Source organism: Pelophylax lessonae (assembly GCF_965119305.1).
Source record: "Pelophylax lessonae genome assembly, chromosome: 11".
In the NCBI taxonomy this organism is placed as follows: domain Eukaryota; kingdom Metazoa; phylum Chordata; class Amphibia; order Anura; family Ranidae; genus Pelophylax; species Pelophylax lessonae.
The window spans coordinates 100996787-101111786 of record NC_138778.1 but is presented as its reverse complement, the minus strand read 5'-3'; the positions used below and the strand labels follow the sequence as shown (position 1 = coordinate 101111786).

The 115000-nt window shown below is 44.3% G+C and overlaps 1 protein-coding gene across 1 annotated transcript; it reads right to left on the bottom strand.

Annotated features, from left to right (window-relative positions):
- Positions 1–39730: 39730 nt before the first annotated feature.
- Positions 39731–98727, bottom strand: LOC309567399 (uncharacterized protein; the record flags this gene model as incomplete). The annotated part of the gene is made up of 3 exons (XM_082272801.1): positions 39731–40583; positions 94743–95022; positions 98586–98727. The coding sequence occupies 3 exons, from the start codon at positions 98725–98727 to the stop codon at positions 39731–39733; spliced, it is 1275 nt and encodes a 424-aa protein (XP_082128927.1).
- Positions 98728–115000: the final 16273 nt, after the last annotated feature.

The window sequence follows — 115000 nt, the reverse complement described above, 5'->3', positions numbered from 1 at the left end:
CGAAGCCAGGATCAGGAACCAGCAGGGTAGTCAGACGAAGCCAGGATCAGGAACCAGCAGGGTAGTCAGACGAAGCCAGGATCAGGGACCAGAAGCAGCAGCAGTCTTAGAAGCATGTGAACACAGGAGGACCAAGCAAGGAACTGAAGCCACAGACCTCCTATATATATGAGCTAGGCATCCAGCTCCTCACAGTGGGAAGGAGGAGCCGCAGGGTGGGAGGCTACAAGAAATCCAGAAACCAAGATGGCCGCCAGCACATGTCAAACGAAGGAGAACAGCAAGAAGGTAAGACCATGACAAAAGGACAGTGGTCTGTATGTCTCTTTGGTCAGCAACAATACTCAGGTAGGCCGTGGTGTTTAAATGATGCTCAGTTGGTACTAAGGGTCCCAAAGTGTGCCAAGAAAATATCCCCCACACCATCATCACCAGCCTGAACTGTTGATACAAGGCAGGATGGATCAATGCTTTCATGTTGTTTATGAAAAATTCTGACCTTACCATCTAAATGTCACAGCTGAAATTGAGACTCATCAGACCAGACAACGTTTTTCCAATCTTCTGTTGTCCAATTTTGTAGCCTCAAGGCCCGTACACACGTACCGATCGTCGGCATACAAACGTCGGTGGACGAAGGATCTGCCGATTGTACGCGTGTTAGTATGGTGCCTCCGACAGATGTCTGCGCACAATCCGCGGACAAAAGTCTTTCGTGCAAACATGAAAATATTTGTATGCCGACACCAGAACGGACGATTGTTCGCCTGTCAGTACACAATTCGGCCGACAGACCGCAGATTTGCAAGACTGGGCATGCTCAGAAAATAGAAAACACAGGGAAAGTTAACCATTACATGACATCACTTCTGCAGTCGGCGGACAAAATTCTTGTGCTGTCCTTGTGCTGTCTTTGCACTTTTCAGCAGACACCGACATCCCGGGGAGAAAAGAGGAACATTTGTAAGCCGACCATCGGTACGTGTGTACGGGGCTTCAGTTTCAAATTCTTAGCTGACAGGAGTAGCCCCCGGTGTGATCTTCTGCTGCCGTAGACCATCTGCTTCAAGGTTTGATGTGTTGTCAGATATGGTATTCTGCATACCTTGGTTGTAACGAGTGATTATTTGAGTTGCTGTTGCCTTTCTATCATCTCAAACCTGTCTGCCCATTCTCCTCTGACATCTGACATTAACAAGGCATTGTAGTTCACACAACTGCCACTCAGTGGATATTTTCTCTTTTTCTGCCGCTCATTGGATATTTTCTCTTTTTATGCCGCTCACTGGATATTTTCTCTTTTTCTGCCGCTCACTGGATATTTTCTCTTTTTAGAACCATTCTCCGTAAACCCTAGAGATGGTTGTGTGCACCAAAATCCCAGTAGATCAGCAGTTTTTGAAATACTCAGACCAGCCTGTTGGGCACCAACAACCATGACACATTCAAAGTCACTTAAATCCCCTTTCTTTCCCATTCTGATGCTTGGTTTGAACTTCAGCAAGTCATCTTTACCACGTCTAGCTGCCTAAATGCATTGAGTTGCTGCCATTTGATTGGCTGATTAGCAATTTGCGTTACCAAGCAATTGAACAGGTGTACCTCATAAAGTGAGTGTATATAATTTAAGTGCACACAAGAAGACATATTTAAATGGTTAGTTTTCCTTTACCAAAAAACTGCCTGTGTGTGTAAGGGGTGTCTGTAGATAAAAAAAAAAAAACGTGCAGCTTTGACAAAAGGTAAATAATGCCCTTGCTATAGGTGTTGGCCATTTACAATATTCAACTTTACTCCAAGTGGCACAGATTTTTATCTACTAACATCCCTTATCTTCACAGTAGTTTTCTGTGACATGTTAAAGAGGCCAGCTCAAAAAGACCCTGTCCTTTTTTCCCCTGGCCACAATAAAGTTGTTTAACTTGCCTAGTTTACTGCTTTAGTTGATTTGTTTGTTTTATTTGATTTTGGTTGTTTTAGCCCCAGAAACCTGTTCATTGATGTGCCCTTAATCAACCTTTGATTGCTGCTGAGCACCACCAACTTTTTGTTTGTAACATCCACTGTCTGCAAATTAGTCTACTTAGGAATATTTTTGAGTGCATTTACCATTCTGACATTTCACTTAGCTCTCAGGTGAATATCCTCTCTTGGGGGTTCCCCATTTTTGCAGTGAGCTGCTGAATACAGGCTAATTGGGCTCAAATAATGGCGTTTACTTTTTGAGAACCTGTAAAAAACAGCATCCAGTGTCCCTCTACTACAGGAGTGGGGAACCTATGGCCCGGGAGCCGTATGCGGCCCTCAAAGTCATTTGGTCCGACCCCCCGTGCAGCCGAGTCTGTGTCTCTCAGCTGAGCTGTCAGAACAGAGCCGATGCTTCCTGTATAGTTCCGGCTCTGTTCTTACAGTCTGAGTCACAGGCAGAGTGATATCAAATGCACTCCACTCCGCCTGAGACCAATACAGGAAACATCGCCTCTTCCTCCCACCGCTGCTAACCAGCATTTCATGCCAGGAGCACACACAGCAGTACCAGCTAGAACCAGCAGTACCAACCAGAGCCAGCAGTACCAGCCAGCAGTACCCACAGCACAGTACCAGCCAAAGCCAGCAGTACCAGCCAGAACCAGCAGTACCAGCCAGAACCAGCAGTACCAGCCAGCAGTACCCACAGCACAGTACCAGCCTGAGCCAGCAGTACCCACAGCAGTACCAGCCAGCAGTACCTACAGCACAGTACCAGCCTGAGTCAGCAGTACCCACAGCAGTACCAACCTGAGCCAGCAGTACCCACAGCAGTACCAACCTGATCCAGCAGTACCTACATCACAGTACCAGCCTGAGTCAGCAGTACCAGCCTGAGCCAGCAGTACCCACAGCAGTACCAGCCAGCAGTACCCACAGCACAGTACAAGCCAGCAGTAGCAGCCTGAGCCAGAAGTACCCACAGCAGTACCAGCCAGCAGTTCCCACAGCACAGTACAAGCCAGCAGTACCAGCCTGAGCCAGCTGTACCCACCAGCAGTACCAGCCAGCTATACCCACCAGCAGTACCCGCCAGCAGTTCTTTTCAAAACTTACCATCACAAAGAGTTGACTGTGCTCCAGACTGACCGACGCAAACCTGGAAAAAACAGTTGCGAGTAGCAACATCACCAATACCAGCTAACATCACACACCTCACCAAAGAGAAGCAGTTGCAGCCATCACATTAGGGGTGAGTTAATTAAATGTTTAAATCAAATATAACAGGCTAATTTTTAAGTTGATAATTTTGTACGGCCCCCAAATGATTTTATAAATACCCAAATGGCCCTCGGCATTAAAAAGGTTCCCCACCCCTGCTCTACTACTATCTTTTGCACCATTTTATTTGTGACATCTGTGGTGCCCAAAAGACATTGTAAATTCAGTGCCCTCAAAGTGCTTCACGATCCAGTGCATGTGCAGTAAACAGCAAGTCTGCAGAACACAGCTAGTGTCCATTGTCCTGGAAATGTAAAACATGATAAACAAATGGGTCCAAGGATTTCATCCCAATAACTAATTGCAGTCAGGGTGCCATTGTCTAGCCTGTAGAGGTCTATGCGTCCCTCCATGGATATGCCTCCCCAGACAATCACTGACCCACCACCAAACTGGTCATGCTGAAAGATGTTACAGGCAGCATAAAGTTCCCCGCAGCTTCTCCAGACCTTTTCCCATCTGTCACATGTGCTCAGGATGAACCTGCCTTCATCTGTGTAAAGAACAGGACACCAATGACGGACCTGTCGATTCTGGTGTTCAATGGCAAATGCTCCATGGCCTGGGGCAGTGAGTACAGGGCCCACTAGAGGACGTCGGGCCTTCAGGCCACCCTCTTGAAGTCTTTTTCTGATTGTTTGGTTAGAGACATTCACACCAATGGCCTGCTGGAGGTCAATTTGTAGGGTTCTGGTAGTGCTCATTCTGTTCCTCCCTGCACAAAGGAGCAGATACCAGTCCTGCTGATGGGTTAAGGACCTTCTATGGCCCTGTCCAGCTATCCTAGAGTAACTGCCTGTCTCCTGGAATCACCTCCATGCTCTTAAGACTGTGCTGGGAGACACAGAAAACCTTCTGGCAATGACACATATTAATGTGCCATCCTGGAGGAGTTGGACTGCCTCTGCAACCTCTATATGGTACAGGTATCACCTCATGCTATCAGTACTGACACTGACCCTAGCCCAATGCAAAACTAGTAAAATACATTCAGAGAAGATGAGTAGAGAAAAAAAAAAATTCAGTGGCGGCCTCCACCTGTAAAACCACTCCTGTTTTGGAGGTTATCTCATTTTTGCCCACCTAGTGCACCTGTTGTTAATTTAATTAACACCAAAGCAGCTGAAACTGATTAACAACACCCTCTGCTTAAATGACCAGATCAATATCCCAGGAGTTTATTTGACTTAATGCTATATTCCGATAAAAAGTGTTCCTTTATTTTTTTGAACAGTGTATTTTATGCACTGTATTGCAAAGCTCTGCAGTGATATGCAGTGATGTGAGTCACGTAGCAGCAGCTCTTGTCAGCATCCTGCATCCTGCTCTGTATAGCAACCTGTGAGGCAGGCGTCACCTACCGAGTGGGCAGAGAATTTGTAAACAAGCAGTGCAGCACTGTAAAGAATATGACAGCAGGGACCTGTCAATCCATGGTTCAGTTGGGGGGAAAAGCAGAGAGCGGCAGCACACAAAAAGAAATTCTAGAAATACACAATACCCCTAGATGTCAAAACTTCATCTGCACTAAACCCATCCACTACTCTCTTTTCTCCTATCGCACCTCAGATACCCTCTATCACCACTTACAGCAACAGTGAAGGAACACTTGTGGCAACAAGGCCCAGGAGAGCAGATACATCAGACGTAGACTTGTAGGGACCCTATTACCAATGGCCTCAAGAATTTCAATTAATGGCCAGAGAACTACCAGAGCTAAAGTTGCACATTCAAGTCACTAGTTCAGGACCTCAGTATCCCACCTATGCAACAGCTTGGTCTACTAATCAGATGATTAGGACCAGAGTTACATAGTTAGGTTAAAAAAAAAAGGCACACTTACATCTAGTTCAATCAACAGAAAAAATTAATAAATAGAAGACCTCCATATACGGACTCCACTCCACGGCATTCACACTGAAGCGGCAGGACTCCTGCACGACTTCAGGGGCGACCTGTGAAGTCCCGTGCACAGCGACTTCGGCGCGACTTGCACGGACTTCATATAATGAATGTCTATGCAAGTCGCTCCGAGGTCGCCCCGAAGTAGTACAGGACCCTTTTTCTAAGTCGGAGCGACTTGTGTCGCTCCTATTAGAACGGGTCCTGTAGCAGTCAATGGACCGCGGCGGACCGTAGCTCAAGTGAGGAAAAAATCTCAACATTTTCCAGGGTCTAGGGTTCTCTCATAATATATAGTCCCATCTTTTTATACTAATTAATCTACTGCTTTAGGGCTAGTGTACACAGACTTTCAAGTTGTGTTTAGTATGCATTTGTCATGTACAGTAAGTATTTACTATGTGTTTACATTCATTTGGAATACAGTACAATCACATTTACTTGCATTCGAGGATAGCACAAACTGACCTTAACCACTTCAGCTCTTGCATCTAGATACAGTGTATGGACCAAGCAATTTTTACATTTTAATTACTGGTCTGTTTTGTTCTTTTGGACAGACACGACTTGATGACATTGTCTTGAAAAAATGTATTTTATTTTGTATGCAATATATAGTCAAACAATTAGGAATCTTAGTGTGGATATTTGGTTTCACGGGTGCATTAAAATGCAGAGGGAGAGAACCAGCGCTATGGATAATTTCCCAGAGACTTTTATTACATAGGTTGCAGCCACCAACCAACCCCCTAAAAATAGGGGTCACGTATCATATAGAGGGGGGAGGTAGTTGGAAACGGCGCTACCTTTTACATATATAGTAAAAACAACCAGTAATCCAGACCGTATGGTTAAAAAATGTGCAAATTAAAGTGCCAGTGCAAAGGTTGTTGTGCATACGAGAAAATCGTGCAGATAAAAATTGTAAGGTATATGACTGGATAATTAAAAAATCACAAAGTGCTGGTGAATATATTTAATTGATGTGACAAGATATGGTAATATGTGTGTATACAATAAATACTATTAAAATGTTAGTGAAAGAAGTGTCCTCGAATGTGCTTTTCAGCACATATTATCAAAAAATAGGACGTGAAAATAAAAGGTGGTGATGGTGAGCTTCAGTTGCTTATGTCCCAACTATGTCCGCGACCTCTAGTGGAAGTTGGGACATAAGCAACTGAAGCTCACCATCACCACCTTTTATTTTCACGGGTGCATTAACCTTGTTAAAATGAGTCTTTTCCCCAAAATCTTTGATATTATTTGTCACTCTCCAATCTATTAAAAAAACCTGAAGGTTAAGGGGATTAAGAGAGGCGCATGGAAACCAGCCAGCCCCAAGTCTTATGTACTCACCCACCAGTCTGCCAACCAACCAAGTAGGCCTGTGTCACGATATAGGTAAAAAACAGGGGTTTAGTTGACACGCATTTGCAAACGCATGTGTAAGCTGCAAGGCCCCTCCACGGCACCCTGTGTTACTTGCAGTCCTAACCACAATGGAAGCACATGGTTGCTAATGGATGGATGGGAGACAGGTGGGACTGGAGGTGGCCCAATCCTCCCCCAACCTGCTCCCATCAATGACTGGTCTTAATATATCATAGCTCTAATTAGCTGTGTTGTAGCAGTGGTACAAACTGAAATGGATTTGCTGAGAAGCATACACCTCCATCCCTTTGGTAAATGCAGTGTAAACACAGATGGGACTTTACATGAGGCAAGAGCCTGTAAAGCACAGTCCCTCCATCCCTGATTTCATAAACTATTTAGGACTTTAAATGGGACACACGCAGGTCATACTTTTGGTCTCCATCCTTGTATATGAAAAAACTGAAGATAAAATAAACTGCATTTACCAAAAATGCACAAAAATCGCACGGTGGGACTTTAAATGAGGCACCAGCCTGTAAAGCACAGCGCCTCCATCCCTAATTACATGAACAATATAGGCTGTTTAGGACTTTAGATGAGACACAAGCAGGTAATGGTTAGCGTCTCCATCCCTGTATCAGAAAAACTGAAGGTTAAGGGGATTAAGAGAGTTGCATGGAAACCAGCCAGCCCCCAGTTTGATGTACTCACCCACCAGTCTGCCAACCAACCAAGTAGGCCTGTCTCACAATATAGGTAAAAACCAGGGGTTTAGTTGACAAACATTTGCAAACGCATGTGTAAGCTGCAAGGCCCCTCCACGGCACCCTGTGTTACTTGCAGTCCTAACACTAACAATTTGGAGTGTCTGCACAATGGAAGACAATCTATTTGCCCTTGAAATATTTTAGTCCTAGATTCCCTATTTAACTCTTTTATTGGGGCTCCAAACTGAACGTTTGCTAAGGATTTGGGAAGCCTGGCACTTCCAAACTTCCATTTCCATCCCAGTTTATGCACCTTATGACCCCTGACAGAAGAACTCCTCACTAGGCTCTCTTTCTATTAATAATTGCAGGTCTAAAGGTTACACAGGCCTATAGTCCTCCAACCTGATGTTGACTCAGTGTCTCAAGCTATAGAACATAATTGTGTCCAAACTGGGTATTCCAGGGGTTATTAGTCAGGCTCCACTTTGGCAGAATCACTTTATCCCACAGGCATTGTATCACGTTTTCAGCTGATCTTAAAGCCTAAGTTTACTTAACATAAAAAATCAGTACAAGGGGCTTTACTTATATTCAGTGTGATGTGTCTTTTATGCTGCTGTGTCCTGGTTTAGTAGAAATCTTCCTCCTCCGATGCTGTAATCTTTCAATGCAGCAGAGGTTATTAGATCAAACAAATCTGTGACTCATCAAGAGTGCCCTACTATGCCCCCCCCCCCCTCCATTCATAGAAGCTGTACTGCCTCCATGAATGAAACATGACTTATTAATGGAAGACAGGTGGATGATTATGAGGCCTGCTGACTCCATTCATAGATCATGTTTCATTAATAGAAGCTGTAGTATGTCTTTAATGAATGGAGTAGCTGGATTGACGTGACACCTTTGATAACACCTTTATTCTTCATAAAAAAGAAACAAGATGATTACAAAATAACAATACTGTTACACTATACTTCGAAATCAGTTTTCTTAACACTGTTTACAAGCACTGTTCACAAGCTCCAAATTTCTCAGCAGCACTGCTGTATTATTCAGCAAGTCCTGGCTGTCAGTTTGACATCTGTTAACAGCCACTGTGAGCTGTGGGGGGAGCAGGAACAGCCTTTATCGGGGGTTACAAACTCTAAGTGTGCTTAAATATACTTAGTTAAGCAGATACCACATAAGACTGTGATTTACTGCTTGGAAAGTTTCAGGAGGGCTGATTATGCTAGTGTTAGTGCAGGCGCAGCACCCTCTAGTGTGCTAGAATAGGTAGTGTTAGGCTTTTTTGTCAGTGTAGGTAAAACGTTTTGGCTTGGCTGCCAGCCAAGCCTGTTTTTTAATCTGGGTTTAGGTGAGTGATCCAGGGACGGCTGGTATGACTCATCAGGCAGCATCTCTGGTACTTCCCCCTACTTCTGGAATTAGCTGGAAACTTCCAGAAAAATGGAAGGGAGGTTAGGAGGGATATCTCAATGAGGAATCCTGTTCAGTGGCACAGGAGCAGGTGTGAGGACAGCAGGAGCCAGAGAGCACATCTAGGAGATCTTCAGGCTGAAGACAGTCAGGTGGGCTGCTGAGTGGTACAGACAAGGAGGACTGAGAGACAGCCTGAGAGGACTGGGTAAGAGCAGACTGAGATGGATAGGAGGACTGTGAAAGCTTGGCTATGAGGGCTAGAAAAAGGGACAGCTGCAGCCATGGGGGCTGGCAGTGCCTGAAGAGGTGGTGCTGGGATCAGTAGCCACAGAAGGACAGCTGGGCACTAGGACTTTGCTACACAACCTAGGGGCCCGCGGTCCCTGCCTGTAAAGGGCATTTGCGGAAACCTGACTGAGCCCTATTGTCAGATCACCTAACAGTGTGCCAGCTGGTCCTGGGAGTTGTAGTGTTTCAAGCAAGTGTTGTGCTGGAGGGAAGCTGAGGAGGGTGTGAAAAGATTGTACAGAAGAAGTTGTCACTGGAAAAGTTCTGCTAAAGTCAAGTGGATATCCCAAAACACCCTTAACTCTATCAAGGTTCAATACCCCTAATAAAACAAACAAAAAAAACAAAGTTGCAAAGACTGTTTTTTTGACAGAGTGCTGTAGAAAATTCTTTGTGCCTGGTTGTGCAGGGTGGGGAATCCTTATTCACCAGTGGCTCCTGCGGGGGTAGGTTCTATACAGGTAAGGTATGGTAAGGTCATACCTGCTTCTTAAAAGAACTTCTGTCTTTTAACCTTATCATCTAATTTTGATGTAGATTTAGCTGGGAAAGTGTTGTTGGCACCCCTTGTATTCTTCTGATTTTACACTGTGAGGATTGCACTTGATAACACACTAAGGCTGGCCATACACTATACAATTTTCTTATTCAATTTCCTTTAGATTTACCTTAAACTATGTAGTGCAAGGGCCTGCCTGACTGCATACAAATTGAAAGTGTTTAGGTTTGACCCTATATTACATGGTTTTGGTAAATCTAAAGGAAAGTTGAACAAGAAAATTGTATAGTGTATGGCCAGCCTTACTCTAGTTTTTGCTGCAGTGAAAGTGAGTCACAATATATTTTGTTAGTACACATCTTGATGTATTATTGCTGATAGTGTTTTTATAATATCTGTGACTTATATATACCGGTACTTATATTTTTATACTTATATTTCAGATTTTACCATCAATGTCATGTCCCCTTGATGAAGATTTCTATTTAAGAATCAAATCGAATTGGAGCTTATTTGCAATACTGAGGCATCTGTAATTGCCCTTATGTAATTGTTCATGGTGGTTCGGCTATGCTCACACATCCTCATCTTGCTAAGTGTTTTTAAACCGATGTATACTGTCTTTATAAGCATGATTTCATAAACATTGTTGGGTTTTATATAATGCAATTGTAATTTTCAATGCATTAAAAATCCCGACCAGAGACTTAATATTCTGTCTTTTAACCAGTTCAGGGCCAGGCCCTACACTCCATTTTTTTTGCATTGGGGTCCCACTTAAAATCTATTCCTGATTTGAAATATCTGGTATGGAATTTTAGGGGACCAAGGATAAGGTTATGTATTTTTAGGAGGAACCCTGTGCCATTTATATTTTTTGCATAGGGTTTCCCATTTACACCTATACTAGACCCTCATCTAGGAAAAGGATCTGGTATAGATGAAGGGAATTCCCACTGTTTGTTTACAAACATAAATAATCGCCTGGGAATGTCATTTACCATCACTTTATCCAGTTCTGGACTGGAAGGACTTGCCTCCTAATGACCAGGCCATTTTTTGCGATTCGGCACTGCGTTACTTTAATGGAAAATTGCGTGGTCATGCTACACTGTACCAAAATACAATTGATTTCCTTTTTTTTCCATAAATAGAGCTTTCTTTTGGTGTTATTTGCTCACCTGCGCGTTTTTTGTTTTTTTTGCGCTATAAACCAAAAGAGCTACATTTCTAAAAAAAAAATCAATATTTTTCACATTATGCTGTATAACATTCCCAAAAAAAAAATAAATAAAAAATCAAAATTTTTCATCCTTTTAGGCCAATTTGTATTCTGCTACATGTTTTTGGTTAAAAAAAAAAAATTGCAAAGAGCGTTTGCACAAAAGGTATCGCGTCTACAAACTAGGGGAAAGATTTATGCCATTTTTATTTATTTTTTTACTAGTAATGGCAGCGATCTGCAATTTTTAGCGGGACTGCGACATTGTGGCGGACAGATCGGACCCCTAACTGACATTTTTGACACTTTTGGGGGGACTAGTGACATTACTACAGTAATCAGTGCTAAAAATATGCACTGTTACTGTAATAATGACACTGGCAGGGAAGGGGTTAACACAGGGGTTATCAATGGGTTAAGTGTGAGACTAGGGAGTGTTTACTACATGTACCTGGCCGTTTCTATCTTATATCCAAAATCTATCACTTATTTCATTTCGCCTTATTCACTCATATGATACTTTTGTCAGCTACCACTTCGACTATACGTACCGTCTACTCCCCCCCTTTTCCAAATTTTTCCTCCTTTATTCCTTTCTATGCTCGGTCACTCACAGGCAGATTCTTCTTTGGGATTAATTTCTTGGACCCTGTATACAATTTATTAATAATAGAATTCTGTGAGATTATATCTTTTCCTAGTTGATTCATGTCAGATACTTATCCCAATTTTATATATATATTTTCAGACTGCCTCTGGTTCTAATGATCTGTGACCCATACTTTTGGATTAATCTCCTAAGAGCCTCTCTTATTGGTTCGTTTATCAATACAACTCCTACTTGGGTCCTCCCTTTCCCGTTGCCCCCATGTGTGCGGGGTGCAATCCATGCTTCAGCCCCGGGCCAGGGGTTCCCCTGGAGCGGCCCCTGTCCGCCTGCACCGGACTGGATTGCTTATGGATCGATGACACTAGTCAAAGGTAGTGTCTATCCCCTCACATTCTCTATCCCATATCCTACATCTATACCAAAACCTAACCCATATTCTCATTTTCAGAAATAAATTCTCTTATGCTCCTGATGAGTGGATGGAGGTCCACGAAACGCGTCGAGCCGACAAATTACTCACATAATCCCATTTACACCTGGTATAACTTACAATCACTCAGGTTACTTCATGAAAATTTTTGTCTAACTCCAAGAGTATGTTTTCCAAGAGATTTACATTCTTATATCAAGCTGTTTTTTATCTTTAATATGAATATGTATGGTTTTATTGCCAATCTATATACATTCATGTATGTCTTTCCATGTATATGATCTGTATGTATATTCTGTATTATTATCTTAATATATCGTGCCAGATTAGAATAGTCAAATGTTTGATTGTGTGCTAACCCTTTAGGGGTCCCCATGGTTTGGGTCATATAAAGTTTTATATTTTAAAGTTGTGTACCTGTAAAGAGAGGAAAAAAAAGAATATTTCCACAATAAATATGTTTTATTATGATGATTTTGGACATGATATATTTTCTTTGTATTTAACACAATTTGCACTATTATGACTTAATTAGATTATTTACGATTTATAGATTTATATATGCCACATTATTCCAACTCATGCATTGTCAGTCCTTCACGGGTCCCTATTCTGGGAGCCGCACTAGGACATGCTTATTACACCATTTATTAGAAACATATGTCTAGCTATACTCAATCAATGTCCCATATTCCTCCTTTTCCTTTAACCACATGTTACTAGGGATGGAGTTAGCTAGACAATTATACGTCTGTGGCAGATCGCTCTCCCTTGTTTGCCTTTGTTTACTAACTGCAGGGGAGGACTGGGCAGGGGGGGCAATTGCCCCCTGGGCCGCTCTGATGCCCTGTTTAAAGGCTGCACTGCTTCTGCTGAAGACATGCCTAAAGAATTCCTGGTGAAGAGAAGTAAAAAGTCCCTGCCGCTGCCGGGTTGAAGACAAGGACAGAGCGCAGGCCTCCCCCCTTCCCCTCAGCATGGAATGGTGTAAACTGTGTCTGAGCAGAGGCCAGTTTAATGCCCCAATGGAGACTCTCCTCCCCTGGCCAGCCCCAACCAAGCTGTCCCAGCTCCCCCCAACTGCCCTCTGCTGACCAGGTCATGAACCAGGATTCAGCCGGTGAGTAGAGAGTACTGGGAGCGGAGCTTCAGGCTGGAATGGGGTTCAGGAGGAGGACAGGAAGAGGGAGAGTGAGAGCGGGGCTGAGTCACTGCACCATGGGTCTCTGGTTTGTACTTGCCCCCTGTGCTGAAAGTTGCCAGTCTGCCCCTGACTAACTGTATGGGGGATGGGCTTGTGAAATGATCATAGAGACCTGTGATCCTATATAGAAGGATCACAGGCGCTCTGAGATCATTTCACAGCACTACACGCGCGACCAACTTAGGGCTACATCGGTTCTTGCAGGAGAGACTGCCTGCAGCAGTAAATCTGCGGTGGGCGGTCTTAATGTGGTTAAACAGCATTTTTTTCTTTGCAAATGTCAGTTTGCTGTAGACACAGCACATCACAGATCAGAACATGGCCGCTGTGACTGTCCCTCCTGATTACATTATGGCTGTATCCAATCACAGCCATCACACAATGTAAACCGAGACATGTGTCTCTGTAGTGGCTCTCCTCGCTGAGCTTAGTAGGAGCTCAGTGCAGTGGAGGGGGGGGGGGGGATGCTGCAGTCTATTAGATCTGTGTGTAGCTGATGATTTTATTTTTTCAACTGTGCACAGATCACAGTTAGTGCAGCCATCCCACACATACTGTAGTTACATAGGTAGTCCATCTAGTTCAACCAATAAAAAATAAAAAAAACACACAATAACAACCATACAATCTCATATACGAAATCCTATGTCCACAGTTGATCCAAAGGAGGACGAAAAACCCCAGCAAAGCATGATCTAATTTGTAGACATGTGTAATTTTTTTTCGGTCTGAATGTAAATTCTGATGAATTTTTGGATTTTTGGAGATTCGAATGTATCCGAATCTCCAAATGAAATCGTAACAAATATTCGGATGTATCCGAATCTCTGAATAAAATAGTAAAGAATAGTAACAAATTTAGTTGAAATCCATTAAAATTTGTTTCGTTTATACATTTTCTTACGAATTCCAACTTTTCAGAAAGATTAGAATTCGGATCGGTCGAAAAACGATCGACCGATTTGAATTCTATGTGAAGAATTAGCTGGTAGTTAAGCAGCAGGCCAGGAAGCTGCCCGCCAATGTCCTTAACAACCGTGAGTTATCATCTGTCAGCTGGCTTCCCCACCGACAGGTGAATGTAAAGAAAAGAATGCTGGCAATTGCCCGGAAATACAAAAATGTTTAAAAAATAAATGGTGTGGGGTCCCCCACAAAATCCATACCAGACCCTTATCCGAGCATGCAGCCTGGCAGGTTAGGAAAAGGGGGGGGGCAGCGAGCCACACCAGGCCACCTGCCCTCAATATGGGGGGAGTGCTTTGGGGCAGAGGGGACTCTGTGCCCCCCACCTCGAAGCACCATGTTGATTGGGACAAAGGCCTCTTCCCAACAATCCTGGGCTGTGGTTGCCAGGGTCTGCCGTTTTTGACAAGATACTAATAAATAATAATAAATAATAATGTCCCTGGATGTAAATCTATCCCATGACATGACATCATGTGACGTTAGAAGGGGGTGGTGCCACCAGGTGACATAGCCGGGTTGTCCTGCCCCTTGCCTATAAAAGAACTGTCAAAGCGGAGAGGAGGCAGACGACGGGAGACCTTCCAAGAGGCGGGAGCATTTTTTATTTTTTCTATTTTTCGGGTCTGGCGGGCGTCGTGATTGAAAATGGATTCACATCGAGGGACACTGTTTTTTGATTTTTGATTTTGTAATAAAGGACTTGTCAAAAACTTCATCCTGTGGTTCTAAATTTTTGACATTTTTTTGGTGAATGGGTAGGGATATGATGTACCCGATACCCATTCACATGGGGAGGTGGGCTTCTAGATTCCGATAAGCCCCCTGCCCGCAGACCCTTTACAACCATAGTCCAAAAAACGATAGGTGCTGTACAGCACCCCACTCCTGCGCTCAGAACCTGGTCCTCAGGCTGCCACAATCCCGGAACTCGTGCTAGTACTTGGCATCCGTTATGGCTAGGCCTTGCTGCCCCTTACGACCAGGGCGGTCGACCAAACACTGTAGATACAAAACAAAGAAAGGGCGCACCAGCCTAGTGCATTATCCTCAGCGAGTTTATTAAATCAAAGTAATTAAAATCAGCTACTCACAAACATTCGTGTAATTCAGGCACATCAATTCCATAAAACCGCCTCATAGCAGAGGTCCGATATCTCTTTGGAAGCAGAGGGCTGACGCGTTTCGAGGCTATGCCTCTTCCTCAAAGCCTGGAGACCATGGTCAAATACATTGCTTTGTTTGTTGGGGTGCTGTACATTGCTATAGTAGTGAAATTCACTGATAACCTCCCCAGTGTAGCATAGTGTTGCTATACACTGTATTGCTCTGTTATGAGTTTGGCAGTGTCGAGTAGGTCTTTCAAATCCTCTACTTGACTATTTGAAATACCAGTCCTAGCACTGTAGACAAACAGGGGCACAATAAAATCAGCAGAACGGTCTTCTCTCTCAGCATTCAGCAGCTTTTCTAAAGAGGCATCAAACCCATTATCCTGCCATGTAACTTCAGTATCAAGTGGTAAAAAGTTTCAGTCCATGGTTAAATCAGATGGTAACCCACTGCACTATGGTCCGGTGCTTATCTGAAGGCATACCTGACTGAATTTCACTACTATAGCAAGGTACAGCACCCCAACAAACAAAGCAATGTATTTGACCATGGTCTCCAGGCTTTGAGGAAGAGGCATAGCCTCGAAACGCGTCAGCCCTCTGCTTCCAAAGAGATATCGGACCTCTGCTATGAGGCGGTTTTATGGAATTGATGTGCCTGAATTACACGAATGTTTGTGAGTAGCTGATTTTAATTACTTTGATTTAATAAACTCGCTGAGGATAATGCGCTAGGCTGGTGCGCCCTTTCTTTGTTTTATATCTACAGCCTTTACAACCATAGCCCAGGGATGTTGGGAAGAGGCCCTTGTCCCCATCAACATGAGGACAAGGTGCTTCGGGGTGGGGGGGAGCAGAGCCCCCTGCCCGCAAGCACACCCCCCCATGTTGAGGGCTTGCTCACCCCCCCCTTTTCTTGACTTGCCAGGCTGCATGCTTGGATAAGGGTCTGGTATGAATTTTGGGGGAGGACCCCACGCCAATTTTTAAATTTTGGCCTGGGGTTACCCTTAAAATCCATTCCAGACCCAAAGGGACTATGGGGGACCCTATGCCGCTTTTTAAACATTTTTCTATTGACAGGCAAATACTGGAATTCTTTTATTTACATTCATCTGTCAGTGGGGAAGCCCGCTGACAGATGATGACTCATGGTTGTTAAGGATGTAACAACCACCTATTTCTTCACATAGAATTCAAATTGGTTGACTGTTTTTCGACCGATCCAAATTCTAATCATTCCGAAACTAAACAAAAAAAAAGTTCCATAACTAAATGAAATTAGTAAGAAAACTAATCTATCCGAAACAAAACACATTTTTCTGTTCTGCACATGTCCACCAATTTGCTCCAGAAGGGGAAAAAATTCCTTCCTGATCACCCTAGAGCCAATCGGATATTCCCTGGATCAATTTTACCTATAAGCATTAGTACCTAGTTATATTATGTTTATTTAGGAAAGAATCCAGGCCTTTTTTAAAGCAATCTACTGAGCTGGCCAGAACCACCTCTGGAGGGAGTCTATTCCACATTTTCACTGCTCTTACTGTGAAGAAACCTCTCAGTATTTAGAGATGAATTATCTATTCCTCTAGATGTAAAGAGTGCCCCTTCTCCTCTGTGTTGACCATAAAGTGAATAACTCAACACCAAGTTCACTATATGGACCCCTTATGAGTTTGTACATGTTGATCATATCCTCCCTTAATCTCCTTTTCTCAAGAGAGAATACATTCAGTTCCTCTAATATTTCCTCATATCTGAGCTCCTGTATACCTCTTATCAGTTTGGTTACCCTTCTCTGCACTTTCTCCAGTTCCTTTTCGAAAAATGGAGCCCAAAACTGAACTGCATTTTCCAGATGAGGTCTAACTAATGATTTGTACAGGGGAAAAATGATATCACTCTCTGGAGTCCATGCCTCTGTTAATACAAGAAAGGACTTTGCTTGCTTTGAAAACTGCAGCCTGGCATTGCATGCAATTATTAAGCTTAGGATCTAACAAAACCCCCAGACTCTTCTCCACCATTGATTCCCCCAGTTGTACTCCCCCTAGTATGTATGATGCATGCATATTCTTAGCCTCCACACAGTACACAGAGCACTTTCTGTCCCTGTCCAAGTGTCCCATCAGCATCTGTACCAGTGCACAAAACATCTGTCACAGTGTACTAGTGTCCCATCAACATCTCTCAGTGTACCAGTGTCACATCAATATCTGTCACAGTGTACCAGTGCACAAAACTTCCACAATAGTGTTCCATTGTAACATCAACATCTATCAATGTCCCTACAGGACCATCAACATCTGTCATTGTCCGCTGGTGGACGATCAACATCTGTCACATTGTACAAGTGCACAAAAACATCTGTCAAAAAATAAATAAATAAAAAAATGTAAATTGCCCCTATCCCACGTGCTTATGAGCAAAGGCAAACACGCGATTTGGTCCCTTATGCAAATGTAAACAGCGATCACACCACACATGTGAGGTATTGCATAAGAGCAAAAACAATAATTCTAGCACCACACCTCCTCTGTAACTCTAAACTTGTAACCTGTAAAGGCTTATAAAGCATCGCCTATTGAGATTTTGAAATCCCAAAGTTTGGCACCATTTCACAAGTGTGTGTCATTTTAAGTATCTATTTACTCGGCATAACGCCATATTTTATAAAAAAAAAAAATTGGGTATTATGTTGTGTTTGTGTGTTGACTTAAAGAAGTCCAGTCAAATACTAACTAGGCTTAAACCTACTCCCACCCACAAACTAAGCCCTATACCAGTGATGGCGAAACTTTTTGAGCCAGAGTGCCCAAACTGCAACAAGCGCAAGAGCAGCATGCCAAAGGCCATGTGACTGCATCCAGAGGAGGGGGGGGAGGACAGGTCTCCGCTTACTCCACCATATGTCTGATCCCTGGGAGGAGATCAAACATGGCTTGCTACAGTAATGGCCCCTCTAGGAGTCACCGCCATCCCTGGCAGGTGCAGCGCCCATTCTCACCTGTGCACTTTGCAATCCCCATCCTCCAGGGGCAGCAGTGACACCCATCACTGCTCAGACTGCTCTGGGGTTGTGAGAGAGAGGGGTGTAAGAGAGAGAGAGGAGGAACTGAGAGAGAGAGGGATGTAGGAAAGAGAGGGGGAACAGAGAGGTAGGCGTGTAATAGAGAAGGGGACTGAGAGATGGCGGGTTTAGAGAGAGAGAGAAGGGGGCTGAGAGAGATTGGGATGGGGTGCTGAGAGATACAGGAGGGTCTGAGAGAGAGAGGAGAGTGAGGAGGGAGATGAGAGAGAAAGACTCTTAGCTCTGTGCCTATTTGCAGTAGCTTCTCCGCCCCCCCCCCCCCCCAGTCTCTGCAGATAGGTCTGTGTATGATCGTGTCTAGTACCTTCCATGCCAGTCTCTGTGTGCTCTCTGCTCTGTTCCTTCTAGTGGCTCCCTTGTAGCCTGCGCCTCCTGCCTGTCCTTGTCTTCCAGGCCCCCAGTCAGCCTGTTCTCCTGGCCTCACTGTTGGTGTTTTAGCAGAAGGGAGGTTTGAGGAGTTCAGGCTCTTCGGGGGTCAAGGAGGTAGTGAAGCTTTTTTTCTCCCTTTCCGGCTCTCCGGCCTATCTCTTCACCTACCCCGTGGAAGCTGCGGGACTGCCCACTCACTCGCCTTGTGCAGATAGATTCCCACACCTCACCCTCGCCGCTGTTTGCTGCCGCGCTCCTGCCCCCCACAAACCTGGACTTTTCATGCATCTCCCTCTACCTGCGATCACCAGACTGCTTGTGTGCCCACAGAGAAGGCTCTGCGTGCCAGTTGTGGCAAGCGTGCCATAGGTTTGCAATCACTACCCTATACTAACTACCCAGTAAAGAAAAGATGTCTATACTTACCTATTCTCAGGGCACTCTGGCACGGTCACATGATCTCCCCAGCAGCCGGCTTCAGTGACAAAAGTGATGGCCCGCATAGCCTTACTATGGGACATCCATTGTTGGCTGTCCCTCCTCTACACTGAAGCTGACAGTGGGAGCCAATCATGTGACTGGACTGGAGCACCCTCAGCATAGGTAAGTATACACATCTTTCCTTTACTGGGTAGTTAGTATAGGGCATTTTTGTCTCATTTTTTGTCTCATTTAATTAAAAACCCAATTCCAAAAAAGTTGGGATACCGTACAAATTGTGAGTAAAAAAGGAATGGACTAATTTACAAATCTCATAAACTTATATTTTATTCACAATATAATATAGATTACATATCAAATGTTGAAAGTGAGACATTTTGAAATGTCATGCCAAATATTGGCTCATTTTGGATTTCATGAGAGCTACACATTCCAAAATAGTTGGGACAGGTAGCAATAGGAGGCCAGAAAAGTTAAATGTACATAAAAGGAACAGCTGGAGGACCAATTTGCAACTTATTAGGTCAATTGGCAACATGATTGGGTATAAAAAGAGCCTCTCAGAGTGTCAGTGTCTCTCAGAAGTCAAGTTGGGCAGAGGAACACCAATTCCCCCAATGCTGCGGCGAAAAATAGTGGAGCAATATCAAAAAGGAGTTTCTCAGTGCAAAATTGCAAAGAGTTTGAAGTTATCATCATCTACAGTGCATAAAATCATCCAAAGGTTCAGAGAATCTGGAACAATCTCTATGCGTAAGGGTCAAGGCCGGAAAACCATACTGGATGCCCGTGATCTTCAGGCCCTTAGACGGCACTGCATAACATACAGGAATGCTACTGTAATGGAAATCACAACATGGGCTTAGGAATACTTCCAGTAAACATTGTTGGTGAACACAATCCACCGTGCCATTCGCCGTTGCCGGTTAAAACTCTATTGGCCAAAAAAGAAGCCATATCTAAACATGATCCAGAAGCGCAGGCGTTTTCTCTGGGCCAAGGCTCATTTAAAATGGACTGTGGCAAAGTGGAAAACTGTTCTGTGGTCAGATGAATCAAAATTTGAAGTTCTTTTTGGAAAACTGGGACGCCCTGTCATTCGGACTAAAGAGGACAAGTACAACCCAAGTTGTTCTCAGCGCTCAGTTCAGCAGCCTGCATCTCTGATGGTATGGGGTTGCATGAGTGAATGTGGCATGGGCAGCTTACACATCTGGAAAGGCACTATCAATGCTGAAAGGTATATCCAAGTTCTAGAACAACATATGCTCCCATCCAGACATCGTCTCTTTCAGCGAAGACCTTGCATTTTCCAACATGACAATGCCAGACCACATACTGCATCAATTACAACATCATGGCCGCGTAGAAGGAGGATCTGGGTACTGAAATGTCCAGCCTGCAGTCCAGATCTTTCACCCATAGAAAACATTTGGTGGATCATAAAGAGGAAGATGCGACAAAGAAGACCTAAGACAGTTGAGCAACTAGAAGCCTGTATTAGACAAGAATGGGACAACATTCCTAATCCTAAACTTGAGCAACTTGTCTCCTCAGTCCACAGATGTTTGCAGACTGTTATAAAAAGAAGAGGGGATGCCACACAGTGGTAAACATGGCCTTGTCCCAACTTTTTTGAGATGTGTTGATGCCATGAAATTTAAAATCAACGTATTTTTCCCTTAAAATGAAACATTTTCTCAGTTTGAACATTTGATATGTCATCTATGATTTATTCTGAATAAAATATTGAAATTTCCACATCATTTCTTTCTGTTTTTATTCACAATTTGTACAGTGTCCCAACCTTTTTGGAATCGGGTTTGTATTTTATTGATTTATGCTTCACAATATTTATATATTATGTTTCGATGTTAGCGATACAATTGTATATTATTTTTGTGATTGATTTTTGTCTATAGATCAGTGTATTGCAGCTTCTTCTATATATATCACTTATTTATATATCATATCACTTATTATCAATTTAGTATTTTGAGCGCAGAAAATTTGGGGTTTTTTAGTATAGGGCTTAGCATGGGGGAAGGATTAGGTTTACGATTAGTTAGTAATTGACTGGACTTTAACCATGTATATATTTGAGGTGTTTTTTTTTTATTCCAATATTCGGCAAACATATATACTCAAAAAAAAAAAAAAGAAAAAGGTAAGACAAATAAAATGAACAATATAAATAAAGTAAACCTAAGCGAACACAAAATGAACACTAAATAAGTAAGGACTATTATAGAGAGAACCATGTGGCATTGTCTATGATTCTCTCTTCACCGCACATTGAGTGTGTATTTTGGTTATATTTTTTTTTTCTTGCTATTTCACCACTCTTATATACCATTCATCAGATATAATTATATAAAATAACAAAGACCCTTTTCAGATATTCTGCTGAAAGGTTGCTTTCATCTAGAGGTAATGTCAGGAGTCTGCCAGGGGATTCCTGGAAGCAATGTATGCTTATATTCAGCAGCGGAAAAGTCGATTTGTGTGGAAATGTTGGTTTTGTGAACTGCATGGCACGTATGTGAGCATGATTAAGCCAGGCAATTCACAATTCGTCAGCTCCGTAGCACTGTAATGTATTATTGTCCTTAGATTTCATAGCTGCTGTGTGTTCAGTTAATCTTTTGTGTTTAATGAGCGAGTAAGCACTGTGGCTTTGTAGAAAGGTTTCTATCACAACATCATGAAAGTATAGAGATTTACAATGTATTTACCTTTTTAGCCCACATATTGGTACCAGTTTATTTGATTTTTGCAATTCATAGACCGTAGTCTACAGGCAGATGTGGAGAGCAATATAGAGAATACATTATTATGTCTAAACTTTTTGATGATTCATATTTATTTTTGGATTTTTGAAGTTTATACAAAAACTATTATTCAGATTTGGATCAATAGAAACATATATAGTATACAGGGTTACACTGGAACACTGGGGCGCACCAGGGGGAAGAAGAGTGGAGGCAAAACCAATAGCAGGGCATGCAATTTGTAGTTGTGGATAACTGAGTGGGTGCTGTTTTTAGGGACAAAGTTTATCCCTTTCACTGCCAGGCCCTGTGCTCCACTTTTAAACTTACCTGGCCAGGCCATTTTTGCAATTTTTCTATTGCTTTTTTATTTTTCCTTACAGCTTTCAGAGTTTGTTAAAGACCTGTATTAAGTTAATAAACAACAAATAATTGTAAATTTTAAATGGCACCTTTTTGCGAAATGGTGGAAATTGAACATACACAAAACTATAAATAACCAAATTTCTCTCAAAATCTGGAGGTTTTCATTTTTTACTTTCAGCTTTCAGAGTTTTGTAAAAGACCCCCCAAACTATACATTTTCTGAAAGCAAAGGGCCAGTAGAATGAATGGAAGGTGCTACTGATTTTTAAGGTCCTGCGATATTTACGCAATGGTTTAACAAAACATTATTCTCGCTAGAAATGCACTAAAATCATTATTAGCAGATACAAACACAGCAAATTTTTCAAAATTCCTGTCATGTTCCTTCTTAATATAAAAAGCTAAACGTTTATTGAGTTAATAAAGAACAAATATTTGTAAATTTTAAATTGTGCCTTTTTGAGTAAGTGAAAATGGGACATACGCAAACATTTCTCTAAAAAAATGGGAGGTTTTCCTTTTTCACTTTCAGCCCCCAAACCATTTATTTTCTGAAAGCCCATGGCCAGTAGAATAAAAAGAAAGTACTACTGATTTTTAAGGCATCGGGATATTTGTGCAAAATTTTTATCAAACCAATATTTTTGCTAAAAATACACTAAAATCATTAATTGGATGGATTCATACATGGCAAAATGTACAAAATTCCAGCTAAATTTCTACTTAACCACTTGCCTACCGGGCACTTTCACCCCCTTCCTATCCAGGCCAATTTTCAGCTTTCAGTGCTCTCACGCTTTGAATGACAATTGCGCGGTCATGCTACACTGTACCCATATGAAATTTTTATCATTTTTTTCACACAAATAGAGCTTTCTTTTGGTGGTATTTAATCATCTCTGGGTTTTTTATTTCTTACAAAAAAAAAGAAGAAAAAAGACAGAAAATTTTGAAAAAAAAAGTTTTTCTTATTTTCTGCGAGTAAATTTTGAAAATAAATACATTTTTCTCCTTCACTGATGTTCGCTGATGAGGCGGCACTAATGGGCACTGATAGGCTGCACTGATGAGGTGGCACTTATGGGCACTGATGAGGTGGCACTGATGAGGAGGTACTAATATGCCGCACTGATGAGCACTGATAGGCAGCACTGATAGGCGGCACTGATGAGCACTGATAGGTGGTACTGCTGGGCACTGAGAGGTGGCACTGCTGGGCACTGAGAGGTGGCACTGCTGGGCACTGAGAGGTGGCACTGATGGACACTGATGGGTGGCACTGATGGACACTGACGGGTGGCACTGATGGGCGGCACTGATGAGCACTGATGGGCAGCACCATCAGTGCCCACACTCAGTGCCTATAGTGCTGCCAGTCAGTGCTCATCAGTGTCTAGATGAGCAGGCACTGATGGGCACTGACTGGCAGCACTATGGGCACTGCTTGTGGGCACTGATGGGGGCACTGATGGCGGGCACTGTGGGCACTTAGTGTATTTTATTTACCTTGTGTAATCAGGGCACTGGTGATCAGTGCCCTGATTACATTCCTCTGTGTTCCCGAACGGCTGATCGGCTCTGCTCCTTCCTCACATGCAGTCTCTGTGTGAGGAAGGAGAGCTGGCGATGAAAGATGATCTCATATGTTTACATATGAGATCATCTCTCATTGCATGGGCCGATCACGTGGTAAATGGCCGCTGTGATTGGCCATTCACCACGATCTGTGATTGGCTGTGTCCAAGGGACATGGCCGACACAGATTTTCCCCGATGCGCGCTCGCGGGGAGCCTGTCTCTGGGAGGACGTATAAAGACAGCCTCCCGGAAATTAGAGTCCGCGCTGTAGCCGTACTTCGGCTATTGCGCGGACCGGAAGAAGTTAATATAAAAGTTAGGCCTATATTGAGATAAAAAATATAAAATATTTGTACATTTTAAATTGCACCTTTTTTTGCAATGGTAAAAACTGAAGGTACGCAAAACTGTAAATAAAAACAATTTACTCCGGAGGTTACCATTTTTCCCTTACAGCTTTCAGAATTTGAAAAGACCCCTCAAATCATACATTTTCTGAAAGCACATGACCTGTAGAATTAAAAAAATGCTACTGATTTTTTGGGCCCCCCAATAATTGCGTAAATGTTCATCATATTACTATTTTCACTAAAAATACACTAACATCATTAATAGTGCACAAAAACACAACATAACTTACAAAATTCCTGCTAAATTACTACTAAACCATTGTTCACATGTGGCATACTAAATTGTAGGCCCAGGGAGGGCCATATTTACCCGGACAGCCATGTTTACCCACTGAGCAGGCGGATCTGCTTGACAAAGTCTGCTCCATGTTTTTTTTTTTTTTACTTTTTCAATTATTTTAAATTGAGATACATATATATATATATATATATATATATATATTTTTTTTTTTTTGGGGGGGGGGGGGTCATTGAGATATCAGAGGCCTAACCAGATCCCCATATCTCTTTTTTGAGACCTCTGCTTTAGCAGAGCGGATGCAGCACCTGAAGCCGGTGGGAGCGGCAAAGAAGGGATGCCGGCTTCTAAATGTAGCACAATTCCCAGCCGTTTTGCTGGATATGGGTCCCCCTGGGTCACTGGGTGCAACAAAAGTCCCTTAGCATGTTTCTCAAAGTGTGAGCCCTGAGACAATGACCAGTCCAGTATCTTTCGGCTTGTGTATTTATGTGGTAACTTGGATAGGAGAAGGGATGAGTGGGATACTCCTTGAACTAAACTAGGCTCATTAAGCGGGGACACTCAAACAATACTGTTAACGCTGACTTGATGCTGGTTAACGCTGGCCGGATGCCTGTTAACGCTAACTTGATGCTGGTTAACGCTGGCCGGATGCCTGTTAACGCTAACTTGATGCTGGTTAACGCTGGCCGAATGCCGGTTAACGCTGACTTGACTTGAGACTGCTTGCACACTAAAGAAGTCCTCTTTAAAGCTCCCCCTAAGCACTCCTGCTGAGGTAGCTATTTGAATACACTGCTGCACTGCTGAACACTTCAGGCGCCCTCTTTCTCTCACTAATCTTCAGGGTCTAGACACTGGCACCCCCTTTCTTAATCACAAGTACTGGTTTGCTGGCTCCTGAATCCCTTTGACCTTCTGGAGTGGCGCCCTCTCTCAGGCAGACCCCTGGGTAGTTTTTTTGAGTACTCACAACACTGTTTTTCCTGGAAACTTCTGCCCAGCAGCTCCACTCGGTCCACAGCACTCTGAATCCTTCCTGCAGCCCAGCTCAACCTCTGGTCCTCTAGGCCGACCGCCCAGGACACCCTCTCTTGCTCTGACAGGAGGAGAGACAGCCATCAGCCTCCTCCTGGGACTCTGCTTCCCGCCAAAGACACCCTGTCACATGCTCCCCTCAGACTTATAACTCATCCCAGGGTGCGATGCAGCAAACTCCGTCCACTGAGACAGCCATAAGCCCTGGTGTGCTATTGGCCAGGTTTCCTCCACTGTCCAATAAGAGTCCTTATTGGAAACAGGGGGGAGACTCCCCAGACTCAATAGATCACACCTGGAAACATGTGACATCCTAACTAAATGATCAGGCCCCCCTGATAAGCAGACAGGGCAGCAATTATGCTTTTTCCTAGCACCTACCTAGGAGGGTGCTACATCCACCCCCCACCAAAAATGAGCCATGTCCCCATTGGCTCTGAGGCAGCCGCCTCCTAAAAAAATCTGCCAAAAATCAGGAGTATCCCACAAACTTGGAAAAAGGGGAAAAGGGAAAGAAACCAATGTACAAATAAATAAAGTGCAAAAATATAATGACATCTCTGTATGATACACATATACACAATATATTAGGTGCATGAAAGGATGCACCCCCCACCAAACAAACTTCGTTTGGTAAGGATGGAACATATTTACACACCCTGACTACCTCTAATGTGAGCCCACCTGTAGAGAAAATATTGTTAAAGTTAGTCACATGTCACAGTATAATCATCACATGACTATCTACCTGAACAGTTGAGTAAGAAGACCCTCCCCGCAGGGGCGCCCTTCTCACTCCAGTCCCTGACTCCTTTGCTGCTCAGTGCTTGACACGCTGGTCCAATCTCCCCCTCCTCCTGGGAGAATCTGTGCCCTACCACTGACTACCTGTTTGCAGAGTCCTTTGGAAAAGACAACTACAGCATCTTCCTGATGTCACTCACTATCCTCTCTCCTTGGATGGAAACAGGGCAGACCACTGGAGCCTGAGTGTCCTGTAGTCCTGCTGAGTCAGGGAAATACATGGGGTCTTTTAAAAACACCCCCCACCAGACTTCCTGGATGCACCGCCCATCACTGCGACGGGCACCCATTTTTTTCATTTGCTCAAGAGTTCCTGGAGTTTTCCCAGACAAACATTTGTAATCCGAAAGATCCTGGCCCGGTGGCCCAAGGGGTCTGTATGGTTGGAGTCCCTCTTTGGGACCCTGGCCCGATGGCCCAAAGGGTCTGTATAATAACAAATTTTTTTAAATGAAGACAACTTGAACCGTAGTATAAACTTTTTAAACTTCAGCATTATAAGTTTTCATTTTTGATGGCTAGCCAGCCTTGCTTTCATAGTCTTACATGCAGAAATGGACTTTACATATAGTATCTGGTTGGGGGACCCTGACAAGGGCTCCCTGGCTGTCCCGCACTCAGATGGACTAAGCCTGGCCCGACCCGTCTGGACGACAAACTTCCACCTGGTCAATAAAGATAGATTGTCCATATAGCTGCTGTGTCTTTACTGCAATTTCGCCTTGAGATCAGTCCTGGGTGAGTCCCGAAAGGGCTTGGGGACAAAGAGAAAATCCCAAATGGCTTCATCACACCAGAAATCTCTCTTGGGTTCAATGTTCAACATGACCTCCCTGGGAGCTTATGGATAATCATAGCCATACTCCATAGCTACCTTGCGCTGCATCCATGAAAACCTGGGTTTTCCTGTTACCTCTCCCAGGTAGTGAAAAGGGGGGTCTCCTCTCTCCTGATCATGGAGCTATAGGCCTCATTCTGATCCCGAGCCCCGGCATAGTTCATGGGCGGGGTTAGATCTGGGACCCTTTTTGAGTAGGCCTCACAGAACCCCAAGTTTTGGGCCAGCTCCACTCTCTCAATTGACTCCTGAGTCTCTTTATCAGGCACAGCAATAGCATCAGGACCTGAACTGCTCCCTACTTCAGAACCACATTCCCACTCGGTCTCGTCCCCTGACCCCCAATCATCCATTCCCTCCTCAATGGATACATATTTGTATTGAAAGCTGGGAGACCCCACAATAATGACCCTGACCTCTTCCTCACTACTATGACTGGCTGGTGAGGCCTTGATGGCCACAGGTCATTTTTGCTGAGGGGTAGGAACAGGGGCAGACCTTGTCTCTGCTGCGGTGGATTTCGGTGCATCCTCTGGCCACCTCCTGGCCTGCTGAACTGGCATGCACCCTCTTCCCAGTGACGGAGTCCCCCGTATTGACAAAGCTGGACCACCGTCAGACCGCATGGACTCCAACTCCATCAGCACTCTGATCATGCCCTTCCAAGCACACACATCTGCCTGGGCCGGCCTTCCCTCCTCTCCGCCTGCAGCAGCAGATAGCCGCAATGCCTGCACTGACTCCAAGCTTGCACTTTTATTGTGATTCTCGCACACTGAGGACCGTGCCAAGATACTCCAGGCCTCCTCCCGTGCACAGCGCCATTCCTCCCTCGGGCACCATCCGCATGCCTGTATCCCATAGGAAGGTTTGGCTTGGCTTCCCGGTCTGCTCCTGGATCTGCCCAGCAGGTTCTCCGCCAGTGGGTGAAGCGATCATGGTTGCGCACTTCTGCTCTCCAAACAACACCATCTTCGCACGTGTCTCCCTCTCCGCCACACCCGAAGGGGGGGTATTATATGAACTCCCCTGGTCACTCCTGATTGGCCGGGCGCGACCGATGTCTCCACCCAGACTCCTTGTTTGGCGGTGGCTCCTCCTGCTGGGCAGTGCCTTCTGGATCGCTCTTTCCCGCGGGGTAAGTAACTCTTCCAATGCCATGCTCTCTCTCTATAGCCCGCAACAAAGTTGCTGCAAAGCGGGTCATGTTCCTCGCCAGACATGTATCCACTCTTCCTACTTGTAGCAGGGCCCCAGCTGCGCCTCCCTCTCCCGGAGTCAGCTGTCCCTCTTTGCCAGGCAAGAGAATTGTCCCGCTGTCACATGCATGGTCAACAGTCCTCTCCCCGACACATGTACAAGTAAGGCCCACCATACTGTCTCCGAAGATAGTCCCACTGCCCCTCCCAGCATGGCCGACTGCAATCTTCACAGTATCACTGCAATTGCTGCATAGAGCAAATGTCCCGCTGTTGTATGCACAGTCAACATCAGTCCATATAGCTTGCACATACACTTGGCCCCTGGCACCCTGCTCCATGTGCCCCTTGCAGCCATTTTGTTCGTCCACACCTGGACCTTTTTCTGTTAAGCAGCTGCAGCTTTTATTCACTAACATAGATCTCTTCCCTACTCTCCGATACTTGATAGCAGAGTACATCTCATAACTGAAATGGAAGGTTCCCGCCATTTTGCAGTAGTGACTGGAACATTTCCGTTGCCACGGGCAACCCTCCATGTGCACATCAATCTTTCTCCCATTCTCCCTGTGTCCTGTAGAGCTGATCTCACACTTGATTTGAGGTTTGGAGTAAAGTCCCGGACACAAAAATTTAGATTTTGAGCTTTTGTTGCGGCTGTTGCCGTTAGCAACTAACCTGGTAACCCAGGGTGAAATCCTGGACGAGTCCCCAAATGTAGCACAATTCCCAGCCGTTTTGCTGTATATGGGTCCCCCTGGGTCACCGGGTGCAACAAAAGTCCCATTGAGCATGTTTCTCCAAGTGTGAGCACTGAGACAATGACCAGTCCAGTATCTTTGGGTTTTTATATTTATTTGGTAACTTAAATAGGAGAAGTGATGAGTGGGATACTCCTTTAACTAAACTAGGCTCATAAAGCGGGGACACTTGAACAATAATGTTAACACTGACTTGACACTGGTTAACGCTGGCCGGATGCCTGTTAATGCTGACTTGACTTGAGACTGCTTTCACAATAAAGAAGTCCTCTTTAACCACTTTACCACTAGAGCATTTTGCTGTCTTACGTCTGGGCCACTTTTTGCGATTCGGCGCTGTACGACTTTAACTGACAATTGCACGGTCATGCGACGCCGTACCCAAACGAAATTTACGTCCATTTTTTTCCCACAAACAGAGCTTTCTTTTGGTGGTGTTTGATCACCTGTGCGATTTTTACTTTTTGCGCTATAAACAAAAAAATGCGTTTATTTTGAAAAAATAATATTTTTCACATTTTTTTATATGAAATTCCCCCCAAAAAAGATGTAAAAACCAATTTTTTTTTTTTAATTTTTGGCCAATTTGTTTTCTGCTACCCATGTTTGGTAAAAAAATCGCAATAAGCGTATTTTGATTGGTTTGCGCAAAAGTTATTGCGTTTACTATCTAAGGGAAAGATTTCTGTCATTTTTGGTGTTTTTTTTTTTAACGAGTAATGGCGGCGATCTGCGATTTTTTTTGCGGGACTGGGACATTGCGGCGGACAGATCGGACCCTTGACTGACATTTTTGACACTTTTGGGGGTACCAGTGACATTACTACAGTAATCAGTGCTATAAATATGCACTGTTACTGTAAAAATGACACTGGCAGGGAAGGGGTTAATTTTATTGGAGAGGGAGGGGTTAATGTATGCCTGGTGCTTACTAACGTGTGGGGGGGGGTGACTGTGTGAGACAGGGACAGATCGGATGTCCAGTTATGCTGAACACTCCGATCTGTCACTCCCTGTCACTTAGGAGATCCGCCCGCTCTGTTTACACAGGCGGGCGGATCTCCAAACTGGATTCCCCGATGATCGGTGCAGAGCAGCGGCGATCGCCGCCGCTCTTCCCCTGGCCCGACTCCCGCTGTGAATGAAAGCCGCCTACAGGGGAGGAGTCTAGCGATGTAGGTCTACATCGCTAGACGAGAACGAGCCACTGTGCCGCAGCAGCAGCACAGTGGCTAGTGTTAAAGTGGTTAAAGCTTCCTCTAAGCACTCCTGCTGAGGTAGCTATTTGAATACACTGCTGCACTGCTGAACACTTCAGGGCCCGCACAGGCGCTCCTCTTTCTCACTAATCTTTGGGGTCTAGACACTGGCACCCCCTTTCTTAATCACAACTACTGGTTTGCTGGCTCCTGGATCTCTTTGACCTTCTGGAGTGGCCCCCTCTCTCAGGCAGACCCCTGGGCAGTTTCGAGTACTCACAACACTGTTTTTCCTGGAAACTTCTGCCCAGCAGCTCCACTCAGGCCACAGCACTCTGGATCCTTCCTGCAGCCCAGCTAAACCTCCGGTCCTCCTTCCCCGCCAAAGATGCCCTGTCACATGCTCCCCTCAGACTTATAATTTATACCAGGGTGCATTGCAGCAAACTCCCCCACTGAGACAGCCATAAGCCCTGATGTGCTATTGGCCAGGTTTCCTCCATTGTCCAATAAGAGTCCTCATTGGAAACAGTGGGGAGACTCCCCAGACTCAATAGATTACACCTGGAAACATGTGACATCCTAACTAAATGATCAGGCCCCCCTGATAAGCAGACAGGGCCACAATTATGCTTTTCCCTAGCACCTACCTAGGAGGGTGCTACACCTGCTTTCCACCACATCCCCTTCCTGGGGATTTGAAGTTGTCTGTCATCTGCACTGGCTTCATTCAAAGGTACTGCCATTTTCCATCTGTGTTGACTCATATGGTGGCCAGCGTCCTCTATGACTCGGATTATTTTCTGTGAAGCACTTCTTACCAATAAACTAAGACTTTTGCACATAAATTTTGCAAGCAAGTTTTTAGCTTGGCTGGGGGTAGCACTTGTTCTTTGTTGTTCGTGTTATCTATCTCATTAAGGTTGAGTGTGGGATAGCAGCACCCCTGACTGCACCAACGATCTCTATAAAGGATAGTCCTTCAGCGCCTGGTCTTTTTGTGTGTGTTTTTTTTAAACAGTACAAAGATGCTTTACCTCCGACAAAGCTCTATTTGAAAAATGAAACATGTTAGGTTTGGGTGATTTTATTTTGGGAGCACCTTCTGACTTTATCTGACTTTATTAAATAGGTTCACATGATTTTTTTCTTGTCCTGACATGCCCCCCCCCCCTCCCATTTTTTAACATTTATGGGTGGTGATATGCGTTGTCAATGCAGTCCTGATTATTAGAGAAGCTATTTGGTTGATATGGACATGATTTACAATAAACGTTTTAGATAAGAGGCCTTTTGATGCGTGGGAAAGAGCATCCTTGTCTACGTCTATTTCAATACAAAGATGTGCATCAATATGTAGAACAGGAGCACATATGACAAAAAGCTTAGGAGAAATGACATAAAGCTCATGGATGAAGTGGTATTAAAGTAGTATGGTATTACAGTAATGGTAATAGAAACTAGATACAAACTACCAAATAAGAACATAAAATAAAGCAGAGCGCATAAAACATACAGATGGGGTGTACAGAGTAATACAATGTCAAATTTCTCAATGTGTATCCCTGGAAGTCATAGGAATTGTAATAGTTTCTGGGGTAGAGAGGAAGCTCTGTGGTCTATTCCATAGGGAGGTTAGTGAATGACTTGCAAGTGTCAGATCCTGAGGCTATGACTGAATCAGATTGTGGGGTGCACCTGGGATCTAGGAGCCACCCATGACAGGATTTGGATTTGTAGAATTTCAGAGTGTGTAAATGGGCTTTAGAAAATAGCCATTCCATTTTGCCGTGGTCACGATGGTACTTATTTATCTCCCTTCACTACTTGATCTACATCTCCCTGTGGTGTCTTGTAGGGAAACTGCGAAAGGGTATAATCAGTAGTGTTTGAACATTCCCACTTATAGTGAATGGCCTAGAAAAAGCAAGCCACATGCATCCAGTTTTGCTGTTCCTAAATATGGCACTGGGTTGTTATTGGTAATGATATAAACTTGTTTACAAAACAAAAATCGAACACATTTTTCTGTTATGGCCCAAATAATGGCTAATAACTGGAGTAAGAAAAAAAATGTTGTCACATACCTGGTAGAGGCCCAATTGATAGAAGGCCTCTCTCTTACACCTCCCATCCGGTTTGGCACCCAAGATTGATTATTGGGTAGGACAGGACACGGAGGGGCACAGGTGCCTGATATAAGTAGTCCTAGCCAGCAGAAGAAGTGGACCTTGCAATGAATTAGAAGCTGAGGAACTTGAATTGGTACCAGATGTCAGCACAGATCTTGCAGGAGGAAGCAATGTGCTCAGACAGGCAGAAGTTGGCAACAGAGAAGCACAGATGCATAGGACGAGAGCTTAACAGGAGCCAGATCGAGATCAGGATCACATGGGTAGCAGATGAACTGGAATCAAGAACCAATCCAAAGTCTTGCAGTGCTTTAAATAGGTCACTGGGCACCAAAAGCCATTCAAACATCCATGCTCGCACTCATACGCTCGCTAATGCTCACAAGCATGTGTATGTGTAAATGTGTGCACGGTCCTAATTCTGTACACAGTTCTGAGGATGAGCATGCACATTTCTTTGGAAATTTGTTTTCCTGACAGCTGTAATTGGCCGGATTGCACTCTGAAGACTATAAGATTCACTGCCAATGACTTTCAGTTACATAGTTACATAGTTTGTGAGGCTGAAAAAAGACATCAGTCCATCCAGTTCAACCTATGATGTGTGTGCATGTTTGCTGTTAACCGTACATTGTATACCCCTGTATGTTGTGGTCTTTAAGGTGCCTATCTAATATTTTTTTTTAACTATCGATGCTCCCTGCTGATACGACTGCCTGTGGAAGCGAATGCCACATCCTTACTGCTCTGACAGAGAAGAACCCCCTACGTATTTTAAGGTTAAACCGTTTTGTGGCCACGTGTCTTATTGTATTCTCTTTCTCTAAGTTCTATCCTGTTTCTGAGCAAGCACAGCTCCTAAGCCTTGTAAGCTCCCATCTGTTTATATATATGTTTGAAAACTCCCGCTCCAAACCGTGCGAAACAGTATGATAGAAAAAACATTTAGTGTTTTAATACTAAAATTTAACAGAGCTGCCACCCTACACTGTAATTAATTACTAAGTAACATTAAAGATTTCTGATGGCGTCAGACTGACGAAATGTGAGTAGAGGCGGAACATACGACATAGGTGGGTTGTATCTGTGCCCATATACAGGCACTTTTTTTTATGTGAGCATTATTTTAATACTTGTTCTTATTTTTGATAAATAAACATACTCCTCTATATATGAACATTTCTTGGTTTCTATGGCGAAGTGGAGGAGACACTATTGGAGAGACAACTAGTCATTGTGTAAGCAAAAGGAATACTTTAAAGCAAGATCATTTGGCCATATTTAAGGGGTCCAGCATGGTTGATGGAGTGAATTTTCTTTATCACCTATAAACAGAGGAGGTAGAGAGACAAGCGCATAGTGACCTTCTATTATTAAAGAGGTCATTGTGTTCCGTGAGTGATTTACTCACATGAGCACATTGGTTGTGAAGTAATATTGCACGGTAAGAGTACATTTAGCGGAGTACACTGGAAAGTAATAATTATATCTTATGGACATTATTATTATGGACACTATTATATTTATATACTGTAACTTGTTTAAAGTGTCACCTCAATTTGGGTTATAATTTATACACAGTATTGACATTTTATTAATATAATTTACGTTGGGGTTAAGTGTAAATTTATCATTATAATTGTTACGGAACAGGGCACCCCTGAGCAGGTACCTCCGTTGACAGATGCTCCTAGTGCTTCCCGAGGGCTCCAAGCACTCCACCAGGCACCGTAAGCACTTCAGACTCCACGAACCACTGCAGCTTGGTTAGGGTCTTGGCATCTCCTACCCACCCTGGACCAACGACAAGGCTCCAGGTTCCTGTGGGTGAACCTCTCTTTCCCCAGAGAGTGCAGCAGAAAAAGCTCTTACACAAGCTCTTACAAGAGCTTAGTGATTCTCTAAGGGAGTATGGAAGACCATAGCAATCCCTGCAGCAGATTCCCCCAATAACGAGACAAAGCTCCGTGTTGGGGTTAAAGCAGGAACAACAACAACAACATTTATTGGAAGAACACATCACACTTTTATACAGAAATTGGAACATCCTTCCCCCAACAACCGCTTTCCCATTGGTCAATTTCAAAGTACCTGCAGTTCCCATTCAGGTCCTCTCCAGACATGCAAATGAGGAATTGAAAATGAGTCAACAGGGATTGGTCAGATAGCTTTGACCAATGCAAGGAGACAGAAGCCCCAGGGGGCAATCAATGTAAACTATAGTCAGACACAGAACAATGGTTCCCTAACGAGCCCTCAATACACATTACTCTGAGTGTCAATACCTCCCTTAGCAGACAACAGGTGAGGTCATTAGCACACCTGACAAAAGGTGAACGGGGAGCCACCTTAGACAAAAAGCAACATTTCCATAACTTCTAAAATATGCATCACATTCAAATAAAACTTACATTTTCAGAATCAGCATACTTCAAATGCAAACATAACCAAAAATTCATAGAAATCCCTCCAGGGGTTAAAAAGTTAGACGGAAGTCCTTTTCTGACCGACCGCAGGCACATTTTCATGCCCAAAACAGTTCCATGGATTTGGGCTATGCGGTCGGTCTATTTCCCCATAGAGATGAATGGACTTCGAATGTCGAAGTACATTCGAACGGTCCAAATGTACGAACGGCCCAGTTCGTACAACTAACCATTGTCAATGGGGCCGCTTTCGTTTGAATTAAAATGGCCGGAGCCACGTGTTCGTTAGTCGCATGGCGTTCACTTCGACTACTCCGGCACTTTGGCGGTCCGAAGTGCCAATACAAAACTGCAGGTCTTTTCCTTAAAGGGCCAGAAGCATAGAAATACAGGCCATATAGGCCCAAATACAGTCTTAAAGGGATAAAAGCCTCTAGGTCCATAGTCATATTGCAGGAGGCGAGCAACCAGGCTCCTCCAATGCCCAGTGGCGAGGTTGGTCTCGTCACAATAATAATGCCCCTTTATTATCTTTATTAATACAATTTATAGTCAGAAGAAAAACTAGCAATTGCCAAAATTTGAGCCCTTACAAGTTTTTCTTTAAGAGTGCCTAATGTCTTTTCTTGAGCAGTTTGCCAACTTGTTAAAATTGAAAGTGTGGTAATTCCTTTTTGATTTTTGGGCTGTCCACATTTAAAACCCCTGGGGTGGACATAAATGTAAACTATTTCATTTGTAATTACTAAAGGTCCAGTTTATGTTTTTATTTATATTTTATATGGGTATTTTGGACTTTTATATGCGTTAATTTTGTTTATCAATATTTTATGTCTGTTAATTGTTTATGTATAAGAAATAAAGAGAAGGTTTAGGGTAGCTGGATTAAACTGTAAGAGGTTGAAACAGTTGGGTATATTTAATATGTTTACAGTGATGGATTGAATATTATACATATGTAGTTAGATTACTGAAAGGTTAAAATGGTAACCAAGAACATTGTATTAGGCAGCGGCTGAGTAAAATCATTGCTAGAAACAAAAGGGCTGGTACAGAGTTAAATCTGTAATGAGGTAACCAAGGATACTGTGTATAGAGGCGGCTTAGTAAAATCAAGGCTGATTAACAGTTAAACCGGCAACAGGTAACATAAGTGTATATAATGGAAGGAGTCGCCGCGCCTGATGATATCATGACGAAACGTGTTGGGTGGAGCTTTCTAACGTCACTTCCGATTTGACCACTTCCAGCCCGTGGAGAGAAGGAGTGTCAAGGACATATTGTTCTATACTCTTCAGCTTGGTTGTGATGATAAACAAAACCTCACTGTAAGTGTTTTTAACTAATATTAAAAAAGCAATATAACACTATTGTTGGCTGCCTTTGGTTTGTCCCATGTAATTCATGTGGTGGAGGAGAGGAAAAGCTGCATGTCTGGAGACACCATGAGGGGAGAAAGAGGACATACAGTGGAGTTAGAGGAGAGAATATAAAGCCCAAAACACCCACTTATTATACTAAGGGAATGGAAGGGAAGGAAGTGGAAAATTAGCACTTTATTAAATGGCACTTTATTTTATCTTTTGCACAAGGGATACAAACAGCATTTTATTTGATGCACTTTATTTGGATATTTTCTACATGAGACTGCACATAAAATATAAATGAATGGTCTATGGAGAGTAACAGATAGCACTAAAATTTTTAATACTTTTATTTGGACTTTTTTGGCCTATGGAATTTGCTATATGTATTATGTAATAGGAATATTTTTTTTCAGCGTTTTTATACAGTTTGCACTTATGTGGTAGGTTGGACGGACACAACTAGGGAGTGTGCTAAAGGGGAGGTGTATTATAGCACAACACCCATATACTGTACATTATATTGTGTTATTATATTCCTTAGAGCGGTGGTCTCAACCCCATGGTACCTCTGCAGTCAAGCCGCGAAGGCTGCTCCTGTCAGCAGAGCGGCAGGCGAGCAGAAAGATTACATTATTTCTCACTGCCCACCCCCCCATCACCACTGTTCCACCCTTACAGCAGGGCCGCAAGGCTGCTCTTGACAGAGGTGCAGCCTCGGGCGAACAGAGAGAAAATGACATCATCTCTCACTGCCCGATATCACTCTGGGACAGTGATATCGGGCATACGCAAGTTTACTCGCTCGAATGCTGAGGTGTTGCGGAGAAGCTGCCACAAGCCTTGTAACTGTAAGGCTGGGTTCGCATATATGCAAATTGGATGCAGGATTCCCCGCATCCAAATGGCATGACAAGCGAGTATGGCCGGCTCTCAATGGAGCTGGTTCAAACAGGTCCGGGATGGCTGCGGTCTGGATTGCAGAAGGGTCCTGTGCGTCCTTGGGTCTAGTTCAGGTGTGAAATCAGGAAAAATTCAGACTTGAATCACACCTGAACCGGTGAACAGAAATGCACCAGATCCCAGACACAAACCCAGGGCTGCACATATGTGAAGTGAAGTCTTTCACTGCTGAAAACAGAAATTGCCTTTACATATAAATTTAATTAGTGACTGGCTGCAACTGGTATTTTTTGGTGGCAGGCAACAGTGGGAAGCTGCAGCTGGTGGGTATATAGTGACAGTCCACATCTGGTGGCAGGCCGCAACAGTGACAAGCTGCATCTTTTGGCAGGATAGAGACAAACTGCATCTGGTAACTGGCCACAACAGTGACAAGCTGCACCTTGTGGCAAGATAGTGGCAAGCTGTAGTTGGTGGCAGAATAGTGACAATCCACATCTGGTGACTGGCTGCAACAGTGACAAGCTGCAACTCGTGGCAAGATAGTGGCAAGCTGTATCTGGTGGCAGGCGATGGACAATGGTGGCAAGTGACACCCTGCATCAGGTGGCAGGCAATGGTAGCAGGTGAAACGCTGTATCTGGTGGCAGGTAATCAGGCCCGGATTGGCTAATCGGGAGCATCGGGAGAATTCCCGGTGGGCTGGTCCAGTGCAGGGCCGGTACAAGAGGTGGATCAATTTATTGTAGGAAAGGGGGGGGCGCAGCGGAGGTGAGGTGCTTAGGGCTCGGGTTTACTCTCAGCATCTTCTGTCTGCTTCTGTCCCGACCGTAAGCCCACCCACCACCTGCATTGCTTTAGTATTCTTAGTTCTGTGTCTAGGTTGAGTCCCGGCATTTTCTGCATCTTCTGTCCCCGCCCAGTGGGCGGGGATAGAGGCCGGCAGAAGATGAAGAAAATGTCGGGACTACATCCCTGGCACGCAGAGCTAAGAATACTAAAGCAATTCAGGTGGTGGGCGGGCTGACAGACGGGGACAGAAGCAGACAGAAGATGCCCAGATTAAACACAAGAACACTGATGAATTACAGGTAGGTACAATGCAGTGATCTACTAATATTAAGAAGCTATGCTTCAATTAGGCCCCGCATATGTTGTCTTCCAAAATTGTGCTTAAATGTATGTATTATACTATAGTGACATGGACTTTTAAATAATGCCAATCCTTATAAATAATTATTAAAGTGCATAAATGTCAAAAATTTATAAAATATACATAAAGTGCTCTGTGACATTCATGTAAACATCCGTATCCAAAACAATATAACTGTGTGTATATATTACTGCAATCAATTAAAGTGCTTAGTGCTCATGAAATACCCAATTAAATACAATTATATATAAACACTTCAAACAAATAAAAGTGCTTTTGTGCTCAGTGCTACTATAATTTGATCACTCAAAGTTCAGTGCAAAAAAAATTGTCCAATATTCTCCCAGTGAAGTATTCGCGACCATGCAGGGGAACAGTGGTGGTGGGTATCTCCAATTCACCCATGCAGTATTATCTGGGGTGTGCGCTTACCAGAGGGATATGATCCCTGTTACCTTTTTTGCACTGAACCTTGAGTGCCGGTTCACACTGATGCGCTTGTACTGCGAATGCGTTGCGTTCTAAAAAGTCTCCAATCGCATGCACTTAAAAAATACATTGCATTCGTGACGGTCGTTCACATCTATGCGTTGCGATCTAGATGCGAATGTGATGCGATGAAAAAAAGGGTCTTGTGCGAGTTTACAGTGTTGCGTTGCGAATTTAGTCTCCATAGACATCAATGTAAATCGCTCTGAACTCGCATGTACAGTTCAGATATGTGCGAATATGTGTATAGTTTGTCCCGACAGCTACACCCCCCTATTTCCTGTCCCGAGCCTGCATGTGACATCCACAAACATCTTCATCAACAAACATGGCACCCAAACGTGTTGGGATCGACAATGAGGAGCTGATCAGGCTTGTCCGTTCCAGGCCATATATATGGGACAGCCGTACTGCAGAGTACAAAAACAACGCTATGAAGAAAAGAGGGTGGGAAGAAATTTGTGCAAGCCTGTATGAGGACTGGAGTGGATTCACAACTCAAGAGCGCAAAAAGAAAGGTATGTGTATATATTCTCCTATGGGGGGGCCATGTTTTAAGGGGATCTATGTGAGGGGGCCAAGTTTTAAATGGGGATCTATGTGGGGGGGCCATGTTTTAAGGGGATCTATGGGGGGGGCCAAGTTTTAAGGGGATCTATGGGGGGGGGCCAAGTTTTAAATGGGGATCTATGTGGGGGGGCCAAGTTTTAAATGGGGATCTATGTGGGGGGGCCAAGTTTTAAATGGGGATCTATGTGGGGGGGCCAAGTTTTAAATGGGGATCTATGTGGGGGGGCCATGTTTTAAGGGGATCTATGGGGGGGGCCAAGTTTTAAGGGGATCTATGGGGGGGGCCAAGTTTTAAATGGGGATCTATGTGGGGGGGCCAAGTTTTAAATGGGGATCTATGTGGGGGGGCCAAGTTTTAAATGGGGATCTATGTGGGGGGGCCAAGTTTTAAATGGGGATCTATGTGGGGGGGGGCCAAGCTTTAAATGGGGATCTATGGGGGGGCCAAGTTTTAAATGGGGATCTGACTCTGTGGAAGACAATGCATGCTCAGTATGTAACCACAGACGAAAAGAAATGCATTACGCAATGTTGAACATTTGAACAATAGTTTATTTATTGAAACAAAGTACAGTAAAAATTAATTAATACTCTTTATTGTATGGAATCAAGCTGCCATGGCACTTGACCAGCAGGACTCATAAAGTAGTCAGTGAAATTCTCCCTGATGTTGGCCCCTCTGTAGTTTCCCCTGGTGTGGATCCACTCTGCGCCTTCCATATCATCCATCAGGGAGTCCTCGAAGAGGTATCCATCTCGCGATCTTACAAAGTTGTGGAGTACACAGGCAGCTTTGACGGCAATTATGGCGTTATCCGTGGTTAGAGTCAGTGGCGTGTGTAGAAAGCGCCACTTATTTGCCAGAATACCAAAACTGCACTCCACAACTCTGCGCGCTCTTGTGAGCCTGTAGTTAAACACTCTCTTTTCAACAGTCAGTGAGCGATTAGCATACGGGCGAAGCAGGTGTTCCGAAAGTGCAAAAGCCTCATCACCAACAAAAACAAATGGGAGGCTTTGCTGAGATGTTCCAGGCAGTGGTCTTTCATGTGGGAGGTCCAGGCTTTTTTCACGCAGCATTTTTCCAAAACTGGAGTGGGAAAAAATACTGGAGTCGGAACTGCTCCCATATGAACCAACATCTATGTAGATGAATGAGTAGTTTGCATCCGCCACTGCCAGCAAAACCAAAGAAAAATATTTTTTGTAATTGAAATATTTGGTGCCGCTACCAACTGGTCTCACAATCCTAATGTGCTTGCCATCTATAGCACCGACACAATTAGGGAAGTTGCAGCGTTGCCAAAAAAGATCAGCTACAGAGATCCACTCCTCTTTGGTTGGTTTTCTCATCACCACATCTCTTAGGACCTCCCAGATGGCAATACAGGTATCACGAACAATTGTGCTCACAGTAGATTTCCCCAATTTGAACTCGTAATGCAGGCTTGCAAAAGAATTACCAGTTCCAAGGTACCTGAAATAAAAAACAGAAAGTTATTATTAGTCATGTTTTTCTCTTACAGAATTACTAATACGAACAAGATGGCGTAGCCTCAAGGATACCCTGCAAAGGTACAAGAGACTAGAACGTGAGGCGAGAAGTGGATCCGGTGCCCCCCCTAAGCGTCCCTATGCCTTTGCCAGATGTCTGGATTTTCTGCTACCGGTTCTAGAAATGCGGAAGTAAGTTTATTGTCAAATTCTCTTTCACTATTAACCCATCCTTCCTTCCCCCTCCCTCTTCACCCCACCCCAACCCCCTCACCTTCCAATCCCCACCTATCATTCAAATTATATATTTGAGCGGATGATGAAAAGTTGTTTCATGTTTGTCATTGCAGCACACAAGCAAGTTGGGAGGAGGTGGAGAATGTGCAGGAGGAAGGGGAGGAGGAGGAGCATGCAGCTCAAGTTGATGAGGAAGAAGGCGTCGCATTTGCATGTTCGAATAGTAGTTCAAATATTCCTAACGAGTCACAGAGTTTGGATGAGTCAGGATCCGCTCAAGAACCAGAACAGGAGTTTGAGGAAACTGACGTTTCCACGCCTTCCACCAGGCCTCAAAGTCGAGGCTCTACATCCCACAGGAGGAGAGTCAGCAGGGCAACTGCTGAGGCGGAAGACGAGCAGACAAAGCACTTAGTGGACATTATGTCAGGCATCAGCCAGCAACTAGATGCACATAAATGTCCTCACACACTATTTGCTCATAGCTTGGTGCCTCTTCTCAAAGAGGTCCCGTCTGAAAGGTATTTCGACATGAGAATGGCGGTACAAAACTGCATACATTCGTTCTCTGTACCACAACAGTTACCGCAAGACACTCCATGGTCCCCTCATTTCACACCCAGTCATTCTGCCATTCCAACAAACCCTTATCCGTCAAGTTTTGACCAATATCGGAGCATCCATGAGACCCCTAGATCCCAAATCCCATATCCTATTCCTTCCCCAATTCCCTCTGTAATCCCCCCCCACACTAGAACACCGGATGTCTCCACTTCTTCCCATTTCCCCCCCTCCAGCAGACCACCACCATCACAATCTAGTGCATTTTCCCCAAAAATACCTCCACCCTATCCACAATATAGGCCCCCAAGTGGACCGTCACATAGAACTCCATCCCCGCTTGTGCCATGGCTATATCCCAACACCGTGGATCATACACCCTCAGGCTCTTCAACACCACTTGATCTGGAGAGTTCACCAAATTTTTTGGATCTATAGTACACTTGCCACTGTATTGCCACGTTGACCTAAGTTGTCTTTTTTGACCTAATTTTTCTGTATTTTGTTCCTTTGTTCTTGTTACATGCAACAAAATAAAAAAAAAATAAAAACTTTTTTTGAAGTCAACTTTGCCATCATATCTGTCTGCATTCACTGTATTGCTAACTATGGAGAAAAAAAATACATGACTTTTCACAAAATATATCACACTTACCGTAATGTAACAAGCAATCTTTCAGCAGGCACAACACTGTTCCGGAAGGTGGTGTTCTGACGCTCCAAACGTGAAAAGAGCAGCCCAAGTAATTCGTCAAAACTAAAAAAAAAAACAACACACGTAAGTGGCAAGCAAAAGGGGGGCGTGGGGAGCTTCAGGAATGATTCGGGGGTAGATATAGGTGAAAACAGAGAGAGAGGAAAAAGAGAGATGGGGAAAAAAGAGATATAGAGGGAAGCAGCAAAAAGAGAGAAGAAGAAGGAGAGACTCCCTCTCACATACTAACCTATTAACAGACATCCGAGTATAGTTGAAAAACTTCTCTTCATGTTGCCGGAGATCATGATAGAGGACATTGAACTGACCTCTCTCTTCCCTGTTTGAAATTATGGGATGAACCCAATACCTTCGTCTTCTCATCATCATCATCCTCATCCTTCTCCTCCTCCTGTCCTTATTGATCAAGACTGCAGCAGTGGCAGTAGCAACTGCTGCCATGACCAAAGGCAAATGAAACATAGTGGCAATACACCAAAATACAGCACACTCTCCACAACGTAATCTCCAAACAAAACCACAGCTCACACTCCACGGTGTACTCTCCTCATAAAGACCAGGAAGTCCACCGGAAGTTAACACCCATTTCATTTGGATTGGCTGGAGCAAAAATCGCACCTGAGCTAATTAACATGATTATACGCAATGCGATTCGCATTGCAATCGCGCTGTACTATGGAAAAACGCAAGGTAAACTCGCACCGCAAATTCGCATTACAATCGCAAGCGCATCAGTGTGAACCGGCACTGAGTGATCAAATTATAGTAGCACTGAGCACAAAAGCACTTTTATTTGTTTGAAGTATATATATATAAATAATTGTATTTAATTGGGTATTTCATGAGCACTAAGCACTTTAATTGATTGCAGTAATATATACACACTTTATGTATATTTTATTAATTTTTGACATTTATACACTTTAATAATTATTTATAAGGATTGGTATTATTTAAAAGTCCATGTCACTATAGTATAATACATACATTAAAGCACAATTTTGGAAGACAAGATATGCGCTGCCTAATTGAAGCATAGCTTCTTAATATTAGTAGAGTACTCTTTCCCTATTGGTGATTGTAAGGTAGCTGCAGTCTTGTTCACCGCTATATACAATTTAATTAATTTAGTAATCATTTGGCGCGAATATCTATAGCACTTGCACAATGCAGTGATGTTCTGCTCTTTTCAGCTGAGCACTGTGGATATGATTGATAAATAGGGGAGTACTCAGCAGAATTTTTTTTTTTAAAGTGACTTTGTGCTATTAAGTAAAATATGTTGGAGGCACCTTGCTGTATGTATTTTCCTTTTAGGTGACTATTATATCAGGTTCACACTAATGCATTTTCTGTGACTCACATTTGCGCAGGCACAGCAGCCGATTCATTTAAATGGGCTACTGTACCTGCAGGAAACACAGGAAAAAGGCCCGGCACCTTTATGAAAACGCAGCCGCAGCAAAATCGCATGGTGCAAAAGTACCATGTAATTTCCCGCACCAAAAAATGTGCTGCATTTTCAGATGCGCGGGAGTGCCAAAAGGAATAAATGGCAGCCTTGCGCATCTGTAAAAGAGCAGGGAATTTTTCCTGCAGGTGGTTGTGGGAATAGGTGCCATTTACACGCTGTCCCGCACATGCAACCACCTGTAACAGTGTGAACCTAGCCATGGGCTCATTTACACTTGCGGTTGGCAATAAATCATGCTGCTGAGCCTCATTTTACAGCTCCCTATCACTCCCACAGTTTAAGCTGTAGATGCAGCAGCTAGAGGTTTACAGATGCCACTGCTGCAAGGTTGGAGGGGGGCAGTGTAGGTGTCAGTGAAGGGGTCAGTGTAGGGGGGTCAGTGTAGGTGTCAGTGTAGGTGTCAGTGAAAGGGTCAGTGTAGGGGGGTCAGTGTAGGTGTCAGTGAAGGGGGTCAATGTAGGGGGGTCGGTGTAAAGGTTCAGTGTAGGGGGGTCAATGTAGGGGGTGTCAGTGTAGGTGTCAGTGAAGGGGTCAATGTAGGGGGGTCAGTGTAAGGGTTCAGTGAAGGGAAGTGTCAGTGTAGGGGGGTCAGTGTAGGGGGAGCAGTGTAGGGGGGATCAGTCTTTCCCTCTTTCTTTCCACCCCTCTCTCTATCTCTCTCTCACTCACTCCCTGCCTCTCCTTCCCTCTTTCTTTCACTCCTCCTTCTCTCTCTCCCCCTGAATGAATTACAAGACTGTAGAGAACAGTGCACCATTGCAAAAACTTATTCAGAGGTTTTAATTACATTATTTTAATATAGGGAGTCGTGAACTAAAGTGGGGCAGTCTAAGGCATGAAACTCCAGGGCTGAAAATGAGTCCCACTCCGGCCCTGCAGGTAATAGTGGCAACTGGCAAGTGACAAGCTGCATCTGGTGGCAGTCGATGATGGCAAGTCACACACTGCACCTGATAGCAGTCAACGATGGCAAGTGACATGCTGCTTCTGGTGGCAGGCGACAATGGCAAGTGACAAGCTGCATCTGGTGGCATGCGATGGTGGCAAGTGACATGCTGCATCTGATGGCAGGTGTTGGTTGCACATTTAGGCCTTCCACTGATTCTGCATTATGGGGAGTTGAACTATTTAATTATATATTACAATGTAGTAATAGAAATAATGTAATTTATTCATCCTGACACCATATCAAGCATGAGGTTGGGATGATTGAAGTGCCAACACCATTCGCCCGACAAATCATCTGCTGCCAAATTCCCCCGATACCCCCTCTTCCCTGGTCCTTGGCAATATTTTCTTTTACAAAACCAGTTCCCGATGTCAAAAAGGTTGGGGACCGCTGCCTCAGAGGATATAATTAGTGTGTAGGCTGCTGTAATATATGTATATAGGGCGAATACCATAGTGCGGGAACATTAAAACATTCTCAGCTCTCTTAAGCACTTGGTTCAGAAGACTCTATAGTTGAGGAAGCATCTCTCCTTTCTGTTTTTGGGGCTATGTACAGCTTCAAAGTACTGTAGTTCTGACTATATAGCAACAATAGTTATTTTTGACAATCCAATATAACCTTACTTGAAAAACTCCTGTTGGGGTTTTTTATTGCATTTATGTTCACCATTGCATTATATTGTTTGCCACACCTACTGGGTTACTTTCAACATTATCATTTTTATTGTGTTCATCACATCACATGGGCTACTGTATTACTCATTGTAAGCACCACATACCTCTGCACTTCCCTGCCTGAACCACAACTGTAACCCGTATTGATCAAATTTCAATCAGAATAAAATGCACTTTATTTTGTTCATCATCGGCCTGTGGTTTCATTCTGTCCATCCCTCAAAGGCTCTCTTTCTTGTCTACTGGTCTGTCCCAGTACACTTTGTATGCATATGGTTTCAGAGCCAAGGGAAGGACCGCCATACTTATGGTGATCCCAGTGGCAGTTTTTATGTGAAACATACCCGAAAACGAAGCCCTCCAGTGATGCAATGTAGTCGCTAGAGGTAGCGTCAATTTTTTCCCGGTCTTAATTCCGAGTCAGCGGACTCTGGCTGTTTGACAGGCCGGAGCCGCAATAACGTCACTCCCACGCATGCACAGGGGGGGCCTTCATTCACGGCACAGGTATCTAAAGGAAAGGCACGGGTGGCCGTTCCTTCAGAGCGCATGCGCTGATGACGTCATCGGCTGCATGCAATGTAAATACCTTCTAAACAGTACACATTTAGGAGATAGTTACAGTACCTATAAGTAAGCCTTAATATAGGCTTACCTATTTGTACAAATTATTCTTTAGGCTTTACTTCCTCTTTAAGAACTAAGACTCATCTTCTGTTAGCAAGGTTCCCTGCTGACAGCAGAGAGTAAACAGAAGAAGAGCAAAAGAAGGGCCCATTCAGGAAGAGAGATGGAACCAGTACTGGATGATCAAGTGACTTCAGTTTAAGGTAAGTGAAACTGCTGATTTAGATTTTTTTTTTTTAACCCAAGAATCAGAGAGAGAGAGGGGCAGAAGGTAGGGGTGGGGGGTTATCGTTGCTGTATTTCTGATTATGATGTCAAAACATTTGTAGAGATTCCCTTATGTAAATACTTCTGTACCACTTTAACCTAGAGTTAGGCTGTAATTGCCCTCACAACTGACTAAACCAAAATAAAGTTTCAATTCTGGTTTGTTTTTGGGCAGTACATTTGGCCAACAAATTACTAGTTTAGTAATGTATGTACATGTACTGCGGCAGGTTGGCTCTATTGCGCAAAATCACGTACCTGTACCTCATTTCATCCAATAGCCACTAGGGGGCGTGCACACTGCTCCGGAGGCGCGGTTGCACACTGATTGGACAGAGGGGGAGCCAATCAGTGGGTCCAGCAGACCCGATGGCTGCCGGTCACCTGCGATTGTTCCCGAGACAAACAGAACCGTGATCTGCCTATGTAAACAAGGAAGATCGCCATTTCTGTCAGGGGAGAAGAGAGGGATTTTGTGTTCCTGATAGACAGGAACATGGATCTCTGTCTTTCCCTAGTCAGAATACTGAAAAGAAGATGTACACCGCTCAGGTGGATCTATATCCACAAGCAGCCGTGGGTGCTGGACCTTGGATCACCACCGGATAACAGGAACATGAAGAGAAAGTGGCCGCACACCAAAACAATGACTTGATAGTAGCAAATATTTATTTGTACAAATCTGGTACAACAGAATGGAAATGGTAGACGCGTTTCACATGACCAACGGCATGCTTGCTCACTACAACTGCTGCAACAAAGAACCCAGTGTAAGCTTGCATGCTGAAAGGTGCACATCCCTACTTAATTGAAAACCTGTTGCCTCCATTTTAATATGCAAAAGACAGGATAAAAGCAACATCACAATCTTCAATGTATGTGACACATCCAACGCTTATCAAATAAAAACATAATATAACCTAATCAAAACAGTGCATAGTGTCATGAATATTTAGATGAAGATATACAGTATGTGTAAAAATGTATTGTTTCTATATACAGTAAAACCTTGGATTGCAAGCATAATTTGTTCCGGAAACATGCTTGTAATCCAAAGCACTCTTATATCAAAGCGAATTTCCCCATAAGAAATAATGGAAACTCAGATGATTCGTTCCACAACCATTTATTTATAAATCCTTCAGTTTATAGTCCATATAAAAAGATTATAGCCTTGCGATAGGTTGTGTAACCATAAAATGTCCATCCACAAATAGCCGCTTCCATAAGGGGATTAGAAGCAAAATCCAGCAGGAGCTACAGAGTATCAAAGAGAAGAGAGAAGCCTCTAAGTGTAGCAATATGGTTACATTTAATGAAGGTACAACATTTAGCAACTCACATGGTTGATGAATAAAACAGGCACATCTAAGTATGCAGGCATCCGGGGTAAAGCTGTCCACATAGACCATCGTCTGCACCGCCGGCTGCTAGTCTGTAATCCTGACCGGGAAGACCACCCTGCAGAAAAGCGATCTGAAAGCGAGGGGCATCATAGAAGGGATGACATAGATGTCGGTGCGGAAGATGGTCTATGTGGACAGCTTTACCCCGGATGCCTGCATACTTAGATGTGCCTGTTCCAATCATCAACCATGTGAGTTGCTAAATGTTGTACCTTCATTAAATGTAACCATATTGCTACACTTAGAGGCGCCTCTCTTCTCTTTTATACTTAGCTGTGACTTGAGGCTACTTGTATATCAAGACATCGCTTGTATATCAAGTCAAAATTTATTAGAAAATTTTGCTTGTCTTGCAAAGCGCTCTTAAACCAAGTTACTCTCAAACCAAGGTTTTACTGTATTATAAAAAGATGCAAAAGTGCATATTTTAATACAATGTTAAAAACATTGTTTCAAAAAGGTGAATAGATTGAATCCATAAAACCGGGACCAAATATTAGAAATATTAGCTATAAAAATAAAATAGTAATGTGTTCAAGTATGGAGAAAAAATTATTTGAATAGATAGATGAAGTATAATAGATGTCATCAATTGATATAGCCATTGTAAAATAAAATACTAATGTCAATGTGAATAGAAATGAAACGTGATTATGATATAGGTGTTAAAAACACTGTCATCTACATAAAGAAAATAAATAGTAAAACCATATAGCCATTTAGAAACAAATGCAGATAGTGCATACAAAACCATGCTGTATGGTATACAAGACTGCTTCCAAACCCTGATCTAATAAGATCAAATCAAAATCAACTACATACAGGAAAAGCAAATATATTACCCGTATTGCTTTTTGTAATTTGTTAAATCCCACTTTTACACACACATGACAATTTAAGATAATATTGTATAATCCTAAAAATATAGAGTAAATGGTTGTAAAAACCAATCTAGAGATTGTCTGGTGTATGGGGGATACAAAAAATTGTGACCAAAAAATAGAGAAATAGTAATCTATAGATACTGGGGAAAAAAAAAAAAAAGAAACCACCTGAGTATCTATCCCGAGGGATATAATCCATTCAGACAGTTTATCAAATTCAATTTTTTCCATCGCTATATAGATGATCTGCTGTTCATTGTAGATGAATATATGGGAGACTTAGAAGCTTTTCTTAATTATTTAAATACCGATAATGCCAATCTCAAATTTACTGGACTAGCTGAGAAAGAAAACATTTCCTTTTTGGACGTCCAGCAATAGGATCAGCACTGATCTATATAGAAAGCCCCTTTCTGGAAATACCCTATTAATGGCACAAATCGGGACACCCGAGACACACCATTAAGGGAATTGCAGTAGGCCAGTTTCTGCGAGTCGCATTTGCAGTAGCCAGTTAGCCTTTGAAAAAGAAGCACAATCAATACATGATCGGTTTCTTTACAGAGGGTATCCCAAATTAGTGCTTGATAGAGCTTACCATATAGCATCCTCTAAAGACCGTTTGGAACTTTTGAGAGAGAAGAGAGAGATTGTAAACAAAATTAAAAAGAAGAATAATAAAAATATAAACAAGGAAGAAAAACAGAAGTTTATAGATAATAGACTTAGAGCCCAGTCACACTGGTACGACTTGGACCGCGACTTGTCAGCCTGACAAGTCGCGGCCCTCACGCTCCCATTGTGCGGTACAGGAGCCGTTCTAATAGGAGTGACACAAGTCGCTCCGACTTAGAAAAAGGGTCCTGTACTACTTCGGGGGGCGACCTGGAGGCGACTTGCATTGACTTCCATTATGTGAAGTCAGTGCAAGTCGCACCGAAGTCGCGCTGCACTCGACTTCACAGGTCGCCCCCTAAGTCGGAGCGACCTAGTGTGAATGGATACTTACATTGACAACCACATTTAGTTTTGAATTTGGAGATATCAAGAGAATTGTTAGGAGATATTTACCTATTTTGTTTGAGGACAGTGAGTGTGCAGCCTTACTCCAGGACGACATAAACATTGTCCCCAAGCGAGCCTCTACTTTAGGTAGATCACTCTCACCCAGTTTTTTCAATCCACCCTTAGTACAATCCAATACGTGGATACACTTTAAAGGCAGTTTTCAATGTGGAGGCAGGGATTGTCCCTGATGTAGACATGTTATAAAGGGAGATGTAATTCAGTCATATACAAACCATAAAGAACACAAAATTAGATCCTTTTATAATTGTAACACCACATATGTCATATATATTGTAACATGCAAAGTTTGTCACATACAATATGTTGGACGTACGATCCGACGTTTGAGGGACCGGTTCTACGAACATTTATTCAGTATTTAAAAAACCGTTCCACTAACGTAGCCTGACATTTTAATGATCATCATGGGGGATGACACATCTGTTGCGGGTGTACAAATTAAAAAAAAAAAAACTCATCCATCAAAAAGAGGAGGGATGTATTTATACTATTGTGCAAATGAGAAGTATTTTGGATCTTTTTTTTTTAACCGGTTCCCGACCACACGCTGATTTTTACTGCGGCAGTGTGGCTCTCCCAGGCAAACCAACGTAGGTCTACGTTGGTCACATGCCTGCAGCTAGGGGGCGAGTGCGCGCCGCCGGTGACGCACTTCCGTCCCCGCTCATCAGCGGGGAAGCCGATGCACTGGGCAGACGACTAAGATTGCCGCCTAACACCCGCGATCGCTCCCCGCTGAGAGAGAAAAATGGTCAGCTGTGTTTACTTCGATATAGGATCACAGGTCTCCATGGTCATTCCACAAGCCCCTGCCCCCCCCCCCCCCCCCACAGTTAGACACACGCCCCTAGGTACACATTTAACTCCTTGATCACCCACACTGTTAACCCCTTCCCGACCAGTGCCATTATTACAGTAACAGTGCATATTTTTAGCACTGATTACTGTAGTAATGTCACAGTGTCAAAAATGTCAGTTAGGGGTCCGATCTGTCTGCCGTAATGTCACAGTCCCACAAAAAAAAATAAATAAAATATAGCAGATCGCCACCATTACTTGTATAAAAAAAAAAAAAAAAAAAAAAGAACAATAAAAAAATGACATAAATCTTTCCTGTGGTTAGTAGACGCGATTCCTTTTGCGCAAACCAATCAAAATACGCTTATTGCGATTTTTTCATTACCAAAAATATGTAGCAGAAAAAAAATTGGCCTAAAATGTTAAAAAAATTTGATTTTCTATTTTTTTTTTTGGAATGTTATATAGCAGAATGTGAAAAATATTGTTTTTTTTTTTTTTCCAGAATTGTTGCTTTTTTTTTATAGTGCAAAAAATAAAAATCGCACAGGTGATCAAATACCACCAAAATAAAGCTCTATTTTTGGGAAAAAAAGAACATCAATTTTATTTAGGTACAGCGTCGCACTGACCGCGCAATTGACCATTAAATTAATGTAATGCCAAATCACAGAATATGGCCTGGTCATTAAGGGGGCAAATCCTTCCAGTCCAGGAGTGGTTAAGACCAGGATTCCCTATTGTTTGAACAACGAATGTGAAATCACACGCTATTATGAATGAACAGAGTGTTCGATCCCTTTCTTTTTAGTTTTTCCTTTTTTTTTTTTTTTTTAGCAGGTCCTCATCGACCTTTTCTTAGTTGGGTCCCTGGGGATAGATACTCAGATGGTTTCTCTTTTTTGTACCCAGTATCTATAGATTACTATTTCTCTATTTTTTGGTCACGTTTTTTTGTATCCCCCATACACCAGACCAGGGGAGGGCTGGCAGCCTTAGGCCTGGGGGGCAAGTCCAGTCAAGTGGCCCACTGAACCACCGAATCAGCTCACCATCCATCTGCACCACGTTGCCCGCACAGAGAGAGAGAGGGAGACTGCTCCACATTGCCCAGAGAGAGAGAGAGAGAGGGAGACTGCTCCACATTGCCCACACAGAGAGAGAGAGAGAGACTGCTCCACATTGCCCACAGAGAGAGAGAGAGATAGGGAGAGACTGCTCCACATTGCCCACAGAGAGAGAGAGAGAGGGAGACTGCTCCACATTGCCTGCACAGAGAGAGAGAGAGGGAGACTGCTCCACATTGCCCACAGAGAGAGGGAGAGAGGGTTACTGCTCCACATTGCCCACACAGAGAGAGAGAGGGTTACTGCTCCACATTGCCCACACAGAGAGAGAGAGGGTTACTGCTCCACATTGCCCACACAAAGAGAGAGAGGGTGACCGCTCCACATTGCCCACACAGAGGGTGACCGCTCCACATTGCCCACACAGAGAGAGAGAGGGTGACTGCTCCACATTGCCTGCACAGAGAGAGAGAGCACGAGAGAGAGAGAGAGACTGCTCCACATTGCCTGCACAGAGAGAGAGAGGGATACTGCTACACATTGCCTGCAGAGAGAGAGAGGGGGATACTGCTACACATTGCCTGCACAGAGAGAGTGAGAGATACTGCTACACATTGCCTGCACAGAGAGAGAGAGAGAGACTGCTCCACATTGCCTGCAGAGAGAGAGAGAGAGAGACTGTTCCACATTGTCTGCAGAGAGAGAGAGACTGCTCCACCATGCCTGCACAGAGAGAGAGAGACTGCTCCACATTGCCTGCACAGAGAGAGAGAGAGAGAGAGACTGCTTCACATTGCCTGCACAGAGAGAGAGATTGCTCCACATTGCCTGCACAGAGAGAGACTGCTCCACATTGCCTCCACAATGTGGATTTCCTGGTAAGTTTTTTCCTGCAATCCATGTACTAGTTTAGTAGCTCTTCTCTGAACTCTCTCTAGAGTATCTATATCCTTCTGGAGATATGGCCTCCAGTACTGCGCACAATACTCCAAGTGAGGTCTCACCAGTGTTCTGTACAGCGGCATAAGCACTTCTCTCTTTCTACTGCTTATACCTCTCCCTATACATCCAAGCATTCTGCTGGCATTTCGTGCTGCTCTATTACATTGTCTTCCCACCTTTAAGTCTTCTGAAATAATTACTCCTAAATCCCTTTCCTCAGATACTGAGGTCAAATGTTCTATATTCTGCCCTTGGGTTTTTACGCCCCAGGTGCATTATCTTGCACTTATCCACATTAAATTTCAGTTGCCAGAGTTCTGACCATTCTTCTAGTTTTCCTAAATCCTTTTCCATTTGGCGTTTCCCTCCAGGAACATCAACCCTGTTACATATCTTTGTGTCATCAGCAAAATAAAGACAAACCTTACCATTGAGGCCTTTTGCAATATCACTTATGAAGATATTAAACAAAATTGGTCCCAGTACAGATCCCTGAGGTACTCCACTGGTAACATGACCTTGTTCTGAATGTTCTCCATTGACCACAACCCTCTGTTGTCTGTCACTCAGCCACTGCCTAATCCACTCAACAATATGGGAGTCCATGCTCAATGACTGCAGTTTATTGATAAGTCTTCTATGTGGGACAGTGTCAAAAGCCTTACTAAAATCTAGATATGCAATGTCTACTGCACCTCCACCGTCTATTATTTTAGTCACCCAGTCAAAAAAATCTATAAGATTTGTTTGACATGATCTCCCTGAAGTAAACCCATGTTGTTTTTCATCTTGCAATCCATGGGATTTAAGATGTTCCACAATCCTATCCTTTAATAGGGTTTCCATTAATTTGCCTACTATTGATGTCAGACTCACTGGTCTATAGTTGCTCGATTCCTCCCTACTACCTTTCTTGTGAATCGGCACGACATTTGCCAATTTCCAATCTTCCGGGACGACTCCTGTTACTAATGATTGGTTAAATAAATCTGTTAATGGTTTTGCCAGCTCACCACTAAGCTCTTTTAATAATTTTGGGTGTATCTCATGAGGACCCTGTGACTTATTTGTCTTCACTTTAGACAGCAATCTTAGAACGTCTTCCTCTGTAAAGACACATGCATCAAAAGATTTATTAGTCATCTTTTCAAGTGGAGGTCCTTCTCCTTCTTTTTCTTCTGTAAAAACTGAACAGAAGTATTCATTAAGGCAGTCGGCTAGCCCTTTATTCTCTTCTACATACCTTCCGTCCTTTGTTTTTAATTTAGTTATTCCTTGTTTTAATTTCCTTTTTTCATTTATATATCTGAAAAATGTCTTATCCCCCTTTTTTATAGACTGAGCTAGTTTTTCTTCTGCCTGCGCTTTAGAAGTTCTCATAACTTGCTTAGCCTCTTTCTGCCTAATCTTGTAGATTTCCTTATCTTCATTGCTCTGGTTTTTTTTATAATTACAAAATGCTAGCTTTTTATTTTTAATGATTTGGGCCACTTCTGCTGAGTACCACAGTGGTCTCTTCCTTTTTTTGCTTTTACTGACAAGTCTAATGCAATTTTCTGTTGCCTTCAATAATGCACCTTTTAAGTAGTCCCATTTCTCCTGGACTCCATGTAATCAGTTCCAGTCTGATAAGGACTCATTTATGACTAATTTCATTTTTGAAAAGTCTGTTTTTCCAAAATCTAAAACTTTTGTTTTTGTGTGGTGTGACTCTTTCACAGTTCTTATATTAAACCACACTGACTGGTGATCACTAGATCCCAAGGTTTCGCCTACAATGACATCATATACCGAATCCCCATTTGTGAATACCAAATCCAAAATGGCCTCCCTCACTTTGAACTTTACCTTATTTCCATAACTCTCTTTAGGTAATACAATGAGGTGGATGGAATGTAAATAAGGTTAAGTTCATAGTATATTTCTACACCTAAGTGGAGCACCCCTTTTAGAAGTGCCGTTAACCTGGAGGGACTGGCATTTAGGAAGTTAAAACTGGCAAGGAGGAAATGTGATATCACCTCCTCACTGTCTGTCAAATGCTGAGCATGGATCACTTTTCAGTGGAGTGGCAGTGCCTGCTGTAAGTGCACACACGCATTTGTGCTCACGCGGTGTGCTAAAGTTTGGCTGCAGTGTAGGTGTACTGGCACTTATACTTAGCTGCAGTCTCTTAGACTTCTTTAGGTTGTGCGTTTTTGCTGCATTTTCTGAAAGTGCACCAAAGATGCAGCATGCAGGATTTTTTGTGCACTTTCAGAGCATGCAGTAAAAATGTGCAACCTAATAGAGGTCTATGGGACTAGGGGCAACTTGCATGAAGACTACCAGCACTGCAGCCAAACCGCAGCATGCCAGTGTGAGCCCACTCAGCACATAGGGCAAGGTACTGCACAGGCTGCTAGAAAAAAAAAAAATCTTTCTCTACAGTGAAAGGGGGGGGGGGGATTTGGGAGAGAGAGAAGGAGGGAGGAGAGATGAAACTCACTTACTTGGACATTCACTGGATTCATGTTAAGGCTCTGTCTGTCGAGCCGACTGCTGAGTTTGAACTTTCCCGCCCACACATCCTCTTCACAGACAGCACACGGGCTGCCCGGAATGTGGGCGGGCAAAGGGAGAGCAGATCCAGCCTCTAGCAGCCGTTCCTGTGGAGGAAGGAGGGGCTGGGTAGCTCGTTCTGTAACACAGACTGTCAGCCCTGTGACAGAACACATCGCTGGCTGCCTGCCTCGCAGTACTGGATGGAGTTCCTTCATGTACAGCCGCACTCTGCCAACTCCGGAACTGCGTGTGCGCAGTTGTGAGCTGGCGACACAGCGGCCTTTTTAGAAAAAGTAAGAGCAGCCCAGGGGGAAAATGCCTCCCTTCCCCTCGGCCCAGTACGCCCCTGCACCAGACAATCTCTAGATTGTTTTTTACAACCATTTACTCTATATTTATAGGATTATACAATATTATCTTAACCTTCCTAGCGGTATTCCCGAGCGTGACACGGGGTTAGATTTTAGAGCCAAAAGCGGTAACCCCGCTAGGAAGATCGATGGATCCTGGTAGAGGTTTTACTTACCTTTTCTCCGGGATCCAGCGAAGAATGTGGGCGGTATGCGGCGGTGGAGCTTCCTCCCAATCGTCTGCGAGCCCCGGCTTCCGTCTCCGGCGACGTGACGTTCGCAGGGGGGTGGAACCGGCAGCAAATTCAAATGTAAAACACACCAAACACACTGATACCATTCAAAATAAAAAAAATTCACATTACATTGCCCCCCAGTGCCCTGCAGTTTTACTGTACTTTTTATGTAAATATATATATATATATATATATATATATACACACACACACACACACACACACACGTAATTCTTGTGAATGAGCAGCCCAAACCAACTGTATACATTATATATATATATAATATATGTATACATACATATATATACAGTGGGTACGGAAAGTATTCAGACCCCCTTAAATTTTTCACTCTTTGTTATATTGCAGCCATTTGCTAAAATCATTTAAGTTCATTCTTCTTCCTCATGAATGTACACATAGCACCCCATACTGACAGAAAAACACAGAATTGTTGACATTGTTGCAGATTTATTAAAAAAGAAAAACTGAAATATCACATGGTCCTAAGTATTCAGACCCTTTGCTTAGTATTTAGTAGAAGCCCCCTTTTGATCTAATACAGCCAGGAGTCTTTTTGGGAAAGATGCAACAAGTCTTTCACACCTGGATTTGGGGATCCTCTGCCACTCCTCCTTGCAGATCCTCTCCAGTTCTGTCAGGTTGGATGGTAAACGTTGGTGGACAGCCATTTTTAGGTCTCTCCAGAGATGCTCAATTGGGTTTAAGTCAGGGCTCTGGCTGGGCCATTCAAGAACAGTCACGGAGTTGTTGTGAAGCCACTCCTTCGTTATTTTAGCTGTGTGTTTAGGGTCATTGTCTTGTTGGAAGGTAAACCTTCGGCCCAGTCTGAGGTCCAGAGCACTCTGGAGAAGGTTTTTGTCCAGGATATCCCTGTACTTGGCCGCATTCATCTTTCCCTCGATTGCAACCAGTCGTCCTGTCCCTGCAGCTGAAAAACACCCCAACAGCATGATGCTGCCACCACCATGCTTCACTGTTGGGACTGTATTGGACAGGTGATGAGCAGTGCCTGGTTTTCTCCACACATATCGCTTAGAATTAAGGCCAAAAAGTTCTATTTTGGTCTCATAAGACCAGAGAATCTTATTTCTCACCATCTTTGAGTCCTTCAGGTGTTTTTTAGCAAACTCCATGCGGGCTTTCATGTGTCTTACACTGAGGAGAGGCTTCCGTCGGGCCACTCTGCCATAAAGCCCCGACTGGTGGAGGGCTGCAGTGATGGTTGACTTTCTACAACTTTCTCCCATCTCCTGACTGCATCTCTGGAGCTCAGCCACATTGATCTTTGGGTTCTTCTTTACCTCTCTCACCAAGGCTCTTCTCCCCCGATAGCTCAGTTTGGCCGGACGGCCAGCTCTAGGAAGGGTTCTGGTCGTCCCAAACGTCTTCCATTTGAGGATTATGGAGGCCACTGTGCTCTTAGGAACCTTAAGTGCAGCAGAAATCTTTTTGTAACCTTGGCCAGATCTGTGCCTTGCCACAATTCTGTCTCTGAGCTCTTCAGGCAGTTCCTTTGACCTCATGATTCTCATTTGCTCTGACATGCATTGTGATCTGGAAGGTCTTATATATAGACAGGTGTGTGGCTTTCCTAATCAAGTCCAATCAGTATAATCAAACACAGCTGGACTCAAATGAAGGTGTAGAACCATCTCAAGGATGATCAGAAGAAATGGAAAGCACCTGAGTTAAATATATGAGTGTCACAGCAAAGGGTCTGAATACTTAGGACCATGTGATATTTCAGTTTTTCTTTTTTAATAAATCTGCAACAATGTCAACAATTCTGTGTTTTTCTGTCAGTATGGGGTGCTATGTGTACATTCATGAGGAAGAAGAATGAACTTAAATGATTTTAGCAAATGGCTGCAATATAACAAAGAGTGAAAAATTTAAGGGGGTCTGAATACTTTCCGTACCCACTGTATATATATATATATATATATATATATCTCATGTATACAGTTGGTTTGGGCTGCTCATTCACAAGAATTACATGCAAAATAATGGTACCGCTTTCAGCACCTAAAATCAAAAAGAATCATACCGCCAGGGAGGTTAAATCATCATGTGTGTGTAAGAGTGGGATTTAACAAATTACAAAAAGCAATACGGGTAATATATTTGCCTTTCCTTTATGTAGTTGATTTTGATTTGATCAGGGTTTGTAAGCAATGTTGTATACCATACAGCATGGTTTTATATGCACTATCTGCATTTGTTTCTAAATGGCTATATGGTTTTACTATTTTTTTTCTTTATGTAGATGACCGTGTTTTTAACACCTATATCATAATCACGTTTCATTTCTTCTCACATTAACATTAGTAATTTATTTTACAATGGCAATATCAATTGATGACATCTATTATAATTCATCTATTTATTCAACTAATTTTTTCTCCATACTTGGACACATTACTATTTTATTTTTATATCGACTATTTGGTCCCGGTTTTATGGATTCAATATATTCACCTTTTGGAAACAATGTATTTAACATTTTTATAAATTTTAACAATTTTATAATATATAGAAACAATATGTTTTTACACATATATTCATCTAAATATTCACGACACTATGTACGGTTTTGATTAGGTTATATTATGTTTTTATTTGATAAGCGTTGGATGTGTCTCATACATTGAAGATTGTGATGTTGCTTTTATCCTGTCTTTTTTTGTGTATTAGAATGGAGGCAACAGGTTTTCCAATTAAGTAGGGATGTGCACCTTTCAGCTGGGTTCTTTGTTGCAGCAATTGTAGTGAACAAGCACGCCGTTGGTTGTGTGAAACGCGTCTACCATTTCCATTCTGTTGTACCTTGTATCCAGATTTGTACAAATAAATATTTGCTACTATCAAGTCATCGTTTTAGTGTGCGGCCACTTTCTCTTTGCGTTCCCCCAGTCAGAGCAACCCCCACACAGTTAGCAATCACTCCCAGGGACACATTTACCCTTTGATTGCCCCTGATGTTAACCCCTTCCCTGCCAGTGTCATTAGTACAGTAACAGTTCATATTTTTTAGCAGTGATCACTGTAATGATGTCACTGGTCCCCAAAAAAGGGTCAAGTGTCAATTAGGTGTCCGATTTGTCCGCTGCAGAGTCGCAGTCCTGCTAAAAATCGCTGATTGCCATTACAGTAAAGAAAAAAACAAATAAAAATGCCATATAAACATCCCATAGTTTGTAGGCGCGATAACATTTGCGCAAATCAATATACACTTATTGGGATTTTTTTTTACCAAAAATATATAGTAGAGTACATATTGGCCTAAATTGATGAAGAAATTTGATTTTTTTACATTTTATTTAATAAGTTTCAAAAAGTAAAAACTATTGTTTTTTTTTTTTTTCAAAATTGTTGCTCTTTTTTTGTTTATAGCGCAAAAAATAAAAGGTGATAAGAGCTGATTAAATACCACCAAAAAATAGCGCTATTTGTGGGAAAAAAAAGAACAAACATTTTTTTGGGGTATAGAGTCGCACGGCCGCGCATTTATGGCCTGGTCATTAAGGGGGTAAAACCTTCTGGGGCTGAAGTGGGTACTCAACAAGAGACTTGGTTCAAGTAAGGTTTGGGTAAGATTTAAGATGTTCATTTATCTACTATTGATTTGTTATGAGGATATATGAGCAGATTTTCTGAGGAAGGGTACGAAGGTGAACAGCACTGTTCAACATTTTCTTTAGTGGCTTGCAGTGGCGGCCCGTGCATAGGGGGCGCCAGGGCTGTGTGACTGTGACTGACTGTCCTCCTGCTCCTGTCCTCCCTGCTAACACCTGGGCTGTGGTAAGTAAAGCAATCCCATCCCCCCCATCCCATCCCATACCTGCTGCCACTCATCCCACCCCATCCCTGCTTCCACTCATCCCACCCCATCCCATCCCATCCCTGCTTCCACTCATCCCACCCCATCCCATCCCTGCTTCCACTCATCCCACCCCATCCCATCCCATCCCTGCTTCCACTCATCCCACCCCATCCCATCCCTGCTGCCACTCATCCCATCCCACCGCCATCCCTCTGCTCTGCCTCATCCCATGACCATCCATCCATCCTTCCCACCATCATCCCTCTGCTCTGCCTCATCCCATGACCATCCCTCTCACCGCCATCCCTCTGCCTCATCCCATGACCATCCCTCCCACCGCCACCCCTCTGCCTCATCCCATGACCATCCCTCCCACCGCCACCCCTCTGCCTCATCCCATGACCATCCCTCTCACCGCCACCCCTCTGCCTCATCCCATGACCATCCCTCTCACCGCCATCCCTCTGCCTCATCACATGACCATCCCTCCCACCGCCACCCCTCTGCCTCATCCCATGACCATCCCTCTTCCCGCCATCCCTCTGCCTCATCCCATGACCATCCCTCTCACCGCCATCCCTCTGCCTCATCCCATGACCATCCCTCCCACCGCCACCCCTCTGCCTCATGCCGTCAATCCATCCCTCTGCTCTGCCTCATCCCATGACCATCCCTCCCACCGCCATCCCTCTGCCTCATCCCATGACCATCCCTCCCACCGCCATCCCTCTGCTCTGCCTCATCCCATGACCATCCCTCCCACCGCCATCCCTCTCTTCCTCATGCCCTCATCCCATCCCTCCCACCACCATCCCTCTGCCTAATCCCATCTCTCCCACTGCCATCCCTCTGCCTGATCCCATCTCTCCCACCGCCATCCCTCTGCCTGATCCCATCTCTCCCACCACCATCCCTCTGCCTGATCCCATCTCTCCCACCACCATCCCTCTGCCTGATCCCATCTCTCCCACCACTATCCCTCTGCCTGATCCCATCTCTCCCACTGCCATACCTCTGCAGGGGGCCTGTACGCTTGTCACTGCATTGAAAGGGGGCCTGTATACTGGTCACTACATTGAAAGGGGGCATGTACGCTGGTCACTACATTGAAAGGGGGCCTGTAAACTGGTCACTACATTGAAAGGAGGCATGTACGCTGGTCACCACATTGAAAGGGGGAATGTACGCTTGTCACTGCATTGAAAGGGGGCCTGTATACTGGTCACTACATTGAAAGGGGGCATGTACGCTGGTCACTACATTGAAAGGGGGAATGTACGCTTGTCACTGCATTGATGGGGGGGCCTGTATACTGGTCACTACATTGAAAGGGGAATGTACGCTGGTCACTACATTGAAAGGGGGCCTGTATACTGGTCACTACATTGAAAGGGGGCATGTACGCTGGTCACTACATTGAAAGGGGGCATGTACGCTGGTCACTACATTGAAAGGGGGCCTGTACTGTGTGGTTTGTGCTAGGGGGTCTGTACGGTGAGGTTTGTGCTAAGGGGCCTGTACTGTGGGGTTTGTGCCACTCTCAGTCAGTGTATCCCATAATAGGGTGTCTCTCACAGTATATCCCATAACAGGGCCCCTGCTCCCTATTATGGGATATACTAGTACTGATGGACCCCTTAATATGTGATATATTGTTAGAATTTGTTCACGCAAGCAAAATACAGGGGACAAAATGGGTGGAGTCTATAAGGGGTGGGGCTTCTGAGAAATGGGAGGAGTCAAAATAGAAGGGCAGGGTCTTGCGCCCCCCCATCTTAAAACTTCACCAGCCGCCATTGGTGGCTTGTGATATTAGTGAAAAACGAATTTCAGCACAGACAAGTACTCTTCTCTCAGAAGGCAAAATAAAGAAGTAGAATCAGATCATGAAAAACTACATACTAGAAAAACATTCAAAGTAATATATATATATATATATATATATATATATATATATATATATATATATATATTCAAGTTGAACTAAATCAAAACTTTTTTTAGTTTTACATGTTAGATAGCAAGCAAAAGGAAAATGAACCCTGTCTCTTTGTCCTGGTGACCACTATCATGGGGACTGAAAGTGATGGTAAATCCAGAAATGCTAGTTGTTACAGTTATTACAGTTAAGTGGGAAATTCTTATAAATATTTCCTCTCACTTCCTTTTTTTCTACACAACAGGAAGTAAAGTAAAATCTCTTGCATGGGACACTTGACTACGGTTTAAAAATTCCTTTCTTAAGTCAAACCATATTTTTAAAAAAGTATTTGGATACACTTAATTAGTTTTAATATATACAACACAGAATTAAAATTGAAATATCAAGATAGTAAAATAAATATAGTTTTAATGACCTCTAAAAAAAAAAAAAAAAACTGATTCAGCTACCATCCTCAATTTATGCTTTTTACAGCAGTGCCTCACTACTCCCTAAAGGTATCTTTTTCTTCTACCAGACACTGCAAACCAAAATGCATTTCACCAAAACCAGCCCCATTTTAAAATGGGAAACCGACTTGCAGCATTCTTCCCCCCCCCCCCCCCCCCCGGAATAATGGACTAAAGCATTTCAGTACATATATAATGTATCCAAATGTACTAATCACCGGGAACTCTCCCTTAAAGTACCTCAAACCATACAGACTGTCCAAATTCTATCCGTCCCATTCTCCCCTGTGCTGGCATGGTTGTGGCCAGGTTGGCAACCTCTTTCACATTTTTTGGATGTGTAAAAACCTAACCAGCTTTTGGAACCAGATATTTAAATTGATCTCTTCAGTCACAGGCATACTAACCCCACCAAATCCAGCATTGGCTCTACTCAACCTAGAGATAGATATTTTCCCTGCCACATATCGTGTCATAGTTGCTCACATCCTATTAGCATCTAAACTAACAATCACTAGAAACTGGAAGTCGGACAAGGCCTTAAATGTCTCTGAAGTGATCACCACAATTAATATTACCTATGGGTACAAAAAATACCAAACCACACGCTTTAACAAATTAGCTACATTCCAAAAGTTTTGGAATCCATGGACTCTGTGGACCAGAACTTAACCTAACTATTGTGTATGCTGAACACTGTGCTTTATTCCTGTTGTCTTGTTGAACCGTTTGCCTTCTATTTCAATATTATGTTCTTTAATACATATAAAGCTCACTGTATGTTCCATTATATTGTATTATTTTACGGTATGTAACATTCTTCCTGCTTTATTGTATGTACCTTGTTTGAAAATCCAATAAATTACTTTGGAAAAAAAAAAACATATGTTAACAGCTCATGCTGGAAAAGATAGAGACTGGCACAGGAATATAGAGCATTCCTCCATCTGTACCATTTGTACATTTTGGACTTGGCAGGAAAAGCTGGCTTCTGACTTTATTGACCAATCATATAAAATATTATTTTTCAGCCTTATTTACAACATTTGCTGTTCTGCTGAATTTTAAGAAATGTATCTGATTCCCACAGAATACGGAAGGAAATGATGTAGGGTTCCAAGTGGAAGAAAAATATGAACTGGTATAAAAACATCACTTAAATGAAATTAGCTAATAGTTTTTAGACCTCTTACACAATAAAATGAACACACTCTACTGCCATTAAACTGCAGGTATTCAACATCTGTGTTCAGTCCATCAGTCAAATGAAGATCTTCTGTAGCTGAATGATATAGCGATTGACGAAGGGAGTATGTCATGTACTTGATCCTCAGTCGACATTTGGACTTAAAAAAAAATGCTCCACTCGTGAAAGTGATTTATCTGCCTAAATAACTGCTGTGTGAAAACATCTTGGAGCCAATATAAGCTTCTGAGAACTTCTCAGCTTTGTTTAGGTAAAAATGAAAAAAAATCCACTTTAGCCTATAAATTGCAGGGTGCCTTTAACCAATCATGGTTCAGGGGCTGAGTCCATGCCCCACACTATATAAGGCTGCTGCTTACATGGCAACCGTGTATACTGTGTGATAATAGACATTAGGCAGGTAGTTAGTGGATAGTGTGTTGAGTTAGTTTAGTGCAGTCAGTGTAGTGTTCAGGTTATACCCCACTTTTAAAATGTATAGATATGTTGTAGTCCTGGGTCCCCTCTCAGTGCTCCCCAAGTTTTGTGTCCCTGTCACTTATAGTTCTTGAGCAGTGCTATGCCAAGCTGACCAACATTTCCCATAGATGCCAATGTTAAAGATAGGGAGCAGTGCCATGTCAAGCTGACCAAGATTTTCCATAGATGCCAGTGAGCGCTGAAAGCTGAAAATTGGTCTAGGCAGGAAGGGGATGAAAGTGCCCTGTATTTAAGTGGTTAAGGGGAACCCTATGACAGAATAAAAAAAAAATGGCATGGGGTTCCCCCCCCCCGAAAATTTTTACCAGACCCTTTGGGTCTGGTACAGATTTTAAGGGGAAGCCCACGCCACAATTAAAAAAAACGCTTGTGGTTCCCCCCTAAAATCCATACCAGACCCTTATCCGAGCATGCAGCCTGGCAGGCCAGGGTATGGGAGGGATGAGAAAGCACCCTCCCTTCCGGAACCATACCAGGCTGCTTGCCCTCAACATGGGATGGGTGCTATGGGGTGCCCCCCCAAAGCACCTTGTCTCTATGTTGATGGGGACAAGGGCCTCTTCCCGACAACCCCGGGCTGTGGTTGTGAGGATCTGCAGGTGGGGGGGCTTACTGGAATCTGGAAGCCCCATTTAACAAGGGGGCCCCCAGATCCCGGCCCCCCCTTGTGAATGGGTATCGGGTAGATCGTACCCCCACCCATTCATCAAAAAAGTGTACAAAAAAAAAAAAAAAAACACAAAAGGCAGTTTTTGAAAAGTCCTTCATTCAAAAATTAAAAAAAAATTGTGTCCCTCCATGTAAATCCAATGTCAATCACGACTATATTTAAAGGAATTTTCAATTTTTATTGTTTCACTTTAAGCATTACATAAAATCACTGCTCCTGTAAAAATAAATCGTTTTAAAAAAATATTTTTGCATTGATACATGTCCCCCCAGTGCAGTACCCAGGTCCCCATACACTTTTTATGGCAATAACTTACATATACTGTAAGCCTTTAAAATAAGGACTTTTGATTTTTCATGTTATTGTCCCATAGACTTTAATAGAGTTTGCATGTTCACTAGGACTTTTTCCCTGTTCGAGATGTTCTGGTGCGAACCGAACAGGGGGGTGTTCGGCCCATCACTAATTCCCAATCCTAACCCTATCCCTAGCCATAACCCTATCTCTAACCCTATTCTTATCCCTATCCCTAACCCTATCCTTAACCCTTTCCCAAACCCCATCTTTATTCTTCACACTAACCCTAATCCTAACCCTATCTCTAACCATATTAATATTCATAAACCCAAACCTAACCCTAACCCACTCCCTAACCCTAATTATATCCCTAACCTTAAACCTAACCTGAACCCTATCCCTAATGCTAAACCTTTCCCTAACGCTATACCGAACACTAACCTTAACCCTAAATGTTTCCATGACCCTAGCCCAATTCCTAACGCTATTCCTTTTACTTCCTTATTATTTACCACAGATAAGCGTGTGCTAGTATATTGGCAATACCCTGCAGCCAGATGAAAGGTATTTCTCACTTGTGTTGACATTTGTGCTCTCAGTGATATTGTTCAACCAGGTGTGCCTGAAGGGTTGAGGCTGTTCTTGCAGTTAAGGTGCAGATAAGTGAGAACCCAAAATTACCAAGCGGCTCCTTCTGGACTGGAGCTACAGATGTACTATTCCAGTTGATCGTGCTCGCATTCATGCGCGCACTCGCACATGTACACGAGCACATGCGCATATGAATTAGTGTGCATACTTGGCGCCCAGTGGTCTATTTTAACTGGCCTGTCACCATGAGTAGTTGCTGAATGGTCTTTAGCTTGTATCTGTATTCCTGTGACTAGATCCCTTGAACCTGTTTACCTGTGTATCACCCGGCTTTCTCCTGGGCTTTGCCTTTGCTCCTGCAAATAACCTTGTTCACCTGATCTCTCTGACCTCGACTTGTTTACTGGACTCCTCTTTACCTGCCGAGTCTGTACTGTGCTGCCTGGCTGTTGCCGACCTTGGCCTGCTTTCTGGGCTTGCTCTGCCTGCTGACTCAGTCCCTTGTTACCTGGCTGATGCTGTTTGCTGCCTGCATACCGGCTCTACTACCATCTCTAGCTCTGGTGCCAAGCTGCTTCAGTATCCTGTAAGATCGGCCTTTACCAGCCAGCTACTCTGGCACTCGTGCCACTCCATGCCCTCACACTCAGTCTCCACCTTCAGGAATGTGTGGCAGGAGGTGCAAGAAAGGCCTCCACAACATTTTGGTCCTCACCAAGCTGCTTCAGTATCCTGTAAGATCGCCCTTTACCAGCCAGCTACTCTGGCACTCGTGCCACTCCATGCCCTCACACTCTGTCTCCACCTTCAGGAATTTGTGGCAGGAGGTGCAAGAAAGGCCTCACAACAAGGCGACAACATTTCGGTCCTCACCAGGTATGTGATAGGCTCATTAATAGTACTTCTGGCTTAGTCTCCTTAGCTTTACTGCAAGAATTAGACAAAACGGCACCATTTGGGACTTGCATTCATTTCCAATCGAAAACACTTGGCGCTTTCATCCAAGATTTCACCAAACTACTGTGGATCTAGTCTGAGATTTTCACCCAAAACAAAATAGAGTGACGACCAGGTAAAACTGACAAAGCCATCTGCAATACCTGAACTTCCATTTAGCGCACATGCTCATGCTGAACTCACAAACATGAAGCTAGCTTTCTACGCTGTATATGGTCTAGCATGCCAACGTAAAAGCTCTTTGCTCAGTTCATTAACTATAGCACAAGGCACATGCTAATTATCTTTGTTCTGTGACAACATGTTTTTGTTCCTGGTATAGCTAAGATGTATTGCGGAAATGTTCAGTATTTTAATAGGACATTTGTTATACCTGTAATACGCAGCCTAAAATTAAACGATGAATTAAAGCACATATTTAATCAAGAGGGTTGACCAAATATTTCTGCATGTTTACTCTGTAAATAGGTCTGAGAAAAGGCCAGTTTTCCACAAACATGCCAGGGCTACTAAACAGAAGATTTAAGAGAAGCTAGAAGTTAAATTTGTAATGTGTTTGTTCACAAGGCATTGGTGTCTATTTACCAAGTTTATGGGTGGGCTGCATTCGTGTAGAGACTTCAAATAGCCATCAATGACTGGCCCATCTTTCAGTGGTCTCCAGGATGACATTTATCTGGCTGTAATAGTAGATTGGACTGGAATTATAAATGAACGTACCCGTATTTACCAAGCACAGGGTCACTTCACCCTCTACTCCATCTAAAAATGGAATCATGGCCTAGTTTTTATTAGAATTCACCTTTCAGAAAATGAAAATCCCATTATTTTATATTTAAAGCAAGAATAAACCCAAAGCCAAAAATGTAATATACTGTATTGTAGCTTACCAATCATTAAATGTGGTGGCTGCATTGGTTTTCTTTTTTAAGCTTTTTTACCTCTTTTTTCACCTTGTGACCTGGCTTCCTGTATTACACCTCCTGTATTAGAGTGCCTCCACTCTGGATGAAGGAGCACAGGGGGCACATTTGGACATCAGCTTGTTAATCAAGGGGTAGGGGAGTGTTCGATGTACTAGCAGATTTAGACATTATACCAAATTGAAACCAAACTGCATCTAAAACATTATAAGCATGTAGCGCTTATCCCCAGAGGGTTTGCTGGAAATAGATAAGTTCTCCTACGGTAGTAAAACTGCTGCCAGTCACACTACACTGGCAATTGAGGCTCAGTGTAGGGGATGTCTTTTTAGTATTTATAGTTGAGGAACTCTAATAGGAGAGGGGTTTGGGGTCACAGGATACTCCAAAATGATCAATAGCAATAATCGGAGGACACACTTTTCACTAATCTTCTAATAGCAGCTTTCCTGGTGATAATAGTGAATGGCCAGCATATCTGGGACCCTACAGCAATTGTCCATATAGTCATTGCTGTCACTTACCTTTTGGAACTCACACAACTAATATTTCACAGCAAGGTCTTTCCTCACCATGTCCCAGGAGCTGTCTGCTACCCAGCATCTGCAGGTAGATCCTAAATGAGGGAGATTACAAGATCCTTTTCCAAACAACTACTTCAGTGCAGTGCCCTCCACTAAAATCCATCAGCAATATTCACCAGGCCCTCAATTATAAACGCAACACTTTTGTTTTTGCCCCCATTTTTCATGAGCTGAACTCAAAGATCTAAGACTTTTTCTATACACACAAAAGGCCTATTTCTCTCAAATATTTGTCACAAATCTGGCTAAATCTGTGTTAGTGAGCACTTCCTTTGCCGAGATAATTCATCCACTCCACATGTGATTAGATAGCATGAATATTGCACAGGTGTGCCTTAGACCGGCCACAATAAGGCCCCTTTCACACGGGCTTTCTGATCCGGTCGGCCTGTCAGTTTTTCAGGCAGATCGGATTGGATGCTCCATGCAGCCCTATGGGGCAGCGGAGACATCTCCTCTGATACCCGTTGCTATCCGATCTGATCCGGTCTGTGAAATCTGGATGTATGGAAACACTATTTTCCATCCGTCTGGAGGATCGGATAAGATCAGATGAAAATTGACAGGCAGTCCGTTTTCATTCGATCTCCCATAGAGGAGAGCGGGGCTTTGACAGCTCCGTCTCTGCAAAGTAAGCGGGGACGGAGCTGTCATCCGCCTGCTCAGCGGGGATCAGAGGATCCCTGCTCAGAAAAACAGTCCATCGGGCCCACCGCTCGTGTGAAAGGACCTTAAAAGGCCAAAATGTGCAATTTTATCACACAGCACAATGCCACAGGTATTGCAAATTTTGAGGGAGCGCGCAATTGGCTGACTGCAGGAATGTCCACCAGAGCTGTTGCCCATGAATTGAATGTTAATTTCTCTACCATAAGCCGTCTCCAAAGGCATTTCAGAGAATTTGGCAGTACATCCAACTGGCCTCACAACCGCAGACCATGTGTAACCACACCAGCCCAGGACCTCCACATCCAGCATCTTTACCTCCAAGATCGTCTGAGACCAGCCACCCAGAAAGCTGCTGCAACAATCAGTTTGCATAACCAAAGAATTTCTGCACAAACTGTCAGAAACCGTCTCAGGGAAGCTCATCTGCATGTTCGTCGTTCTTATTGGGGTTTCAACCTGACTGCATTTCGTCATCGTAACTGACTTGAGTGGACAAATGCTCACATTCAATGGCATCTGGCACTTTGGAGAGGTGGTTTCTTCACAGATGAATCTCAGTTTTCACTGTACAGGGCAGATGGCAGACAGTGTGTATGGCATTGTATGGGTGAGGGGTTTGCTGATGTCAACATTGTGGATCGAGTGGCCCATGGTGGCGGTGGAGTTATGGTATGGGTAGGGGTATGTTTTGGACAATGAACACAGGTGCATGTTATTGATAATGGATAGATTATCTCAGCAAAGGAGAAGTGGTCACTAACACAGATTTAGACAGACTTGTGAACAAAATTTGAAATAAGCCTTTTGTGTACATAAAATAAGTCTTCGGTACTTTGAGTTCAGCTCATGAAAAATGGGGGCAAAAACAAAAGTGTTGCATTTATAAAACATTGTTCAGTGTATAAACATTTGCTTTTGGGTTTATTACAGTTTTTAGATGAATTGTGCATTTTAAAGTGGAAACAATTCATATTTTTTTTTTAATAAAAGATATATATATGTGTATATATAAAAAATGTATTTATTTTTTTAACAGAAAGGTTGAAGACCAACTTGAGAAATCTAAAACACATCAGGTCATTTGTAGGTGAGTATAATGAGTTAAATACACTTACCTCTGTTCTGCCTTTAAGTTATGGCTCTCCTACAAATATATCTGAAGTAGTTCTGTTCGCCTAAAGGCCCGTACACACGATAAGAAAATCTGAAGGGAAATTTAGTCCGACGACCAATCTGCCGATTTTCGGATTGTTAGTATATTGCTTTCAACAGTCGACTCCGACTTTTCGGCCAAAAAAATCCTGATGTGCAGGCTATAAAATGTTTATCGTCTGTCAACACAACGTCCGTTTTTTGTCTCATTAGTACAGATTTCGACGGAAAAAAATCTTGAGAGCAAGACTAGGCATGCTCAGAGACGAAAGAACACATACAAAGCAATCCAACACATGACATCACTTCTGAAGTAGAATTCTGTCGTACGGGAAAATTCGTATGAAAATAACCTCTTCACTTTCCACATCAGACTAGCATACCACAAAAAACGGACAAAAGATTTTTTGATAATCTGATCGTGTGTACGGGGCTTTAAGCTGTATCAAACCCCAAATCAAAAATGTACTGTATTTGCAACTTTTATTAGGTATGGTGGCTGGATTCATTTTCTTTTTTAGGCTTTTTCCCTCTGTTTTCTGGCCAGTAACACACCTCATGTATTAGAGTGCCCCCCACTCTGGATGAAGGAGCACAGGGGCCCATTTGAGCAGCAGCAGTCTACAATCTATGGTGTAGCATTATTCTTTTCACTCCCTGCGGCTACTGGGGTATGATGGTGCCACCTGTATAGTATTTAGGAGCACAGTCTTTATAATCTGTGTGATCAGGACAGTATTTCTAACAAGCGCTAGTGCCTCCACTCAATGGGGGCTTGTGGATAACAAGTGAAATCCCAATTTAAAAATGTATCATCCATATGGACAGTAATCCACACAGCATTGTATTGGAAAGTCCATGTATTGAAAATGTATTGAAAAAAAATAATATTTAGTGAACCATCCAACATAAAGGCATTTTCCAAATCAGAACATAAAATCATTAACAGTCTCTCTGTATATTCCACTGCAGCAACTTGCAGTCTGTGCTCTCAGCAGGAATCACGGTTCTCTCTCAACCTGTGCTCTCTCCTTTCCACACCTACCCAAGAAGTCTTGCCATACCTCCACGCTTCTTGCAGAGAAAGCATAGAAGCCACATTGGAAAAGGGCAAAACAAAACACTGCATAACAGGAGTATACACTTGGAAAATGGGCAAAGAAGTTATTATATCACTACATTCTCCTCCTGCTGAAAATCCTTCCGACCCAACAAGGATATACACATAGAAATTAACATAGCCAAAGTTTACATAGTTGTTGCCTTCTGCAGACCACTTCTCCAGAAGCAATCTATTACAGAGATTAGCTGCAAAGAAAATATGGTTAGTAACAAATAGGCATCATGCTAACCAGTCTAGAATAAGCTGCAATCATGTCCATCAGAACATGAGGTTGTACATAGTTCTGTACAGCATAGCAGGGTCTTCCCATGGTGTCATAAGTAAACATTGGTGGAGGTCATCGAACACAATCTCCTCGCCTCTAAAGCCCTCAGGCATTAGACCAGAAAACTCTGGGACAGTATTAATGAGAAACAACTAATTTCTCCAGCGATCCAGAAGCACTTTATCATGAGGTTGTAAGTCTTTGTAATGAACTTTCGAATCAAAACGCCTTTTATTGGCAGCATTTATTTTTGCATCATTTTTCTCAGCCATTCGACGGGCCTGAAACTCTGTTTAAGTCGTGCCACATACTGAGAGTGATTTCTTTGTTCCACTCCAACAGTAGACACACCCAATAGGGATGAGCTTTGATTTCGAGTCAAAGGTAAGTTTCGACTTGAACATCGCCAATTCAATTGTTCGATGAATGATGAACAAATGTGCTTCTTCGTTGGAAATTCGAGTTTCCCATAATGCACTGCATGCGGCATTATGTGATTGCCCAAAGCATGCACCCTGACCTCATGCTTTGGCCAAATGATCTCTGCCATGATTGGACTAAAGGCAGGCTTGCCTTTAGCCAATCATAGCTCAGGGGCCAAGTACACGCCCCACACTACATAAAGGCTGCTCGCGCACCCGCAGCGTGTAGTGTCATTGTGTGCCGATCAGACAGGGACAGGCACGCGCTTCAGGCAGGGAGAGAGTTTTGGAGTCAGACAGTGCAGAGAGACATTTCTAGCAGTGTAGGGAGGGCGAGCTTCCTGTGTGAGGTAGGGATAGATTGGTTTCTTTACATCAGATACCAGTAGTGTTCATCGGTCAGTTTCTGCAACATTCTAAAATCTTTATAGAACTGTAGGAATAGAGATCACTACAGATATCAGCCACAGTAACCTTTGCTCAGTTGTGTATTTTACTATAGGGGTCACATACCTGTGGGAATAGAGGTCACTACAGATATCAGCAACAGTAACCTTTGCTCAGTTGTGTATTTTACTATAGGGGTCACATACCTGTGGGAATAGAGGTCACTACAGATATCAGCCACAGTAACTTTTGCTCAGTTGTGTTATTTTCTATAGGGGTCACATACCCGTGGGAATAAAGATCACTACAGATATCAGCCACAGTAACCTTTGCTCAGTTGTGTTTTTTTCTATAGAAGGTCACATACCTGTGGGAATAGAGATCACTACAGATATCAGCCACTTTGTAACTCTGCTGGCAGCTGGGGAGGATGCAGGACAGGGTTCGGTCTTGCAGCTTGTTTTGCCACCACGCCTCCCAAAAGCTGCTGCTGGTTCTGCCACATCTGGCTACTCCACGACCTCCTCCTCTTCCTCCATGTCTTCTTCTGCGCAATTCTCCTCTGCAGCAGCAGTGCTCCCTAAGCGTTCAAGGGACTACGCAAGCAGTCAGGCTAAAAGATGCCATGCTGTGCTTCAGTAGGTCTGTCTAGGGGATAGGAGTCACACTGGTGCAGAGTTTCTGTCAGCTCTGCAGGGGCAGGCTCACAGATGGTTGACGCCACAACAGCTTGAGCCAGGAATGGTTGTACGCGACAATGGCACCAACCTTCTCTCTGCCCTCAAACAGGGACACTTGACACATGTTCCATGCTTGGCACATGTTCTGAATCTGGTGGTGCAGCGTTTCTTGAGCAGATACCTGGGCTTCCAAGATCTCCTGAGGCAGACCTGAAAAGTCTGTGGCCATTTCCGCCGTTCGTTCAATGCCAGGGATCGCTTATCAGACATTCAATGGGAATTCAACCTGCCCGCCAACCGCCTCATTTGTTACATGCCCACCAGGTGGAACTCAACGTTGGAAATGCTACAGTGGCTGCACACACAGCAGAGGTCCATCAATGAGTACCTTTGTGAGTATGGCACAAGGACAGGGTCAGGGGAGCTTTAATTTTTTTTTTTGCCACACCAGTGGCTTTTGATTAAGGATGCATACATCGTCCTGTCACTATTTGAGGAGGCCACTCGGATGGTGACGATGCATGCAGCAGTGACACTATCCCGCTAGTCTACCTGCTGGAGCACACTCTGCATGCAATCCTGGACAGGGCACTTTCTGGCAGAATAGCGGCAGCAAGAGGAGGACTTCCTTTCCTCACAAGGCCCCCTTTATGCAGATATCATTCCTGCAGGGCCACAAATCACACAGGAGGAAGAGGAGGAGGATGAGGATTTCGGCAGCATGGCTGTAGAGGAAGAGGATAGGATACAGCAGTCTTCAAGGGATGGTTTTGATTCCCCAGAAACCCCAGGAGTTGTACGTGGTTCGGGAGAGGTTGCTCCTGCTGACAATGTCATCCTTAGTGACCCAGTGGACTCAGAAGCTCATGCCTCCAACTTACATTGCATGGGCTCCCTGATTCTGCGAAGCCTGGGAAAGGACCTCAGGATTCGTGCTATCAAGGAGAGGGATAATTACTGGTTGGCAACACTTCTTGATCCAGGTTACAAAGTTAAAGTTGCAGAGCTCAAACTGCCTTCGCAGAGGGAGCAGAGGATGAAACATCTTGAGGAGGCCTTGAAAAAAAAATTGTGTACCACCTTTCCAGACACTGGTCTTTATTGGTTTGCTCAAAAGTTAAAGCGTCTACAAACTATTGTGTATATACTGGAATTTACGCAGCTTTTACTTTCTGACTGCCTATCTCATTTCTTGAAGTGCTACAATGGCAGGGCAGTACCACCCCCCCCCCCCCCATAATACCCCTTTTTGGAAAGTAGACACCCCAAGGAATTTTCTGAGAGGCATGTTGAGCCCATTGAATGTTTACATTTTTTTGTCACAGGTTTTTAACCACTCCACGACTGCCTGCCGCAGATTTTCTGCGGCAGGCAGCCACTCCTAGGCAAACCGACGTCACTCGTTCCCGGGGCTCTGGGGCGCTCCCGCTGATGGTCTAATTGGGTTTAGAACCGATCAGTCATCAGGTCCAGGCCAATGATTTTTGGCCTGGACCTGCTGATCAGTCCTGACCAATCACAGACCTAGCTGTGCCGGTGTAATGTAAACACAGGCACAGAAATTACCCTCTCCCCCCTCCCCAAATCCTTTTTGGATTCCAGCATGAGAGGAGAGGGTCAAACTGAGTACTGCACCAAACCCCCCCCCCTCACACCCTTAACAGGGTTCATACACATTTTTACCAATAAAATTCCATGACTTTTCCAGGACTTGAGTAGATATTCATGACCTAATGTTTCATGAAATTTCTATGTATACATGTTAAATAAAAAGAAAATCCATGTTACACCCAGCATATTTTTACTAAAATAAATGACAAGCTTTGTAGTGTACAGTAGAATATGACATATTTAGTTAACTATTGTAATTTAACCAATATTATCAACTATATTTGAATATACTGGAGAAAGAAAAAGATTTGATGGGCGCTCCTGCTTGGGGATAAAGCTTCAGTTCAGGCAGTCATGATGGATAAGGGGCAGCCGGACTGGTATGGATGGCACAGATGCACAAATGCTGCGCTTACATTGAGGGCAGCTCTTTGTTAGGCCGAAGCAACAGTACCATGAACAGGCAGAAAAGAGAGAAAGGCGCCACTCAGTGGAGCATGTAAATCATTTTATTGCCACATATTATAATTAAGAAATTACATGGAGGTGTAAGCGTTTATCATAGCTCTGTGTCCTTCCGGGTCCGCAGTGTCTCCCCTCTCCTGGCTGCTGGTCAGCCTGGGACAGAAACACTGCGGACCCTGAAGGACGCCGAGCTATGATAGACGCTTACACCTCCATGTAATTTCTTAATTATAATATGTGGCAATAAAATTATTTACATGCTCCACTGAGTGGCGCCTTTCTCTCTTTTCTGCATATGCAACAAATAATTTCCATGACTTTTCCAAAACTTTTGGGTTAAGTTAATTTTCCAACACTTTTCCAGGCCTGGACAGTGTCATTTTGAAATCCCATGACTTTTCCAGGTTTTTCATGACCGTACGAACTGAGATTTAACCCCCGATCAACCCCCCAGTTAACCCCTACACCCCCTGTCTATTACATTGCACACTATACACAGTATATAGCAGTTTTCTATATTTCTGTAATAGTGTGCCTTGTGATTTGGTTTAGCGCTAGCGATCGTAACTTTTAGGCTTAGGATACCCGCCACCCTCCCAATAAAGATTTATCCCCCTGATCCCCCCCAGTTATCCCCTTCACCCCAGTCACATTGCACACTATATTACAGGTATATAGCAGTTTTCTGTATATTTGTAATAGTGTGATTGTGACTTGATTTAGCGATAGCGAGTTTGTTTCTGTCCCAAGTAGGTTTAAGGTACCCGCCATCCCCCCCCATAAAGATTTAACCCCCTGATCGCCCCCAGTTAACCCCTTCATTGCCCTGTCACAGTATCACTTTTATAGTGTACAGTTTTTTTTCTAATCACTATTATTAGTGTCACAGGTGACAGTTAGCGTTAATGCTAGTTTGCGTCAGTCTAGTACAGCGCAGATCCCCGCCGCATAGTTAGAAATATTAGTTAACCCCTTGATTACCAGTCACACACACATACACCTCCATTACTACCGTGTTTCCCCGAAAATAAGACCTGGTCTTATATTAATTTTGGCTACAAAAAACACACTAGGGCTTATTTTCAGGGGATGTCTTATTTATTTACGGTATGTACAAGGACAATCCTAAAGTGGTTGTAACCCTAAAAAAAAATATCCTGATCTTTTAAAGCATGATAGACAGCACAGCCCTTGTGCTGTGTCATTTACCCCTCTGTATGTTTAAAAAAAACCCCTGGAATTAAAAAATAAAATATTTAAAAATAAAAGTTTTTGTGTCCCCTGTCAGCTCAGGAGTCGGCGTTATGACATTCTGTAATCCCAAAAATAAACCTTGGTTAAAGTCATTGTAAAATTAGCCTAATCCTAAAGTGGTTTTAACCATGGAAAAAAAAAAATATATATCCCGATCCTTTAAAGCATAATAGATAGCACAGTCCTTGTGCTGTGTCATTTACCCCTCTCTATGTCTAAAGAAAAACCTGGAATTAAAAAATAAAATATTTAAAAAAAAAAAAAAGAAGTTTTAATCCAAAAATAAACCTTGGGTAAAGTTATTGTAAAATTATCCTAATCCTAAAGTGGTTGTAACCCTGAAAAAAAAAAAATCCCGATCCTTTAAAGCATGATAGACAGCACAGTCCTTGTGCTGTGTTATTTACCCCTCTCTATGTTTTAAAAAAAAAAACCTGGAATTAAAAAATAAAATTAAAAAAAAAGTTTATGTCCCCTGTCCTCTTTTCTCCTCTCCCCCTTTCAGCTCAGGAGTCGGCATTATGACATTCTGTAATCCCAAAAAATAAACCTTGGTTAAAGTCATTGTAAAATTATGTGATCTGTTTTGTAAAAAGATTATATACTATCCAGTGAGTCTCCATTTGTAAGCGGTTCAGTAAATTAGGTATTTTCCACAATAAAATTACAAAAAGGAGACACACTGCACATTATATATTTTTTTTACAAAACAGATTACATGTTTTTACAAGGATTTTTACTAGGGCTTATTTTTGGGGTAGGGCTTATATTGCATCTATCCCCAAAAATCACACTAGGTCTTATTTTCGGCGTAGGGCTTATTTTCGGGGAAACAGGGTAACATAGAATGTGTCGGCAGATAAGAACCATTTGGCCCATCTAGTCTGCCCAATATATCTGAATCTGAATCCTATGAATAGTCCCTGGCCCTATCTTATATGAAGGATAGCCTTATGCCTATCCCATGCATGCTTAAACTCCTTCACTGTATTTGCAGCTACCACTTCTGCAGGAAGGTTATTCCATGCATCCACTACTCTCTCAGTAAAGTAATACTTCCTCATATTACTTTTAAACCTTTGCCCCTCTAATTTAAAACTGTGTCCTCTTGTGGTAGTTTTTCTTCTTTTAAATATGCTCTCCTCCTTTACCGAGGGTAGTATAGTATCTGAACGGATCAATATCTTTGATCTGATCAGAACTATACTAGTGTCCCCAATAGTTTAGGGTTCCCAAAACGCAGCATTAGCAGGATCGGCCACGACACCTGCCAGCACCTGGGTTTAGCCCCTCCGCCCAGCCCACCCCACCTAGGCAAGTGCAGTAATCAATAGATTACTGTCACTTCCAAAAAACACAAAACACATAAAACCGCAGAGTTAGAGTCAGGCCTGATCCCTGCAAGCACTAGCAGTTTTTTTGTAGCGTTTGAAATAGTCCTCGACAACCAGGTGCTTTTTTACCTGTGAGTCACACTAGTGTACCTGTAAATTTAGTGGCTAAAATGTCCAAACATTACAGTACAGTAGTGAAGAGGGTAAAGATAGCACCATGGAGCCCCCCAACTGCCCAGACTACATAGGGAGCAGCAGCAAGATAGTTTGGGACTTGGTGTCACCCTTATTCAGAAAGGGGTACCATTTGTACGTGGACAATTTCTATTCAAATGTGCCACTTTTTAGTCACCTGCTTGAATTTCAAATTAGGCGCATGTGGCACCTTGCGACCTAATCGCAGAGGCTTCCCCCAACAGCTTGTAGATTCCCAACTTACAAGATGCAAAATAAACCTCCTGCAGCATCCTTTGGCTCTGAGGAAGGGGGTTCACCCTCGAAACACATCAGCCCAGCCACAGTGGTTTATTATGCGGTACACAGCATGCCATCCAGCATTGCGTAGTACCCTGGCCACCTTGGAGACCCTATGTTGAACATTTTGTTATGTGCAATATTCACATCTGGTTTGGGAGTATAATGCCTATTTTATACTATTTTAATAAACATTTTTAGTGGTGATGCACTAGGTCGGTGCGCCCCTTTCTTTTTTTGTTGTCTTTCAGATTCCCAACTTAGTCAGGGGGCGAGAGCCTGCTTGAAAACTGACAAACTGCTTGCAGTGAAGTGGAGGGATACACAGAATGTTTTTGTTCTGTCCTCCATTCACGCAGACACAACGGTCCAAATTCATACGGCAACTGGTGTTTTGGAGAAGCCCCTCTGTGTCCACGAATATAACCTTAATATGGGAGGGGTGGACCTCAATGACCAGCTTTTGGCAACGTACTTAGTTGCCCGTAAAGCCAGACACTGGTAAAAAAAAGTGTCTGTTTATTTATTCCAATTGGCTTTGCTGAATGCTTTTGTGCTATACAAAGCATCAGGACGAACTGGATGCTTCCTAGAATTCCAGGAAGAGATCATCATTGCCTACCTGTATCCAGAAGGTGCTCCTGCCCCACTTTCCCTACCAGATGCAGTGAGCCAGCTGCATGAGAGGCATTTTCCACATGTCCTCCTGAGTACCCCTACCCAAAGACACCCCCAAAGAAGATGTAGTGTCGTAAGCACGGATTTAGGCGTGACACCCGCACTTCTTGTCCCTTCTGTCCTGGCCAACCTGGTCTCTGCATCGGGGAATGTTTCCAATGCTACCACACACTAGTGGAGCATTAGCGTAGGGTACAGCACGGCACAGTATAGGGCACATTTACACAGGGTCTCGATAGATGTTCAATGGCTATCGTCATTTTAAGAGACCCTAAGTTAGAATGTTGCAGTTGAAGAAAAAAAAAAAAAAGTTACAAAAATAAATAAAAAAGCCAAAAATAGTTTGAGTTATTTTTCTGTTCTTACTCTCTACTTCTACTCTTCCTACTTTTACTGTACTTTGTTACCGTTTTTCATTGGTAATAATTTTTTACTTTTCAGGTACCAATGTAATGTTTTATTTCTATTCTATTGTTAACTAGTGTTGAGCGAACACGGACTGTATTATTCGTGTTCGTACCGAATAATTGGATTTTTTGTACCCGGACACGGACACTTTACTGTATGTTCGGGTAAAAATCCGTGTTCGGTCGTTTTATTTCCGGGTTTTGCATGCTTTGGCGCTCTTTTCATGGCGGGCTTTCAACAGCCAATCAACAATCGTTTAACTGGTGTGCCTTAAGCCATCCCAGCCATGCCTGCAAATGTCTCAGTAGCTGTGATTGGCCGTCTGAAGCATGTGACCAAGTCTTTATAAGTTCGAGGCAGCCGCAGCGGCGTCATTATGCTGCTTAGATTCAGGGACAGAGCACACATCAACGTGCTGGCTGCTGATTAGGGAAAGATAGGCAGGAAAAAACCATTTGTGTCCGGATAGAATTGAGGGACAGGTCGGAGTGTTTAGGCAGGGCGAGTTGTAGGCATTTTAGGGATAGAGTCTGCTGAATTATAGGGTCAGTGTCTTCTACAAACTACAATCGATATTGCTGTGTGGGGGGTGGGGTCTGCACTCAATCCTGATCTACGATCTCTTCTCAATCCTGTTAGGGACAGAGTCTGCTGAATTTTAGGGAAACTGTGTTCTACAAACTACAATCGATATTGCTGTGTGGTGTGGGATTGGAGATAGGCAGGTGTCAGTGATCCACATCCATTTTTCTGTGTGTGAGCTGCAGTGAACACAATCTTTTTGGGCTGCAGTGAACACAATCTTTTTGGGCTGCAGTGAACACAATCTTTTTGGGCTGCAGTGAACACAATCTTTTTGGGCTGCAGTGAACACAATCTTTTTGGGGTGCAGTGAACAAAATCTTTTTGGGGTGCAGTGAACACAATCCTTTTTGGTGTGCAGTGAACACAATCTTTGTGGGGTGCAGTGAACAAAATCCTTTGTGGGGTGCAGTGAACACAATCTTTTTGGGGTGCAGTGAACAAAATCCTTTTTGGGGTGCAGTGAACAACATCCTTTTTGGGGTGCAGTGAACACAATCTTTTTGGGGTGCAGTGAACAAAATCCTTTGTGGGGGGCAGTGAACACAATCTTTTTGGGGTGCAGTGAACACAATCTTTTTGGGGTGCAGTGAACAAAATCATTTTTGGGGTGCAGTGAACAAAATCATTTTTGGGGTGCAGTGAACAAAATCATTTTTGGGGTGCAGTGAACACAATCTTTGTGGGGTGCAGTGAACACAATCTTTTTGGGGTGGAGTGAACAACATCCTTTTTGGGGTGCAGTGAACAACATCCTTTTTGGGGTGCAGTGAACACAATCTTTTTGGGGTGCAGTGAACACAATCTTTGTGGGGTACAGTGAACAGAATCTTTGTGGGGTGCAGTGAACACAATCTTTGGGGGGTACAGTGAACACAATCTTTGTGAGGTGCAGTGAACACAATCTTTGTGGGGTGCAGTGAACACAATCATTGTGGGGTGCAGTGAACTCAATCTTTGTGGGGTACAGTGAACACAATCTCATACTTCTGAAGGTTTGAGGGTGCTGCCTGTTCCATACTCCCCCTACTCCTCATCTAGCCTTTTAGGGGTACAAACAATAGTAATTGGGGCCTAGTGTGGTTGTGTACGTGTGATATACATACACTTTTTTGGGATCATATTTTCTATTCCGCTATTTAATCAAAAACCTTTGGGGATCAGTTAAATTGGGGGATAGTCTGTGTTGGTACGTGTGAGAGAGATCCACCTTTCCAAGTTGTTGGGGTTCATCTCATACTTCTGAAGGTTTGAGGGTGCTGCCTGTTCCATACTCCCCCTACTCCTAGCCTTTTAGGGGTACAAACAATAGTAATTGGGGCCTAGTGTGGTTGTGTACGTGTGATATACATACACTTTTTTGGGATCATATTTTCTATTCCGCTATTTAATCAAAAACCTTTGGGGATCAGTTAAATTGGGGGATAGTCTGTGTTGGTACGTGTGAGAGAGATCCACCTTTCCAAGTTGTTGGGGTTCATCTCATACTTCTGAAGGTTTGAGGGTGCTGCCTGTTCCATACTCCCCCTACTCCTAGCCTTTTAGGGGTACAAACAATAGTAATTGGGGCCTAGTGTGGTTGTGTACGTGTGATATACATACACTTTTTTGGGATCATATTTTCTATTCCGCTATTTAATCAAAAACCTTTGGGGATCAGTTAAATTGGGGGATAGTCTGTGTTGGTACGTGTGAGAGAGATCCACCTTTCCAAGTTGTTGGGGTTCATCTCATACTTCTGAAGGTTTGAGGGTGCTGCCTGTTCCATACTCCCCCTACTCCTAGCCTTTTAGGGGTACAAACAATAGTAATTGGGGCCTAGTGTGGTTGTGTACGTGTGATATACATACACTTTTTTTGGATCATATTTTCTATTCCGCTATTTAATCAAAAACCTTTGGGGATCAGTTAAATTGGGGGATAGTCTGTGTTGGTACGTGTGAGAGAGATCCACCTTTCCAAGTTGTTGGGGTTCATCTCATACTTCTGAAGGTTTGAGGGTGCTGCCTGTTCCATACTCCCCCTACTCCTAGCCTTTTAGGGGTACAAACAATAGTAATTGGGGCCTAGTGTGGTTGTGTACGTGTGATATACATACACTTTTTTGGGATCATATTTTCTATTCCGCTATTTAATCAAAAACCTTTGGGGATCAGTTAAATTGGGGGATAGTCTGTGTCGGTACGTGTGAGAGAGATCCACCTTTCCAAGTTGTTGGGGTTCATCTCATACTTCTGAAGGTTTGAGGGTGCTGCCTGTTCCATACCCCCCCTACTCCTCATCTAGCCTTTTAGGGGTACAAACAATAGTAATTGGGGCCTAGTGTGGTTGTGTACGTGTGATATACATACACTTTTTTTGGATCATATTTTCTATTCCGCTATTTAATCAAAAACCTTTGGGGATCAGTTAAATTGGGGGATAGTCTGTGTCGGTACGTGTGAGAGAGATCCACCTTTCCAAGTTGTTGGGGTTCATCTCATACTTCTGAAGGTTTGAGGGTGCTGCCTGTTCCATACCCCCCCTACTCCTCATCTAGCCTTTTAGGGGTACAAACAATAGTAATTGGGGCCTAGTGTGGTTGTGTACGTGCGAGATACATACACTTTTTTTGATCATATTTCCTATTCCGCTATTCAATAAAAACCTTTGAGGATCAATTGAATTGCGGGATAGTCTGTGTCGGTACGTGTGAGAGAGATCCACCTTTCCAAGTTGTTGGGGTTCATCTCATACTTCTGAAGGTTTGAGGGTGCTGCCTGTTCCATACTCCCCCTACTCCTCATCTAGCCTTTTAGGGGTACAAACAATAGTAATTGGGGCCCAGTGTGGTTGTGTACGTGTGATATACATACACTTTTTTTGGATCATATTTTCTATTCCGCTATTTAATTTAACTGGGCCTCCATGCGAGACCTGTGTGCCTTGTTGCGCTGTTTTGAGTACTCCACCAACATGGCCAGTGGCAATGACGCCGTTCTCAGCTTAACTATCCCACTTCTATGCCTCCTTGAAAAAACAATTCGGGCGATGATGGAAGAGGATGTGGCACAGGATGAGGAGGAGGAGGAGGATGAAGAGGTAACATTTCCAAGGCTTTCAGGGCAGTCATTCGCAAGGGGCTCCGAGGGTGGGTTCCTGCACACGCAAACGCCAGGGACGCAATTGTCCAGCAGGGGCACAGTTCTGGAGGATGAGGAGGATGAGGAGGAGGAGGAGCTGGAGGAGGAGATGGAACCATGTTCACAGCAGGGTGGCACCCAGGCCAGCTCATGGCCATCACTGGTGCGTGGCTGGGGGGATACAGAGGACACGGACGATACACCTCCCACAGAGGACAGCCTTTCGTTGCCTCTGGGCAGCCTGGCACACATGAGCGATTACATGCTGCAGTGTCTCCACAACGACCGCCGAGTTGCCCACATTCTAACTTGTGCTGATTACTGGGTGGCCACGCTGCTGGATCCCCGTTACAAGGACAACGTACCGTCCTTAATTCACTCACTGGAGCGCGATCGCAAGATGCGCGAGTACAAGCGCACGCTGGTAGACGCCATGCTGCTGGCATTCCCATCTGACAGCGGGGCCACAGTGGAAGCACAAGGCAGAGGAGGAGGAGGAGGAGGAGGAGGTCGCCAACGCAACCAGGGCACCGCCAGCACCTCAGAAGGCAGGGTTAGCATGGCCGAAATGTGGAAAAGCTTTGTCAGCACGCCACAACAAACAGCAGCACCAGCAGCTCAGATGGAACGTCTTAGCAGGAGGCAGCATTTTACCAACATGGTGGAGCAGTATGTGTGCACACGCCTACATGTAGTGAATGACGGGTCTGCCCCCTTCAACTTCTGGGTCTCCAAATTGGGCACATGGCTTGAGCTTGCCCTTTACGCCTTGGAGGTGCTGGCGTGCCCTGCAGCCAGTGTATTATCTGAACGGGTATTTAGCACGGCTGGGGGCGTTATAACAGACAAGCGCAGCCGCCTGTCCAGAGACAATGTGGACAAGCTCACGTTCATTAAAATGAACCAGGCATGGATCCCACGGGACTTTTCCGTACCTTATGCAGAATAGCAATGGATACCGACCTTACCCACCCATTGTTCCATTTTTGCTCTTTCTCACTCTTTTGGGGTGTACCCTCATTTAAAATTTTTGAAAAGAAGCAGTGTTGGCTACCTCGTCCTCCTCCTCAGGGCCAGATTAATGTAGGGGCTATTGGAGCTGCAGCTCCAGGCCCCTACCTTTTATATAGGCCCCGGGTTGGCCATATTCACTGTTACCGCTCTTCTGTCACTTGTAAACACAGAAGTCTGGCTTCTATGCTCGCTTCCCCAGGCAGCACCCTCAGAACCTCCCCACACAGCGTGAAGGCCGGACAAGGAGGGACAGTTGGCGATGCATGGATGTGTTTATGGGCTTCAGAGACAGCATCCCATGTTGAATTAGGCATGCATGGCTGCACCCTTCCTCCTCTGGGTGCATGGCAAGGCACGGCCCTTAAGGCCCTTCAAAATCCTCAGCACCAAGCCCATGATGCTGTTAATCCGGCCCTGGTCCTCCTCCACCGCCGCTTCCACCTACACCGCCCATAGGTGTGCGCAGCCTATTGCATTAAGGTGTGCACCCCAAAGTTGAAATACACATGCATGTGTTTGCCAGCAGGGAGAGTAATGTATCGGGGCCATGTACCTGTAGGCAAGGAGAAATAGAGCAGAGCAGGTCCCAGGGAGATCTTTCCCATCTCCTCACTGGCAATGCTATGTGCCCTAGGTGATTAGGGTGTGCCCAGGCACACCCAGCACACCCTGTGCGCACGCCTATGTCACCGCCACATCCACCACCACCTCAACCTCCCTCCTACTCCATATGGGCCTCGTCCTTCAGAGATGAAGAAGAACATTGTTTTATTTTTCTGTTTTTTTTTTGTTGTTTTAAGTTATTTCCCTATCCACATTTGTTTGCAGAGCACTTGCCATGCTCTTAATTACGTTTTGCTGCCATTTGCAGCACTCTAGCCCTTTCCTTTGGTGTTTTAGAGCCATTTTAGTGCCTTAAAGTTCGGGTCCCCATTGACTTCAATGGGGTTCGGTGTCCGGGAAAAGTTCGGTAAAAGTCCGGGACACGGACCCGGACTTTTTTTTAAAGTTCGGCCGAACCCGTCGAACACGGACATCTAGGTGTTCGCTCAACCCTATTGTTAACCAGTTTGCCTTGCAGGTACACTCATCAGCTGCCACACTGATTTTATATATTCTGACACAAACAGCGTTTGCACTCAGCATATATGGAAATCTATGATGGCAGCGCTGTAGGAGGTAATTTCCCTACCGCAGTTAAAAAAAAAAATAAAAAAATTAGGTATACATGGCGTTTGTCATGTATACCCATCGTTAGAAAGTTGGTTTGATGTTTTGGGCATCTAAATGGGTATACTTCACATTTTCTGGCAGAGATTTCTTCATCCACATTGATCGATGTGAATGAAGGAATCTGTTAGCTTCTCTTTTTTTCATTCAGCCCACAGGCTGCAGGAAAAAAAAAAAAAACCTACAATACTGTATATGCCAAACAAGGACCAGCAATGTACTGGTACGTTGCTGGACTTTGAGTGGTTATACCAGGATGATGCCTGCAGATTTAGGCACCATCTTGGTATAGTATTTTACAGCCAGTGGTCGGCTTACATGTAAAAGCGATCCTAGCGGATAATTAGCTGCTAGACTGCTTTTACACCATGGTTTTTCTCAGGCTCTCCTGTCCCACCGGGTAACCAGAGAGTGCAGCCGGTGGTTCAATTATCCAACCATAGAGCTGATTGGAGACAAGAATGGCTCCAATCATCTCTATGGCCTAAGATAACTGAAGCTACGAGCATTAATGGCCTAAGATACCTTAAGCTACGAGCATTAATGACTTTGGTTTCGCCAGAAATAAACAGCACCATAGGGAAATTGGGAAAGCATCTTATCACATCAATCTTGGTGTGGTCAGATGCTTTAAGGTCAAAAGGAGAGATCTAGAGTCTAAAAGACCACAATTTAAAAAAAAAAAAAAAGTACCTGTCACTACAGGTTGCTGTCATAGGGGATATTTAAATTCACTGTGATAACAATAAAAATCATTAAAAAAAAAAATGAAAGGGAAGGTGTCAAAATAACATAAAAAGCAAAATAGATAAAAAATTTCAAGCACCCCTGTCCCCCCGTGCTTGCGCACAAAGGTGCACGCAAGCATCGGTCTAGTGTCAAATGTAAACAGCAATTGCAGCATGCATGTGAGGAATCGCCGCGAACGCCAGGTTGAGGGCAGTAATTCTTGCAGTAGACCTCCTCTAAGTCCAAAGTGGTAACCCCTAAAGACTTTTAAAAATGTACATATGTTTGTTGCCGCTGCACGGGTGTGTGCAATTTTAAGGATATTTGCTAAAAATCTTTTTTTCAAACATAACTATTTTTAGAACACAAAAGGGCATACAGCGGAACAAAAATAAATACATAACAGCCAAACCATCATAAAAAAGAAGGTCATCCTAAAAAGTAATTTATATCTTCAATCACTACCCCCTCCATAAACTCCCACAAGAGGGTTACATTAAGGCTCCATGTACACGGGACGTTGTTAAAAGTCCCTTTGAATGCTGGAATTTTTAGGACGTTTGAAACGTCCGTTCGGTCGCGTTTGTACCCGCGTTTAGCGGGCGTTTAGCGGCGTTTGCGGGCGTTTGCGTTTAGAAGCGTTCCTAGAGGTCAAAAAAATTATTCCCCTTTAAAATGGAAAAACGCGAACGCTAAACGCGGGTCATCGCGTTCAGACGCGTTCGGACGTGTTCAGACGCGTTCGGACGCGTTTGTGCGTTTGAAACGCTGGGAAACACACGTTCGAACGCAAATAATTGCGTTCTAAAAACAGTCCCTGAACGCAACTGCCTGCAAATGACTGTAAACGACCTGGTGTACATGGACAGATAAGATAAAATGTAGATGGGTTCAGGGGCTTCTGAAAAAAACGCCCAACTGCTCCTAAACGGCCATTTCCAGCGTCCCGTGTACATGGAGCCTTAATTTATATACCTTTCCACAACATATAATTATAACTGGCAGTAAAATAAACCCTCAGTTTGCCCGTACATTTCGTGTTTGCCCCTCATTTATTAGGACAAGACAAACAAAACAAAACAAAAAACAACAAAAAAAAAAAAATAAAAAATCCCACCAAAAACACAACAGAAGAGGAAAAAAAAAAAAGAAGGATATGAAAGGCCAAGAGAGGCCAGGAAATCATCCCTACCTGGGTAGCCCACCCCACCATCTTCACTCATGAATGCAGCAGGGCAGCACCCTCGTCAGACAAAATAAAAATGTTCCATAGCTCCCAGGTCTCACAATATAGCTCCTGTTTACAATATGATGTCAACACCAATTCCTCCATCTTATTAATAGCCTCTACCCTCCGTAGCCAGTCCTTTACCGTAGGAGGGCATAAACTTTTCCACAACGCAGGGATACATGCCTTAGCTGCATTAATTAGATGGCGCACAACCGATTTTTCATATCGCTGTATAGGAATGTCTGATAGATGAAGCAAAAAAAGGGCCGGGGTCCTCCTGAATAGAATATTCTGTAAACTTTTGAACAATAACTCTAACCTCCGACCAATATATTGAAAGTTTTGGGCAGGACCAAAAATTATGAAGTAATGTTGCGTCCCCCCCCCCCGCAACGCCAGCAATTCGCCGACGCATTCGGAAAGATCCTATGAAGTTTGTGAGGTGTATAATACCACCTGGTCAGTAACTTGAAATTAGTCTCTTGGGTTTTGGTACAGATAGACGATTTAAAGGAAAGCCGAACAATAGTCTGTATTTGCAATGGTGTGAAAGTGCGATGCAAGTCAGATGCCCATTTGGTCAGACACGGCAGAGGAGGTCTATCCAATGGAATCATTAGTAGACTATATAATAAAGAGAGAGTATGTGGCAGGGCCACCTCTTTCAGGCAATATTCTTCAAATCTAGGCAAACTACGTGCGAAATCTGCCAGATTCGGTAAAGTATGTAAAAAGTGATGAAGTTGTAAGGCGGACCAGAAGGGAAGCCTAAAATAGCCATCCGCAGTCGTCAAAGTCTCCAAAGTCGGCCAGCTATCTGATACCAGAAACTGGGCGACCCGAGTATATCCAGATGCGCCATTGTCCCCAAATCTGGTGACGAAAGGCCGGCATAAACCGCGGGTTTCCGATCACAGGAAATAAAGGAGAACAAGGGGGGGAAAGGGAGTACCACACAATAGCCTGATGGCATATATTTGCAACGTAGTGCCCAAAAGGGGGTGAAGACGCAATTGCGATGGCAAATCTGGGTAACACCAAAGTGCACCCCTAAGAGGAATATTGGTCTGTGCTTGTTCTATAGTAATCCACAGTTTAGATGCCTAGTGTCTGCACCAGTCAACTACTCTACTCAAGTGCGCTGCCTGGAATTACTTCTGTATATCCGGGAGAGCTAAGCCCCACAGGCTTTTGGCAAAGTTAGTTGCGACCTCGCTAAGCGAGGTTTTTTCTGTGCCCAGACAAATTTAATGAAGAGGGAATGGATCGAGTGAAAATACCGGGCAGGCAGCCGAACCGGGAGAGCCCTTATCAAATAAATGTGTTTGGGCAGTATACTCATCTTTATCAGGTTACACCTGCCAAACCACGAGTGAAGACCCGTATGCCATTTGTCCAAGAGGGTACGTGTCTCTCCGATCAGGGGGGGGAAATTCAATTCATAGACCCTAGACAGACATGCTGGAATAAAGGTACCAAGGTAGCGCAAGGCCCCATCGGTCCATCGAAAACCAAAGCTTGTTTGTAGGGTGCGTAGGAGAGGCCGGTGAACCCCCACTCCCATCGCCTCTGATTTACTGAAATTAAATTTTAAAGTTCGAAAGGGATCCATACCTAGTCAGTTCCTGTATTAGATTAGGAAGGGAGATGGTCGGGTTTGACAATGAAAACATGAGATCATCGGCATAGGCAGATATCTTGTAATGACTTCCCCCAACCTTCATTCCCTGGATATCTGGATTCAGGCGTATAGTTCAAAGGAGGGGTTCCAACAAAAGAGCAAATAATAGAGAGGACAAAGGGCAGCCCTGCCTCGTACCATTATTAAGAGGAAAAGGATCAGATAGATAACCGTTCACCTTGACCTGTGCGGTGGGGTTTGAGTATATACTAGTGATCCAACGCAGCATATTACTTCCCAAGCCTATATATTTAAGGACCGTAAACATAAAACGCCAATTCACCCTATCAAAGGCTTTTTCCGCGTCAGTGTTAATAAAAACACTCGGAATTCGGGAAGTATTAGCCACGTGGATCAGATTTAGGACTTTAGTAGTGTTGTCCCTAGCCTCTCGGCTAGGAAAAAAACCCACCTGGTCAAGGTGAACGAGGTCAAGCAAATGTGGGGCTAATCGATTAGCCAATATTTTCATAATAATTTTCAAATCAATATTAAGTAAAGAAATAGGCCTATGGCTGCCACAAGATGTAGGGTCCTTTCCTTCTTTCAAGATAACAGTAATATGCGCCGCTAAGGTGTCCCTAAGCAAGTTGACCCCTTCCTTTGCAGAGTTATAGAATCTGACTAGGTATGGACCCAAGATAGAAAGAAAGACTTGAAAATATTGGAGCGTAAAACCATCCGGTCCGGGGGCCTTCTTCAGCTTCATGGCACCTATGGTCTGTTGAACCTCTGCCAGAGTGATCGGTTCGTCTAACTGTTCTCTTATCTCAGTAGAGAGTGTAGGAAGACGGGATGCTACAAGATAATTCTCCATTACCGGAGTAGAAATAGTTGTGTCCGTGAGTGAATACAGTGAAGAATAGAATCGGCCAAATTCTCCCACAATCTGTTGGGGGGGGGGGGGGTCAGCTTATGGCCTTGCATTCAGACAAATATTAGGGACATTTGCTAAGATTCATTGTATTTTGCAGCTCATTTTTTTTGGAAAATGAAGGAAAATGCATTTTTTTCCTCTTTTTTCAATTTTCAAAACTCTGTGACAAGAAGTGAGATCTGCAAAACATTCAACAAACATGCCTTTCTGCAAATAGCTTAGGGTGCCTACTTTTCTAAAAGGGGTAATTTGGGGGGGGGGGGGGGTTGTGTTTTCTTGGCATTTCATGGCCTCTGAAACAGTTATAGGTAGTGAGGAGTGAAATCAACAATTTACGCCCTTGGAAAGCCTGAAGGTGGCGATTGAATTTCGGGGGCCTGTACGTGGCTAGACTGACAAAGTCTCATATACTCAGGAGAAGAAGCAGAATGTATTTTGGGGTGTTATTCCACATATACCTATGGCATGTGTGAGCAATAACTGGATTTTTTTAAGAACTTACCGTAAAATCCTTTTTTCTGAAGTTCTACAGACGCAGCTTCTTAACTTCATGACTCATAGGGTTATGCTCCTCCTTCTAGGAATAGGCACTAGGCAGGAAAAAAATAAAAATAAAAACGTAACCACGCAGGCATAACCTCTTAGACTCTGCTATCATACAGTTTAGTTGCAAGCAGTGTTTATAAGATAAAAAACCCCATGCCTCCGAAGTAGAGGGGCGGGTGCTGTGTCTTGTCGATTAACTTTAGAGAAAAGGCTTTTACGCTAAGTTCTTACAAAAAACCCAGTTTTCTCTATCATTCATCGACAGACGCAGCTCCTTATCTTCATTACTCATAGGGATGTCCCAAAGCAGTATAATCATGAGGGGTGGGAAACAACGCAGAAACAAAAACGTAAGTCCCCAATGGCTAAACTTAGCCAACCAGGTAACATGGAGCTCAACCAGGAACAACTGGAGCTCCCCTGGAAGAAATTGAACCCTAAAAAGAGAAACTAAAACAGAGTTCTCTTTTAAATTGCAGCCTGCAAAACATTGTGGCCAGAAGAAGCATTCGCGGATGCCAGCACATCTTCCTTGTAGCATTTTGTGAACATATGCACAGACAACCAAATTGCCGCCTTGCAAACTTGTAGCACCGATGCCTGATGGCGAAAAGCCCAAGAGGCACTCAGTGCTCTCATCGAATGAGCCTTCACTGGGAAAAGGAGGAACCTGACCCCTCAGTGAATAGGCCTGTACCCCGTCTGCCTGATCCATCTGGAAAGGTCGCAGAAGACGACCTCTTACGAGGTCCATCAGTAAGGACAAAAAGAGCGTCTGATTTTCTAAAGAGCTCAGAGGTCTCTAAATAAACCCTGATCGCCCAAACTACATCCAAAGAATGCAAGACATACTCCTTAGGATGCTGAGGTTTAGGGCAAAGTGAAGGCAAAACAATGTCTTCATTCAGATGAAAGTCAGAAACCACCTTAGGAAAGAACAACTGATTAGGTCAAAGTACCACCAGATAAGGTGAGCGGCAAGACAACGCCGCCAATTCAGATACCCTGTGGGCAGAAGTGATCGCTTAGAAGGCAACTTTCTGAGACCAAGAAAGCAGCAAAATCTCCCAAATTCTTTCAAACGGAGACTTTTGATGAACAAACAACACCAGATTTAGATCCCACGGAGGTAACGGGGAATCGCCTCAGAGGAGCCATGCAGTGCACTCCCTGGAAAATAGTCCAGATTAGGACATGCGTGCCTAATGGGCATTGAAAATATATAGCCAAAGCCGAAACTTAGCCTTTGATAGTACCCAAAGCCAACTGCTGTTCAACCACTTTCTGCAAAAAGGCCAAAACCCTAGCAATCGAACACAAGCGAGGGTGCACCTTCAGCGATTGAGTTGTGGTTCACACATATGTGATGTCAGACATTGCATGTGATTCCGAGCTCACTTCTCTGCAAGCCTCATGCAATGTATGTGCGTTGTGAATTCAGCCAAACAGATTGTATTCGCATCACACTTGGACCAAAGTCGCACAGGACCCTTTTTTTGTCCAAACTGACAGTTCGCACTGCGATATGCGAACTTAGCTGGGGTTGTCGTTAACTTTGTATTGACACCCCCAGCGCATGTGTCAGTGGTAACTGCCTGCAAGTTGAGTGCGATGCGGGAACCCGAAGTAGATTCGCAAGGTTGCCACATCTCATGTGGCCCTCACACCATGAAATGTACGATTTCCACATACTCTCTTTCAACACCTGATTTAACAGCCATGCCGTTAAAGCCAGTGACTGTAAAGCAGGATGGAAGATCGGACCTTGAGACAGCAGATCTTCCCTAAGAGGAAGTCTCCAAGGGGTATCGGGGACCAGCCTTGTCAGGTCTGCATACCAAGCCCAGTGAGACCAAGTTGGAGCCACCAGAATGACCAGTATGTTTTCCACCTCTATTCTGCACAGAAGCCTCAGCAGGAGTTTTAATAGGGGAAATGCATAAATCAGCCGATACCGACCCCAAGGAGCCACCAGTTGAATCTGTCGCGTCGACCAGAGGATCTCCAGACCTGGCTACAAATCTCTGCACCTTCTTGTTGAGGTGAGAGGCAAACAGAACAACATTGGGAGTCCCCTGCCAAACACATAGAAGGCAGAACACCTCCTGGTGTAGGGATCAATCTCCTTGATCCAACACCTGACGACTCAGGTAATGCACCTGCCAGTTTTCCACACCTGGAATGTGTACAGCAGAGAGGGCTGGAACAAAGTTTTCCGCCCAGGCCAGAATCTCGGCCACCTCCTGTTGGAGATACAACAGCTTTTAGCTTATCCGATAAATTGCAGTTCACAAGTAGGACAGTAGATGTCGCTAATGCTAAGTGATATGCTATGCATTTTCTCTGATGTGTATTTCCTGTACACTGCACTGTACTTGTTGGTTATCTCTTCCTGTCTGTGTCCTTCTCACCATGAGAAGGTGATATTCTTTGATTTCTGTGTTATGTTCCAATAAAGAAGCCAGTTCCTGTTTACTCCACAATGTCTGATCTGAATGGACTCCGCTGCACCCAGTGATCGCACTCTGCAACACCTCCATGGCCGCCAAGACACTCTTGGTGCCCCCCTGGTGATTGATGTAAGCCACAGCCGTGGCGTTGTCTGATTGAATCCGAACTGGACAACCTTGCAGATGAGTCATCCAATGACTCAGACAAAGCTCATTTCATTTTTGTGTAATGTCCCTTTAAGACCACGAAAAATGCAGGCCCACCGCTATTACTGTGGATTCACAATCCCTCATTAATATGTAATAGCAGAACAGGAAAAAACCCACAGGGAAACCCAGGAACATTACCAGACCACAGAGAAGCATCCAGCCTGATCAGTGTAACAACGAAAATAACAGTCTGCACAGGAAGAGGAAGAAGCTCTGCGTCTATCATTATAAGCCATGCTGCATGCCTTTAGTAACCTGGACGTGACGTCATGGACGCTGCTTCCGGGTTACATCATCGGAGACCAGATTGAAGCCAAATCCATCATGGTTTGGGACTCCAACCAGCCGCTGGACATTCCGGCTGGTTGCTCAGGTTTCCCGATGGGATGGGAGACCCGGGCAGAGCCGCGAAAGGCGGGGGGGGTGGAGTCCCATTCCGATCGCTGGGGTAACGACTGAGCGGCTCCCGAGCCATATCGGCCATTACCACCTGAAAGCTGACAAACCGCTCTAAAAAATGGTAGCAGGATGATGCCTCTAGATGCAGGCATCACCCCGGTACAACCACTTCTTGCAGCCGACGTAGACCTACGTCAATTTGCGGGAAGTAGTTAATTCATTGTCACATTTTGCACACTTATTTTGCATATTTTTAATTTTGGTACAAATAGTACCATTTCTAATGGTTGTTTGTAACATGGGAACCTACTTATCCTCTGCCATAACTCTCCCCCCATCTTTCCCCATTTAACCCACCAATAGGGGCTAACCCCTGTCTGCCCCATTATAATCTAATTCACCCTCCCCCCTCAATTCTAGTTTAAAAACTCCTCCAGCCTTCCCATAAACCTCTCCCCTAGCACAAAAGACCCCCTTCCATTTAGGTGCAAACCATCTTTAGCATATAGGTTGCAGCCCTATAAAAAGTGAGCCCAGTGCTCTAAAAATCCAAATCCCTCCTGACTTCCTGATGACGCGATATTACGCGAAATGCATTGTGGTCTACTGTAAACACGGAAACCAAGAGAGCCAGCGACGTCACTTCCACCCTGTCTGGAACGCATGCCACCGCTGCCACGCTACTAGGGTTGTATAGGAGACTCTGTTTAACACAGAGCACCAGGAGTATACCTTTTCAGACCCCCAAAACAAACAGCGTTTTCACCTAGTGCCAGGATAGGCACTATTCATTGTAAGCAGCCAATTTTTACCTTTATTATTTTATATTCTAATAAAAAACGGTATCACACTATATTTTTGGCTTCCCCACAATATTTTTTTCCATATACACCTGCTTGAGACCCACATCTTAAGGTCCTGATTAAAGGAAAGGAAGTAATAACTATCCTGAGCCACCACTAATCTAACCATATTGGAAAACTTGCCACATATCTGGAGTGGAGGCGTTCGGTGGAGGACTGATCCATCCTTTAAAGGGAATCAAAAGCGATTTAGGTCCTTGCGACCTAAGGCCATCTGGTAAGAAGCAAATATTGCTTACTTTCTCAAGAGCACAAATTGGTGCACAAAGCACTTTGAAGATTCCATTTATTTATTATGCACGGACTATTTTATCAAGTTGCCACAAATAATTTCAAGAATCACAGATTTTATTGTCAATTATATGTATTTTATTGATATTATGCTAATCCAGTTTTAACAAATAATCACAAGTGTCACACATTTGCATTATTTTATTTGTCACCAAAAGTCACAAAATGTTTTTTCACATTTCCTGTGATAATTTACTGAGTTGATATCATAAGCATAATTTTGACACAATAAGGTATTATAATTTTTAAGTTTACCTTTATATATGCACTGGTCACAATTTATTGGGTAATGATATTATACATATAAGGTCTACAACCACATTGAAGACATCCATTACCCACAATCACCAACATACATAATTTCACAAGCCCACATCATTACCAGCGCCCATTTTCATTTGTTATAAGACTTGGAATTTTTTTGGTACATGGTCTCCAGTACCCCGACCCCCCCCCCCCCCACACACACACACACACACACCGGACGAGGACATACTCTGTCCTCTAGGTTCCTGTATTTCAGGTTTGAATGGACGTAAAGTCTTCCATGGAAAGAGCTCCATGCAAGTTCCCAAAACGTACCCAGAATGCTAAGTGAATTCAGGAGGGCTAACTCTTCCCTGAGGACTCCCTCTGGGCAGTCTCTTACCGACAGTGGCCTCAAAAAGTCAGAGGCCATGACTCTGGTACAACCCCCGCCGACCAGTAGACCCAACCTCCAAAGAAGTTATCCGCCACTGACTCAGTACTTTCGGCACTTGCAGGACATAAGAGGGGAGATATCCGTGCGATCGCCTCAGATCACCAGGCCCCCCCTCCTCCCACGCTCTCAGGAACAGCAATAGCCAGTCCTTGCATGAACATTCCCACAGAGTTGGTTCATCCCTAAAAAAGGGACTGAAGATTAAATTTAACAAACATAGTAGTGTAAAACACTACAAGGTGGACCATGTACCTCCTCTGTAAGAACGTGAATTCTCATCTGGTCAAATTAAGTCTGTTTTCCCACAACAGTAGAAAAAACAGACCCACGCATAGAGAGCTGGCGGGCACAGACAAACGTAGCTGACATAAAAATTCAGGCAACAGTTGTCCCTCAGTGACAACATCCAGGATTACACTTCCGAGAGGCATCCGACAGCCTGTTCTCCCAATTTCGTTTGGGGTAATCCCCCTGGCTGAAGAGGATACCAAGCACCTTAATTTCTGGCTGGGGCACACGTTTGGGACTGGGAACAGCTCCCCCTCCTTCCCCATCCAGAAAACTTCACTCTTGTCCCAGTTCACTAAGGAACTGAATGCCTCGGAGTAGTCGGGAATCTGTTTTTCCACAAATCGGGCCTCCTCCTGACTCGACACCCTCACCGAGACATCGACTGCATAAGCCACCACCTTCACCACCGCATCCGGGCCACTACAAGGCTCCATCAAGACCCCCCTCAGACGTCCACAGTTTAGCCTCCTTATAAAAGGATCCACTGCAAAGATGTACAAGAGGGGACTCAACGGGCAACCCTGCCTGACTCCAGAGTCCAGAGCAAAGGATGAGGCTACCCAGCCATTAACAAGAGGGAAGCTTTCCGCCCCTCTTTACAATACCTGCAACCAATCAAACCGCCCCGGCAGGCCGTATTTCTCCAACAGAAGCCAGAGGTACTTATGGCTCAAAAGCCTTGGCCTGATCCAACACCAGCAGATACTGTCCCCTCCCACTGGACCTACACCTTTCCACAGCCTCCTGGATGCAGAGGACAGCACTGGATGTGCTACGACCGGGAACCGTGCAGTGCTGCGCAACAGACAGTACCCTGTCAGCAGTGGCTGATGTAGGAAAAGGATCTTCACCAGCAACGTTCCATTAGTGTTAAAAAGGGCGATTGGACATCAGTTCTCAAACACTGATGGGTCTTTCCCCTTTGACAACAGAATCAGGACTGACCTCCTCATTGAGGGAGGAAGCAGGCCTTCAGTCAAACAATCCCTAAACACCTCCGTCAAATGAGGAGCCAAAATACTTTTAAAGGTCTTATAAAATTCTGCCGTGAACCCGTCATCGCCAGACTTTTTGGTTGACAAGGTGTCTATGGCCTGCTTAACTTCTGCCACCGTGATGTCTGAAGTCAGAGAGGCCGGGAAGTCAAGCTCCCCTTGCAAGGGAGTCCCATCAAAAAAAAAAAAAAAAAACCCTGGCCCTCTCTTCATCTAAATACTTCGCCTTCAGGATGTCTGAAAAATGGGCTTTGACGACCCCCAGGATCCCTGGCCTGGACCAGACCAGATTTCCTGAGGGTTCCATCAATCCATGTACAATCTTCAAACTCACCGCCTCACTACAGTTCTGAAATGGGTCCGGGGAGCGAAACTTCCCGTAATCCCTCTTAAGAACCAAGGAGGCGAGACGATCATACTGACACTCCCTTAGTTGAAGTTTTAGATCAGAGATCTGCTCCCGGGGGCCTCCTAAAGACACAAGGCGATCCAGACGCCTTCGCAGCTTCAAGTAGGCCTGGTACGGAGATGCTGCCCTGCACTTTGATATTCCATGGAAAAAGCCCTCCGATCTCTTCTTCACTGCTTTCCACCACTCATGGCAGGAGCAGCCCCTCTCAAGGAGCGAGGTTTGTTCCGAAAAAAAGATCTCAAAAGGCTTCCCTAACTTCAGAGTCCTCTAGCAACTTGATCACCGTAAAGAGATCCTTCCTCCACCTCTTGGACTGGGGGCCATAAAAGTTGATAAGATGGAGGAACTGTCCCCTCACGCCAGCATTCACCACCATACATCTGCCAACTTCCACCTCAATCACTCGTCGCCACCGAACCAGTCTTAAAAAAGAACCGCGACACTACAGGGCTCGGCCGCAAGAGACCAGAGGGAGGGCCCACATCTCCACTCCAACTCTGCTAAATGTATCTCTGCCTGAGATGATAGCCAGGTCTGTTGAAAAAAAAAACATCAGCTTCAATGCGGCTGAGAAAAAAAAAATCAAAGGCCATGAAAGGAGCCACAGTAGACCGAATATTAGCAACATTAATGGTTGCTAGCCGGACTGGCGCAGGTGGTGATACTCTGCCTTTACATTAATAACCTTTACTCCATATTTTCAATGGAAGTTTTCGTCCTCCAAGTCCGAGGACAGGACACCATACATATTGATCAGGCGTAAGGCCTCTGCCATCTGGGACCCCTATCTACCTCACCCCAAGGCTGAGCACCCTCCACCTTCCCCCCTCCCTTGTTGGAGACCTTACTCTTCCTCCCCCCCCGCTTCATTCAACCTCCCTCCCTACTTCCAATACCCCGTGACCCCTCCTCACTGGAGGTACCACCAGTGGATTCCCTGATCTCATGCCTTGGGTGCTTTGAAAAGCCCAAGGATGAGTCACAACAGCTGGAGAACTGTGAACCCTGGCTTGATGCACCTGACCGACTGTCCTCCCGAGGCCTTACCATTGCTGAACTACGCTGGGGAAGGGGGAAACCAGCGGAAGGGGGGGGGGCTTAGATACAGAAGGGCAACAAAACAAGGACAGGGGGAGAACATGCAGAGACACTATGAACAGAAATTTCTTGGGTGCTTGAGGTGGGAGCTAGAGTAGAGGGGGGAGGGAGGGGGGGCCCAGAGGGAACAAAGCATGCGGGGCAAAACTCCAGGGCCTTTACTACCAAAAGTCCCGCCCTCTGCAGGGCCGGGATTGGGGCAACTGCCCCCTGATCTTGACTACCTGCCTCCTCTGCCAACCTCCTCTGCTCTCCTCAACCGTGCAGGTATTTTTCTGACCACCGAGTCCTGTGCCTCCGATGGACCAGCAGCCCCCAGAGCTGCGGATGTGCCCTCAGGGGTGCGGGAGACAACAGGACTAGAGGTATACCCGTAAAGGCTTTTGGACAGCTGCTAAAGGGATGCCCCAACTCCCCACACAGGTTACACATGATCAGGTGACAACTATCAGCCATGTGGCTCACCTCATTGCAGCGGATGTATCTCTGCACGTGCAGAAATGTTTAGGACTACCACATTTGAAGCAGAGCTTTGGTTGGCCAGGGTAGAAGGCCAAAATCCTGTCTCAACCAACGAAACCACTGGCCGGGATGTGGGACACAGTCAGCCCCCTTCTACTCAGTTTTACTGGCACCATTCAAGCACCTGTCCAAATGCCCTTCTCGTCTAATTTGTAAGAGGAGTTTGCAGCTGGCCAAATTGTCTGTGGGACTCGTTTTTGACTAGAATCGTCACTAATTTATTCTCTTCCTGTCTTGAGATTGCCACGACCCTGAAGTCCCTCCATTTGGTGTGAGCCTTCAGAACCTCATACCGGGAAAAGAAAAGTTCCATCAGTATAGGTGTCTGAAAGCTCACGTCAAATTCCACAGTGCCATGGGGATGGTTGGAAGCAAATATTTCAGCCACTTTAAAACCCCATATCGACGACCTCACCTCTTAAAGGAACTTTGACCACCTCCCCCCGCCACCTCAGTTGGACCACATTACGGCATCTCTGCTCCGGACCACCCGTCCCTCTGGACCAGGCACCAGTACCCTGGCCACCCGGGGGCTGCCTAATAGTCTGAGCGCCAAACTGACCATAAAAGTGCCCCAGACCAACCGTGGCCCCAGCCAGTTGGGCTAACGATCTCCCCTCCTGTAAGGCGGTCAACAGCCTGGCCTCTTGTGATGCCCCTAATACTGGTTCAGGCACCCACTTACTCCTACAGGCTGGACAGGCTTAGGTGACATTACTCCACTGATGTTATTCCCTACAGTGTGACTTGCCAACAGAAGGACCTGCCCTGTTGGGACACTCGCGCATTCCATGTACCTGCCAGGGTCGCCCCCTTCGGGCACAAGGATGCCGTATTTTTTGAGGAGATCCTTCCACCCTGTCGGCCATCCAGAGCTGGCCACTTCCTGATGCAGTATAGTGAGCCCACTTGCCAAAATTTTAGGGGACCCCTCTAGCTCCCGGATGAAGGCCAGAGCTGGACAAGATGCTTGGAGTTTTAGTTCACACTCTCCCTATAACAATCCTCGTTCAGTCTCACCCATCTGCTGTCCCTGGGCAGCTTCCAACCTGCTAGTTCCAGGCTCCTCAGTTGGCATTGCATCCATGGCACAGACTCTGACCACGTCCTGGCCACCAGCATGGTCTGCAATGGCAGATGATGTCCTGCCCACGTCCCGCATAGCACTTCCGGATCCGCTCGTGATTGATTCTGGCCAGAAACAGCAACTAAGTCTGCACAACTTGCATTGACAGCTGGCACATCATCCTGCACCTTCAATTCCATTCTGTCAGATCTCCTCGGCGTCTTGAAATTAGATAGATCGATTCACTTCCGAGAGCGGGCATTTCCGGTCTGGCGCCATGATCTCCCCCGGAAAGGATGCCAATGACAGCAACAGTGGGCGCCATCTTCCTTACTGATTCCCCAGGGTGCAGGATCGATCCCCCCATGGTGACAAAGGCCGAACTATGCTGAACAGCAGTCGCAGAAATTTCTTCTGGCTTCTCACGATTTTAACTACTGGGGTTTTACTGGCCAGCTTCTCTACTGAAGCCTTCTGCTTGTTTTTCAGGGCTCCAGGAGTGCTAACTTTAGGTGAGCTCTCTGGCATCTCTTCCCCAGTGGGGGGCACCGTAACACTCATCAGGGAACCACCTTCAATATGTCCCATACCTTCTTGCGTACCGTCTTGACTGACCTCCGCACTCTCCATCGCAATCTCCATTAGATCTCTTTCCTCACCAGGAGCACTTATTATACCCAACTGGGTAGCTGGATCTTCCACTCTTCCGGATTCAACCCCTGCAGGGGACCGCTCCACCACTGCCTGGAACATCCTTCGGAAAGCCTGGCTGCCACTCTCGCTGACCGCCTGGAGCCTAGCCAGTATGACCTCCAGAAAAAGTGTGCTCTGAGGGCCCGCTCCTGAAGAGATCTCCTGGGCCCACAGACTGGTTTTGGTCTGATAAAATAGAAAATAGAATTACCACAGTTAACTGATTGAATGTCCTGATGCAAGATATTTACATTTGGAGGCAGTGGGCCTAATTTACTATAACACTAAGCTGGCATACATTCCTATTTTACGGCGAACTTGCCGTAAATACACTACCAAACCGAATTTACTATAAAAAGGTCAGGAAAGCGTAATTGCGAATTCAAATTCACTATCGGCAATGTACGGCTGCGAGGGAGTAAAAAAGTAGTCGTGCTAAAAGTTCTACTATTTTCCTGGAAATAATGTTTTGAGCAGGATAGCTTAGCTGAAACGGTTCTGAAAGATGTGGTATAACGTTTGGACATGATCTGCTTTGATGTTTAAAAAGAAATTTCAATGAAAGTGGGAAGTAAAAAAAATTCTCCCACAGCCTACGACTGTGAAGCAGCACACGTGCGCATGCCCAGACCGTCAAAATAGTTTCAAACCTGCGCCTTGGAAATCGTAAGCTGCCGTTATAGTGAATTTGGGAATGCAATTACGAGTACGGGGCCGTAAAAAATAGGCGTTACGTGTATATAAAAACAAGTGTCATCCATTGATTTGAATTGTACAACTCTGCTATTTACACAAAAGTATACATTTTAATTGTGGTATTAAATGTTGAATTATTAAAGACAATTGTCCTTGCTGGCTTTTTGTTTTGCTTCTTATTCTTTTTTATGTTAAACAATGTTAGTAAGTAGGGTTGAGCGAACACCTAGATGTCCGTGTTCGACGGGTTCGGCCGAACTTTAAAAAAAAGTCCGGGTCCGTGTCCCGGACTTTTACCGAACTTTTCCCGGACACCGAACCCCATTGAAGTCAATGGGGACCCGAACTTTAAGGCACTAAAATGGCTCTAAAACACCAAAGGAAAGGGCTAGAGTGCTGCAAATGGCAGCAAAACGTAATTAAGAGCATGGCAAGTGCTCTGCAAACAAATGTGGATAGGGAAATAACTTAAAACAACAAAAAAAAAAACAGAAAAATAAAACAATGTTCTTCTTCATCTCTGAAGGACGAGGCCCATATGGAGTAGGAGGGAGGTTGAGGTGGTGGTGGATGTGGCGGTGACATAGGCGTGCGCACAGGGTGTGCTGGGTGTGCCTGGGCACACCCTAATCACCTAGGGCACATAGCATTGCCAGTGAGGAGATGGGAAAAATCTCCCTGGGACCTGCTCTGCTCTATTTCTCCTTGCCTACAGGTACATGGCCCCGATACATTACTCTCCCTGCTGGCAAACACATGCATGTGTATTTCAACTTTGGGGTGCACACCTTAATGCAATAGGCTGCGCACACCTATGGGCGGTGTAGGTGGAAGCGGCGGTGGAGGAGGACCAGGGCCGGATTAACAGCATCATGGGCTTGGTGCTGAGGATTTTGAAGGGCCTTAAGGGCCGTGCCTTGCCATGCACCCAGAGGAGGAAGGGTGCAGCCATGCATGCCTAATTCAACATGGGATGCTGTCTCTGAAGCCCATAAACACATCCATGCATCGCCAACTGTCCCTCCTTGTCCGGCCTTCACGCTGTGTGGGGAGGTTCTGAGGGTGCTGCCTGGGGAAGCGAGCATAGAAGCCAGACTTCTGTGTTTACAAGTGACAGAAGAGCGGTAACAGTGAATATGGCCAACCCGGGGCCTATATAAAAGGTAGGGGCCTGGAGCTGCAGCTCCAATAGCCCCTACATTAATCTGGCCCTGAGGAGGAGGACGAGGTAGCCAACACTGCTTCTTTTCAAAAATTTTAAATGAGGGTACACCCCAAAAGAGTGAGAAAGAGCAAAAATGGAACAATGGGTGGGTAAGGTCGGTATCCATTGCTATTCTGCATAAGGTACGGAAAAGTCCCGTGGGATCCATGCCTGGTTCATTTTAATGAACGTGAGCTTGTCCACATTGTCTCTGGACAGGCGGCTGCGCTTGTCTGTTATAACGCCCCCAGCCGTGCTAAATACCCGTTCAGATAATACACTGGCTGCAGGGCACGCCAGCACCTCCAAGGCGTAAAGGGCAAGCTCAAGCCATGTGCCCAATTTGGAGACCCAGAAGTTGAAGGGGGCAGACCCGTCATTCACTACATGTAGGCGTGTGCACACATACTGCTCCACCATGTTGGTAAAATGCTGCCTCCTGCTAAGACGTTCCATCTGAGCTGCTGGTGCTGCTGTTTGTTGTGGCGTGCTGACAAAGCTTTTCCACATTTCGGCCATGCTAACCCTGCCTTCTGAGGTGCTGGCGGTGCCCTGGTTGCGTTGGCGACCTCCTCCTCCTCCTCCTCTGCCTTGTGCTTCCACTGTGGCCCCGCTGTCAGATGGGAATGCCAGCAGCATGGCGTCTACCAGCGTGCGCTTGTACTCGCGCATCTTGCGATCGCGCTCCAGTGAGTGAATTAAGGACGGTACGTTGTCCTTGTAACGGGGATCCAGCAGCGTGGCCACCCAGTAATCAGCACAAGTTAGAATGTGGGCAACTCGGCGGTCGTTGTGGAGACACTGCAGCATGTAATCGCTCATGTGTGCCAGGCTGCCCAGAGGCAACGAAAGGCTGTCCTCTGTGGGAGGTGTATCGTCCGTGTCCTCTGTATCCCCCCAGCCACGCACCAGTGATGGCCATGAGCTGGCCTGGGTGCCACCCTGCTGTGAACATGGTTCCATCTCCTCCTCCAGCTCCTCCTCCTCCTCATCCTCCTCATCCTCCAGAACTGTGCCCCTGCTGGACAATTGCGTCCCTGGCGTTTGCGTGTGCAGGAACCCACCCTCGGAGCCCCTTGCGAATGACTGCCCTGAAAGCCTTGGAAATGTTACCTCTTCATCCTCCTCCTCCTCCTCATCCTGTGCCACATCCTCTTCCATCATCGCCCGAATTGTTTTTTCAAGGAGGCATAGAAGTGGGATAGTTAAGCTGAGAACGGCGTCATTGCCACTGGCCATGTTGGTGGAGTACTCAAAACAGCGCAACAAGGCACACAGGTCTCGCATGGAGGCCCAGTTAAATTAAATAGCGGAATAGAAAATATGATCCAAAAAAAGTGTATGTATATCACACGTACACAACCACACTGGGCCCCAATTACTATTGTTTGTACCCCTAAAAGGCTAGATGAGGAGTAGGGGGAGTATGGAACAGGCAGCACCCTCAAACCTTCAGAAGTATGAGATGAACCCCAACAACTTGGAAAGGTGGATCTCTCTCACACGTACCGACACAGACTATCCCGCAATTCAATTGATCCTCAAAGGTTTTTATTGAATAGCGGAATAGGAAATATGATCCCAAAAAAGTGTATGTATCTCGCACGTACACAACCACACTAGGCCCCAATTACTATTGTTTGTACCCCTAAAAGGCTAGATGAGGAGTAGGGGGAGTATGGAACAGGCAGCACCCTCAAACCTTCAGAAGTATGAGATGAACCCCAACAACTTGGAAAGGTGGATCTCTCTCACACGTACCGACACAGACTATCCCCCAATTTAACTGATCCCCAAAGGTTTTTGATTAAATAGCGGAATAGAAAATATGATCCCAAAAAAGTGTATGTATATCACACGTACACAACCACACTGGGCCCCAATTACTATTGTTTGTACCCCTAAAAGGCTAGATGAGGAGTAGGGGGAGTATGGAACAGGCAGCACCCTCAAACCTTCAGAAGTATGAGATGAACCCCAACAACTTGGAAAGGTGGATCTCTCTCACACGTACCGACACAGACTATCCCGCAATTCAATTGATCCTCAAAGGTTTTTATTGAATAGCGGAATAGGAAATATGATCAAAAAAAGTGTATGTATCTCGCACGTACACAACCACACTAGGCCCCAATTACTATTGTTTGTACCCCTAAAAGGCTAGATGAGGAGTAGGGGGAGTATGGAACAGGCAGCACCCTCAAACCTTCAGAAGTATGAGATGAACCTCAACAACTTGGAAAGGTGGATCTCTCTCACACGTACCGACACAGACTATCCCCCAATTTAACTGATCCCCAAAGGTTTTTGATTAAATAGCGGAATAGAAAATATGATCCAAAAAAAGTGTATGTATATCACACGTACACAACCACACTAGGCCCCAATTACTATTGTTTGTACCCCTAAAAGGCTAGGAGTAGGGGGAGTATGGAACAGGCAGCACCCTCAAACCTTCAGAAGTATGAGATGAACCCCAACAACTTGGAAAGGTGGATCTCTCTCACACGTACCAACACAGACTATCCCCCAATTTAACTGATCCCCAAAGGTTTTTGATTAAATAGCGGAATAGAAAATATGATCCCAAAAAAGTGTATGTATATCACACGTACACAACCACACTAGGCCCCAATTACTATTGTTTGTACCCCTAAAAGGCTAGGAGTAGGGGGAGTATGGAACAGGCAGCACCCTCAAACCTTCAGAAGTATGAGATGAACCCCAACAACTTGGAAAGGTGGATCTCTCTCACACGTACCAACACAGACTATCCCCCAATTTAACTGATCCCCAAAGGTTTTTGATTAAATAGCGGAATAGAAAATATGATCCCAAAAAAGTGTATGTATATCACACGTACACAACCACACTAGGCCCCAATTACTATTGTTTGTACCCCTAAAAGGCTAGGAGTAGGGGGAGTATGGAACAGGCAGCACCCTCAAACCTTCAGAAGTATGAGATGAACCCCAACAACTTGGAAAGGTGGATCTCTCTCACACGTACCAACACAGACTATCCCCCAATTTAACTGATCCCAAAAGGTTTTTGATTAAATAGCGGAATAGAAAATATGATCCCAAAAAAGTGTATGTATATCACACGTACACAACCACACTAGGCCCCAATTACTATTGTTTGTACCCCTAAAAGGCTAGGAGTAGGGGGAGTATGGAACAGGCAGCACCCTCAAACCTTCAGAAGTATGAGATGAACCTCAACAACTTGGAAAGGTGGATCTCTCTCACACGTACCAACACAGACTATCCCCCAATTTAACTGATCCCCAAAGGTTTTTGATTAAATAGCGGAATAGAAAATATGATCCCAAAAAAGTGTATGTATATCACACGTACACAACCACACTAGGCCCCAATTACTATTGTTTGTACCCCTAAAAGGCTAGGAGTAGGGGGAGTATGGAACAGGCAGCACCCTCAAACCTTCAGAAGTATGAGATGAACCCCAACAACTTGGAAAGGTGGATCTCTCTCACACGTACCAACACAGACTATCCCCCAATTTAACTGATCCCCAAAGGTTTTTGATTAAATAGCGGAATAGAAAATATGATCCCAAAAAAGTGTATGTATATCACACGTACACAACCACACTAGGCCCCAATTACTATTGTTTGTACCCCTAAAAGGCTAGGAGTAGGGGGAGTATGGAACAGGCAGCACCCTCAAACCTTCAGAAGTATGAGATGAACCCCAACAACTTGGAAAGGTGGATCTCTCTCACACGTACCAACACAGACTATCCCCCAATTTAACTGATCCCCAAAGGTTTTTGATTAAATAGCGGAATAGAAAATATGATCCCAAAAAAGTGTATGTATATCACACGTACACAACCACACTAGGCCCCAATTACTATTGTTTGTACCCCTAAAAGGCTAGGAGTAGGGGGAGTATGGAACAGGCAGCACCCTCAAACCTTCAGAAGTATGAGATGAACCCCAACAACTTGGAAAGGTGGATCTCTCTCACACGTACCAACACAGACTATCCCCCAATTTAACTGATCCCCAAAGGTTTTTGATTAAATAGCGGAATAGAAAATATGATCCCAAAAAAGTGTATGTATATCACACGTACACAACCACACTAGGCCCCAATTACTATTGTTTGTACCCCTAAAAGGCTAGGAGTAGGGGGAGTATGGAACAGGCAGCACCCTCAAACCTTCAGAAGTATGAGATGAACCCCAACAACTTGGAAAGGTGGATCTCTCTCACACGTACCAACACAGACTATCCCCCAATTTAACTGATCCCCAAAGGTTTTTGATTAAATAGCGGAATAGAAAATATGATCCCAAAAAAGTGTATGTATATCACACGTACACAACCACACTAGGCCCCAATTACTATTGTTTGTACCCCTAAAAGGCTAGATGAGGAGTAGGGGGAGTATGGAACAGGCAGCACCCTCAAACCTTCAGTATGAGATTGTGTTCACTGTACCCCACAAAGATTGTGTTCACTGCACCCCACAAAGATTGTGTTCACTGCACCTCACAAAGATTGTGTTCACTGTACCCCCCAAAGATTGTGTTCACTGCACCCCACAAAGATTCTGTTCACTGTACCCCACAAAGATTGTGTTCACTGCACCCCAAAAAGATTGTGTTCACTGCACCCCAAAAAGGATGTTGTTCACTGCACCCCAAAAAGGATGTTGTTCACTCCACCCCAAAAAGATTGTGTTCACTGCACCCCACAAAGATTGTGTTCACTGCACCCCAAAAAGATTGTGTTCACTGCACCCCAAAAAGATTGTGTTCACTGCACCCCAAAAAGATTGTGTTCACTGCACCCCAAAAATGATTTTGTTCACTGCACCCCAAAAAGGATTTTGTTCACTCCACCCCAAAAAGGATGTTGTTCACTCCACCCCAAAAAGATTGTGTTCACTGCACCCCACAAAGGATTTTGTTCACTGCACCCCAAAAAGATTGTGTTCACTGCACCCCAAAAAGGATGTTGTTCACTGCACCCCAAAAAGGATTTTGTTCACTGCACCCCAAAAAGATTGTGTTCACTGCACCCCACAAAGGATTTTGTTCACTGCACCCCACAAAGATTGTGTTCACTGCACACCAAAAAGGATTGTGTTCACTGCACCCCAAAAAGATTTTGTTCACTGCACCCCAAAAAGATTGTGTTCACTGCAGCCCAAAAAGATTGTGTTCACTGCAGCCCAAAAAGATTGTGTTCACTGCAGCCCAAAAAGATTGTGTTCACTGCAGCCCAAAAAGATTGTGTTCACTGCAGCCCAAAAAGATTGTGTTCACTGCAGCTCACACACAGAAAAATGGATGTGGATCACTGACACCTGCCTATCTCCAATCCCACACCACACAGCAATATCGATTGTAGTTTGTAGAACACAGTTTCCCTAAAATTCAGCAGACTCTGTCCCTAACAGGATTGAGAAGAGATCGTAGATCAGGATTGAGTGCAGACCCCACCCCCCACACAGCAATATCGATTGTAGTTTGTAGAAGACACTGACCCTATATAATTCAGCAGACTCTATCCCTAAAATGCCTACAACTCGCCCTGCCTAAACACTCCGACCTGTCCCTCAATTCTATCCGGACACAAATGGTTTTTTCCTGCCTATCTTTCCCTAATCAGCAGCCAGCACGTTGATGTGTGCTCTGTCCCTGAATCTAAGCAGCATAATGACGCCGCTGCGGCTGCCTCGAACTTATAAAGACTTGGTCACATGCTTCAGACGGCCAATCACAGCTACTGAGACATTTGCAGGCATGGCTGGGATGGCTTAAGGCACACCAGTTAAACGATTGTTGATTGGCTGTTGAAAGCCCGCCATGAAAAGAGCGCCAAAGCATGCAAAACCCGGAAATAAAACGACCGAACACGGATTTTTACCCGAACATACAGTAAAGTGTCCGTGTCCGTGTTCGGGTACAAAAAATCCAATTATTCGGTACGAACACGAATAATACAGTCCGTGTTCGCTCAACACTATTAGTAAGCTGTAACGTTTTCATGTTTTTTGAAACTGATAATATTCTATCTCCATCTATTGAGAAAGAGATACTGCCATGTACATTTTGTATTCCCAGGGACTTTTGTCATTTGGGATATATCTCGTTACACTAATCATGCTCAAACACTTTTTGCTGTTTTAGCCATATCTTTGGATAAACTGAGCATGCTCAGCCACTTTGCAGCGGTAGATAATGCACTCCTTGCTCTCCATCCCACATACAGTGCCTTGTGAAAGTATTCGGCCCCCTTGAACTTTTCGACCTTTTGCCACATTTCAGGCTTCAAAACATAAAGATATAAAACTGTAATTTTATGTGAAGAAACAACAACAAGTGGGACACAATCATGAAGTGGAACGAAATTTATTAGATATTTCAAACTTTGTTAACAAATAAAAAACTGAAAAATTGGGCGTGCAAAATTATTCAGCCCCTTTACTTTCAGTGCAGCAAACTCTCTCCAGAAGTTCAGTGAGGATCTCTGAATGATCTAATGTTGACCTAAATGACTAATGATGATAAACAGAATCCACCTGTGTGTAATCAAGTCTCCGTATAAATGCACCTGCACTGTGATAGTCTCAGAGGTCCGTTTAAAGCGCAGAGAGCATCATGAAGACCAAGGAACACACCAGGCAGGTCCGAGATACTGTTGTGGAGAAGTTTAAAGATGGATGGAGCCAAATACAGGACCATTCTGGAAGAAAACCTGATGGAGTCTGCAAAAGACCTGAGACTGGGACAGAGATTTGTCTTCCAACAAGACAATGATCTAAAACATAAAGCGAAATCTACAATGGAATGGTTCACAAATAAACATATCCAGGTGTTAGAATGGCCAAGTCAAAAGAACGGAAAACTGCTGTTCAAACGCTCCCCATCCAACCTCACTGAGCTCGAGCTGTTTTGCAAGGAGGAATGGGCAAAAATTTCAGTCTCTCGATGTGCAAAACTGATAGAGACATACCCCAAGCGACTTACAGCTGTAATCGCAGCAAAAGGTGGCGCTACAAAGTTTTAACTTAAGGGGGCTGAATAATTTTGCACACCCAATTTTTCAGTTTTTTAATTGTTAAAAAAGTTTGAAATATCCAATAAATTTCGTTCCACTTCATGATTGTGTCCCACTTGTTGTTGATTCTTCACAAAAAAAATGCAGTTTTATATCTTTATGTTTGAAGCCTGAAATGTGGCAAAAGGTCGAAAAGTTCAAGGGGGCTGAATACTTTCGCAAGGCACTGTAAATCTTAACCCAAACTCCCACAGCTGTCTTCACAAACCACACACAATACCATTGCTGATGCAAATTTAAAGTTAATAACAATTTGGTGTGTTTGGCATTTCCAAATGATAAGCTTTTTCACCATAAAAATGTAATGCGTACCAACATTATTAATCCAATTTAAAATGTTATTACCAAAATTCAGAGGGTAACATCACTATTCTACACTCACACACCAATATTCAAAAAAAAATAAATAAAAAAATCACAGAGTAAATCAAGAAACAGAACTCCTAACTCCTAATGCAATTTCAGCAACTTTAGGTAAACGCCCCAAAAATGTACTTTTTTTGTTGTAGGAGGGTTCCACCACCATTTTAAATGTTGCCATACATGTTACTCATGGAAGGACAAGAAGCAGCCTTATGAATTCGATTTTCAAAAATTATTTTTTTTGGGGGGAAAACACAACACTGCTACAGTGCTATATTCATGCATGGCTCACTCACCTTTTTAGCTGGCCTAGGTAAAACATGAAAGATGTCAACTAAAATGTTATTTGTCTCTGAACACCAGGAAATGACACAAATTGGGTGCATAAGCACCCAGAAGTCTACTGCTGCTTGGCACGATTAGGAGAACAATGCCTTGCTCCGTTTTCACGCGAGGAGCTGCGGTAGATATGCAAAGTAAGTGTGGGAGGGGTCTTGAGGAGGTATGTTAGCTAGCTGGGGGAATGTATTTTAGTGATCCTCACCACACATTCACTTCCTGGTTTTGCGCACACACACGTCACTTCCGATTTCTAGGCACATTACCACTTCCTGCATGTGTACATACATACATAGTTCTGCCACAGTATGTAGTTATGGCATGTGCAGGAACAAACGTGTGTGTGTGTATATATATATATATATACACACACACACACACATACATACCACACACACAGTATATATCCTGTTTCCCCGAAAATAAGACAGTTTCTTATATTAATTTTTGCTCTCAAAGGTGCGCTAGGTCTTATTTTCAGGGAATGTCTTATTTTTCCATGAAGAATATGGTACACATTTATTGTTGGAAAAAAAAAAAATGGAAATATACTACCTGTATACGGTACGGTAGTAGTTGTCATCACAAACCAGAAAATGACATCCTCCTGTGTCATTTTGATTCCCCCCCCCCTTCTGATCCTCCTGTGTCATTTTAAGTGATCCCACTCCCCCCACCCCTGTGCCAGTGGACACCTTCACCAGATATCCACCCCACCCCTTTATCAGACATTTCCCCCCTACCTCAGTCACCCCTGTGTGTCCACACAATGTGCCCGACTCTTGCCCCGAGCGACTCACTGTCTAATTGTGAGTCAGCCAGACTCCGTCAGGGCAGAGAGAGCAGCAGGTGGCAGCTTGTACTGGCGGCGGCGCGGGCTCTCTGATTAAAAGAGACCTTGCACTTCCTGTCTGCTCCGGCTGCACTGCGGCCAACAGTGAGCTGCGCGGTGGCACCCGCCGCTACGGTCCAGAGTCCAGAGTTACGGTAGCTTCGGGGGGGCCTTATTATTAGGGAGACTTTATGTTCGGGGGAGGCCTTATTATCGGGGAGGTCTTATTTTCGGGGGGATGCCCTATATTTCAGCGAGAGTCAAAACTGTAAGTAGGTCTTAAATTTTAGGGGGATGTCTTACTTTCGGGGAAACTGTATAATTAGGGCTGCAACTAAAAATTATTTTCATAAATGATTAGTTGGCCTATTATTGTTTCGTTTAAATAATTGTATAATAACAAAAAAAAAAAAAAAAAAAAAAGAAGAAGGGCAATTTAGGGGAAAAAAGGGGAAGTAAACTCGCTGAAAAAAAACCCTGTAAAGACAAAAGGCATAATGAGCTAGTATGCATTGCATACTAGCTCATTATGAAGTACTTACCTAAAAACGAAGCCCCCGCAGTGCCGACAGGACGGCCGACATGTTCGGCCGCCCTGCTTCCTGGATCGCGTCCTCCGGGCATCTGATTGGCCGGAGGCGCGATTACATCACTTCCGCGCATGGGGGCGGGAGCCGCCGTTCATGGCACTGTGCTCTGAAGGCACGGCATGGGTGGCCGTTCTTTCAGAGCCCATGCGCCGATGATGTCATCGGCTGCATGCACTGTAAATATCTTCTAAACGGTGCAAGTATAGGAGATATTTATAGCACCTATAGGTAAGCCTTAATATAGGCTTACCTATGGGTAAAAGTCTTTAAAGTGGGTTTACAACCACTTTAAATATCTATATGCAGTGGTAAATATAAAATAACCAGCTATATCGTTAGGGAGCAAAATCTCTAATCTACTCAAACATGTGAATAACAGACAGAAGAGATATATTGTATATATTATTATTGGTTGAATCTGGTAAAAAAATTAAAGACTGTTGTCGATTTTTAGACAGAACTGTAATATTATGTATGACAGACTCCCTGGTCATAGATGAGTGGCTTGATAAAAGCTACCTGTGCCTGCTGTCACTTATGCCCATACAAAAACAAGGTCTTCAGCATCTGAACCAAAAAAAAAAAAAAAAAAAAACTTCTGCCTTTAGAACCACTTACTTCCTGCCCAGAACTACATGTCCCATGATGCATTGCTTCTCACATTTACAATATCTCAGGCACTTACTGACATGTATGGATGGTGTTCTGAGCTGTATGGGTGCTGCACTATATTGCCTGATATGTAAACAAATAATGCATTCTGTATGGAGGCCAACTTATCAATTATGAAAATAGTTGACAATATTGTTTTTTTTCCAAAATGTTCTACTTACCTGAGCCCATCTCTATCCAGCAATGTTGCAGGAGACACTCGGCTGGTTAAGACTCTCCCTCCTCTTTGGCTGAGATGGTAGTGTGGCACTATTGCCTCCCACTGCTGTCAGTCCAAATCATTGAGACAATCAGGAGAGAGGGGGGGGGGGGGCGGGGGGGGGCAGTGTCTGGATGGACACAGGGAGCTTGGCCTCAGCTCAGGTGCCTCCATAGCAAGCTGCCTGCTGTGGGGGCATTCAACAGCAGAAAGGTGGCCAGAGGGGTGAAGAGGGACCATGTGAAGAGGAGGATTAGGGCTGCTCTGTGCAAAACCACTGCACACATGGCAGCAGGTTAGTATAACAGGATTGTTTTTGTTAAGCATCAAAAAATGAAATGTTCAAAACACTGGATGTTTTTTTTGTGCCTCAGCCATAGTGATGGACGAACATCGGCCGGGGCGGTTCGCGAACGTTATCGCAACCTTTCTCAAATGTTCGCGAACCGCAAGTTTGCGGCGGGCCCCATTGACTTTAATGGCAGACGAACTTTAAAAACCTTCAGGTCATATTTGCAGCCACAAAAGACGTACTAGCTGTGCACAAATAGTCCCACAACATGGACACTGTCATAACAGAAGTATTGCTATTGGAAAAGTTGCCATAAAATGTTTTTTTTTCCCCAGCAAAAAATTTTTTCTTTTCTCTAAATCAGCCAGAACTGACAGCATCCGGTAAATGTCAAATACATATAGGGTCCATTCACACGTCTGTAAAACAGGTCCGCATCAGTTCCACAATTTGGCGTAACGTTTACAGACCCATTGATTTTCAATTTCAGTCTGAAAAATTAGGCATTCACAGGATACAGAAGTGTCGCCCATTCCAGGCCCCAAATATTAGCCCACATGCGTTTACTTGACAGCAAAGAACATTGTATTCTGTGGCTAGAGGTACACTAGGCATTCACAGGATACATAAGTAAGTGTCGCCCATTCCAGGCCCCAAAAATTAGCCCAAATGCGTTTACCTGACAGCAAAGAACATTGTATTCTGTGGCTGAAGGTACATTAGGCATTGACAGGATACAGAAGTAAGTGTTGCCCGGCCATTACAGGCCCCAAAAAATTAGCCCACAAGCTTTCACCTGACAGCTAAGAACGTTGTATTCTGTGGCTGGAGGTACATTTGGCATTGACAGGATAAAAAATTGTCGGCCATGATAGGCCCCATAAATTAGGCATTGAATGGACATAAAATGCCTTTTATGCCGCTTGTGCAGAAGACAAGGACTGTGAATTGTTATGGGTGGATGGCGGTCTGGTGGATATTTGTGGCCTGTCATGAGGAATTTTAATCAAACATGGTCTACTGGTCACATGTGTTGAATTCCTCTGAGATCCATGCCTCAATTTTTATAAATGTGAGGTAGTCATGAGCTAGGCGAGTGCGCTTATCGTTCACGATCCCCCCTGATGCGCTGAACGTCCTTTCGGACAGGACACTGGACAGGGGGAAAGCCAACAGTTCCATTGCAAATTGTGCAAGCTCTGGCCAGAGGTCAAGCCTGCCCACCCAGGAGTCCAGGGGTTCATCACTCCCCAGAGCGTCCACATCGGCCGTTAACCCGATGTAGTCGGACACCTGTCAGTCTAGGCTACCCCTGATGCTGGATCCGGAGTAAAGCTGTTGATGGGTCGGCTGAAAGAATGATCTCATATCAGAAGTGACCAACACATCTTCAAAATGCCCTCTTCTTGCAGGCGCTGTTGGATTGGTATCCGCAACTGTTTCTCTGAATGTAAATTCCTCTGCCAGCGCACGCAAAAGCAGAATGCAGCATTTCTTAAAGCAAGGCCTGGAAGTGCTACATTCTGACCGCCCTCTGTGATTGTGGTAACATTTCCTCCATTTTTTGTTTATACCGGGGGTCTAAGTACATTGCCACCCAGTACTGGTCCTTGCCCTTTATGCTTTTTATCAGGGGTACCCTTAAAAACATTGGAGCATGAAGGCCCCCATTTGCACTAAGCTGGAAGCGGTGTAGTGGCCTGGCTCCTGCTCATCATCCAGGATAATGTCTTCCTCGTTCTCCTCCCCCATCCACAGACAACACCAGGGATACCAGAAGGGTTTAAAGCATGTTCTTCTTGCTCCTCCTCATCCGCCCCGGCACCATCCTCCTCTGACTCCTCTTCAGACTCCTGTTGTTGACTTGTCTCAGATGGAGTAGCACCCCCTGGGAATTCATCCAACATTCCGACTTCCTCATCTTCCTTCTCCTCGACGGCTAGGATCAATGACACTACGCAATGCATGCTCCAGGAAGAAGGCGTAAGATACTATATTTTAAAAAAGGTGTTGAGAATATTAAACCAAGTAAAATAGACTGAACACTAGCAGCGCTAAAAAAACAGGTCTATTGTATAAAACAATGTCCTTAAAGACTCATATGATATATGTGTATACAGTCCATGCAGTGATAAACTGGCACAATCCGTCCACCAGGACAGGGGTGTGAAGGGTCCTGTCTGCTCTCCCAAAGTTCAAACACACTCCAGTGCTCCCCTCCTAAGATTGAACACTCACCAGAAACCGGTGAATATAGAGCCTTCAATGAGGTCCACCAATCAGCGGGTGTATAGATCACTGCTGGGCTGCACCTAGCTGCTCCTTCCTCCAACTGTTCCTCAGTTCAAAAATTCATGTAATTGAACAAAGTGGGGGCAACAATAGTGTAATTCCGTAACACTTTATTAAAATCACACACAATGCAAGCCCCACTCCCCTCCAAATGGCTACTTACAAGAGGGCAGTGGAGTGCAGGCATAAAGCTCAAAATATGTACACTTGATAACCATTCCAAACCATTCCTGTAGCCCAATAGGAATAACGAATGATAACCAGTGTGGAAGGTATAGCGACCGCGCACATCGGCTCTGACGTTTCGTCCACTTGACTTCTTCTGAGAGCCCGATGTGCGCGGCGCTGTCGTGATCCTTTAATGCAGACGCCGGCGCATGCGCACCAGCGTCCGTTTAGGGGTCACCCGGAAGTGTAAGGAGTTTATTACACATCCTGCATACCGACGCAGGATGTGTAATAAACTCCTTACACTTCCGGGTGACCCCTAAACGGACGCTGGTGCGCATGCGCCGGCGTCTGCATTAAAGGATCACGACCGCGCCGCGCACATCGGGCTCTCAGAAGAAGTCAAGTGGACGAAACGTCAGAGCCGATGTGCGCGGCCGCTATACCTTCCACACTGGTTATCATTCGTTATTCCTATTGGGCTACAGGAATGGTTTGGAATGGTTATCAAGTGTACATATTTTGAGCTTTATGCCTGCACTCCAATGCCCTCTTGTAAGTAGCCATTTGGAGGGGAGAGGGGCTTGCATTGTGTGTGATTTTAATAAAGTGTTACGGAATTACACTATTGTTGCCCCCACTTTGTTCAATTACATGAACTTTTGAACTGAGGAACAGTTGGAGGAAGGAGCAGCTAGGTGCAGCCCAGCAGTGATCTATACACCCGCTGATTGGTGGACCTCATTGAAGGCTCTATATTCACCGGTTTCTGGTGAGTGTTCAATCTTAGGGGGGGGGGAAGCACTGGAGTGTGTTCGAACTTTGGGAGAGCAGACAGGACCCTTCACACCCCTGCCCTGGTGGACGGATTGTGCCAGTTTATCACTGCATGGACTGTATACACATATATCATATGAGTCTTTAAGGACA